The sequence below is a fragment of the Papilio machaon genome, chromosome 9 (genome assembly GCF_912999745.1).
Source record: "Papilio machaon chromosome 9, ilPapMach1.1, whole genome shotgun sequence".
NCBI classification, from domain to species: Eukaryota; Metazoa; Arthropoda; class Insecta; order Lepidoptera; family Papilionidae; genus Papilio; species Papilio machaon.
Window position 1 is genome coordinate 6,218,587 of NC_059994.1, and position 138,717 is coordinate 6,357,303.

Below are 138,717 nucleotides of genomic sequence, written 5' to 3' on the forward strand. Positions count from 1 at the left end.
TCACTCATAGGTTATTATTATCTTAAATGCCAAACAAAGACCAGAAAGAACATCGGGACGACAGAAAATTAAATCAATAACATATTTACATTTCCTGTTCATAAATAATTAATTATTAATGTTGATATTTGTACGTCTGTAACTGAGGTTGGCCTAATTAGGCGTCGTTTCCTGTAGATTCGTTCGGGCACCTGCGATACCTGCGACCGACACCTCTATCCGAGCCTACTCCACAATTAATTATGCGAACTGATTGATATTCACCACGACTCAGCAAAAACTTCATGAAATTAATATTATTTTGGTTACATTCTATTTGTAATTTTGTAATTTTTGTACACGAACGTTTCCTTAAAGAAAAATTAAAGTCTTGTTGTAAGTGGTTGAACAAGTTTTTTCTTATGAACTTGCCTTTTATGACTTCAAGATTTTTCTTCCTTCGTAGAGGCGATCTCGTGGTTATGAGAATTTCCTTAACTTTTTTTAATAACATAACTTCAGGTGATCCGCTTTCTAGTTATTTCAACCCTAAAGGTATTAATATAATAATCAATATTCTTTAATAATCCCTTAAGGCTGTGTATTTTTTTAACTAAATAAATAACAAATATTATTGCACATGTAGAAAATGCCAACGCATATCCACCCTTGGAGCAACAGGGCATTAAGTCGCACCTTATACTTGGAATACCTTTTTAATTTTAACCTGTGCTTTGAATTGCCATGCGCAGTAAATTCGTTCGTATTTAAAGTGTGTGCTGGCGGGCGTGCGAGCTCGGTGCATCTCGGTTGATGCACTCGGCCACTTTTTGCGCCAACAGCGCGGCAACACTCACCCGCTTATTTGCGATCATTAATCATTATTTGGGCCCAGCGCTGGGCCGGCGCGAGCGTTTCGCGTTTTGAGAAAATAACCCTTTTTTGTGAGCTGGTGTAATACGCTCGGTTTGCAACCGCCACGGATCCTTGGTGCGTGGCGATTCACGCTTATTATGAATTAACTGTTTGTACTTTAACACTTTTGTTTTATTATTTTGTTAGTAATAAATTTAAAATACAAGGAAAAACGCAAGACATAGATTTAATCAAAGCTTACAGGCGCTCTAGTATTTTTTATTCTACTAGTTTTAACTAGGTTTTGACATTTACACTTAATATAATTAATTTCACATTTTCATGTTTATATTAAAATTTACTATACTATAAAATTTCTTTCATTACATTATAAACCATGGTTACTGTGGAATTTTTTAAATTATAACTTACCTATCCATTTACTTCAAAAGTAAAATCCATTAACAAGAAAAATAGATCGACGTTTCGATAGTAAAAAAAAGCTAATTACATAGATAAAGTCAAATGAACTTAATTTATTTGTTATCTGTGTATTTAAAAACAAAATGTCGGTTCGTGTCCGTATGAGATCGGTATCGTCTGTGGGCATGTATATGTTTAATTTTTATTCTACAATTAGGGAAGATAAAATTTACAGTGGAGAGGTAATGTTGGCAATTTTACTGCAACTTACAATCATCAACTACTCTGCCCAGTTCGATTGTAATTATACAGTGAGGCTGAGGGTAGGGTTATCTAAAATCGCTTAGTTCAGTGGGAAACACTAAGTTGCATCGGAATTGATGTGATTTTAGTAATTTTGAAAAAAAGAACATTTTAAACAATGGCCATCTTATGATTTATGTGATTATAATTTGTTTAATGAATTCCAAGTTTGAATAAATCCAATTTGAATCTTTGCATATTGAAGTATGCGCATAGCAATAACGAATTCAATTTAAACCGAAGTTTTAAATGTTGTGTTTTTTTTTTAATATTCTCTTTTAGTTTTCTATATCTTTTTCGGCATTGGAATACTAGAATCATGATATTGTCGGTACCCAAATTAGATATTGCAGAATAAAGAAAGTATATGGTTATCTCATTGACTTTTTTTTAAAAAGCAGATGTTCCTAAGGATATGACACACTTGTATTTCTGACAAGTATTGAGACAAAACCTCTCTTGCTGATTTATATTGCGTTATTATTATAAACTAGCTTTTACCCGCGACTTCGTACGCGCGGAATAAAAAAAAAAAAGAAAACTGGGTAAAAATTGTCCTATGTCCGTTTCCTGGTTCTAAGCTACCTGCCCACCAATTTTCAGTCAAATCGATTCAGCCGTTCTTGAGTTATAAATGGTGTAACTAACACGACTTTCTTTTATATATATAGATAGATTATAGTTCATAGCGAGTTCAGTACCTATAGTTAAAGCATTGCATTTAACCAGCGGTATATTTCAATGTAAAGAATAGAATTTTATTTTCAAAATCAGCAAGCAACATAAAAACAAATGAACAAAGCTTTTAAAATTCAAAAGTATTCCTCATGTAAATACATTATGCATTCGTGCAGTGGGCCTATTACGAATACTTGTGACAATCGTCTTCGTATTGTCTAATTTTTTTGGTGTTCTTTACGCCCAATACACTGCACCAATTTTAATACAAATGTTGTCGATGACGATGCGATAGCGATTGTCACAAATGTTCGTGCTAGGCACACAGATAACGTGACTTCTTTCAATTATACTTACATCACATTAGAAACATATACGCAATAATTATCTATCAACATCACGATGCACATTAATTACACACGAGGGTTATTTGTATTCAGTCTGTTACCTGCAATTACTTTTACTATTGCTAATTGTAACAATTTTTATTCAAGATATTCTTGTTACTATGATATAAATCTTCTCTGTAATCCTACAACTTCTGAAATGTACTTTTTAATAGGATAAAGAGGTAAAGAAGTTATCCTGTGATAAGTAACAGCATTATAAATGCAAAAGATATTGGGATTTCTCTCTTCATAATAGTCTCGTTGTGTTTATATCTAAAAAAGATTCCTGTTTATATTTTTAGCATGAAATTATGCTCAGATAAACCAGAAAATTGAGAACTGATGCTAATTCGTACAAAATTCTATTCTACAAAATATAGGCTACAATTATAATATATAACAATTTTATAAAGAATGTTGTGTTATGTGTACGTACCCTTTTTTATTTTTAAATAGCTAATGGCAGAAACGGACTTTGAATAGTTTATATCTAAGTACCGTCGCACTGTTGAATACTTAAATAAGTTTTTTAATATCATTTAATTATTCCTTTTAAATGAATATTCAACAACATCGTAAGTTATGGTTTAAAAATGCATTCCAGCAGAAACTGTATTTCAAAGCTTTCTTATGTTGTCTAAGAAGTTCACGATAGTCACAATCTGTATCACAAAGTCGATATCAAATGGATAAATTAATAGTCAACGTATATTATTTTAATATAGATATTTTGTCTATAGTCCCGGGTCTTATAAAATTTTAGTTTTACCATTTTTTGTGCCTTCATTGTGAAATTATCATGTTTTTATTATTCCATTTACTTACAAGATAATTAATTGTATCACAAAGAGGCTCTTATGTATTATTTTTTTTCTGTTATTAGAATAATAGCTTTAATATAATACTAGCTATCGCCCGCGTCTACGTCCGCGCGGAATTTAAAAAAACTTACTAAGTAGCTTACGTCTTCTTCTAGTCTATATTCTCTTCTACATCTGTGCCAAATTTCATCAAGATCCGTTGGGCTGTTACATAGATACCTTATAACAAACGTCCATCTATTCATCCATTCACATTTATAAACTTAGAAACTTTCGCATTTATAACATTCGTAAGATGTAAAGGTAGATAATCACTTTATCGTTCACATTACAACCAACAATTGACTAAAGATCATCATCATCAGCCCACTATTCGTCCCCACTGAAGAGTTCAGAGCCTACCCTAAGTCCGGAGTGACTAGGCCATAGACAACCACGCTGGCCCAGTTCAGATTTGTTGACTTCACACATCTTTGAATTTTTTCGCAGATATGTGCAGATTGTAAGAACGTCGGATAAAAGTTTACAAGACGTAAATTTGAGCATGGTACTTAGTAATGTAACCTATAATGTAATAAATTCTAGTACAAACTAGATCTCGACCTTACGTAGTTATCCTTTGTGATCGTATACGTAAGGGAATTAGTGAATGTCGCGCACATTCCTCGGACAAGGAGACACCTTGACCCAGATTTATTATTAAGACCTCGCCGGACAAGACACGGGCTGATTGTGAGGTGACAAATTGCCTATCTCAACGTCACACCTCACATTATCTAATACAATGGAAAATTGGCTAAAATAAGAATTTATCATGCCTTTCTGCACGTCTATAAGTAGCTTTTTTTATAAAACAATTTATAACCCATGTTTTCTTTACTGAACTCAAATATATTCTCCCAATCCTATTTTATAGCGTATCATATAGCGTACTATATATTTTAAAGTGGTGTTAGTACACCACATTTGTGTCTATCAGATACATCTATCTTAGATAGAAGTTCAAATATTGAAAAATACTACATACTGTGATTATCTCATCATAGAGCAAACCTAGGAATGATAAAATTACCTAAGAGTAATATCTACATTCTGTATGAAATTAAAGGTACAAAGAGGTTCGTCTGTTGAATCTTAAATCTTTGACGATTTAATACAGAGAAAATAAGCGGCGTCGTCATCGTAGGCTGTAATTAAATCGACCACCCACCACAGCGACCTCGGGGCCTTGACCGACAGCGTTAATGAGTTCACATCGACGCTCTGGCGACGCCTGATAGCTCGCCATACAACCAAAACCTACTGCGACACCAAAGAAGCATTTGTTAAAAAAAATATTTCAAAAAGGCAACGGCTCCGTGGCTGTCACTTCGACAGCATTTATGCTTTGTTAACCTTTTTTATTAATGTATAAGTTATCTTTCAACTAACTATATAATTATACATTAGTTGAAAATGTGTAAATTTCCGTTATACTATTTTTAGAACGACAAGTAAATTGAAATACCTAAAGACAAATACGCGACGCCATATTGTTGCATTTCTCATGCAATGTCCCGTTCACGAAACAAAAATCAAACAAAAGGAAAATACCGACAAGCCGGTTACTAAACTTTTTTCTTTATTTCGAAGAACTAACGCGAACGCGACGATCGAAAAAGGTGCTATGTCGCTTCGGAGGCTAAACTTAAATCCACTATACATAAAAGGCTTAACTTTCTTAAAACTGGTTTTCTTAAAAGACATTTTGTTTTTCAATATAGAAGCATCGAGAGCTCCGCCTACACTCGGTTTTAAAATTAGAACTCTTGCATGACAAACGCCGGTAACTTAGCGTTAAACGCCAAAGAGTTAAACTTTATTCACAGGTGATAGAGCATATTATTCTACTGTATTTTATCTTCTGCAAGGTGGGTCGAGCCGTAAACGCCATTGGCCCAATCACATTACGTGCAACAAACAAGAAACATCGGAGTAAACGGGACGGCGCTATTCAACTTGCGTCTAGTGTTGTACTCAAACTGGTTTTCATCGCTCGCATACAACAAGCATTTAAAATTTAATGTTCTAAAAATATCTAAATTCCTATTAATTGTATCTTAGTACGGAAATGGAAAAACAATCGAAAAGTAAAATTTAAATTTCCTAGTATATTTCAAACATCAAAGAAGAAGACAACAAATTATTCGTTACAACAAGATAGAAAGGGAGAGAAGACTTTTGTCTAGATGGAACTCTTTAATTTTTAACAATATGTTTAACTCTAACATCAAAACAATTTGCACTTTATCTCCTTAGCATAAGACTTGCTTTAATTTTTTTTTTAATTGTTCATATGACCTTTCGTTATAAGTGATTGTGTGGAAATGGGCATGGCGGCAAGCGAGCAGTGACGACTCGTTTAGTCGACAGTTGACAGTCGCCACGCTATACTGACATTCCGATAGAAGCACTGATAACAAATATTGATATATATTTTTTGCTGTCCGTACCTTAGTGGTTTGTTATATGATTGGACGAAATCGAAGTGGGAACAGATAGTTTTTATTAATTTACTTTCAACATTTATGTTAAGTGAAACAAGTGTAGTGTTGTGTTTATTAATAATGACTAAAATAAAGTTGTTTTAAACTTTTTAGTGACCGAAGTGGACTTTTATGTAAGTTAATATTTTATTTATTAAGTGAATATAAAAGATTTCAACGCTTTCTAAGTAACATGTAAGTAAAAAGATTTTAATAAGTAGTCTTTTCGTATTTATGTATTTAACTTAATTTTTAATGATGTAGGTTTTTTTATATATTTATTTTAACTGTGTTAGCTTCATTACTTAGTTAAAGAATTTGCTTTGCTCTAAAAATGCAAATATGCAGAATTTGTAATCCTAATTGGATTATAATAATAATGACAACCATTAATTAAACATATTTAAGTAAGTAATTAGGTAAAGGCCAATATACTCAAGAATACCTCACATATCATAGTTGTATATATGTCCAGTTTTCCATTATGTTTAATGTATTAAAAAAAATTCATATCTTTGTACCATACGTTAGGAAAATTGGAATAATATTTAATAGGATCTTCGGTAATTTAATTCTAAAACTAGATTATATTCAAATTGTTAAAATAAGGATAGATCAGACTTCATAAACGAGACATCTTTATTATCCATTACGTTATATTATAATATCTAAAAAAATCGTTAACTGACCTTACCGTAGTTATAAAACGATAGTTAATATCACTAGAAAATCACCAAATATTAAACGCATAATATTGTTTTGTATGCTGAGCGAAAAAAGTTCACGGTCATGATTATTTTTTATGTAAATTCATATTAAATACAATTTATGCACAGGTACCTATGGTTTATCTTGAACCATTTCAGCTTGTCAATCTTAAGAGACAAAGGATCTGAACAAGAAACACATTGAATACAAGTTTAATTCTCTATTCGAACCTTATTTTTAAAGTTTTATTGGAACCCGACTACAAAGCAATTTATAGGTTACTAAACAATAAAACAACTTGGCATAGTTTACCTGATGCATGTTGTCATGTTTCGTAATACGTAATTGTTAGTTACCTTACCTATTTAAGGCTTATAATAAAAGTTCTGTAGGTATTAAAAAGAACAATTGCTTAATATTATTTAAAGTATCCACAAACAATTTTACTTATTTTGTAAATAATTCCTATATATTAACCAGCCAGTATCAAAAATAATATTAAATACCTCCTTAGTGAATTTGGTTTTAATTTAAATAATAAGTACAAAAATACCTAAGTTTATAGGAACTAGGTAGTTGTAGCCGACCCGCCTCTACGGCTGGGCGGTTTACTTTGGACACGCCCATCGTCGTCTCCTCGCACTATATACAAAATATAACGTGAATAATTTACATATAACTTATATAGCATGTAAGAGCCCGCAATATGCTAGATAAGAATATATATAAAATTATGAAATACCTCGTAGCACTTATTCGTAGCATCATTCTAACTCTTTATATGTTTTCACGAAAGATATTGTAACTTAAATTATATTTTATTAAATGTCTGCTTATTGTATAGTATAGTATTGTATAGTATTAGTTATTAGTAGTATTGTATAGTAAATTCAAATAGCTATTGTTTTTGCATCGAAAGATTACTTTTTAATCCTTATTAACTGAACAATTACTTGTAAAGAATTTTGTACCAGCTTTATCGCAATTTGACATATATCCTAGACCCGACCAAATCGTAAATTCTAAAAATTTCACTGTAAAACTTCAAGTTATTGTATTTATATAAATGTCAATGTCAATTAGGAGCTATTCGAATTCATAAAGCTAACTAAATGAAGACTGACTTCCCAAACACTTCGAACCTCTATTTCAATCCATACTCATGACAAGCCCTGTCAAAATACCTCAATAAAGTTATAACTTACTTAAAATATTCAATACCTATCATAAAATTATTTGGTTATTTATTTAAATCATCTGGAATAGTTAGGGGTACATTTATAAAAGTAAACAAATAAAATACATAGTACATATTCCCTCATAACTTTAACATAATATAATGCTCCAAAAGTTATAAAGAATCCGGAGACAACACGTAATAAATAAAGTATACAAGCCGCGACCCCCGCCCGGCGCACATGCTCTGAATTTATAGCAACATTAACGTCGCAACCGGCATGTAAGTGTTTTCACTGTACGGGCAAGAAAATGTTACAAAACCTTAGATACATTGAGTTGGTAAATATGCAATTTTGATGTAAGTTATAGCAAAGATAAGTTAAATGTATCAAAGTAACACGATGCATACGTTAACGTTTTGAACTGTGAGAAGCCTCCTGTAATTCTAAATTCAATTTTAAAATAATAGTAGCGATAGTTGACTTGTTAGCTTTTTCGATTATATTTAGAGGCTATCAATCATTAGGCTCAAAATTACTGGGCACACCTAGCTTAAAACTGGCTGTATGGAATAATCTTTATTTTTGTACAGCCACCTTATGCTACCTTATTGTAAAACTATTACTTTGTTAACCTCAAAGTATTAACAATAAAAATTATTGTTAAATTATACTTTATACTTATACATAGGAAGTTTAAATTTTTGTTTTATCTTAAGTAAATCATTTTGCTATACTTATCCAAGTATTGCAATTCACTTTAGGCAGTAAGTAAGAGAGTTCCCTCCGCGATCCATCACGAATCACGGCGGGCCGCTTGTACCGCAGACGTTTACGAGCCGAATTATGACGTATGCCTTCCGCTACACACCACCCCGACACTATGTCACTACTTAATGTAATATTTGTCTTGTTACATTTATATTACCGTATCAGTTTATTCCAAAAAAAACACAGAATGTATCGTAGAGGAACACTTTAATTGACTGACTGGCAATGTAATGTTTTATATCACAAGCACAAAAAAATAGGTAATAAAAGATGTTTAAATATTATTATTGCTATACATTTTAACAAATCAAAAGATTCTGGAACATAAAATAAACCATTTCAAAATATCACTTAGATATTCTGCCCAAATCCAAAGAATAGAAATGCATTTGAATGTATAATGCATCTTATTTCTGTAATAATTTATTTAAAAAACCACTACAATATCTATATATATATAAAAGAAAGTCGTTTTAGTTACACTATTTATATCTCAAGAACGGCTGAATCGATTTGACTGAAAATTGGTGGGAAAAGGACATAGAATAATTTTTACCCCGTTTTCTGTTTTTTATTCCGTACGGACGGAGTCGCGGGTAAAAGCTAGTTAATAATAGTTTCCTTCTTCTCTATCCTACTAAATAATTTTTATTAACACAAATAAGTAGAGTTTATTCATGCTTTATCTTACACTTCTGTTTTTATAACATGTAATTGGAAAAAGCAATAAAACCTTTTTTCAGCTGCGTTCATTAGAAGTCAGTTCTCAATCTTGCGCGTATGCCATGTCACTCGGCTCGGTGTAGAAAGTTAATTGTGAAACATAAATACGAGTTCTCCGTAGGTACGATGCAATTTCTAATGGTGTTAGCGCACCTTCGCAGATTTTCTCTTCAATCCTTTTTTGTCCCATGTCTTGTCACCTCGTGAGCTTATTAGGCACACGATATGGAGGTGGCAAACCTACTTTACTGACAACTATCCTCGATGGAATGTGACCGTTGTGACACAAAAATATCCGGTTAAAACTTAGTTTTATCTCTCTTTTGTCAAAGACAATGACAGAAATGACAATATGTATTACACGGGGATTTTGGTTTCAGAAACCCATGGTTAAACTCTGCTTCCACTAGCGAATTACATACAAAAAGCATTCTTCTTCTTCGTCGCTGCAGTCTTTTCAGACTGGTCGTGGTCATCAGGAATCGGTGACCCGCTGACAAAAAGCATTAAGTTATGTAATATAAATATGAACCAACTTTTCCGTATAGTTAACATTAATCTACTAGAATTTGTATTTTTTGAGAGTGCTCTCAGTTCTAAACATGTTAATTAGCAGTTAAATTGTTTAAACTTTCGTGAGACATACTCGTAATAATTAATTAATTAAGAAACGGCTTAACTCACGTGCCGTCACCGGACGATCACACATGAGTTAAGCCTTTTCTTAATGAATTAATGTTAATTAGTAGGTTTACAAAAAAGACAGATATCGTCATTGTAACGTTGGACACTTTTTATGCAAGTATGATAGTGTGATATACATGGTCTTGATTTACTACATTTTTCTTCTATTGAACTTACATATGACTTTTGACTGTTTCAATAATGTTATACAATTTTTTCTATCAAATCATATTAACGTTGGTTCATAAAATTTGATGGAAAAACGTTAAACAAGAGACTTCATATTAAAGAGATGTTAAAACACGCATGACTCATTGGATTTAAGCTAAAGTTGCTTTTTTTTTTTTTATAATACCTTATAAGGATGTAAGACATTGTGCCTGGTCCATAATAATCATTGACATCAGTATTTGTGTGCGGGCGTTTTAATAACATACAATGAGCTGGCTAGTCTCCCGCACTCATCGTATGAAACATCCTTTTAGATGATTGTTCTCTTAACAGATATAAAATAACGTTACAAAAGTAAATGTTAGGCTTGCAGCCACAAAAATCGGATAAAACATTAGTCTCGATGGAGCCTTGCAAGAAAATTCTTACTAGACCATGAACCAAACTTAGATTTTTCATATTATCAGCTCGTTGAACTCGAATTATTGTTAGGTAATACTTCGAAAATATGTCAGTTTTACGAAATAATTATGTCAGTCAATTCAAACAGATAGTGTGAATTATTAGTTAGTTCCAGAGTTCATTGCTCGGAGAAACACATATGCACAATGTTCTTGTCACGAACACTCCCATTATACAATATAAAGGCCTGTACACATGTTATACAATACATATAGCATGTCGGTCCGTCCGTGAGCACGCAGTGCTGTGGGCGGCATCCGCACGCCATTCTATTCCCCGAAGAGGAAATCGTTATGGCCGGCAAATTGGACCCTAACCACTAGTTTCAGCCGCGGCCCACTCCCGGCACGCAGATGTTATTTTATATACTTCAATGCTGAGTTATATACAACATTATAGTTTAAAATAAAGTTAGACATGACGTGTTCACATTTATCAAGTTATACAATTCTTAAAAAGAAAAAAATGTTAAGGAAATTAAACCAAAAATATTTTTTAGTTTTGTAGTCATAAAAGTTATAAATGGAGTATTTTGAAAAATAAATACGTTAAATACTCTTTGGTAGCTTGCATCCAATATGCTTTATTCTGTTAAAGAATTTTTAATTTTTGTTCATAACAAAATCTTTATAATACCAATCCAAAAAACAAAACATAAAATTCGCTATTTCAATAAAATTTAGGAACATTAAATTAGGAATATTGTGATTCGCAAGCTCTGAGGGCTTTGACTGGGAGTCGTTACTTCAAAATAGCGCCATAAACAAATTCATAAGTAGTCCTTGCTGCCGGCTTTATGCGTTTTTAAAACGGCACTCCCCGTGGGATAAACGGGAAATGTGGAGCGTAGCGTAAAACCTGCGACTCCCCGGGAACAAGGGTAGGAAACGTGCATTCACGAAAATTCAAATTATCTGGCGCCTTATGTACGATATGAGCTCTTTAAATGGTAATATTGAAAAAAAAAGCTTTCCTAAAAATTAAAACTGTCAGCTTTCTTTTACTTTTTACGAAATGTGCGTGTTGGAATCAATTTAATTTCCCATCCCCCTCTACATCGGATTTAAGAAGATTAGTAGTAATTGTTTTATTTACGTAGATACCTCGGATGGATACGCCGACTAATAATATTTTCAAAAAGCTGTAAAAATTTAATATACTCTCATCACTATACTAGTTATGTAGAATCGCTACAATTCATGTCGCTAAACTCCTTTGTTTTTTCGTCACTTCTTCGTTTGATAGACATTGTTCCCTACATCCAAACATTTGTGAACCCACGAATTTGACAAATCTGAAATTATCGTGAACACACGTACGTATTTTTAAAAAAAAGATCATCATCATCATCTTCCTCGCATTTACCCACTCACGTTTTGAATGTTAAAATTAAGAAATGTTCACCTTGATAAGATGATTGTGTTAAAGAAGGTTTGATGAAATGGTATAGGAACTCTCCTTAACTCATAGTTTATATATAAATTCATCAATATACTATGTGTTTATTTAAAATACACTACAAATAGAGTCTCATGTCAATAAAAACATAAAAAAATATATGCTTGGTGACAGCATTAATTTATCAAAAGGAAATTACATTTCATTGTCCGATGTCGCGCGAGTGACGTGTACAGTAAATTTTAATTCAAAGCACACACGTCGGCCGGCACGCATTAAAATAGGTTTAACCCGCAGCCGGTCCGTTTTGAAAAAAAAAAAGTATAAAACAAAAAGGCGCGATCCCGCCATACCTCGGGGCGCGCCGCAAATACCACTGGAAAAAATCGTATTTCGCACGCGGTTTGAATTTTAATTGACATTCAAGTTGAGTGGGAAGCCTACTGTCGGCATATACGAAAATGTTTGACTATAAAAGAATCCTGGTGAGGCTTGCAAATATGTGTCCAACAAGTTGTGAACGAAAATTTTTCATGATTTCAAAGAACTTGAAGTTTCAATATTTGTTAGGTACAATCTATCAATTTTATCGGTCTTTAAATACAATCAACTGCTGGATTTAAAGCACCGAAATAGAAACTCTAATTTATATTTATTGCTTCTGAAAACAAGAAAAAAATTATCCATGTAAAGAATCAAATGGTAGTCTTCAACCAAGATTTTATCTCATAATTAAAACTATTTACAAGCAGAAATTTTATGTCTTTTGTTATAATTTTCACACAGCACTATCTTTCTATTTATCCTGTTTAATACATTTTTTTTAATTTTCCCGCAGTCATTTACATCGTCCGTCTCTGTGACATTCAGTAGAGTTCATGACAATTATAATAACTTTATTGTCGAGCGAGTATTACGTGGGACTGAGTTCATGATGGCCGCTAAATTATAATAAACAATTCTGTGCGCTCATCACCGCTCCGGCTACCAAATTATTCGACACAAAACCGCGGTAATGTCGAACGTCCGCGGATAATTGCGAAATAACCACGAGACGGCCTCCTGTTACATTTCATTTGGCGTCCCTCTTGATTTGAGGTTATGTTCGGCACGAATTCGTGCACAAATTAAGATTGCTCAAATTCATGTCAGAATATTTTTTGTTTTATTCCTCATTTAGCATTCGGATACAAAAATTACTTGTAGTAATAAATGTGATGCAATATTGGACAGTTATAAGATAGTATATAGGAATAATGTATAGAAAATAAAACACTTCACGACTCTTACACATTCACGTCAGATACCAAAAAGTAACAGAAAAATTAAATAACATTTTAAAGAACAAGTAATATTTTATAACATATAAGTAAATATTAGGTGCGATTGCAAAGCGAGCTGTAGCTACTTTAAAATAGAACTCAAGGACACAAAGTATTTTTTTTCTTTCTTGATCCCGTGTTCCGTCCCAATTGACGTGTGTAATCAGAGTCTTTGATTTCTTTGTTTAATTTTTTACGGGTTTTTTAGTAGAACTTTTGTTTATTTCAAATTTGTGCTAACTAATTGTGGCAGTAGTGTGTCATAGCAAAGGTCGATTTCTTTCTATTTATGTTTTCATACACACAAGAAAGTCGCACAAAGGCATAGCCTATTCTAAATTATTTGTCTCCCTACGGTGTGTATATTGCGAACCATTACTCTTATTTCTAATAAGCGTTTTCTTTACAATATTTTTACAATAGTCTATGACTTCTTGTTTATTTAATTTGTTTCTCAAAATTTCACATACATTATATACTGTTCGTAAGAAACGGGATTCTTACCACGATTAGGCTGTTTGAGCTCCCGTTTCTTACGAACAGTATATTAGTAAAAACCACGAAAGTTTTAAGTTCACATACATTTTCTTCTCTTATATTTATTACATATTTACATTAATTCTATTTTCGATTTCGTACCTTTCTTTTATAAATACTGGACAATCTACTAGGATGTGTTGGATGTTATCGTTTATTGCCATAGAGCAGGCGCACGACGGATTCTCCTTACTCTTAAACCGACATAGGTATTCAGAGAACCTGCCGTGTCTTATGAATACATAGTATATTAAAAATACTTCTTTGTTTACAGATATCATGATCGATATTGGATTACCCACAAACATACCTTAAAAAGTTCCACGAATGCAGGCAAAATGTTAGCGCATGCTGCGAAACGGAAATCGCAGACAACACGTGAATGATCGGGCTGTGGGTGGTGGGCGACCGTGGCAGAGATGCAAGAGATATGCAACACCGCCGCGCTGCCGCTCGACACCAACCCCCTGGTGCGCAAGATAAAATGTGAAGAGTTTCCCGTCAGGAAGCAGGCGAGGGTCGGGATGGGCGTGCGTGATGAGATGGAGGACGAGTTTGCGGTGAAGACGCGGAACACTCCGCCGATGGGGCCGGCGGCGGGGGTCGACGCGCGCATGGAGCATGGCGGGAACGGGTTCTGGCTGGCCGCCGTGACCGCCGCTGGCGCACCACATCCCATGCTCGACACCTGCACGGAGACAGGCTTCATTAACAGCCAGCCGTCAATGGCGGAGTTCATGACGGCGCTACCGCAGCTGGGGGCTGGTGAACTGAGTCCTCAGCACACGCCGCCAGGCTACGGGCCTGACTTACCATCGCCAGGCGGTGGGCTTAATGTACCTGAGTATCCCTGGATGAAGGAGAAGAAAACGACAAGGAAAAGCAGTCAACAAGGTCAGTACTTACCATATCATGTACTTCTATTATAAGATAGACGAATACCGATAACTTACATAGTTATAAGTAGTATATTGATGTAGCTGACGTGATAAACAGTATGACACTTTCATGATAATATGAGCAATCCTTGCAGTCCTTCCTTCCACATATTTCCACACGATTTTTAGAATATTATGAGGAAATATTTTTCACTTAATAGGTATGGAAGCAAAAACAGTTAGCTCACACCAGCATCGCTTAATGGTGACGTGCAACAGTACGCGGTAGCTCACGAAACGACCACATTTCGTAAGTGCGCCTAACTGCCGCGTGAATAGCGGCCGAGGAATTATTATTGTGGCTTTCAACGGCAACAACAAATGGCCATTCAACCATTGTGTTCTGGTTCACGGTCCCAGAGTTTCTTTAATGAACATCAAATTATGAACTCCGAAATATATTGAATTGTGCGGCGCGACGACGTCTCTTGTCTGTAACTGTTGGCAGTGGGAGTGGGTTAGGGAGAGGGGGAGTAGTGGCCGCCTCTAGTGGTATTACTCGAGGCACCGACCTGCCGCCAACAGGCCGTGTAACGGAACGGATATTTGTCATGCACTATAACCACAAATTATAAGTGAGAATATTTTATAACATGATTCTTATATGTTTCTTACTTATGTGTATAACACAAACTTGTCCGCAGTATATTAGTACGATAACATTATTTATCCTCAATGTTATTCATTAAAAAATATCATTATACCTAAACTTTTCTCTAAAAATGTATTTTACCAAATTCAAAAACGTCAAAAAAAATATAGACGCAAAAAGCTAATTAAATAAGTGCAAAGTTTCATAAAGTAGTCTGCGATTACGCCCTCGCGGAATTTAAAAAAAACTTACGAAATGAAAGAAATATAACCTATAGCACCTGGGGATAGTGTACTTTCCTAAAAGTGAAATAAATGTTCCCAAAAGTGAATATCGGTTGAGTAGCTTCAGAGCTTATTCAATACAAAGAAACAATCAAATCTTTCCTCTCTACCTATATAACAATAGTATTGATGTAAGGTTTAATTTGAAAAAGTTAATTTCACTGGGTTGACACAAGGTGAAGCAAACGGAAAGTCCGACATGATATGAAGAGACTAATTTTTATGGGTCCTTTTTTAACAACGAATATTAGATAAATAAAAACGCATGACAGATAATTTTTTCACACAGTCAAACGTCATGATATCGAGTAAAAGACGGAGTGACCCCAAATTTGTCGTCGGTGAGACTTGTAGAACAAAGCGGGCGCGTGATCCGTCATCATCCGTCGGCCGAGTCTCACCTGGCCATACATCATGCGCTATATTCATCTCCCTTGATATAATTATTGTCAATCTCTTGTACCTTTTACCGAAAACATTTTTATAAATGGAGCACAATAAACTAAATAACAAAGAAATATAAACGTTTGGAGTAAGCTTTTTAACAGATGCTTAGAATGTAGTCACTCTTTCTTCATGGTCCTATTTTTCAAAGAATATATAGGTATTAATATCACGAAAAGCCTAAAAAAATAATTATCACAATGTAAGTAGACATTGTAACATTTAAATGTTAAAAATTAGTAAATTTTAATAATTGCAGCAAAAAACATAAAGAATATTTCTTAATTTTTTAATTGCCCTAAATATTTGTAGCACAACATAGCAAACTTTGATGGCAGCCTCAAATAGACAAAACTGGATCTCTTTAAGGATGAAATCCTTAAAAAAACGAAATCTAACCACTCTAATAATCGCTAGCACTTAACACGTTATAACCTTAAAGTCTGAATATAATTTAAAAGCGTGTGATATAAAATATTTGATTGTATAACATTTACGATGCGGCGTACGGCAGCGGCCCCCCGGAGCGCACGGTGGGGGTCCGGCCAAGCCCGCCTCGACTGAGCGGTGTTAACGCCACGGACCGGCCACTGTGGGTTTATCTCTTACAAATTGACACTAACCTCAGTCATTACAACGTGCTCGAAAGCTTTCAAAACTTACTACTAAAAAGCTTCTTAACAATTTATTTTGAAAAATTAATAAAATCAATTTAGTAATACAACCAAGTAACTAAAATACACGGAAATCTATTCCGTACGAATTCGACACGTTTAATTCTTTTATTTCTTCAGCACTTACACAACTAGGCATTAATACACGTTCCAAATCCATATCTGCCGAACGTCCCCCAACAAAGATCCCTATTATCAAAATCAAAAGTTTCTCATTACATTCAAACCTCAATCGCATTCCTGTCTGTATTTCGCGAACTTAATAACCGGCTCGCGGACGGCCGTGAACCGTACCAGAGTACCGGGATACCGGAGTACCAGAGTATGGTGGTACGGGGGGTAATCTGTCACTGTCAGCGCTATCGAGCTCGCCTCTATGCAGCCGCTACAACACACCGTCACAACGCTTTTATACCCGCTCCCAACTTAGATATTGGATTTACAAAGTTTTGACTGATTTCCTAAAGTGACAACGTATCTTACGCTCTCACTGAGTGCTACAAACTCGGTAGATGTATGTTCTTTCTTTGCTCGTTCTGTTGATTTGCTGTGTCACATTTTGTGACATTAAAAACAATGTAACAGTTCATCTTACTTCTTATACTATTTGTAACAAAATAAAAATAGATTTCTTTTAGTCTTATTCCTATTTCTTGGCTAGCATCCATCATGTGCTAGCAAGCGGTGTCCAAAGATCTCTTATTTTCCTAAAAGTATAGTGTGTCAATAAATCTGATTGACATCACATGTACCAAGCGAATTGTGCTGACACTGCCAATTATTTTAAAATAATTTTGTTCATTATTTCTACAGACAAAACATAAAACGTTTCATATTATCACACTGTAGTTCTTCGGGAGTTATAAATGATCATTAGCATCTTGTTATTACATAACATGATGCCCTTATTTTGGCTTTGTGAAACCAGTTCATTGCTAATATAACAACACTGATCCTTATTAAGCATCAAAAGCCAAGCGCATAGACAGTTAGATTAGTTTTAAGAAAAACTTAACACACTACTTTGTGTTTGTTTTCAACGTTATGACCAAAAGTCTGTCACCAAGATAAGTTCACATAAAAACTATTCTCGTGCTCGGTAAAGGTATAGGTATCTAGGGACGTGAAATAAATTGTTCGCCGGACCACGCCTCCGGGCCCTATCTCGAGAAATCGAAATTAAAATGAACGCCCTACCTCGATCGATCATTTCGATTCATCTTTAATACAATGCCGTATTATTTTTACACTGTCTCAATTTGTTCGGGCGCGCCTGACTGACGTATGATACAGACTCTCCTTTTATAAACTTCGTTATTGCTATTAAATTCACGAGGACCGTTGCGAAACGATGAAAGTGTATTAACTTTTTCTTCAATGCATTTCGGCAAACAACAGTAATTAAATTCCTTAAGCTCAAAGATAATCCTATTCTAAAAATAATTTTTGAAAAAAAGAAAATTAATATAACTGTTTTCGTTTCGAGCAGGCAATGGATATAATTTAATGTAGCAAAAATAAATAATCCGATGTAACAAGAGCATGCACTTCAATTAATTTTATTTTAACAGTACTCCTGATGTACAATAACTGACTGATATTCCTGGTTTCTACACATTCCTTAATTTTCATTTAATAGTCAACTTAGTTAGCATCACATAAGTGAATAAACTTCCTTCTTACTTCTTCGCCTTGCGTTATTATAAAAAGATGTTTATCTAACCATTTATATTTCTACCCTTCCATTACTTTGGAGAATTAACCCTACCAAAAATAAAGTATTTACCTTGTAAAATAATAGGAGAGGAAATCGCGTGAGCCATCATTTATATCGCGGTCTGTAACTAAACAACTGAAATATTTACTATAATACGAAGCTATTACACATAATGATGATGGCTTGGGAATTTTGTCATTCCATGCCTTTGTTTATGAACGATCCTTATTAAATATCGCCGATCAATTTAAACGCACATCAAACCCGATGTGTCGACATTATGTAAATTCCCACAATTACATACAATGTCAGACTTAACACGAATATCAAGTTATATGAATTTGAATATGAACGGCATTAAAAAATCAAAATAGTGCTATTTATCAACATTTTGCTTTTGTTTCAAAAAGGCTTAAATCGAAATTTATAATTCTGATACAAACATAAGGTTGGCAATCATGGCATCATATTTTTATAATTCTAAATGAAAGCTTATGATTACTTTAAAAGTGAAAGTTATATTTGGCAAATTTTAAAGGACGCAAGAGCAGGGCTGATAAAAAAATGTTTACACTTTCATTTTCGTTTAAACTACCCAAAATTGAATTAAGCGTGGCATAGACAAAAAAATCGCAAAGCGTAATAACTCAGGTAGTTTGATCTTTGTCTATTCCAACACTAAATTGACCATAGACAGCAATAAATCGTTCGGCGAGTTCTCTTTGATTTATGTGAAAAATGACCGTAAATTTGAGGTTGAGTCGATAGACCCGGGGCGGATTCCCCACTTGTCTCCAATCATGGAATGTCTCTCACAAATTATCTGTTGTTAGGCAGGTTCAGCAATTTTCTAAAATGTATCTTACTAGAATTAATTTTGAAATGAACCAAATTATACAGCTGACGATTACATAGAAGTAACAAGTAGAACAGGATAAAACTTGTTTTTTAATATGTGTGTTCATTTAAAAATAATAAATTGTTAAAATTCATCATAGTAGCCATTAAATCTTACTACATTGTAAGTAGAAAGAAGACATGTATTAGAATTCACAAAAATTATGCATTTTATACTTTTTGGTGGCGCGAGATGTTACAGTTAAATTTTATTGAATGTGTTTTACATCATGACTTACTGACCGTTTTTATGAATCTGTCTTATAATTAAATATCTTAATAACTATGTTATATCAGTAAAAGACTTCAACGACTATATCGTTAGAAATTAACTCTATTTTGTTGTAGAGTCTAATAAAAATCATTCAATATACCCATAATAAATTAGTATACACCTGCCAATACAAGAAGTTAACCCGGTAGCGAGTACTAAATTCCAATATATCCTCGTATAATGACGGTATTCATTGGCTGTCAATACATCGTCGGTTATGATTTACGCCGGTAGATGGCAACACTTTCGCTTTCGCGCCGCCGCCGCATCATCCCCGGGGCATAAATCAATGCGGACAAGCGGCCCGTGCCCCTTTATCGGTCATCGAACGCCCAACTTCTGAAGGTTAATTTCGAACGTGTCGACTGTCGAATTCTGTGTGACTTTAGGTGCCAAAATTTGTTTAAAATACTGATGAAATAAATAAAAATAGAATTATACAAATGGAGGATCGAAATAAATTAATATAACAGGTTATTTTTTATATAATGAATAAAGTAACGCTTGAGCATTTCACTTTGGCCTTATTGTAATTCACAAAAAGAAATACTATTAAGTATATAGATAATCTCTCATTTGGTATATGTACACAAATTACGGGTTAAACTTTACACCGCTTTTTGATGGTCTGCTTCTAATAAAGCTTAAAATATCATATTAAATCTTAAATTCATAAATACTATTATTATATTTATGACTTTTTAAAATAAAATAATCTGTTTACTTCATACAAACTGACAATCAAAATAGAACCCTCATGGAGTCGATCTATGTATATCTTCGAAAACCGGTTAAATAAAAATAAACTACGGACTACGATGCTCCACATCAAACCTATTCATCGTAAGCAAACGGAAGCCGCTGCAAACAAACAAATAAAACATAATCCGAGTAAACCGGCATAAAGAACTGGCCACCAATCAATAAATCACTTTCGGCGAGGGCGGCCGGCGCCGGCCTTTGTCCTTTACATTGTCGGCGTTAGTTTAACAGCAATTAGACAGTACCTGCTCTATGTGAAGCAATGCGATGCCTAATCCTATTACAAGATCGAAGACTCGTGGGAGGCCGTGCCTATTGTGACTATTTTTTGAAATCTCTAATACTTTAATGAATTCTAATTGTCAGTATCGAAAATGAAATGCCCGTATTTTATGTTTGTGTTTATTTTATTTACATTTTGTCAAATTTGTGTATTGTGTCTTAAATTTTGAACTGTAATAAAATATTAATATAATATTAAGCTAAAAACATAAAACGTGACGTAAAAGAAACCAATAAAAATTTATTTAGCGAGGTAAAAGCAAACATATTTGTTAACATATTTCGCATAATAACGTTGGAATTTTACAACCCTCCCACGACTCTCAAGTGAGCCTTTGAGTAGTTGTAAACTGATTTATCATATCAGCCACTGTTCTCCAAACAAGCATCATCTTACACACATAAAACCCCCATATCGCAAACACGAAGAGCATTGTCCGACCGCGCACAACATTCTCGACAATATGTACTTAAACTTGGGGTCCATATTTGGTTTACCGCGATAGCATATCTTAGAAACATTACCCTGCATTCGAACGACTTAACTCAGTTTTCAACACAAAGTAATATAAATCTTAATGATTTGACTTAATGGTGATATTTGCTTGAACAAGATTGTTTGTTAATGTTTTGTAAGGGACAACAAGGTCGACGTACAGTGGCTTGCGAGACGAGGGTGCGACTGGCGACGTATCGTGCTGTCCGGTTTCCGGACACGACACCACTCACTCGTAATTAACTAAGTTTCTAAAGTCCCTATAAACGTTTATTGATAAACTAGACTATCTCAGATATGGTCTAACTCTGAATTGTTGATCTTAGTTTTCATCCCGCATTCTTCCTAAAAATATTCGTATTATAATTTTCTTGAAAAAATGGCATTGGCAAATGAACTCCTTGTCCTATCATGTCATGCTACGTAAATGAACAAATTAAATTGTACTTAATACACTAAATATGAAATATAGAAGTAAAACATAATTAAATTTTCACATCTCATATCCACATACGACTAAGCCGCAAGAGCATGTTAACCGCAAGATTATAAATCAAAGACGAACATCTTAAAGCCAGTCCGCGAAATCCGTTTAATCATTTCACACGTTATTAATAACTCCTTTGAAATTAAACAATAAATTTGGCGGGGCTAATCGCCCAGCGCGGTCGCAGTCGCTCGCTGACTAAACATTTATAGAGACAAATTGTAGCGCCACTAACACGGCCTCTACGATGTATTAATCTTAGCGAAGCGGTGCTACGCCGTAGCGCGGTGGGGCGCCTCCCGCCACGTCTATCTTGGGACAGATAATGATAGGAGGAATACACCTACGAAAAAAATATGGGATGAGACATCTTAATTAAGAAGAAAGAAAATGTGAAAAAGTTTAATGCATTGAAATCCTTTAAAAACGTATTTGCTTTTTACTCTAAAAACTCAAAATATTATTATGGTCTATAATTCACGTAAACACATAGACGTATTCATTAACACCTTACTTTAAACTTCATAATCTAAATTAAATAATCCAAATTGGGTAATATGCTATTAATTCCATACGCGTATGGTCCATACGTCCATCTATGGTAGATAGATTTGATATCAAATATCACCTTTACAGATTAGACAATAACTCGATAACTGCTAGCTGTTACAAATCTTATCGGTACGGGAGAGTGATGGTAAGGTTTCCTCCCCATTTCCCTCGCATGATATATGGCGTGACGGCGGGGCGGGGGCGGTGGAGCGGCAGGACGCCGGTGGCGAATGCGACACAACTATTAGTGCATCCGTCATTAGTCACCGTCAACGCAGCGTTTAGCCACGACTGTCGACCGACGACCGAACGTTGGGTAAGCGTCGAGGTCGCCTGTATAAACTACATCTCCCAAGGGGCATACCATCTTATGCTTTTATCTATCGTACTGGTCTTTAGGAATATTTGTTTTGAGGTAATCCTAAGTTAACTCTACACTTTAAACTTGCATACCGGCATGTCCAGGAAATTATCAAGAGCTAAAAGAACATCACCAGTTAAAAACAATTCCTTAATGGTAAATCATAAATCTTAGGATGATAAGTTTTACGAAATTACAATATCTAGAAACAGTTAAATATTTCGTTAGTTAATATTAGCATCGTTTTCTGTAACACAGTTTGATGTTAAACGATTTTCTACTATAAAACTATAACGCGAAGTCGTCGAGACGTCCAAAGTTCGAGTGCGTCGTTAACAAATATACACGTCTTGGAGGGCTTGTCGGGCATCACGAGGGTGTTAATTTGCTAAGACTGCGCGCTAATGAAAGCCACGGCTCACCGACATCCCCGATCCCCGGACCGATAAACGCTCGCAAGAATTTTACCAGGAAATTTGCCCTTTCAGACCAGCAACTCTTGCCTTAGTGAGTGTGATAGTATAATATATAGGAAATTTTACCACTGGCTACTTAATAATATAAATAAGCTCATTAAATGCGAAAAGTTTACTGTGTCAAGTTTACAATGATTACAACTTATGTCAGTCCGTTGGATAACATTCAACGGTCTTCTTAAATTTCTCCAGTTTAAGCATCAGCTAACCATATTTAATCATTTCCCTTCGTCTTCCCAAGAGCAATCTTTACTTTCCATGGTGGTTAGAAATTAATCTTATACTACCAATAGTCAACAACATTATTGTCTCCGGTCCAATTATTATATTAATTTGAATGCGACTTTGGATTTGTTTATGGATATTATAAATGCAAAGCTAAAACAAATTTCATTCAGCATAAGCTATAATTAACGAGGAACACTTTAAAACACACGCGGTCACATTCCAACAAGACGAGACGTGGGGCGTGACGAACGCGGTAATATCGAGAGTGGCCAATCGATTGCCGTGAGGGAATCACTCCGCTTTGAAACTAATTTGATTTTAGCATATTAAGGGTGGGTAGGTGGTAGGGGGTGCGTCTAGATATAAGGAGCGCGTCTTAAACCCACCCCGCTCGTAATAACCGAAATGATGTAAGGTGCGCCCTTAATATCCATCACACGCGTCCGTATTTGCTTATCTACGACAACACGGAAGTTTAAAAATCGTCTAAGGCCACGGAGGGCTACGCACACTGTTTACTTTGACACACTTAAGCATATTAATTTTTATACGCTATTATATGATAAGCTAGATTAAGTTACCCATACCCTTAAACGTGGATGACTTAAAGGATTATTATTTGAAAGATATTGAAAGGTTTTTCAGATAGTTTCAATTTTATAAGCACAAAATATAGATGCATATTAAATAATTCGCAAGAAAAAATTAATTATTTATCAACAAAATCGTTCATTTGTGCAATTATCCTCACAAAATTCTTCTTTTAATTGTTTCCAATCGATTTCGTTTTCATTCTCTTTTCAGTCTTACGATTGCATTTGTTTTGTTTATCACAGCTTAAGTAACTTTATATGTAAAGTACTATCGTATAATTCTGGGAACTTGCAAGTTTAAGCCTATTCAGAGCAATGCGGGGTACACAATCAAACGACAGAAATGTCGCACGGAAATAAATGTTGGGAAGGAGGGTAGATACGGCTAAGTGAGTGCACGCAAATGTTACCGGCTCTTTGGAGACCTCTCAATCGGATGTAGGGCTACATAAATAAAGTCGGATGAAGGTGTTTCTTATCAAACGTTTCACCTTACTGTCAGTGATATTTTTATGTAGTAAATTTAATGCGAAATTCATATAGGTAATATCCTTAAAATTTTAAAACTAACATTTTGTATTCAAAACAGATAATCACATACAATATCTATTCTAATATAATAATAAGGAAATATTTGATTGTTTGTTTTGAATAGGCTCCGAAACTACTGAATCGATTTGAATAATTTTTTCACTGTTGAGAAGCTACACTGTCACCGGTAGACATAGGCTATATTTATTACTAGTTATTTTATCAATTCCGAGCCAACGAAGTCGCGGGCAAGTGCTAGTAAGTCTATGGATTGACTATGGAAGCAAAGATTTTGTAACAATTGTTTCTACGAGAACAACATCAATGACAAACCTAAAAATGTGATTCATCATTATATTGTGTACTGACACTATTTTATTTAAATTGTTTTTAATTTAATTTATTTAAACGATATATCTAAAAAAAAACAAAGGAAATCGTATTTTCATTTGAAAATGCAGAAAGTATCTAATTCATCTAAAACGCGAGCTTTGAGCGCGGGCTGTTTATTGAACCGCGAAGCATTTGTAATCGTTTAATACCCCAGTTCTTTATCAGCGGTGGGGGAGGGTATTGCACCCCGAACCCCGGCCCCCGGACCTCAGCCGACTCTAATCTATAGCTTGATGAAATCTATCTGATCATCCTCCTGCTTACATTTAGATTAAATAAATACAATTTTATTTCTAGTAGTTTAATTTTAAACCACATCATATATGCTTTAAATGCATACTACGTTTTACATTTTTTTTTAAATACCGAATTTGATGAATATCATACTAACAATGACGTCTTTACTACTTTACTTTACTATATTTAGTCATTATTATCATTAACAAACTTAAATGAAAATACAAGTTTTGATATTTTCATAAAGTGCGAATATTTTCTCATAAAATTGGGCAGCCTAATGCTCGTAGCGTTATTTTCAATCAAATGGAAAAGGAACGAAACAAACTTAAATCAATTCTATAATTACATCATTTGCCTATCAGTTGACCATTACCGAAAATCGAATTCTACATTACAGCGTCCGAGACCGTCCTAACGGTTCGATTCAACGAAATAAAAACATCTTATCGATGCCCTGAAGTCCAAACTGCCAGCAACGCACTTAAAAGAACTCATAAATTCTTGCCTTTGCAAAAAAAAAAAACATTCGAAATCTTATCGTCTTCGATTTTTAAATAACGGTGCGCGATCGGTAGCTCAGTCGAGTACACGGTTTTTGTCACCAGTTCCGCTTTTTACGGGGGAAGGGAAAGGAGGTTTCTTTTCGACAATTTAGAGGCAAGCAGATAATAAAAGGGCCCTCTAACTGCTCCAATCGCACCCTAATGAAAACTTCAAATACTTCATTTCAGTATCAACAACTTCTATTTAGCTAGACACGTGATACTAATAGATAAAATTTTATCAATAGGAATTGTTAACGCTTACGCTAGAAGTCTGTTGTTGTTTTAAATTGTACAATTATTTTTATCATAAAGTTTGTTATGTTTTTCAAAAAGAACATCTGACAATAAGTAAAAATATAGCAACAGGCTAAGTTTAGTTTAACAACAAATAGCTCGGGAGACACAAAAGGTATCTCCGTACAGGTATCACGATGTGAAACCAAGGTAATTAAAAAAATGTAACAATAAAAATCTATATAGTACTCATACATCATGGATATTTTTAATTTCGACATACCTTTGTATGGTGATCTTGTTGGCCAGCACTTGACCCAGTTATACAAGAGCGTGAGCAAATCGAAAATCGATATGGCAACGACCTCCTGCCGCCACCACCGCTGACGCCTCAACTCCCGCGCTTACCATCCTTGCTTACCTTGCACCTCTTTGTCTACATACGTCTGCTAAGCTATTGGTACTAGTCCAGGGTTATTAGACTTAAACAAAGAAACCATATGTTGAAACAAATAACAAAATAATAAAACCTTGAAGTTTTTATCCATCTATGGAACAGTATTTGTGTAAAAACGGGTTGATAATTCTTATAATTCTCACTCTCTATCTTTATTAACATTACGTACCTAGTTTTCATAAACGGTTTTGTTGTTTTTTTATCATAATTATTTAGATAGAAGATTAATTTATTTTTCCATTCCGCTACTTCAATTAGATTAATGGAAAATGTAACTGACATTTTGTGTAAATTGTAATATTACAATTGTCATTCCTTCTTTTTAAATATAGTTAATTTTGAAATAAGAATTTTTGAACAAATAAAGAAAACATAGTCATATTTATTGATGATAATTTTGTGTGCGTCACGGACGTAGTTTTTGTGACGACGGTTATTCCCCTCGTCCACGTGGCGGACCTTAATTGCTCAGCTGGGACGATACGTCGACGTATTGTTTTTAACTAAACTAAGTACTCATTATAATACATAATGCTATTTGTATGATACATGATAGTTTTAGATATGCATTATTTCATTCAGTAAATAAAACTAACAATTATTGTAACAATGGCATGTGTGTTCGTTGTCTAATCTTAAATTCCTTCACAATATTTGGACGTAAGATAACGCCATTTAAGTCCTTAAAACTTACTTTGGCGTCATGAACGTGTTGACTGTAAAAGCTTTTTATGAGAACAAAATTTGTCATCGATCAAGAAATGTTATAGACCAAAATGTTAAAATGCAAAGTAAGATCTTTACTATCACATTTTCCACACCGCCACCAACATTCTGAGTCTCAAACTTTACCAACCGCCGAGAAAATTAACGCACAACCGCCATATTGAGATTGTTTCAACTCGGAAATTATGTACAGGCGAGCACATGTCCTTTCTCGGAACCCGCCAACTTCCATGCGTATTCGAATTCCTGTATGGAGTAGAAATACGGCTTTATAGGAGTAAAATCATACTTTCTCCGTAAGGGGCGCGCGGGGTCCGCGGCACTAATGACCGCGGGAGGCGAGGAGCTGTCTATACTATAGCTGTGTACAGTCGGCACCACAAGCACGCTTTATATTGCGTTTAGCTCACCCACACTCCACCAACACTCACACACGCCTCTCCCTTCGAGAGCGCTTCGTTGTTTTTTTTTAGTTATTATTTCGACGTGCACTATTTTTTTGATGTGCAGTCTGGTCTACCTTGCGGCTAATTTTTATACAAAACGGAGGCTTCTTGTGTGATGTAAAACTTAATATCTCTTATATAAAACATAGCTTTTTGTTTTGATTTAGACTTCGAAATAACAAAACTAAATGAAGTTTGCTTTGAAAAAGCTAAGCTAAAACTATACAAGTTTTTACTTGGGATTATACTTTTATCATCCTGGTTCTGTCTTTGTCATCTTTGAGTTTGAGGCTTGAACCCTTTTTTTGAAGACAGAGATCATTTTACAAATGAGATTAAAAACCAGCCGGGTTTCCATTGATGTTGTAATAAATTGGTTGTGAGAACGTTGGCTTGTATTGAATTGTCTTCGTGACCAATTAGAAGGGCCTGTCGCGGTTTCGCAAGTCACGTTCGGGCGTGCATATGTTAGAAGTCGGCTTCCGTGCGGAACGCTGACTCACTGGACCTGTGTCAAATCTCAATGGACACGAGCCGGCCTTCTGTTTGCCATGTGTATACTGAACAATTATTATTTTATAAGTCTTTATCACAAATCATATATGGCTTAATTTCAAGCTCAACATATTAAATGAGGAATGACTGATAAGACAAAAATATCAGCTTCGAATAGATGTACGTACTGGTCATACTAAGGAAGTATGTTTAGAAATTTCTAGGACGTAGATTGCAATTGTTTGTCGAGCAAAGTAATTGCAAATGTAACAGTAAGCCTCCATTTGCATGTGCGCTTTTTAATCGCGCGCTAAAACAGCGTTCAAATAGAACAAATACATTTCCATGTATCTGTAGAAACTGATGGAACATAGAAATGCATTTGCCTGCATCGCGTTATAAAAGCGCTGTAGGAACGGTAGCGCTTTTAAAACTCGGCGCTTTTTTATGGCGTAGTGTTGCATTTTAAACGCTGAGAGAAGGAAACAAGAGTGATGCTGAAGCGTTCATCGCTCGAGGGCCGATAACGTCGAGTTTTAACGCGGCGTCAAAAAAGCGCTCGTGCGAATACGCTCTTAATCTGCTACCATTCTAAAGGAATCACACTTCAGCGCTACCTAAATTTCCCTCTATGGCTTTTGAATCCTCAATCCTAAGTCTAAGATTTATGCATTTGTGGTTCTACTTGGTACTACACCCTTCTTTTTAATAATAATTTACAAACATTAGATTGTAATTAGTGTTTGAATACATGAACATCGTCTGATGCTTGAATGTTTATTGGAATTCAATCGAGTGGAGAAGCAATTTAAAATTTTAGAATCTTTTTTTTAAATATCAAATTGTTTCCAATGCAAACGAATGACAAGGGAAGTGATATCTCGAACGTGTGACTGGCACCGCGCCAGACTTTGATGTCAATACTCGATGATTGAATTACACAACAAACAACTACTTTAAAATAGCACAAAAAAACTTCCCGCTCTATATGATATAATACTTTTTCGACTTTGTGACGATAAAAAGCACATTTTACATAAAATATGATGTTTATCTATTAAACGAATCTATACATGAAACATATCTATAGATTCATATTTCTTACGTTTTTTGATAACCAAACCTCAAAATTTCCACATTCGCAACGCCAAATATATATACAAAAAGAGGGCGAGTTTATATTAGTTAACTTCCTTGAACTACATTAAATTGTTCTGGTCTTTGATTTTAATAACATCTGGATCTTACTAAAATCAGACAAGATTGAAATTGATTAACACCATTTTAATTTAATTTCCTCTCTAGTGCAGACACCTACAAAAGAATAATTAATCCAATTGAATTATCATAAAATAATTAATTCTACAATAGTCATCTTTGATGCACTTGTAAAAATAACGCGACAAGTATGACATTTTCATTCACATTTAGTACGTACAGTTATTATGAAGAAGTACCAGTGTGGTTACAACTGCACATTACATTACTGTATAATAACACGACACTAGCTTATTATCAACGTGATGGAATAAATAAATACACAGACGTATGTAGTAAATCATCAGTTTTATTCATTTTTTTACGTACTTGTAAAAACAATTCTCGAGTATAAATATGATTTACTAAATCTATACTTGATTTTATCGTTAAATGTTATAAAAAAAAAAATCTTCCCGAGCTTATTATGAAGAAGTACGGATATTCATTCTGATTTATTAAATGTAATTAAAATATCTTTTAAAGAAAGTAGTTAGTTAAAAAAGTAAAAGATTGTAAAGTGAAAAAACTAACGTAGATTACTGAATTTTGCCAAAACTAACGAAGTCATATAGTATCTAAAACCAGCCAAAACAGAATTTGCATGACATAAAATCGAATAGAGTGTAAAATGCTTAACATATGATGCGTTATTCAAAAACGTTATTGGTATAACGCATCATCCATCAGTCGCGCGACCATCGGTGGGGTGGAAATATTGCATCGAGCAGGACGCTAGTATATATCAATGCAAGAGAGAAAAGGAAGGGAATAGAAGTATAGAATTTACATAATCTGCTCGGGCACTTTATCATAGAACCACGTGGCGGTGACTACTGCAGGGATTATATCGCCACTTCTTCTGCCGACTCGATTGCATCACGCTTTCAAGTTTTACCGAGCGTGTGTAATGTTTCAAATTACTTATATCCAAGGAAGAAAAAAGACTGTACATAAAAAGGAGGCCTAAGACGGATTAAAAGAAATAATAAAGCTAACAATTAGATTAAACGTTCAAAGGCCAAAATCGAAGGAGCGTAATGATTCAAGTTTTATACGAAATGATAAATATCACACCGACAGCCAGACTCGTCCAAAAAACGCTTAACTTGTCCCGGCTACAAAAGGAAAAAGCCAGCGTCTTCCGTTCGGCCGAGCCAAAGAAAAAATCTTCGCGAGGGATGCCGGGCCTTCCATTTATCATATTCCATATTCATTTATTCGTCAAGTTCTGGATTCATTTATTCGTCATGTCTTGATTTCGTCTCATTTATTATTAAAAATGAACTGTCCGGAGCACGCCACGGCTACGACATCAGGCCCGGACACTGTTTCAATCTTAGAATAATTTCATGCTGAATTAGGTCGTTGCACAGTCGTCGTTTTTACTACAGAACAGACACAAAAGATAAATTTAACTATAATCAAAATCAGAATAAATACAAGATAGACCTAAAACTTATCTATTAGGTATCTGCCACATACATATTGATAAAATCAAGAAAAAATCGCGAATTATTTGACACATTTAAGTCGATATAGAGGTCAGTGTTAGGGTCTAACAGCGCGTCACCGCTGACCCAGGGGTCCGGGATGATGGATAGCGACGCCTATCTGTAACGCAGTATATCAACCAAGCCACGATGAATACCATTTCACCTGGGTGTGTCTTAATTCACTATTATAGAATTTATTGGGCGAAAATATTTAAGGAATTTTCGCGTGAATTTTTTATTAATTAAATGTCAGTCCATTTAAGAGAGGTGAATAGGAATCTACTAAGCATACATCACTACTTAACATCAGATGAGATCATGTCAAGGTCTGACTTAATTATTGTAAAAATTACATTTAAAAATTCGGATTTTAATTATTATATAAAGAAAAATATCTGAGGATATGAGTAGGGGTCGAACTAAGAATATATTATATATGATCCATTTGTAGGCAATCTCGACAATAAAACGTCGGTCTTTGTGTTCGCTGTCGACGCGACGTAACGCGGCCATTCCGCCGACATAACAAATGAGGGCGCATTACGAGTGGCCCGCACAACATACGTCATAACATTTAAGTCCATGCAATGCTGGGACAGGTGATGTATGATTTTGCATGTAACGACATTATTCTGCTAATAGTTTAATGATTTCCATATTTGTTTACTTTTGCATATAAAAGACTCAAAGAAGTTTCGATTCTTCATTAGACAGTTATGAACATATTCTCATAGTGTAACTCTTTATTTTCTTACTCGTTTTTTACTCTCGCACCGAGTTTTGAAATCAAATCTTAGTGCGATACCGGTACATAAAAAATGGAACACGCGACAAGAAATTGTCATCGTGTAAATACTTTTAATCACTAATTCTCAATATCAAACTTACCTAGATATATATTAGAAAACATTTGTATTAGTTCAAGTCGGTCCAAGGTCAACGTTCAACACTTACATCACACTCCGTCTCGAAAACTTCAAACAAACGTAAAAAAAAACGCTAGTATCGAGAGCAGGGCTTTGATGGGCATCGCGGGGACCCGCCCCGGGCGCCGGCGCGACAGGAACAAATGACCCCTACGCATCATAATAAATAAAACAATTTGTTGTTAATTAGATTTCGTGAATTTAATTTTCATGCCGGTAATTGGTCGGTGGCCACAAAGAGCCGGCGCTCTATCGGTGATGGATGATCGAAAGGCGCCTTCGTACTATTTGCCTTCGACCGATCCAATGTAATTAGACGCTTCAGAAGTTTGCCCGCGCTGTCGACCATAGACATGTTACTGTTACCTGTTACTACACCTGTCATAGAAGAATACGCTAGTTTTGACAACTGAAAAAGACGAAGATGTCCACATGAAAATCTTACTAAGTTGTACTATAAATGCTAAAGTTTTTAAGAACAGATGAATGTATATTTGTTGTCAGATAACTCCAAGACGGTTGAACGGATCTAAATGAAATTTGGAATACAGATCGATTACTATGTGAAATTAACATACACCAAATCGTTGGCATTATTATTTCCTTTGTGGTGCCTGGAATTTGGTTATTGTATTTTAAATATTATATTATATTTTATTGTTATTCATTCACAATTCTTCAGTAAATGTAGAACTAAGCGAAAAACGAGGAGAACGAAATGACAAATTGGTATACGCTTGCATTTATATACTCGCTACAAAACGGCGTGGAGCGTAAACTTTAAAAAAAATAAACGCCGAAAAGAAAAAGTCTTGAAAAGTCACGGACGCTTAACTTTCTTCCCCCGTTTTATTTTCGTTCCCTCTTTGCAATCTGTTGTCTCTACTTCCCTCGCCCAGTTTAAAATAGCACCGTCCTGTTCTATTTAACTGATAAGTTACTTTCTTTTTTAAACTGCAGGAAAATCGAAGTCGTTCACTGGGCGAAATTAAATGCTGCGAGTCGCAGACACGAGTCATAAAAACAAAATATGCTGAACATTAATCATGTTATTTATATTTATTTTTGTTCTACTGTTGGTATTGTTTTATAATTGTTTGTTATGACTTTAATAATGATTACTTCTATTACCTACTGAATCTGATGAAAAGTCAAGACTTATTTAACAAATAGCCGTTGAGCAAATACGACAGTTAGTAAAATGACCATAAATACGATAACTTATATTTTTTCTAGCAATGAAATCAAGTGAAGCAGTGTTATAAGTTTTTATTTGCAAAGAGAGAAACGTTGCAGCAGAGGGGTGATAGTTGCAACCTCACCATGCCTCGAGTATAGTTAGCAAATAAAGAACACTCCTAGATATATTAAGATTTTGTGCCCATCGCATACTCTATGAAACATTTACTTAATGCACCACAGGACAGTTCCTACAAACCATAATATAGTTCCAACAAAGAATAATACTAGGTAATCTTTTAAGAGCTATAAAAAATGTACACTCTTGTTCTAATCTTACTTGGCAATTTTGCAATTTCACAAATTCACTAAAACTAAACTAAACTTGAACTAAAAAGTTAAATCGCATGAAAGATTTCTTCTACTCATCTGTCATACTGATGTAAATAAATGTTAGTATACATTTTTGATAATGTATTTTATAAACCATGTCGTCTTTTGCATGTGACTGTACCGCGATGCAAATGTAACGGGCTGCCTCGTCACCGCGAGGGCAGAGCCGTTTCTTTGAATAAATTGCTAGCCAAAGCCAGATCCCGAATGCCGCAATTCGCTTTTACCGGGAAGCATTCTTCCTACGACTACCATCATTTTCATCGCACACCTGGATTTCCCGCTACTAACTATCACACAGCAAAAAACCAATAATATCCAACACTCACCTTAGGCTTTCTTACAACAGATCATTACTCCACAAATATCGAGATCGAGGTGAAAGTCCATATCTCTTTGCATCTTTTGCGATCGTACAACGGTATACTTCGTATTTATTATGCGTTAGCGTTACATATATGTATGACATCCTAGATATCAGTACCAGGACTTATCATTGCGAATCAATAAAGACTATCACCGGATCGTTTAATACTCTCTCTTTAGATTCCACAGAATTCGTCAAAAGTTATAAATTTCAATGAAATTATATAAAAGTAATTATGTATTGCATTCAGATATTGTAGCTTTAGGTTATTCTTAAAGTCGGGTTTTTAATTTCTGAATTTACTCATCTAACAATTTTTTTATATTTATTACCTATGTAATGAACCTCTGAACCTATCTATCTGATGTTGTGAATGTTTCCATAGCTTACGCAAAAACTTGTAGAACAAAACCGTCGGAGCAACGATGAGTCGCGTCGGATATCGATATGAGTGACTTGCAGTTAGTGCCCTTTTGTCAAAACAGGGACGATGTTATGCACAACTAACCCAAGTTGTGCTCCCCCAACCGAGGACAAGGATTTACTTAGCAAATATTGTCATCGCTTATGTTACATCTACGTTATCATTTCATTAAGTGACAGGTTTTCGATGAAACTGATTATCTATATACCTAACTTTTACGCAGATTAAGTTTAAGCAAATTGTGCAAAGATTTTTTAAATCTCCATTATAGATTTTTAAGTCTACTTTGTGGCTTTATATTATGACGACGAATCTATCTAAGAATAACCTAGCACAAGCCTTAGAGCTTAGTTGGAATGGTACAAGCAATATTATTAAATTAACAAAAATCTGCTAATATTAAAAAAAATGCGAATTTGCGACCACAGTATCCGCTTCTCCTTGTATTTTTATTTTTAAAATGTTATTAGGCGTGCTAAAACATTATTTAAATATATTCGTGTAACTTTGATACTAACATAAAGTTAGTATCAAACTAGTGTTATAAAGTTGACACCATAAACTTGGCCAGTAAAATGTCCCTCTTCGCATTGAGGCGGTAAATCTTATCAGGCGACAGTAAACGGGCCAAGCGGACAAAAGTTGGAGCGGCCACAAAACCCGGCAAATTGCCGCGGGAATGTCCATAAACAAGTGAACGAAGCGCGTACGGAATATTCAGGAGCAAAGTTGTCCACTCTGAGTCCAGTGTATAGGCAACACTTGCATGTAACTGCCGGACTTCGGACGTATACGTCACCGTGCATTGTCCCCTTAATGAAGCCCCTTGCTAGTTTGCGATGGCCTAACTTATTGTTATCTGAGCGCGTTATGATTGCCACTTTAACTGTTCTCGGCCTCCTCACACTTTGATAAGTTTGTCCATTATAAAGTTAGATGGAGATAGATAATGCTGTACGCTATGTATAACTACTGTATAAATTAAAACTATTAGAGCAACTTGCGGACCTCTTGCGTAACGATATTTTCATGATATGATAAGTTTATAAGCAATAATGATCAAAAGACTGTGCTTCTGCAACCTTGATAAGATTTTTTGTTTAATCTCTATATTTTGACTGCATCAGTCTTACATTCTTTAGATATGAAAGCTTATAGAGATGTATGGAAGAGTAGTACATACTGTGCCGACCCTCCGTAGGGGGAAAGGGCAGGATAATGATGATCAGTCTAACATTCTTTGAGCGATATTCGGTAAAGTAAATGATTACCTTAAAGGTATTTTATATCTCTAAAATTCTTTTGGTGCTCTTATAACAAATCCTTATGACAATTACAGCTTTATTTATTTTTCATTATCTCTATTTTGGTAATATATGATGGAATGTTTAAATTTTTTGTCTAGCAACATGTTTTGTTAATAATACAAGGTTCATTCTTGTTCACATGGTGTTCAGTGAGTGACAGACCGGTCGTGTTTGTCGCCCGCGTCTCTCAACACGACGTCCGACGACACTACTTTGGCGGATACGTCTCTACATTTAGACATCTATCTTCAGCACTGTCTCTATATAAATATAAATTAATACTGTCGATTGCCATCGCAATACTAGGTATTTTTATCTCTCATTTCCTATGCCAATGTTTTTCTTGATTTCATATATATTTTAATGATTATTCATACCTAAACATATTGATACCTAAACATAGCATGATATGCCTGATGTAAATTATTACAAGTAATTATGATTGTATACTGTAAAAAAAAGTTCCATAAAATTCCACTTCAATTGACTAAATCTGTTTGGTATTTTCTTCCAAAGTTGTAGAAAATAAAACGTTGCATACCGACGATTGTAAAGACTTCCGTTTGCCGGAGCTCGCCGCCGACCGATCGGCTGGTTTCTTTTCATCTGTAACCTGTGAATGAGGCTAATGACGACCGACTATGGTCACCAGGTCAATCTACTTATTCAGGATAGTTTCAATTTTATAATATTGAAATTCACCTTAACCCCACTAGTCGTATATTTCAAATTAAAAAAAGCATTTATTATACTATTATAATAGTAGTTCACCTGCAGCAATAATATTCCCTCGTTACGAACGAAGATAACAAAAAACAGGTGCATAAAAGGAATAACCTAACTTAGTCATCGCTTTTAACTATTTACCAATGTAATTTATTTTCCTATCTATAATAAAAAAAGTCAGATTGAAAAAATTATGGTGCACACACATTTACCCGGTACCTACAAACGGTCATTCATCAAGACTGTCAACGACATCTATTGACAGCCATCTTCAACTGTAAGTCGAAACGGAATTTATTAAGCGTTTTTCTTTTGTATTATGCAAAGTTTAATAGTTTGCAATAAGTTTGTAGATAAATTTAGAATTTTAACAATTTATCTGAACATCGATGTTAGATTCTAGAATACATTTCCTAAGTACCATTTAGTTTCTAAAAACATAATATCAAAATACTTTTCATATCAACCAGTATAGGAATAAACAATATTGACATCATTTGGTCACTTACCAGTCAAACTCTAGTGAATGCTTAAGAAAAAATAACTATTATAATTATATTAGTCATTGTGGCAGCTCCGCGGTGGGCAGCAGAGTTGCCGAAAAAAAACTAACAATCCTGAGCCGAATTCAAATGAAGAATGAGTCTCATATGAAAACGAAATGACAGGATGAAAGGATAAGAAAGAAGCACAATAGAGGTAGCGGCTACCGAGCTGCAATCCCAAACACGAAGTAACCTTGCAATATATTAAAGCTGCTTTGTTTATTAATGAACATTAACTGCCACACAGAAACATATTTAGATTGGATTTTATATGAGAAGTCGCCACTAAGGGACTGCTTGTTAGATTTTAAAACCAACCCATAATGCTATATCAAAGATGGTATTGTTAAAACATTGTCGAATTTTGGTTATAAAATTCAAAATACAATATAAAACGTTTTTATAGACCTAGCGGCCAAACACCATGACATAAAATATGTTCGACATTCAAAACTGTGACCTTATCTCGTAAAAAACGGCAATTACAAGCTACCCTCGCTATCAGTACGAGTGAACTCCGCTAAGAAGCAACGGGGCAATGAAATTAAAAATATGTCTTAAGGGCAATTAGCTTTAACTTTTACAGTAAGTGCCCTATCTGGCCACGAGGGGGCCTTCGCCTTTCAATTGCGGGAACGCCAGCTTTCCTTTCGCTGAGTTTTATGAACTCACCGCACCACGCCGTTTTAAAGAGTTCACTTACTCTTGTTTTATCTTAATACTTTGAATTGCAATTAATTTGTTTAATGTACTACTGTTTATTAATTTCTAATGCCATCTTAAAGACTCGTCATAGCCCTAACTTTATATTAGAGTGTAGAACAATAGTAACAGCGGTAGACGCCAGCAACAACAATTCTGCGTTGCCATTGATGGGTGTGCGTGCCGGAGGCCTAATTTTAGTCCTCATCCACTTCCCATCCTTTTCTTATAAGGAGAGGATGGAAAGGGGAAGTGGATTTTACGTAGAAGGGGATGCATAGGAAGGGTTGATATTCTTTTTCTATGAGTCCGTCCTGCGTCGATTAAACTTAGGCAACGCTTCTGCAATTCCGCTTCGCTATTTCGGAGAATTCAGGAGGCCGCTCGCTCGTTTACCACCTTATGAAAAAAAAAGAACACTTTAGGATTCTTCGGACAACATGAGAGAACGTTGAATCAAAACAATTCAATTTGTTTCTTGCTGTATAATTTGTCAGTAAATAAAATTCCTTTCATAGTATCAGTAAAAGTTTGCTGAACAAAACAAAAGAAGTAAGTGGACAATCATGCCGCGTCGTGCTCTAGGTAAAAATTTAAACACGCTTCTTGGGAGCGAATTGACGGAGTGTTTTACAATAAATTTCCATTTAAAAAGCCACAAGCTGGCGAGGGGAGGGAAGGAGAGGTCGCGGGCGGAGGGCGCAGCTTCCGCCGCTTTTTTCCTTCATTTCCTTAAGGCCGCGTGGCTAGGGCGCGCCGCCCGCCCCGCGATCGAATTAAACGCTCGCCTCTTCTCTATTTACAAATGTACAGTTAAAAAAATTATATAAACATGAACAGTTAAAATATGTGAACAATTTTAAGTATGATTCAAATGTTTAAACTTACACGTCTTTTGCACTGTGGTCAAATTATTCAACATCTAGCTTTTTTAATAACAAGTTAAGACTTCAATCTTATTTAATTCTGAACATAGATAGACCTCTTTTCTTACTCGTATCTCTAACATAATTGTTACTAAAAAAATGTTTAAGTATGTAATTTCGATAGAATAAAACATATATTTAAATGTTCTAAATTGACAAGCAAAGCCAGTAGGGAGTTCATAGCCGCGGAGGTGATAGTAAACGTCGTATAAAATATCGGCGGGATAATAATTAAAAGAAGCGATAATGTCCCCAGCGCGGTGAAAAACGAGCGCGCCATCCTTTTTATTTGATAAATAAAATTTATTTCCCAGCGCCCATGCCTTCCCCGCTTCTTTGTGGCTTTTAGCTTCCTATAACCGCTATTCTTTGTTTTAAAACCGCTTAACAAATATTATAATATGACTTTAAAGGAAATTTTCTCATAAGTTCCTCTTCATTTTGAACTCAAAATATATTTTATTATTGTATAAATTCTGGTGATAAAATAACTTTCCCAATATTAGTCACCATTCTCATTTCTTTACAACAAGCTTCAGTAAGAACAAATTAACTGTAAACTGACCAAGGAAGAGATATAGATGTTGAAGTGAAATTATAAATGAAACTTGGCATATAAACATTAAGAAAGAACGTACATGATATCTTTCCCCTGCATCACCTGTCGTCTAGTAACTAATGAATAGAAGAGATCTCGTAAACAGCGCGTTTTCAAGCAGACGTCTTCATGCGATACTGCGCCCCTCAACTATTAACCTTCCCTCCGCCGCCGCTCTCTCCGGGGATCGCGTTAGGGCTAACATTTTTTAATGAGAAAGATTTGCGAACGACCCCACCATACTTAAAGAAATTTGTCTTATTATAAAATCGGTTATGAATATTATTTCTAGCGTCGATATATCGCAACTAATTTGTAAAACGTTTGAATGTTTTTTTTTTCGATTTAATTCTACCTACAGAAGTTAAGAGCAATGGTGAAATAAGATATTAAGTTTAAAAAGACGTAAAACATAATAAATCTAAAGTATTTAACATGGGTACTTAAAAGTTATCTATTAATATTTTCTAGACATTATTCAAAAAAATTATAATCTGTTGATAAAATATACGAACTAAAGAAGCATGGTAACCCTAAAACGCACCGCTTTAACTGCGCACTAAATATTCTCCCGGCGACAATTGCGATTATGAAAAGTGCACCGTTATTTATATCCTACGCCGTTTATTTTTTGTCGCCCCTTTCAAGGGCAATTAAATACCGCCAGTCTTAAAGCACTTTGCATATTCCAAGGAGTCAAAGCTTTATTATCAACTCCCTAATAAAGATAGAAAAGGTCGACGTTATAATTTTTAAGGCATTTCGTACTGTCTTTAACGAACTACGGCGAAGTTTTTATTTAAAATCAGAATATCCATTTTTAGAATAGCCAGTTATTAAATTCTATAATGCCTTTTTGAATTGCTCAATTTCATAGCCACAAACAAACAAAACCGATTTTTTTTGTAGTACTGATAATGCTATCTTGTGTCAGATTCTGATAGCGTCTCCCCTCTGAGATCTAAGCAACAAGCACCCGTTCCCAAATTGAACCGCCTCAGATCTGTCTTCAGTAATCCATGCTTATAATTGATGTGACAATGTCAAATAGGCCCCCAATTCGGCTAATCGGAAAAATACAAATCTGTCTGCTTATGATCGATTGAAGTGTCTTCGAGGTTATAGTCTAATGGTACATTTAACTTATTTGCTACATTTCTTTTTTATACTATGAGAACAAAACAAACTAAGGACATAAAGGTCTCAGGTTCGTGGGATATTTTACTAGGGTACAAAAATAGTTATATTAGTAAAACATAAAAATCAAGTTATAATGATTAATGAGGTCTATCGATACTAAATTATTTTATCAAATTATTTTCTTACCCATTATTTAGGCATATTTTGGGAGGAAAGCTTGAAAAAATAAAAATGGTTTTATTCCGATGTTTACTTGTTTGAGAGGACGTTATTGTGAGTTACAATAGCCGATATAACTATAACCTAATATTACTATTTCACATCATTACGTTTCGTACAAAGCTCTAAACGAGAATGGAACGAGATATGGCGGAAAAATTTACTTTTTTCGCTCTTGAAATATTGGATTTTTACATTTATGCCTTTCACACCTCATAACGTAATATTTCTTGCCGTTTCCCCCTTTGATAACTTTTCTGTTGCAGTGGCAACATTCAAAATAAATGTTTGGCAGTTTATCATAAGAAGTCGGCACATAGAGTTAGGTACTGAGAGGTACACGCTTTTTGCTGTAGTAAGGTATCTCCTTTATAGGGTTAACATTGAAGTGCTTAGGTAACTTTTGTAATCTGTAGTAATTGAATATTACCACTCATCAGCGCGATTAGATGTTTGAATATAGAAGAAAGGAAAATAATCTTGGTTAGATTTTACAAAATTTTAATCCACGACCTTATTTTTCTTTCATTAGCATCTTTTCTCATTTGTTTTAACTATCAATTGCTACTTTAACTTTTTTTATCCTAAAACATTGTATCAAAATCAAAGAGTAAACAAGCAAATTAATTAAAGACCTAAAGCGAACGTTACCTCGAGAGGTCGACAGGAATAATGTGACCGCAGCATTTAGCGAGGGGCATCGAACGTACTCTAATGGCATCCAACCGCCAACTGGCCACCGCATTAATCCTTTACCGGCTCAAGATTAATTATTCAAACTTGGTCCGGGCCTCGTTTCGCACACGTCCTTCGCAAATTGTTTACAACTACGACGTATCGCGTCGACTAAATAATCATCGCCTCTTTAACTTTAACGTCTTAACTCTAACTCTACGAATTATGTATAAAGTAAAATCAAGTCCAATAACATATTGGTGTAGAATAATTATAATTGACTCATTTGTTTTCCAACTTGATAATATGAGTTCAACAAAATAGTACAATTATTAGAATCCAAACACCTTATATACGAGTATCTCAGTAGTGTAAAAATATTGACTAACCTTAACGACCTGTTTATAAGGTTGCCTACAAATAAGAAGTGAGTTTGATAAAAAAGTAATAGTCACAACCTTTCTTAAAATAAAAAATACTATTTATTACGGTTAACAATATAGTGTTCTATTATTTAATTGAATAAAACAAGGGTAACCGTGCGATATGATCAAATGAAGTGCGGACAAGGCGACTCCTGACTTGACCGATGTAAGTGACCCTAATCCGCAGTAAATCTTCGCCGCTGCTTACCCCGGCTGCTAGAGGGTTAAACGAGCACACATCGTTCTACAACCATTTATTACCCCACTTGTTTTATATCTGTACAAGGGTTTGTATTAATATTTTAAAACGTCGCGAGACCCTTTTGTGTAACTTAGCTAAAGCGGATGTTAAAATCTGTTTGTTACTCAATTGTTTATTCAACTTTTTATAGACAATGTATTCCATTCCATTATACCCAGTGAAAATAATGTAAAGAATTACAACACAAAAAAGCTTGGACCACGCCTATGCGTTTCCAATATTTGTTGTTATTGTAACACACATCTGATGTGTCCTGACCATCAATTTTTTCAGGTGAAACTCTTCTTTATATATTATCCATAAATAATTTCTACATTCTTGAACTACTAATTTATTTTCTTACAACTCTTTTAACCAAAATTTCAAAATTCAATTGCACCATAATTCATTTTTCTAGCGTAGCAACCCTAGCAAAAGATAGTGTTGTTCAGTGATGCGTAAGGATAGCATATCGAGATAATGCGAACATTATACGCGGCACCTCTCAAGCTCGCATAATCGCCTCTCTTACTACGCTTACGCAAAAACACAAAGCCAACTTGCATCCCACATATTCATCATAGAAAGTACAGTTCGGTACAAAATATTATGGTGATATTGACCGAATATTTCAGTCACACCGTTAATATTTGACACAACATATAGAAATATATTTTGTACTATAGTTTAAGTACTTTTAAAATCTTTTTAGGAACGGGGATAAAAAAAATATTAATTTTCTTGAAAATTTCTTGACAACAGAAAAGATTGGAGGATGACGAACTTATTTACCTGTTTTTTAAAGATATAATTTAAATATAGACATAATGTCATCTTTAATTACCTTAAAAGTCTTTTCTCGACAACAGTACCCCCGAACTTATATTTAAAGGAGCTAACCAAGGGCTATCGCAATTTAGACTTCAGTTAACTGATGATGATTTAATGCAATGTTAACGTGTGTACGGTCGACAGTTATCATAATAGTTAGTAATTTTAGGTTACTAAGAAATCTATATTTTAATAACATAACACCGCTATTGGGTTAGATCTGTTCTTAAGAAATTTGAAAGTATATGGAGTGATCCCAATTTAAATGACATCCACTAAAGAATTCTTCACATATTATTAAAACAAACATTTAAGACAACTATGTATTCAGCACCATTACATCGTATGTTAGTTAATCGGGGCGGTAGAATGCAGCCGAGTGGAACCGAGACTCGTGTTTAGTTTGATTGACAGCAGCCCCCGGCCAATAGCGAATACGAAACTGACGAATTACGTCAATCAACCGCCGCCACCACCGAACTGACCGAGTTACCACAACATTCGTAGCAAAGCATTCTATCCCTTATCACGTCCAAATACGATACACCACAACTACTATAATTATACGAATGCACGATATACCGAGTACCCGCCACGCGAACGCTAACCCCCCATTATTCGCCGCCCTATTGTAATTTGAATTTCGAATTCCAATTCTTATTTGTGGTATAAAAAAAATAAAAAGTATACTGTTTCGACACAATGGCATCAAGGGCGGTTCTCTGACATGCGATCAAGTTATTACATTAAAGGAAAGCTTGCCCGCGACCGCCGCTGGCCTGTTATTTAAACTTTCCACGAATCATATAGTACAGAAAATTAAAATGAAGCATGACATTCAATATAGACTGCGATAAAGGAGACGATTATTGAAAACATTATTACATAATAGAAGATATTTTCAAAATCAACTATCTTTGTCCGGGCTTTACTAGTGTAGGTACTCTACGTGTAATAAAACTGGTCGTCACAAAATCTACTACACCTGTATGCTTACAAATTTTTATAATACGGTCTCGACTCATTATTATTATTTTTTTTCAGAAAATGGTTTGCCGCGGAGACTGCGTACAGCCTACACGAACACACAGCTGCTAGAGTTGGAAAAAGAATTCCATTTTAATAAATACCTATGTCGACCCCGACGTATTGAGATAGCAGCATCGCTGGACCTAACTGAGCGACAGGTATTTTATAACTAAAGTATCTAAGAATTTACTTCTTGAATTCCTGTTACCAATTCCAACTTAAATGTACAAGAGCTACCATAATTTATATAGCATGTAAATAAGACCGACCCCAACATTTAGTTTTAACTTTTTGTTTCAGGTGAAAGTATGGTTTCAAAATCGACGAATGAAACACAAACGTCAAACCCTTAGTAAAAGTGAAGACGGAGACGATAAGGATTCAACAACGTCCGAAGGTGGGAAAAGCTCAAAGGCACGGGACAAATTTCTCGACGACGACGGTCCGCTGTCGGGTAAAAAGAGTTGCCAGGGCTGTGAGCTACCGCCGGGCGCTTTGTGCTCGCCTACTGAAGATTTGCCGGAGCTCACGTCGCGAACGAGGAATAATAACACCCCTAGTGCGACAAATAATAACAGCTTTGCGAGTGACGGCGCTTCGAGCGTGGCTTCGTCGTCGTCTCTAGATAAACTTGCTGAAGATGACTCAAGAGATGCGCATCCAACTGCAACGCTCGCTCCAGTACCACGAAACTTGGCGAAACGAATAAAACAAGAAGCCAGAAAACGTTCACCTTCGTTGGATGCGACGGGTTGCAAAGTATCACCGTCTTCTTCGAAGGATGGTCTGGTAGCGCTCGGCGGAATGCCGGATGGCGGCAAATTCTCATCGGTAAGCTTAACGCCATCCTCAACACCTGGGACTCCTTCAGGCATACACCAAAGTCCTCTCGGTCATTACGCAAGACCATCGCCACCGAACGTCCCACCGGGAGCACCGCATCCTCAAGCTGTGCCTAATGCGATGCCCCCGTATGTAATACGTGGTAACGTACCACCCGGACAATTCGGACCACATGCAGACTTTCGAATGGATTCGAAGCAGTTTGGAAAGTTAGCTCAATACCCTCAGAGCAACAGATCCTTTGACGCCTACGGACCGGCACACCAGGGTGTCGATCAACACACTTATACGCGTAGTCAGCAGCACACTAGACCTCAAGAAGCTTCTCCGTCGACTAGAGTAAGCAACGGAGTCGGAAGACAGGCTTACCCACATGAAATGTATCAAAACTATGGTTACACTGCATATGGCAAGGAGCAAGCGACTTACGGTCATCCTGGCTATGAGCAGCCGCAGGGGTATCCCGGCGAGCACATGGCATACTCAAACAGTCACTACGGCTATCATTACCATGAGGGCGGGCAACACGAACACGCGCACGCTTACTACGGTGCAGAGGGACAGAAGAGTGCATCTAATGAATACGGTAGATGGAACGAAGCGGGTAACTACAGCCAGCAGGCGGCTGTCACTCCGGCGGCGTACGGCCCGGCGGGATCACAGCCACCCGCACCGACCGAGGCTTACCCCAGCGGGGGAGAATGCGCGGATGGCTACGGCTCCTTCCAGCAGTTCTACGAAGCGACGCACGGCTCGCAGGCGGCCGGGGAAAACTCCAATTCGTCGTCAGACTTTCATTTTTTGAGCAATCTTGCTAACGATTTTGCACCCGAATACTACACCATTTGAGATAAGGACTTCGCCGAGCAGGCGAGCGATCTATTTGTTTGAAGCTTCGAAATACGTTTAATGCAATTTTTCATCACAATGGGAAATTATTTCGAAAGAACTGTGGCGCCATAGGCGATATGGACATCTTCGTTTACTGTATCTTTGAACCGATCGACTTAAATATATTGTTACTATTTAATATATTCTAAGGGAATTTGTAACAAAATGTACATACTTATGAAATCTTAGCATATATACTTTCTAATAGATTACATAAAATATAAATATTTTTACTGATACGTACTCGATTATTACTAAGGTGCTGTTATCAAATAGACACCCGCCTTTAACAACAGGCTCTGGTTTTAATAAATAATGTAAATATGTAGGTATATACTGTTTCTTATTGTTTAATATGGCGAACAATCAGGTTACAATTACGCAATATCTTCTTAAAAGCTTGGTATAACAGTTTCCGCCGTCTGTTGACGTCTTACGTATCAACAACTTTAATACTCATGTAAATTTTATATTTAAAAAATAAACTTTACGTATCTTCCTCGACCTATCAAGTGTTCAAGTTAATAAAAATTGTATAAAATTGAATTTTAATTTTAAAAACTTATCTACTTATTAAAAAATGTTTAAAAAATTAAGGGATAGTCGTTGCCTTATTTAATTAATATTGTTTTGTGACTATAAGACATAATATTGTAGATAAATTCTATATAGTAAGATAGAATAATAAGCGACTACTTATAATGTAGATACCAGTGCATCATTTTGGCCTATTGAAAATAAATAATTTGGTGTCGCATACGCTTTTGTTTTTCCCCAAAAAAAATCTTTAACCAAAAAATTATATGAATGACAAATGAACAAAAAAACATCTTTTCAGTCAAAAAAACTAATTTCATGAATGTTTTCAATTGCTAGCTGAGCTCAAGCATAAAAATACGCTCAATACTCAGTCTTAATAGGGCTAAAAGTGATGAGATAGATTTTTCTAAGACTTTCATTTGCAACCTATATCTTTGTTAAGATTGCCTATTGTTGTAGCAACTATTCCTCAATATGCTTAAACATATGTCAAAGGTATTGGTGTCACATATCATCAGGAAGGCAATTTCTTTCTTGCACAAAAAAAAGGAGTGTTTATTTATTACAATAAAATTCATTATTACTTTTTAATAGTTTTTAATTTTTAACATAATTTTGTTATTGTGATACTACAACTTGACAAAGTGTTGAAAGATCATTTTTTTAAAATAATATTAAATAAATATGAAACATCATCATAAAATTAGGTTTCAACTACACTATAGTACTAAGACTTAAGTTGCAACTGAACAACATTTAACAGCGTGTTTGTTAGACTAACAAGGTTAAATATAAGCAATTTAAAGATTTCTCAGTAAATATTGTTATAATTAAGAGACTTTCTGAGGCTCAGACTGTGCTTGAATCTTCATTTCCATCATCATGCAAATAGCATCCTTTACTTTTGTCTTCTCAATACCTAAAACTTGGATTTTTTCCATTTGTTCAGTTACAAACTGAACTTTACGTTTGAAGTAATCTTTCGCTCCTTCGATATCCTGTAACATTAAGATTATATTCATACAAATAATCAGACTCATTATGAGATGTATACAGTTTAACACTGGTAGATGCCAACAACAGTATATTGCACAAATAGGTTGGCTGAGACGGTGAAATACTTCAACCACACAAAAGACAGGACTTAAGTCATTTTGCGTTTCATCTGATTCTGACACAAAGAAATGGAAATCTTCTCTTTCTGTGCATCCCCTCTGACATCAATTAAAGTAATGCAATGCAGTTGCCATAGCAAATGTCTATGAGCAATGGTTGCTTTGCTATTTCCACAAATTTAGGTACCCACTTCATCATTTACAAGCTTATAATATAAAAACATACTTTTTTCAAACCAAAGCCTTAATATAATCAATTTAATATGAAAATTCATAAATATCAAAATAATTTTAGCCATTTACAAAATACAAAATATAGCAATTGTCACCTTGTACTAAGCTACCAGAATTAATAACTTACTTTTTGTGCATAGTATCCAGTTCCAATATCAATAATAACATTATCGGTATCTGCTATAGTTCCAGACACATACATAGAGCTAGTCAGAGGAACAAGGATGGTTTTCCCCTTTGTAGCCGGTGTTAGCTTCTCGACAGTTTCCCCGGAGTCCACAAATTTGCCTTGTGCTATCTTTAGAGCTTGTAAAGACTCTTGGAAGACTTGAAGATCCTAAAAGAAATAAGATATGTAATAGAACTTATCGTTTATTTTAATACTAAAAATATAAATATATTTTGAAATTTAATTACATGATCCACTTGCTGTTTGAGTTGGGCCAACTGTGGAAGATTCAGCTTTGACAGGTCAATCTGCTGCATCCCCGGTGCCGGAGCCATTGAAACCGAAGACATATTAGTATGATTATAGTTTCTTTAGCTCAAATATACCAGATAAGATTAATTTGACAAGACAATTTTCACTGCATAATTATAGACTCGAGTCTTAATATTCCAACAACCACAATGCTTACGAAAAATCGTTACAAAGGAAAAGCAAAGAATAGGTGTAGGCACCGAACTCTGAGTTCTACAGATAATACTGAGATACGGACAGGACGCTGCTAGGATATGACAGCTTTTGCCTCATTGTTAAAATAATATTGCTGACGCGAAATTCTGCCTATATTTTTAGTACGAATTTTCATCACCGCAAACAACTTTTACCATCACTGTTGAAATGAAGAAAATCAAATAGGCGCAAAATAGCAAGGCCAAACCATGGCTTATGGCCTGTCCAGGTATAAGTCAGGTCAGTGCCAAAGAAAACCGCAGACAATTTGTTTGCACTTAGAACCACTGACACATAGCCTGGCTATGAACCCTGGTATTTCGTGCCTATTTGATTCGAGGATTTCATCCAAAATTTGACATCTTAGCAGCTCGAAGAGAATATCTTGGTATATTACTTATGGGTCATAGGTAATATACCAAGATATTCGAAAGCGTTAGTAAAGAAATAAAATTAGCAATCAGGAACTTCAACAGACTCGTTTCAGTCGGAAAAAAGATAAAGCAAAACTTGTCATCTCCAAGCAACCTATCCGTTTTTAAAGATCTGTTGTCAAGAACTTTGCCTTATTTTATCTGTCTTTGCCTTTCCTTAGTTTATTTGTCATTTACTCTTTTACCTACTCTTTGTTCGGTGCAAATGCAATTGCAACTGCATTTCGGTGATTAAAAAAAATTGGACTGTTTCCAAATAAGATTTATACAAAATAAAAAATATAGGTAGAGGAAAAAACCAGATAAACTAAATGTAACTAAGAATAAAATTTTCAACGTTATATACCTTTTCAGATTTAGTTGTATAAATTAAAGAACATATAAGTCTAACCTCGTTACACAATGTCTGTTACTAAATTGGAAACTGTCGACAATTTCGTTAATTTTATTGGGTGAGAATCTTATTTTTTCAATATTAATATTATCATGTTACATAACCTCTGTGGGTGTAAAGAAAATATGTATGTAATATATATTGGTAAAATATTTTAGCTACAAGTAGAAAGAGATGCTGTTTATTTAAAAAAATTTAAGTCCAATACTAAATTAACTTTTACGCTATAAAGGCAGCAAGATTTAAACTATACTGACAACTTGATTAATATTTACAAAAGATTTCACAAGAATTCAAAAGAAGATTAAGCATTAAAACAATTCCTCGCAGAACCAAAGAAAAATGAATTTGTATATGCCTATTAAAGAAAATATACATTACAATTACAAGTTAATTTCATAATTTGATTTGAACTAACTAAACTAACGAACTAAATCATCATGATGATGATGATGATTTAGCGGTAAAAATGTAATTTTGTTAAATTATTTTTCACCTTTAATATGTCATAAATTTTTCAGCTCCCCTCAACTAGCAGTAGTACATTTTTCAACTGATTGGGCAGAACAATGCCCTCAAATAACAGCAGTGCTGGAAGAACTTTCTGCACTTCCTGAAATTAAGTCAAGTGGTAGTAAATTTGGAGCCTGCGATGCAGAAGGTCTCTCAGAAATCTCACTTAAATATAAGGTTAGTAACTCGTAAGTTAACATATTGATAAAATTCTTATTGCATAAGAAACCTGCATAAAAAGGCAAACATAAAAAAATATTTGAATTAAATTAAAACTAACATTAATCTTGCTTTTAGATATTCCCTCTCAAATCAAATTATTAAAAGATTGTTCACCACAATTATTTCAGAATAACAATATTCCATAAATATTAGGATCAAAATATAGATAAGAAACATTGTTCATACAATAATAATAGACAACCCACAAAGCAAAAATGTTTAAGAGAGTTCAAGCATAAAGCAGAGTAGAATTTTTCTCATGACCGCTGGAAAATCTGAAATCCATTAAAGAAAAGCACATAGACTTTCTCATATTTATGTGGACATTTGATGTTTTAGATTTGTAACATAAATTTAAACCCTTCTAAACATTTACAGGTTGATTCAGTTCCAACAGTGATTTTATTTAAAAATGGAGCACAAGTAGATAGAGTGGATGGGGCTGATGTATCACAAATTACTGCTAAAGTAAAAGCTCAAAGCCTTGGTAAATCTACTCCTGCTACAATAGCTAAAGTGCCACTAAAAGAAAGACTTGAAGCACTTATCAATAGGCATAAGGTGATGATTTTTATGAAAGGTGACAGGCTAAAACCAAGATGTGGATTTAGCAGGACTCTCATTGAAATTATGAATGAAACAGGGTATGTTAAAACATTGCAAGTTTGCACACTTAAACATAATAAATTTTAATCTATTTGAAGTAATTTATAAAGGTACATAACAAAGGAATATTTTCAATGATGTCTTATTAATCATATAATGTATGATGTTTTTTTTTTACAGAGTATCATATGATACCTTTGATATCCTAACTGATGAAGAAGTCCGTCAAGGGCTTAAAGAATACTCTGATTGGCCAACCTATCCTCAATTATATGTAAAAGGCGAACTAGTTGGAGGATTAGATATAATTAAGGAAATGAAAGCTAATGGTGAATTAGAATCTACTTTAAAGGAATAATGTGTTCATCTGGTGTAATTTTTTTTTATTTATTAAATAAATAATTTGGGTACTGAGTTTTGCACTTGGTTTCAATTTTTTCTTAAATCCTACAATTTTGGAAAGATTTATGTTTATTTAAAATTGGTTTTGAGCTGCAGGTTTTTCCATTCAAGTAAAATTCACCTGTTAATAGATACCACTATATCTGATGACCTTGTCAACTTTGTATGACCAATAATTTTAATCTAAAATTACAAAGTTTATTCAATTTTTCTACAACTAAGAAACTATAATTTCACTCTTTTTGATTGTATTAAAAACTAGTTCCACTAATAAAAGTAAAACTAATCATGATTTTTTGCATATAAAAATAATTTTGTTTTACAAATCCAAAAAATGAGAAATCAAAACATAATCTACTCTGTTGCGGCCTTTTATATATCTGTCACACTGTCAGCTGTCTGTCAGTCGTTTCGATTCGATTTTGAAGTTTTGTTTAGATTTTTAATTTACGTGATTGTAAATATTTTGTTGACGTATGCAACAATTTGCTATTGTGGTGTTATTCCCAAAATAGAAAATGGACAAACCAAATTCTTTTCGCGCAGGTATAGTCAATACAATTACCTTTTTATCTTAGCATAGCGAACTATAACTATTTCTTTTTCTACTAATCTTTCCACATATTAAAAACTATTAAAATAAATTGTTCTAGAAATGTTAAGCAAAGCAAGAACCGCAGGCGATGGCATGGAATCAGCTGATATTGTTGTTGAAAGTAAGTCCAAACCTGAACATAGGCGTAACGCGTCTACTAACAGTACCGATTCCCTTTTACCTACACGTCTGATTCAACTATATCCATCTAAAATAGTGACATCAGAGAAGAAAACTTCACATGTGTACTCTAAAAGTCCAAAATTTGTCCCATATGAACCTTATCCTGGTGCAGTTAAACCAATAACCTCACAAACAACATCAAAAAATACAAAGAAATCAAGAAATAACATGGATATCAACACATTGATATCTCAGATGTCACAAATGGATACAAACTTAAATGAATACAAACCTAGACCTAAGTTAGCATCTGTTAGTGATAAATCCGCAACGGATATTGAAAAAGACAACACTGATAATGACTTAAAGAAAAAACTGGAAGAAGCACAAAAAGAAAATGAAACTTTAAAAGAGCAATTAAAGCAACAAGTTCAGGTATTATCACAAATTTTATATTTTATTAATATAAATCAACTTATAATGTATAAACAATGTGATAAATGCATTTTCAGGTAAATAAGGAACTAAAAACAATGTTAGTTGCTTCCATGGGAGAAGACCTTGAAATACAAGTACAATCATTAAATGAGGATAAAAAACATCTAGCAAATGCTTTGATTAATTCCGCACAACACCTTTCAACACATCAGGTATTTGAAAATTAACATTTACCATGTAAATTGAATTCTGAACAAATATTGTGGGAGACTTTAAATTAAAGAGAATTTTTATTATTTCTGTCTACTAGTATATGAAAAATTGTCATAGGTTTTTAATATTTTTAGGAACAAACAGAGTGGCTCGCTGGACAATGTGAGGTATGGAGGAGTAAATTTCTTGCTAGCAGGTAGAAAATAGTAGTAGTGTTTTGATACTTAATTAAAATTTAATCTTTAGATACTAAAGTATTTTTTTTTTTCATAGTTTAATGGTAGAAGAGCTGGCTAATTGCAAGAAGTTACTTAATGAAAAAACAGTGAATTTGCAACAAGCCATTAAGAAATTATTAGATGAGAGATGTAGAACAAGGGACATGATGTTAAGCACATATAGAAATTTATACAGCCTTCATGAGAAATGGCTAGAAAATATAGCCATATCTGACTATATCAGTAATACTAAGATATATAGCAGGCCAATAGGGAACTTGAACTTCACAGCAACGTTGCCACATTCAACAAACATTTTAGATATGGCATCGGTAAATTTGAAATTATCAGAAAACATCAGTAGCTCAGTTGAGAAGCAAGATATTAGCCATTTCAATATGTTGCCATCGGCTACTGAAGCTGAAATGTATGCTGAAAATGTGAGTATCTATATATATAAAAGAAAGTCGTGTTAGTTACACTATTTATAACTCAAGATCGGTCGAACTGATTTAGCTAAAAATTGATGGGGAGGTAGCTTAGAACTAGGAGACGGACATAGGAACTTTTTTATTTTGTGTGCATTTTTTTATTTCGCGCGGACGGAGTCGCGGGTAAAAGCTAGTTTAATATATTATTTTAGATATGTCTGCCTTGTATTTTATGTTTTACATAATAGACAAGTTGAATGTTTCAAAGTGTGTCCTATTCGATAAATAAATGCCTATTCATCACTACCACAAAATTAAGTAAAAATGCTCATTAGTATATATTTTTTTAAGGTTATGGCATTGCCCCTAGAAGTTAAGAAGGCAAACGAGGATCCAGTAAATGCTTTGGTGAACCACGCATACAACAATAGCACTAATGTTGCACCACCTGTTGCTTCTTGTGTACACTGCAATGGAAGAGTACAATTATTATAATGGATTTATTGGGAACATTAAGTATTGGGATAATAACTTACTCATTATGTCTAGTATCTAAATAATCGGGATATTATATTATTGGATTTACAGGTGTTTATAAACCTGAGTGTTTGGTGAGAAATCAACCTACAGATCAATTGTTCCAATGGGAATAAAAACTGCTGATTATTCAGTAGGTTGATTGGTCAAATGGGATATATCAATAAACCTATTATTTCTACTCATATCCTTTTGTTAAGGTGTAAAAAAACTTCGTAGTATTAATTTCTTAATGAAATATTTCAAAGTGTTAGTGTGAATATATTTATTTTAATTTTTTTTTTTGCCTAATATTTAGAATAACAGATGAATATTAACATATGTAGAAATCGTTTTTGAATATTGATTTTGAAGTTAGATAATAAAAAAAAAATGATTAGTAATTATATTTTTTTTATTATCTTGAATTATAATAATTATTTATTCTATATTTTACACAGTATATATTTATTGCTTTTGTCATCAAAATTTGAAGGTCACTTCAAAGAAAACTAATCCTAATTACTATTAATTTTAAATGTTTTACTATAGAAGAATACACCAATTTTTTTGCTCATAACGAATATGTTTTTAGTTTTCCTTTTTTTTATCTCTAACTGAACATTACGTAAAAAATAATGTCATTAGAGCTATAAAGTTAGTATCTTAGTACATATCATTCTTTAGGTCATGTATATGAGACCTATTGATATCAAATTAGACGATGTTTTTTTTTAAACTGTACCAAAAATGATAAATTCTTATACATTGAACTTAGTTATGTAAAGATAATTAATTGTGTGGGTCGACGTAACTTGGTTTCTACTGTCATGACACATGTATTGAGACATACAGTTGTCTCTATAATTAGGAACTCAACTAAAATGTAAGAGCTGCAAATCAACTCACATGTGTGAAGCAGATCAGTCAACTTGCAACCCAGCCAAATTTGTACCTGCATAGAGTTGTGATTAGCGTTTCGAGCTGCTAACTGCTAGTCAGGCAGCTTGCGGCTCATTGGCTCATATTGTAATAGTACATCTCGATGAGCCATCTAGGTTTTGAATGACAACCGAATGGTTCAAATATCTGTGAGCTGAACTTATGAACCGATTCAGAGTCCTTGGCTTATCAAAGAGAATGTCAGAGATGACAAAGTCAAAGTGACATTGTATTGATACAATGTCGCTTTGACTTATTAATCTCCAAATAAAAATGTTTAATAATCAACTTTTAAATTAAAACATTAATACTTTTTACTTATAGATAGGTGCAGAGGATAATATACTAACTTTTTTATTTATCTATATAAATAAAAGAAAGTCGTGTTAGTTACACTATTTATAACTCAAGATCGGTCGAACGGATTTAGCTGAAAATTGATGGGGAGGTAGCTTAGAACTAGGAGACGGACATAGGAACTTTTTTATCTTGTGTGCATTTTTTTTATTCCGCGCGGACAAAGTCGCGGGTAAAAGCTAGTTTACTATAAAGGTATCATTTGTTTAACACCATTGTAGATTTTGTAAACGTTTGATAATAATTCAAATGCAACCTTTTCATTGTACTAATTGATGTTAATAGTTTTTATAATTTCTTATATGGGATTTAAAAAGGAGCAATTTGATATTTGTTTATTTTACATTTAATTGTTTTTCAGTTATTTTGCTTATAAAAAGACCCACTCTCTTGTAAATCAATACTACAATAATTTACAATTTCTTCGAAGTATTTTTTTATATAATTCATTAAATGTGTCACTTTAAACTTTTTCTGAGTTGTATGTTGTGTTCACGGTTGTGATAATAATTAAACAAGATATTTATTTTAAACATAACTATGTTATTTAGAATGCGGCTATGCATTTTAAAATTATGTTTTTATGTTCCAAATTTAAAATCACAACAAAATATTGGTTTTTTTTTAACAAATGTCATAACAAAGATATTTTAATAATTAAACTCAGGTAGTAGTTTATAGGTCAAGAAATGATATAATAATTTAATAATGTAGAAAATCTTTATTTTTAAAACACTGTAACAATTACTTTGTAAATATGTATTTATTATTTGTAAAATAATAAAAAAAACTTATCACAAATTACATTTTATATTTTCATGGGACAAAGATCATACCTTTACCCATGTAAGAGAAATGGTTTGACTATTACTCTATACTCGTCTTTTTTCGCTTATTTAAATGGAATCAACATTATTCGATTTTAAATTATTGCTTAAGGTAAAAACATTATTGCGTTATTTTTTTATTTGTGATAGAATAAAATATCACAATAGATTTTTTCTTCTGACGAAGTAAGTGTTTGGCGGACATTTCTTTATTCTATCCTCTTTTTTTCTTTCTATCCACTTTTTTCCCCGTGAACTGTCGTATTTTTGTTTAATTGTACCCATGACTCCTGGTTTATTTCTAATGGGTTCGCACCTTACTTTAATCATTCATTTGGTCGTAGGTTTCAGAGACCACAATGCCCGTTTATAAAATATTGTTATCTCTGTTTTATCAAAAATAATGACAGGAATGATATTGTCATGTTTGATATAGATTTTGGTCTCAGAAAACAACCAACGGTCTGTGTACAAAACAAAATAGCAAAACTAACTTTTACCACATTGTCCTTAGATTTAATTTGTTTTTTGTAATTTAGTACGTACTACATTACAGTACTAAAAAGGAACACTACAATAGTACCTATGATATCACCGTTATAAAAGATACAATACAGGTTCAATTGTTACTATGGTACAGTTGAAGAATTAAATATGCTTCCCACTTAGGACAAATATCGTACAGCCATCTGTCACCATAGGAGCTATAATTTAGCAGGTATGTATGTTGCTGTGTACAAGTTTTTGAACTAATTGTGGGCGTCAAATGAAATTTCACCATGGGTAGGAAATAAACGTTCTCGACTATACAAATAATAATGAAGATGGTATTACAAGTGCAAACGATTGTAGTAGTGCAATACTTCCTCGCCGGTGTAGTTGTACGCGAGATAGTCTTTTACGGAGACATATTTAGCACCTCCGAACCAGTCCACCATTGCGATTTGAGCTATCTTCATCTTAGCTACGAACCAATTGTGATCTATAAAATATAAAAGACGATGTTAACTTAATATGAACATTTAAAAAACTTGGTTTAGTGAACAAATAGTAAAAACACAAACCAGGGGGAAAATGTGCCATAGCTGGGTGCCTTTCAAACAACGCAGCTTTAGCGAAAGTGTATTCCGGGGTGCCTTCTTTAACCTAAAACAAATTTGAATCTTATTATTGTTGCGATTTAAAACAATAGACACGCAAGAAATACACCGAATATGTACTTTGTAATAATTTTATTAAGTTTTCTGTTATGAAAAATTATGGTTTCTCTTAAAATACTCCACTACTGATATGTTAACTGTCAAATTACGGGTCAATGTCTTACAAAATTTATTAGATTACTTAAATCTCTTCCTTCCAATAATATACAATCAAATGAATGTACGATAATCGGATTAAAGAAATAACTCAGGATAATTAAGATAAAAATTATCAGAATAGAGAGCTTATTGTTAAAAATAAACAATATTGTTTGAGGTTGTGATCTCAAACGATCCATTATATTATCATTTGCGAGATAGCGAAGGTGATAAGGAGGACGTGTGTTAATTCATGTAGAGTGCCAATGTAAACAGCATAGACGATAACTACGGCTTATCTGAACAAACGTTGCAAGGTTTTTTTTTATATCATTTAATATTAATAAAAAATTAGCGTCCATGCGATTTAATAAATTTGAACACATGTGCGAAAATTAATTGACGATCATGTTAAAAATGCCGTTCGAAAATTATAACCATTCCGATTTGGTAGTAGCTGCAAACATTTTATTTTGTTATCTATATTAACATATAGATCTCAATGAATGTTGGCTTATTTCCAATCTTAAAAAAGCTTTCCGGGTATAATTAGATTTTTTTTTATTTGATTCTGAAAGATGATGATTGATTCAATTCTGAGGATACAATTAGTAGGATTATTATTTAATCTCATAAATATACGTCAGCTTATTCAACTATATTAATTACCTTCTTCATTTTGCCCGACAGCATGAGTCTGGTGCAGCGCGGGTCCTCAGGGTCCCACTTTTGGCTTTCGCAGTATCGCGTCTCTTCGAGGGACACGAGGACTGTTGCACGTGTGTTTTTCTGTTAACAGTCTTACAGTTACCCAGAGTCGCATAAAGGTTAATCAAGCAGCCACTTAGTGTAGGTTTTTCATATTACACGTTAAAGGATTTTTAAAGGTCGTCTCTCATTTGTTGATGTTTCTACATATTCCGAGTGTGAAGCAAGACACACCTTCAGTTAACTGTTAATTAAAGTTAACTGTACGGAAGTTAAAATTGAAAGTGTGTAGCGGACTTCAGAATTTTATGTAATTTATGCTACTAATTGTTTGATAAATTCAAAGTACCTCTTACCGTTAAATCGCGTGCAGTAAAGTCCAAAGGTGACATGTAAAAGTACGGCATGCCGGTAGAATTAGCCATTGAGCCATCCACTATGGATTTAACATTTGTGAAAGGAAAACCCGAGATAGCCGGTTGTGTTGATATGGTAGCTATAGACACCCAATCTGTCAACAAAATGTATCCTTACAAGACTGTAATACGAAAGTAATGCGAACTGAAACGATTTGGATTAAAACAAATGATTCGTTACCTTTACAATAAATTTATTACTATTATAAACAGAAAACGTCGCAAAATGAGTATCATTTTTCGTATTCAATTTAATATAATAATTTTATTGTGTATTTTTACAAACTTGGCATATTATCGTAGGTATTCCAAAAAGCCAGTGTTATTGTACAATACGAAGGTTGGCTTTTACAGTGTAATTAATTGCATGAGAATAATCGTTATAAATTCTGCATTTTACCTCATTTATTTTTGAAAGTAAGCAGTATCCGATATTTATATGCTTGACCTCAAAATGTAATTAAGTAAATGTATATGCGAGAGACAGATACTTAAAAAATAATCTCTTATACGAAACCTTTTGATAGGGGAAAGACTATTTAAAATTTCTTCAGTAGTTTTTTAGATCATTGAGATCGAACGACTACTTTAACTTTATAATAATATGTAGGTTCCAAAAATACATTACCACAGTTGTGCATCACATATCGTGCCATCTCAACCAATTTGTTGTGATCTGGTGGACCGGCCTTCTTGTGGTGGAATTTTCGAGAAGGAATTTCGTTCTCATGGTCTTCTTCCAGATGTCGTTGGGTAGCCCAAGCTTCGGATCCATGCAAGCTCAGAAGGCATACTGCTACAGTTAATGACCACTTCATCCTTATTTTTTAAATTACCTGCAACAAAGACATAACGAAGTGTATTTCATCATCATTATCACCAACCTACTCTACGTCCCTCCTGATGGACGTACCCTATCTAAGTCAGGAATGACTAGGCCATAGTCAACCACGCAAGTTGGTTAACTTCACACGTATCTTTGAATTTCTTTGCAGATTTGTGCAGGTCACGATTGTGCGTGCACGGTATTTTCTTTTAAAGCAAGAACGTTGGATAAATGTACGTAAGTAAATCAAAAAACAAATTGATACATGACGGGATTCGAACCCAGGACCAGTAGATTACAAGTCAAGTGCTTAACTCCTGAGCTGCCGACGCTCTTATTAAGTGTATCCGATGAATATAATTTTAACTTTATTTTTAGTTATTACTTGAAAAATATCGTTATTTTTAAATACGTAAACATTGTGTTACGTTAATTAGTTACCGTTACCTGTTTTTTATTTTCCTTATTGATGGGATTTTCCTGTTTATTGAATGTTCAAAGCTTTCATTCAGCTATAAATTCGTTTTAATTAAAATAACGAAACAATTATCGTAGTGTTTTACCAACATCTTAATTATATGAATTTTTGAAAAGACTAGCGAAAAAAACGGCATTTTAAGTACTATATCCATTGTGCGAAGATTCCTCTTTCTGTTCAAACTTTTACGTGCAACAAACACTGACAAAATTAGTTGCGACATGGTCATAAAAATTGACATTGAATTAGCAGTTTCCATGCAAAGTTTATTGGAATGATCATAAATTAACACGTTGCTGTATTGTACGTATGTTTTAAAAATAATTAAAATGCAAAACACGTCGTAGTGTTTTGATGAAATCAAGTTGAATATCACGTATATACATAATACATATCGATTCCTTATAACCAATGCAGATGGAAAGTATTGACTATTCTTTTTTTATAAAACCGGTATCGAAGACATGAACAAAATCTTATATATAAAATTTCCATGTCACAATGTTAGTTACCGTACTCCTCCGAAGCGGCTTTAACGATTTTTACCAAATATAAAATTTCCATGTCACAATGTTAGTTACATTTTATATTTGATATCTAGATTATAAGTGCTTATTATTTCTATTTTTAAAACAAGACTTGCAGTGTTACTTTCGAAAACATAATTTAAAGCAAAAAAAAAAACTATTTATATTATAAGCCGAACAAAAAGTTATAAAAATATGCCTTAGTTTACCTTATAACTACGTAGTTGCAGTATTCGTTTAGGGGCAAACACTGATCACTGCCAATAACACTAATTATGTTTCACCGAACGACCTATAACGTTCGGTGCTGAACGGTGACAAGTCAAAATTGAACTGAACGCGCTTTTCTAGACGGAAGTGATAAATTAGCCAGTAAGCAAGTTGAGTAGGGCATGTAAATGAGTGATGTTGTCACTGTCAAAAATGACAAGCACTTTTGACATTATTTTTTTTTTATTATTTTTCAGGCGTAGCATCGATTATTTTGGGGTATTAAGAATTGTTAAAATTAAAGATGATTTGACATGGAGTTGATAGAAATTGTTTCGGTCGTTTCTAAATATTGTGCGTCAACAAAATTTGTTAAAAGTGATCGATTTAGCTTTGCGATTAGATCATTTTCATGTTTATCTATAGGCCGCGAATTTCATATCAGGCTGAGAAAAGATATTTCAGGTATAACAACAGTATTTCAGCACGTTTATATTAAATTGAAATAGTCTTATCTACCGTAACAACTAAAAGAACAACGTAAATAAAAAACCCATTTTATTCAATAGCATTTACTGAAAAAAATATTATAATCTAGTGTATTAGCGTTGCTGCGTGCTCTTGGCGATCTGTTCCTTGAGCATGAGTATGCTGGCGCGTTGTTCGGGCGGCAGCAGTGCGATCTGTTCGTCCGACAACTGCAGTACTTGCATTATCAGCGCCGCCTGTTTACAATAAAGTAATTAATTTCTTACTTCTTTTATTCTATTGATGAAGACAGGAGTAACAGGTAGTATGCATTATGCACCCCAAATAAATGTGTCGAATTCGATTACGAACGAAAATTAGGTTACTGTATTATAAAGAAGGTTAAGCGAAATAAATAATAAAGTATACAAATATTAGAGGCTGAAGTTAAATGTGAAAACATACCTTTTCTTGATCCGAAGCACCGGAAGGTATGCCTTGTATTGTTCTGGCTTGAGCCATGCTCGGCATGCCTGGGGGCATTTGTTCTGCAATACAAATGTACAGTTTGACTTATTCATGATTTATAACCATACAAGGTAATAGTCAAAAGGACTTACGAGGCATTTTATTTTGAGTTCGTGGGTCATTTGGCCGTACGCGAGGATCCGCATTGAAGCCTTGAGCGTTCGCGAGGCGTGGGTCACGCGGGAACATACTGAAAATGTTATCATTTAATTAAAATCATTTAATAGGTACTCCATTCCTTTAACATGTTCAGTGGCCACCGGCTCGCTCGGCTATTGTTACTGACAACAATAAAATGGTGGCATGGAATGGAAGAGTGTTCTATTGTTCGTATTGGTAGTATTAATCCACAAATATTGTTTTATACTTTTTCTTGTTGCAGCAAATATATTTTCGCCTTCGCTGTAAACATCTCATTTAAAATGGAACACAACATCAATATGATAATCAATAACGTTGACTTACATTACTCGGGTCTCCTTAGGAGTGGGATGACTAAAGAGAAATTTGAATTTGTAACAAAACTATTCAATTAATGTCAAAATAGTGTCATTTTTAATTGTACTTTTAATCAAACCTAATAGGAAAAGGTAAAAAAAATGGACGATATTTAGCATTTTTTTACGAATTTGGAATATATTTTACGCTCAGCGATGTACTAATAATTAATGTAAATTAAATTCATAATACTTGTCTTGATTGAGCGGGGGCGGCACGGGGTGTGGCGCGGGGTGCGCGGGGTGCGCGGGGTGCGCGGGCGGCAGACTGCGCATGTCCTGGTCCAGCAGCGGCGGCACCGGCGCACGCGCACTGCGCAGATCCACGTCCATGCCCGCCATGTTCGACATCCCACTGCGGGCTGTTGGGTAACATTTCATTTACCACCTCATTACAACCACCAGGTAACTATTGAGTGGTTGTAGTGGTCATTTATAAATTACTTTTGCACGCGACTCCGTCCGCGTGGAAGAAAGGAAACAGAATAAAAAGTATTCTATGCAAGTATCTTAGTTCTAAGCAACATCCCCACCAATTTTCAGCCAAAACAAGGCTTTCTTTTCTATATCTATAGATAAATTAGAGATGGAAAATGTAAATTGCTCTGTATAGTATATATATTTATTTATTTACTAACTGACGGTGTCAATACCGAAACATTCATTTATAAGATGTATTCAAAAAAAAATCATATCACACTAATCATACTAATATTGTAAATGCGAATGTTTAGATGGATGGATGTTTGTTTGAAGGTATCTCCTGAACGGGTCAATGGATCTTGATGAAATTTGTCACAGATGTAGAACATAGTCGGGAAGAACACATAGGCTACTTATTACTATTTTTTTTTAATTCCGCGCGGACAGAGTCGCGGGCGACATCTAGTTATTACATAAAAGTACTTACGGTTGTATTGATTGGGTGTAGGGGCGGGATTATTCATCATCTGTGATGGCACTGAAAATATAATTGAAATTAATTATGATTTTCCTACTTTTAATAATGTTACAGAGAATTCATTAAAATTAAAGTTTGATCAATATTCACACAAAACACTTAATTTGTTTTTATTTACAATTAAATCAATAATAATGTTTGTTTTGCCTATTTATTTTATTTTACCTTGTTGTTGATTTGATGGCATATAGTTATTAGGCATTGGAGGCTTGTCAGGCTGTAAGACTGGTGGTACGGGGTTGCTGGGATGTAGCATGCTCTGAAATATAGTTATTAAATAGGTCTTTCATAAAAAGTTACGAAATGATAGTTACTGTAAAAACTTTGTAATTCGATATTTGTGTACTCCTAGTACTATATCACATAAATAAATGAGAATATAAAATTTTTTGTGTAAATGTTTTGGCAATGTGAATGTATAAAAAACTTACAACAGCTGTAACTGGGTCAACAATTCTCATTATGACTTGCGCCTGGAGTAAAGCATATGCTAGCTGAGGATTTTGAAGCAACATGTTTCGAGCTTCAGATGGATTATTCTGAAATATCAAATTACATTCAAAATTGATTTATATAGTGATTTACATCAATGAATGAAGTAAAAATATAATTATATCAACATACTTGAACACAAAGCTTCATTTGTTTCATAAGTTCAAACATTTGCTCTGGGGGCAGAGTAGCCACTGCTTTACTAATTGCCTCTGGGGCTTTTTCTGGTTCAACAGCTTCTCCATATGGATTTTCTACCTATAAAATATAAAAGAAGCACTAAGATTTAAAGTTATACAGCATATAAAAAGTGAATCATAATGAAGTAAAATCCATACCTGTGGACCCTGCATCAAGGCTTGCATTTCCATTCTTGATTTTTCGGTACAAGCATTATCGACTCTAAGTGATCGTCCACCAATTTCATAACCATTTAAATTTCTCATGGCACTAAGCGCTGTTTCCTGATCCTTGTATTCGCAAAAGCCATAACCTTTAGGTTTTCCAGTCTCTCTATCAAACACTAGTTTAAAAGACAAGACCGGCCCCACTTCGCTGAATATATCTTTAAGCTTCTCCTCCGTAGCTTCGTAAGGTATATTACCCACTAGAAAATGATAAAAAATAGTGTAAATGCAGGATTTTGCAAAATGTTTATCATGTTAATAATTATAAAATTTACCAAAGACGGATCTCATGGATTTATCCATGATGCTTTGTTCTTCTTTTTCTTTACTTTTATCCATGTTTACAGGATAATATTTATCTAATATTTGGAAAACTTTAATTCAGTTAAAAGTACACTGATTAAAAATATGACCCGCCACAACAAACTTTAGATCTGTCACTAGTCACTGTCATTTGTCATCTGTCACATAGGATAGGATATTAGTATTCTAATTGGTCAAGGAGCATTCAATTTCAACTTACTACCTTACTAACACAATAAATGCGAATGTTGGGTGGATGGAACTTTTTACTAGGTATCTCCTGAACGACGAAACTGATCTCGATTGAATGAAAAATTTGGTATAAAGGTAGAACATTGTCTGGAAGAACACGTAGGCAACCTATGATCCAGGAAATGCATACAGTTCCCATGGGATACGTTTCATTAACATATTGACTCGATAACTCTAAAACGGTGCGACGTATCTATCTGATTAAGATTTTACAAAAGTATAGAATATACAATAACTTATGGTATCTATATGGTATGTTTATTCATCCTTTTTTACTCCGCACGCTCGAAGTTGCGGGCAAAAGATATCTAAAATATCTAGCTGTCGTAAAAACTTATGGTAAATTCACTTCAAAAAATGTATTTTTTGTCTAAAAACAACACAAAAACGCTAGTTTTTTTTTTGTAAATATTAAACAAAAATTACTTTATAGGACTTAATTTTTTGAAACCTCTGTAAAAATATCCCAAAGATACCAAATGTATGTTAATAATGGTATCGATGGTATTATCTGCATTTTATATTTATGTACTCTTTGGGTATCTGTGTTACTGTAATAAATTTGTAAATTGTAATTTTTCAAAGCAGAAATGCAATGCATTTTCATTATTTTTAGAACAGGGCTTTTTCTTGTTTAAGTTTTCCTCCTCGGGAGTGTCAGTAAAACGAACTTATAGTCGTTACATATCTTCAAAGTAAATCAGTAAACAAGTTTTATGCGTTAACTGACAATTTCCATATTGAAGTGAACCAGTATTGATTGTGTTTATTGAAATAAAATTAAAAGAATGTTACGGGAGTTGTAAAAAGGTAATCGCCCAATAATATACTCATAATAGACTGGATCAAAAGTAATTGAGAAACTTATCGGAATGAATCTCGATAACTCGTCGAGAGAAAATTCCGAAGCCTTGGATTCCATCGGTACCGTAAGTCCGAGAGAAAAATATCACAGTATGAGAGAAAAGAAATTATCGACTGCTTCACTAACAAACTCCGAAGGAGCTCGTCCAAAAGTGGTAACCGTGAAACATCCTGAGTCAAACAAGCCTAAGCCTACAGCCAAGAAGAACAAACCCATTCAAGCCGATTTAGATGTCATCAAAGAGTTTGTGCGATGCCGCGAGGAAGGCGTCAAGCGACTAGATTTAAGCAAATCTAGCATCACATCTCTACCCCCTAATGTCAGAGACCTGACACATTTGGTTGAATTTTATTTATATGGAAATAAATTAGTAGCTCTTCCTGCTGAATTTGGTTGTCTGACTAATTTGCAGACACTAGCATTAAATGAAAATTCTTTAACAAGCTTACCTGATTCTCTTGCAAATTTAAAATGCCTGAAGGTATTGGATTTGCGACATAATAAATTAAGCGATATTCCTGATGTTGTATATAAGTTGACATCATTAACAACACTGTTTCTACGATTTAATAGAATTCGAGTTGTTTGTGATGGCATTGCCAATCTTACAAACTTAACTATGCTCAGTTTAAGAGAAAATAAGATCAAAGAATTGTCCTCTGGGATTGGTAAACTGGTTAATTTGGTAACATTTGATGTCTCACATAACCACTTGGAACATTTACCCCAAGAAATTGGTTTTTGCGTTAATCTGTCTACTCTTGATTTGCAACATAATGAATTGCTGGATATCCCTGAGACAATAGGTAACCTCCAATCACTGACTCGTCTCGGTCTTCGTTACAACCGACTGACTGCCATTCCTGCAAGCTTAAGCAACTGCAAACATATGGATGAGTTCAATGTAGAAGGCAATTCTATTTCGCAACTCCCCGAAGGTTTGCTTGCCAGTCTTAATGAATTGACAAGCATTACTCTCTCTAGAAATTCCTTTATGAGTTATCCCTCTGGAGGACCTGCTCAATTTACTAATGCATTTTCCATAAATCTAGAGCATAACCAAATTGATAAAATACCATATGGTATATTCTCAAGAGCTAAAAGTTTGACCAAACTGAACATGAAAGAGAACTTGCTGACATCTCTACCCCTTGACATTGGCACATGGATCAACATGGTGGAGCTTAATTTAGGCACAAACCAATTGCTGAAATTGCCTGATGATATTCAATGCCTTCAGAACTTGGAGGTATTAATACTATCCAACAATTTGTTAAAACGAATCCCACCTAGCATTGGTAGCTTAAGAAAGCTTAGAGTTTTAGATTTGGAAGAGAACAAGCTGGAAGTTCTACCAAATGAAATAGGATTTTTGCATGACTTGCAAAAATTGATTGTGCAATCCAATCAGCTAACTACATTGCCTCGATCCATTGGTCATTTGATTAATCTTACATTTCTTAGTGTTGGTGAAAACAATCTGCAGTATTTGCCTGAAGAAATTGGCACACTTGAGAACTTGGAATCATTGTATTTGAATGATAATCCAAATTTATTTAACTTACCGTTTGAGTTAGCTCTTTGTGTGAGCTTACAGATAATGAGTATTGAGAATTGTCCTTTGACTGCTATTCCACCTGAGGTGGTATCTTCAGGTCCGTCATTGGTTATTCAATATTTGAAATCGCAAGGCCCATACAGGGCCATGTGATATAAGGAAGTTGACAGCCTAGTGAATGAGGGCATTTAAACTTGAAAGAGCATAATTTCTTCAAAATATCTACAGCTTACCTTGAATTTTGTCAACAATGATTAAAAATCATACATGTTACATGAATGTGTAGTTACATTAGTTGTATCTTGATTTATCTCTGAATGTTTCTAACGTTTTATAGAAATTTTGAAGAATTGCTTAAATTTATATGCTCATGTCAATAAATATTTATACCAGTATTCAGTTTATAGTTGGTAATATTTATATCTTTCTATGCTATAATCAATGTTTTTTATTGTTTAGACATCTCTTATTTATAATTAAATAATGTGTAAGAAAAATAAAAAAATTAAAAACAAAAATAAACATCAATGTTAGTATTTATGTTGATAACATATTTATGGTGTACATATTATGTAATATGTAATTAAATGTGAATTGTATTTGTAACCGTAGGTTATTTGATCAGTTTAGACAGTTCTCGTGAGGAGATTTCGTCTTTACATTTTTAATTATTACTCTAAGTAATACATGGTGGCCAAATTATGACATGCTTATCTAACTACAACTTGTTTAAAATACAATCAATATGCATGTGGTGTGGTAGTATTTTTTGGATAAAAAAGTGATTTATTATGTTATTGTAAGATGTGTTTTGTGGTCAATCCTTAAAATGACATATTTGAATATATGTTGTCTGAATTCATACAAAAATATGTTGTTGAAAAAACTGATGGCAATGTATTTTGTATGATGTGTTTGTGGAATGTTGTGTAATGTAATTTTGAAGATAATACTTTCAAAACATCATTCATCAAGGTATTAAAATATATCAATTGTTTAGAGATCATACAATGAAATTTTTGTCATAAAACTTTATTTTAGCTTTTTAACATAAACTGATCTAAGATCAGTTATAGTATAAGTTTATATTTTTCTAGTTTGTTGCATTTATTAATTGTACGTCGATAACTTTCGGACTTGTGATTAAGTATAAAGTAATTTTTTTAATACTTTGTAATAAAACTTTGTAAACTGTCCTCAAATTTTACTTGTTGTTTGAAGGGCTCTAAAACAAAAAATTGTGTTAAATATAAAGTAGAACGATATCCTATAAGGAAGTTTAAAGTTTTCTTCATGCTTATAATGATTGGATGACTATGGCCTTACTTTTATTGTGAAATGGTTAACCATTTTTAATGTATCCTCGTAAAATTCGACATTTAATGTTTGTTGATGTGGTTTTCAAATGTTACAAAATATCAAACGTTTTAGTATAAGATTTTTCTACTGTAGTAGAATATAATGTTCTTATGTAATAACATATTTGATGCGCTTTGCCCAACCCTTACAATTTTGTTGTTGTAAATATTATTTGCTTGGACATTGACGTGTTTCGTGTGCGAGTCAAAAGTGAGCACTTTGCACATAATGCCAATTGTCCTGTTAACTTTAGGAGCTGTAACTATTTGGTATGTGGATAACGTTCATTAGTACGACCGGTGTATGAGTCAACTGAATTTGTGTCAGTGCTCACTTCATTTATCATACCTATTTCTTGCTATACGAACTATAGTATAAAATATTTTTCGAAATATTTCGGCTGTCAATTTTAAATATGTTCTTTCGATTGATTTAATCGATTTTTAATTGTAATGAGATTTTGTTCATTGTTTTTCAATTTTATGTTGATTTATCAAAAAATTACACATTAATATTTTAATCAACAGTTATCTAGATAACTGATTATACACGTATCTTGTTCGTTTCTTTTGTAATATTAATAGAAATTAAACTTAACTTTGTGTATGTCACGGAAAATATTTTGATCATTATTTTACCTAAAAAAAAATTGGGAATTTTGAAAACGCTGCGTAATCTTTTCCGGTCTTATTTAAATCAGGTTTTATTACCTGATATAACGAACGTATAAAAATCATAATAAAATAGCGAAAATTATAAGACAAAAGTATTCTTAATTGAATTTTTATGTATGCTTTTTACAGCTTTATTTAGATTTTAGAAATTCTATATAGGTTTTCCTCTATTAGCTATCATTTTAATGACTTGTATTATGTGTTATAAGAAATAAATAAATTATACAGATGTCTTTATTAATTTTGAAAAAAGGTCGAACATTTTTTAAATGGAAATATTGATATAAGTGACTGACCATTATAACAGCCAACAAAAAAAATTATAACAGCATCTTGACAATAATTATTACGAGGGAATAAAAATAATACAAATATTTTAAATTTAATAATTTATGAAGTGCAAGTAGAATTATTACACAAGTTTTATTTTTAAATTGCGCATTTTTATATAAATAATTGAATAGTTATATACAAGTTAAATTGTAAATCAAAGCAGTCTATAAAATATTTACGAAAGATCGATGCCATTGTATTCGGATCACACTAAATGCTTCGTTACCCTTAAGCTATGTTCTTCACATACAAAAATATTTTGACCTAATAAATCACTATAAAACACACGATTTCATCACATGCCTATCTAAAGACAATACACGAACTAAAAAATACAATTTAAATGAAATCTTTTATATAATACACGAATACCTTTATATAGATCAAGAAAATATAAAATTAACTTATAAATAGACTTGTCTGAACTTAACCAAACGACACATAGACTTACAAGAAACACTCAAATATCCCAAAAAAATATAAATCGCTGGTTGCATATAATTCCACAATTCCTCAGAATATTGCAATAGACTTAATGTCTAATTTTAAAGTATAAGCATAGTAAAGACATTGTAAAAAAATCTTAAACAAGCACTCACAACTATATTCATACTAAGTCTAATTCGGACTAACATAATAAGAGAAAAAAGCCAACGGTAAATACTATATGAAGATATCCAGAAAGCAGTAGAAATTCAGTTTTAGTAAAAGAATAAAAAAAACTTCGATCATTACTAAATCTATGGTGAATGAAAATATAATATTTGAAAAATTTAATTAAGTAAATACAACCAGAAATAATATTTTCTTATAAAAATTACAAAATCATCTCTTAAAGATTTAAGTAAATCTTGAACTTTTATCATGTACCAAATATTTGTATCAAATTATAAATCACACATTCTGATCTGTAGTAATAGAAAGAAATCATAACTCTACAGTTAGAAATTGTATTTACCATAAATTGTCCCGCATAAGAATTAGCAGCAAAAAAAAAATGGATATAATATAAACATTACCCATTTTTGTCAGCATATAATACATATATAGAAATTAACAATTGTTTTATGATAATATTCCTACCTGTATAAAGTAATGTGAGTATGTAATACACAACTAGCGTCTACAATCAGTCCTTATCAACAAGTTGCATAATAATAATACATATCAAAACTTCCAGTTTGAGGTTTCGTTTGCATATTATAAAAAAATAATATCATTAATCAGTTCTATTGAACAGTAACAATTTGTTTCCAACCGCAAGTCATTTTACGATGTAAACTAAAAATTGATAACTTATATCTACTCATAAATCTTTGGCATTTTCCATATCGCTTACAATATATTGAAATATAAATAATATATTTATGTGATGTCATAGATGATGTGCTAGTTAGATAGATTTATTATATTTTAATAGATTTGTTTTACTAATCCTTAATACAATAGTAAGGCCATCATGATATATATGTATATAGTTTGCATAAAAAAAACGACAAAATTGTTTCATGTCAAATTATCGAAAATATTCCTCGCCCACTAAATATTCTCATTGAATTTATATATTTTAAATTTTTCATATTTTTCTACTACTATATAATAAATCTATGGTTTAATGATACAAAGAAATGTGTAAAGAAATTTATGGCACACATTTGTCATATATAAGCTTTTGTAATGTAATGAAAAAATAAATATGTTGAATTTTTGTGCAAAAATTGTAGCATCGTAGTAACTGTTTAACTACATGTTGGTATAGAAACATATTATTACTGTCATGTCGAGATTCCCGAGCGCATGTCATTGAATATTTTGGTCGCTGTTACAATATTTACATGATTAGACACTTCCGCTGATGTCTCTTCTGTGGTTCCGGTCTTAAAACTGCACGTACTGCTTCATCAAATACCTGAAAAATAATCAAATTGGTACTTAAAAAGAAATTGGTTAAAAAAATAAATTACTTGAAAAATATTTACATTGCAATAGTTACGACTAAAAATATTGTATGAAATAATGATATAAGTATATAGAAAAAAAAAACGAGTTGATTAATTCACTAATTTCAATGATTACACAATAGTAACAGGATGCCAAATTAAGATGAACAAAAACGTATAGAATGTCTATATAACTTGAAGGAATATGCAACATTATAAATTCAAATACTTACCTACATAAATAGTGCATAAATTATAAAATTTATAAATATGCTCACCTGCTTTAATCCGCGTTGTGTTAATGCTGAGCATTCCATATATTTAACAGCTCTAATTTTATTGGCCAACTTCTGACCTTGTTCCCGCTTTAATGGAGACATTCCCTGTTCCGAGAGCAAACTCAATGTTTCTCTGTCATCTCTTAAATCAATTTTTGTTCCTAGCAAAGAAAAAATTTACCTTTTAAATAGCTGTCATTCTTTCACTAATTAGTAAAGCTTAACGTTAAAATTTTGAAGGTAAATTACACTGGACAGTTGGTAACAGTTTTTAAGAAGAAATTTTTTTTTTAATGATGTCTAATATGGCATTTATTAAATGTAATAAATAGTTTCAGTTAATTTATTCAGCGTATATATTTCAATTGACCTAATTGGTTCATTAAACATTTGAATGGTATATTAAAACATATTCGCTTATCACAATTTTATTGAAAATGTCAACTGCCCAGACCACTTTCACTTATAACATTTAACTTTCAATTAAGTAATTTATGAGTTTATATTATTTCAACATATTGATCTTAGCCTTATTAATATATAAAGTGAAAGTTTTAACATGTTTCGAAACATTTACACAAAAGAATTAATAGATTACAAAATTTGTATAGTAAAAAAATTTACTTACCAACCAAAATAATTGGTGCGTCAGGACAGTGATGTTTGATTTCAGGATACCACTTAGATGTTACATTTTCATATGATGAAGGACTGAAAACAGCTGGTTTTTAGTAACTAGAGAATTGATTCTCAATAAATAATATTTTTTATCATTATAATTACCTTGTTACACTAAAACATATGAGGAAGACATCAGTTTGTGGGTAGCTCAATGGCCTCAGTCTATCGTAGTCCTCTTGTCCTGCTGTATCCCAAAGGCCTAATGATACAGCAACACCATCCACAACCATAGGGGCTGAATAGTTATCGAACCTAAAAACGACATTAATTTTAAGAAAACTCATAAACAATACGTATCATGTCCACTAAAGTGTTAATAACTAACAGTATAATTTTCGTTCTTTACTTATTATAATTAGGATCCAATATGAATAAATATTTGCTTACACTGTAGGCACATATTCGCCCGGAAAACTGTCCGTTGTATATGAAATTAACATACAAGTTTTTCCAACAGTCCCATCACCAACAACCACACATTTGATAGGCCTTCCTGAAGACATCTAAAATAAACAAATAATTGAAAAAGAAATGCCAACCTATGAGTCACGGAAAATCCAATGAAATATAAATATTTTTTTCTATTACCTCGAAAAGAAGTTTTATAAATTGCGTTCACTAAGTTTAAATTATTGTACGTATTGACAAAGTTTTGTACGTGCTTTTCAGTTGTTGATCAAGAATTATGAATCAAATTCCGATCACAATATAGAAAAAACGCATTGAATGATGGATGGTGTATTTTAATATCCATAGATAGAACACATTTTATAGTTATCGTACGCATTGAACACAGAGTGTAATTTTTCGTTAGATGTCGATGTTGAAATTTTTGATGAACTTCTTCTCAAGTTATTATTAAATTTTTTACTAATGAAAATAAAGATCAAAAACAACCAAATAAGCGGCAGTTACATTAAAACGTTTAATTAATTGACATAAAAACGATTGATTAAACTCTGTGGGCAGTAAGTCTCATTTATGTATGCTCTATGATATCATTCATTTCAAGTTTTCAATCAATCAATCATTTATTTTCATTCTTAATCTTAATTTTAACGCAGACAGTGTTCATTTCTTTGTATTTCTGTTTAATTTCAATTTAAGTTATACAAAATGTCTTTAAATTAGTTTTCTTTGTATATAATTTATTTTTTTTATCAGTTTAAGACACCATTGAATACTGAGTTATTTCCTGTGCCGATAACAAAAGGGTAAGGTTTAACTAAGGAGTAATCAAAATTGATAACGCTTCACAAGCGAAATTATGAATCAGCACTAGATCGTAACAATGTTTCACGGACCTTAATACCTATTTATTTATAGATGGGTGACTCATGTGTGGAGACTCCAGAAGCTCCAGCTTGGTTATCTAAGCTGGAAAGTCAGCGCGAAAAGTTGAGTAAGGCTCGGCTTGGTCACGATAGCGGTGCAGGCGCTCCTTGCAATTCCTGTGGTAAGTTAAGATAATAAGTAATAATGTACTTTAGATGTGAATTAGAACTTTAAAAACATGAATCCAAACAGTATTATATGGTCATGGTAGTTACAATATTTATTTTATAAGCAGGATCAAAATAAATAGATTTACAGTCATTAATTACTTCTCTATTTTACCATCTTTTTAATTGTGTTACCAATTTTTTACAGGTCCAACATGCCCAGGCCTAGACCTACACTTTTGGCGTAAAGTTTGCCGAGCATGCCACTGCAGCAAGGATGTACATGATGTGCAAGATGATGACTTGTCTGGTTGGGCTCAGTTCGAACTTCTTGGTACTGCTAGACCTAAGAAGGCATCATGTAAGTAATCACTAACAATTATATAGCATCCTGATTACCTAAATTTTTGTTTTGATTCGATCTTCACTTTTGTTTTATTTTTTGCATGCAATTTCATGAAAGAGAGGGCTAATTTATAATATAATGAATAAATGTTGCCCTCATATTTCTTTGTTGTCATTGCTTAACAACTCTTGCACTATTAAAAGCACAGTTTCAGGACTTAAATAGGCAAAATTGTTATTGATTGTAAACTATTAATTTCCAAATACTAAAATTTTTCACAACATTTAATTACAGTACCCCTGATTAAGATTCGTGGTGTGACGGACAAACCTGTAAAACTAGATTGGGTACCTCCAAATGCCTCTACAGAACTGGTAATTAAATCAAGATAAATAAATATATAATTTATGTATAAATTTCCTTTACAATAAAACAATTACAGATAAAAAATTTCACTATCAAGACAACTTATTGAATTGTTTATATCAAGTAGTAACTCAACATATCTAACTAAAAGATAATACTCAGTTACTACTGCTGTAAAGAATTTAAATATGATGAAAGTTTATTGTTTAGGATAAACACTAATAAAACATGTTCTCAGGTATCTGAGTACATGTCATGCCTGGGACCACTAGCACCCGTATCAGGCTCCGAGGCAGCCCGCAAGCGTCGCGCGAACCTCCGCACGCAATTGCCGCCGCACGATGTCGCGCCCGCCGCAAGACACCACGCTACTGACCAGGAGAAGTCCGAGCATACGGTTAGGATATATATTTAGTTTCCTAGTATCTTCCAGAAACTATAAACTGATATGTTTGATTAAAAATAATCTGATTCAATCTAATAATGTTAAATTATTTACAGGAATACATCACGCGTATCAAAGACCATGTCGTGGGAATGGGGAATGTTGTTAGAGTGGGTCCTTTACAAAATGGTGAAGTATATTCAGTTGAAAACAGTAAAACACATGGCGCTACCAAATCATATGCTCTGCCATTCAAAATATCAAATGTCTCCCGAGGAGTAAAATACAACATAGTGCCAAAGAATGCATCTGACAAGAAGCTTGTTTTGGATTCTCAAGGCAATGTTGTAAGCAGTGCAGCTAATTTGCCCGATTACAAATCAAGTCCGATACTCAGTAGAATTGTGAAAGACAAACTCAATGTAATGCGTATTGAATCTGACAGGATCAAGAGTGCAGTTGAACACGGCCCAGTCTATGACAAATTACTCAAGAACTTGAATGACTTAAATATGCCAGTGAATAGTGATGTTTACTTACAACCTATCAAACTATTCCGCGATGAGTATAATAAAAATCCACAGTTCAGGGATGAGACAAACGAGTTTGTTTGCAAGGCTCTAGGGGCTCAAATAATGACTGATCTGTGGCCCACAAGCAATAATAACTTAAAAGGTACTGCAAAGATACTCGATAGTCGGATACAGAAAGGAACTATTTTCGCTCCAAATGGCGAGATATGGAGTTGGAAACACGAACCAACTACTCCAGAACTCAGCGGAACAATTTGCTCTACTAAAATAAATCCGCAATACTCGACCACCTCCAAACCTATGAACCAAGTAGAGCCTCAGCAGACCGCGCCATTGCGGGAATATCTTAGAACACATTCTGAAGAAGATCTTCCCCCACCGCCTTTACCTAACTACAGTACATACCCTGGAGCCTTACCATCTCCGACTGCTGGTGACTTGAACATAGAAAATCAGAACAATTTACCTGAAAATACATTCCACAGCATCTCACATCCAGTGTCCCAGTATGCAGAACAAATTGATCCAATTCTCACTCAGTTTGCCGACATGTCCTTGAGCCCCGCAGAGATGGAATTTAATAGGAAGTTATACAATGAAGGTGTGCCATGTCAACGTTGTGACAAGGCTATGTTCGCGGGAGAGGTGGCCGTGAAAGCCGAGAGAGCTGGCCAAGAAGCTATTTGGCATCCGCAGTGCTTCACTTGCTGCAAATGCGGGGAACTGTTGGCAGACCTTGTATACTTCTTCTATAAAGGCGAAATTTACTGCGCCAGAGACTTGGCTAACGTTTTAGAGATACCTCGTTGTGCGGGTTGCGACGAGTTGATATTTACAAGGCCTTATACGGCAGCGGAGGGTCGAGCTTTCCACGTTCAGCATTTCTGTTGCTATCATTGCGATGCGCCGTTGGGTGGTAAAAAGTATGTGCCGGATGATAAGACTGGTCTGCCGATTTGTCTTTCGTGTTATGACCAGTATTACGCTAAACGTTGCCGAGCTTGCGGTGGTGTCATCGGTCCTGAGCAACAAGGAGTGTCGTGGAGCACGATGCATTGGCACGCTGACTGCTTCATCTGCTCGGGTAGAATGTGCGGCAAGAGTCTTCTTAGCGGCAGGTTTGTTGTTAAACAAGAAATGCCTTTTTGCAGTGTGCCTTGTGTTCAGAGTAGAATTAAGTAAAGTTTTATGTGACAAGTATAGGTGTTCAGGAGTTTATATCGTATCTATTCGATACATTATTGATATTCTATATTTTTAGATATATTTATACAAGTTTCATAAATAAAAAAAGATATATTGACTGATGGTATTTATAATTGATTGTGCCATTTTCCATGGCTAAAATTTTTATATTTTGTTTCATAAGATGTAGTTATTAATGTTGTTAGTCTATGGTAAAAATTGCAACAACAGATTATTACTATATAATTATAACAACATTTGCAGTTTAAGGGACCAAGATTAGTATTGAACTATGTGACTGATTTACATATAAAAATTATTAATATTGTTATCAGAATAATTGAAACATAAAGTCAATATAGCATATTTTTAAGAGCTTTAAAATAATTAACAGAAAAAGGTTTTATATACTATATGCTATATTTTTAGAGCTAAAGATGCTCTTGTTATCACTTATTACGAAAAATCTTGTGTTAAAAAAAAACTATTTATCTATATAACAGAACTATAGTTTTATAATAAAAGTACATTTAATATTAGCATTTATATTTTAGTTTGTAAGATTATATATGACAATGTTTAATTTTTGATGAGCAGTTTGTAATACATCAATCTTTTTCAGTGATATTCAGTGGTGATATAAATATTTTGGTACAAATTACTGTGCCATTATTATAATTGAATTTTTATCTATAAAATTAAATAAACAATAAAGATTACATCCCCAATTTTGGTGTTTACTTTTTTTACTACCTTTGTTCTCATATACATTTCAAATAAGATTAAATTAAAAGTTAAAAGAAAATTGGCAAATATGAATTTTTAAATTCATCATCATCATCTCCCTGGCCTTTTCGTACTTACGTGGGGTTGGCACACAAGATTTTATAATCCTTGAAGTTTTGGCTTAAGTTTTGATGGCCGGCCGCCAACCCTACTTGGGAGCAATTTCTTCAAATAAAATATAATATAAACTAAATAATTCAATATTACTTCTAAAAATACACCAAAAATAAAAATGAGAAAGAAAACATTATAAACAGAAAAGCTTTAAGCTCTTGTTACTAGTTATTATAGTAGTAGCTACTAGTTACAGGTATAACTATATACTTCAGTGGTACTGTTATTCTTGACCACCTCTATATTTTTGATAATCGTCTTGCATTGGCCTTTTAAAACTTTATTCACTGAGATATATTAAACTTCTGACACAACAAACAAGAAGAGGAATCCACCCATAATGTCCATCTTTTCCACTACAACACATATCAATTTCTCACACTTATCCTGTTGTCCGCCAAATATAAGTCTAAGTCTCTACAATGGTAAATGACCAATTGTTGGTTGGGTTGCGGAAGGCAGTAGCATTTGTAGCAAAGCAATACAAAGAGAAAATAATCCATATTAGTTGTACCAAATGATAGATGATTTTTTCAATTGTTTTGAATTAATGTGACACTTCAATATATATAACAAACTAGCTTTCCCTGCGACTCCACCCGCACAGAGTAAAAATACTTAGTAGCCTATGTGTTCTTCCAGCCTAGGTTCTACATTTGTGCCAAATTTCATCAAGTTCCATTGAACCATTGTGGAGATACCTTCTAACAAACATCCATCCATCCATTTATAACATTAGTTAGCAGTAGCATCAGTTAGTTAGCATTTATAACATTAGTAAGATAGAATAAATAACAGTTTCTTTTCAGAAGTGACAGGCAAAGGACGCAATAGATTAATCATTCATTAAAATAATAGGTCTGCAATGGAAACAAAATATCAGAGACAGATTACAGTTTTATTTATGTTGTCATACATTGATTTGTTAGTATTCTTAGTACAGTTTTAATTTCAGCGATAATTTACATAATATGAGATAAAACACTACATCAATTGGGACACACATTTTAGTAATTTTACATTAAAATACAGGTGATTTTGTCAAAGGAGTATAACGAGTATAAAGAGGGTACATTTTGTGCCACAAAAATTAAATGAAATAGACAGTACTTATTTAAAAGATAAATAACATCAAAGACAACTAGGTATAAAGCCAGTGCTGTAACTTAGCATATTCAAATAAATTAACAATTATTTCAATTTTAAACAGATATTTTTAAATTTCCCAGGTTATTCTTCAGCTTATTAAGATTAGTCTGAATTGCGTCTTGCTTGTTTTCTAAAGCTGATATATGCCCTTCCGTCCTTCTTATTTCTTTGGTGATATATTCCATTCGTTTATTGACGTTTTGTTTAGCTTCTTCTAAGTCTTGCTTAACCAATACAGGACCGATAAGTTTGTAAACTTCTGCATCTTTCTTAAGCAACAGGAGTTCCTCTTTAACAGCTTTATTTTCATTTAATTGACTGTCTAACTGTTGTTTTTGTGATACGGCTATTTTGTATTCTTTTTGTACTCCACTAAACATCTCCAACTCCTTTTGCATCTTTTTCTGTATTTCTTCAGCCATTTCAATTCAAAAAATACTACTGTAGGAGTTGTAAGTGTATTTAATCAAGTTTTATTAGATTTTTTGCAAACAGATTATCGATTTCCTATATCAGATTTTTAGGTTATGTGTCAATTACATTGGTTTGGGGCGGCTTAGTGAAATTGTTGCCAGCTTGCATACAACCGAATAATTTTTGTCTTAGATAAAACCTAATAAAATAGTTTTTTTTTTAAATTATAGAATGCTTACCTTTGTTTTAATAACAATATTATGATTTCTCTTCATTTTATTAAATAAATTATTAAAATGTATCTTGAAAAATTCTAAGACAAAAAGGCAAATCAAAATTTGTATATAGAATGCATTATTAAAGAACTGGGAGTAAAGAGACTTACTTCTTATTAATATCATAATTATAAACATATAATAATATAGAATGTACTAATTGGGTAAAATGTGGTGGGGGCACGGGGGTAAATACAAGGAAATGGTAAATTATCGATTTAAACTAATACTTAACATAACGGGAATACGAATTTTTAAAGTAAAAAAAAGTAAAATCTATAAATTAATAATTTAATTAAACTACATCTGTAAGATTACATAAAACCATTTTCATTAAAGGTTTTCACCATACTCGAGTGTCCACATATAATTAGCATTAGGATCTCCACTTTTTTCAGCTTCTTTTTTTACATTTTCAGTCTTTTTTAGAATATTTTTTAATGTTTTGCGAAGTTTTAGTTGAGATGGAATACTTTCATCTTGTATTTTTTGGGATCTCTGCTTTATAGATTTTTTTCCAAATCTTTCTCGAACGAATTTTTCATAAAGATCTTCGCTGTCGTCGTCTTCATTCTTTATTTTACTGTTCTGTTTTACATTATCATATTCTTTATCTTCTTTGTAATAATCGTTAAAATCGTCTTCCTCATATATATTTTTTTCTTTGGTATTTTCATCTAAATCGTCGTCTTCGTAATTATAGTAGAATTTTGGTTTTTGACCTTCTTTATCTTTACCTTTTTTCGTTTCATAATATGGCCCATCGTACGCGTAAGACAAAATGTCTTCGGGCAGTTTTATTTCTGGGAGTTTTATAGATACGTCATGGAATTTTATATTTAACTCATCGTCATATGTAGGATTAATTGGCGACAATGTGTCTAAAGTACCTTCTTTGTCTTTTTCTTCACTTGAAATTTCGGTCGGTTTGATATGCGAGGCTGTAGTATTGCTGGTATTATTTTTATTTACTTCATTTGCATGAATGTAATCTAAGGGAATTCTTTCGAATTGTTGTTTAATGTTTATTTTGTCCAAATTATCATTTAGCGCGGATATTTCCTCGTTCTTTGTATCGAAGATCTTTACTGGAGTAAGTGACACTAATTTGCTGTTATTTTTTAAACGTGAATTACCATCTTCTTCTGAAACTTCTTCGCTAGACTCGATGCTTCCGTTATTTAGTTCTACTACAGGTTTTATTTCTTCATCATTAATTAGGGTTTGCTTTTCACTCTTAATATCCTTTGACTCTTCTACGGAACTAGAATCTGTATATATTTCTTTACTTTCATCACTTTTACTCTCATTACTCACTTCTTCGCTTATTTTTGGTGTTTCCAAAGAGTCTACGGTATCGTCTTTAGTATATTTTTCACGAGATACCTTCGGAAATTTTTCTACATCACTTTTATTAATTTCAAGATTTATGTAATCTTCTGCTTCTTGCTTTGGTACTATCAGTGGTTTGTTTTTATTTCCTTGATCACTATGAAGTTCGATAGGTTTTCCTATGTACCCTTGGCTAGCTTCGCTACTATTTTCTATAGACGACTCGTAAGATTTATCACTCTCATGATTTTCATCGCTTTGTTTTCTTTTGCGTGGTATTGGGTTAACGCTATCTCTGTATTTTTCTGTTTCTTTACTATCTTTATTATATTCAGAGGAAGTCGAAATATTTGGAGTTTCTACACTTTCACTTTCAAAACTACTTGAAGTTTCTTCACTTCCGCTTCGATTTTCACTAAAGTCCTTAATTTTTACATCATTTTTCAAACGATGGTTGTTTTGATTGTTTTCAACACTTTCTTGTGATTCTTCTTTAGTTTCATCATTTTGTAGTCTAGGATAAAATTTAGCATTAATAGCTGCATTAGGATAGTTATTTCCCTTAATGTTTACGCCATTTGCTGGTTTTGCTTCATCGTTGTGAATTGTCTCTATATTAAAATCTGCCAAGTTGGAACTTTGAACAATTCCCCTCGTTTGTGTTACAGGTAAAAATTGCTCTTCCTTAATATTACCTTGATTGCTATCTAGATAATGTACTGGAACTGATAGAATTTTTGCTTTGGGAACAATTTCAGAATCGGATGAATTGATGAACCTTTTTCTCCTTTTCAAGCTATTTTGGACATGTCCTTTTGTCTTTAGTGGTAAATTTTCTTTTTCATTTTTCTTGTAAATATATTTCAATAGAGTATCATTGTTATCATTTAGTATATATTCAGATTCTATAGTAGATTGTTCATTTAAAGCTGTTTGGGTATCACCTGCGGATTTCTCTGTAACGTTGTGATTGTCTTTTTGGGGTACTTCAATGATTTGATCTTTGGTAGTTGAATTAGATACTTTGTCATTTATATCATCGGTAGTCGTATTTTTGATGCTCTTTACTTCTGTGGCATTATGATGTGGTTTATTCAACGTAATATTTTGATTTTCATTTGACGATGCAACTGCGACAGTTATCTGTAAATTTCGTTAAACGCATGAGATTCGCAGTCTTTAAATTTATTTACCTATTTTTTTGGTAGTTGAATAAAACACAGGTAATATTGCTATTATTTATTACAGAACTGTGTATTTACAAAAAGTACATTTAGTGTTAGGATTAATATTACAATATGAAACTTTTACTATAAAATAAATAAAAACAACAAACTTATTAACATTCCTTACATTTGTGTGCATATGGTTTTTTCCGTTACTTCGCAAACTATGATATATTAGTGTTAAACTATTATTATATTGAAATATACAGCTACGGCTACAATATACAGGCAAGATTAACATTCATTCAACATAATTGTTAATATTATAATTTAATCTGTATCAGTAAAAACTATAATATAATATGTGGCTAAATTACCTAAAAATATACATATGACGTCGCTTAGTGTGAAAAACTCGTATGACCTATCCATTTTATCAAACACTTTTTAAATTTGAAACCAGCTCTTGAGATATGTTCAAGTATCGCTAGTTTATTAAAGTTAGAAGTTCCATAAAAAAAAACTGAAGTAATCATAATTATTTTCCATAAAAAAATTAGCAGAAGTATTTTGTCACTTATAATTGATTTACGAAGTTTTAATGCTTTAATGACGATGAGTATTCAATGAAATTATTTTATTCTACGGTAAGCGCTAAGTGTACGATAACAAACAAATATAACTACAAAGTTGCTTATCTACATAAATATGACAATTAAGCGGTTCTATGCTATTTTCTAAATACATTTTGTACACATTTATTAAAATCTAAATTATAAATTAATAATCCAATAATGACTACGCAATAATGCCGATACTTTACTTAACATTATTGAGCAGTTATTAACTTCATACCACAAACATCGGAAATAATTAAAAAAATACATTCATTGCTCTAAAATAATATGAGGGAATAAATAATTTAGTAAGACATGGTTTCATACTTTATTAGATTTGTTAACCATTTGTTGTAACAAGAGTTAAGGATTTTTAAATTATTTCAAGGTCTGTGGTATTAGTTCAAATTAAAGAGAATGACTTATTTGAAAGGCTTAAAAGTGAAGGCAAATAAAATAGTTATATTTGCACTCCCCGCTTCTTTCATTACAACTTGAGTAAAGTGACATTATTTAATTTTTACAAAATTTATAAAATGTGTAGAACAATCTTATTATTTATTCGTAAATTAAATTTAAATTATTGAATTAAACTATTGAGTCATTTTATTGACTCAGCTTCAACTTACTCAGAAAAAGTTACTCGCCTCGTTAAAAAAATTGTCTTTACCTTTATTTTTAATACGGTGAACTACGTGTATGACTATTGACTATTAATTTTTTACCAAATACTTAGGTGCAGGTGTCACTACTTTTTACCCAAAAACGGGTTATACGTGAAACTACTCACAAACTGTTTTGCCGAGCCGTGGAACGGAATTGGGTCCGCCCATTTACTAAAGTCCATTTGTGGTAAAATACCACTTCTGCACGGAACACGAGGGTTTCTGTGGAAACAAGATAGTAAAGTTTATCCTTTTCTTAATGAAACATCTAAAGGTTAGTTACTACCTTTAATCATATTATCTATGGATGTAAATCTTAGGTTATACTTACAGTTCGTGATCGGGTAAGACCATTGGGTAGAGCTGAACAGTGTCAATGATGTCAGTATTGTCACAGATAACACGAGCGAGCCGAGATTTCCTTATTTCCGACAGTTGTTCGGGAGTAAACGATGAAGGCTGGTTTGGTAATTCAAACCTGAAAACAGTTGTCAGTGTAAAAAAATTATGAAATCTCACTACAAAATTAAAATAATTCTTACATAAATCAAGATCTTACCAGAATCTGTCACCACGTCTAGAGTAAGAAAATTGAGTAGCGATAATACACGCAAATGTTGGACCTAACATAGATCCTGGGAGAGGTCGTTCGGAAACTCCGCCTGACCACAGATCTACGTCGATCGGATGCTCGAATATAGTTTCATATTTGCGTACGGTCTCGTTAGGCATAGATCCAAACAATTCGTCGAATGTGTCAGCACCAGAAAGACCACAGAATTTTCTGAACTCCATATAACCGGGCAGACCGAACTCACGACCTCTCTGCATGTTAAATGACACCAAGTCCATTCCGAAGCGAGCGCCCACTTTCTTGAAGAGATGGTTTGTTACTTCTTGTGTGATCGAGTCATCCATAGCTTGTGCCACTTGGTTCATCAATCCCATAACATATTCATCGAGAACTCCAGCTCTGTATAGATCGTAGGGTCTTCTGATAAGATCGGATAATCGTTTTGAAGCTGAAATATAAAGATTTTTGTTTTACTTTGTATTTATTTAGGATCGTTTTTTTTTTTAAAAATGATAAATTCTTTGAATTAATGCATGAGTATTAAAATAAATAAAACATACCAATAAATTTATGAGCCTTCGACCATCTTTCAACGGCTGTTGGTAAAAGAGAATGTCCAAAACGGTAAGCGGCAGCAGCAAAAGACGCGATCACATCCGGGTTTACGTCCGGATCATACCCATTCCAGTAACCCTGAAGAAAATCTTTTTGTAACCACTTTTTATCAAAAAAATAGAAATAAAAAGACAATTGTCTACATCACCGTTTACGAATGCTAGATACCAAATTGTCGTGGTAATTTTTTATTCAAAGTTTTACCTGTTTTTCTAACACCAAACCGAATTTTTCCATAACATCTTTTCCTAAGAGGATGGGTAGAAATTCGTTGTATGTGATGTGCTGTATTTCGGCGATGTTGATCCTCCTGGCCTCCTGGAAGAGGGTCTCGTCGTCCCAGTGCGGGTTGACGGCGGCGAGGCCCTCAGCCACGCGGTTGTGTTCGCGCGCCATCAAAGTGTGCATTACCGTCAACACCAGTTGTTCATTTACACGAATTTCACCTATAACGTTAAATATTTATTCTATTATTTAAAATATAAGCTAATTTTTTCTGGAATCTTGCCAACTAAGCTCTACATTTGAACGAGGACATGGTTCAAATGACAGGATTCGAACCCACTATATGTCTGTGCTCTTAACCACAAGGCTATTGGCGCGTTGAGCTGTTGGCTATATTAGTTCAGTTCTAATATTATCCTGATCATATCAATGGTACCAGCATATGAAGTAGAATATCATCTTTCTATATCTCAAGGCGAGATGTTTTGCGTTGGCGGTAGTGTTGCGAAGTTTAATTTCAAAATTATCATCGACTAGTAGGCGTATAGTAACACCTACTCTACTCCTATAGAGGTTATTACAGACAAAATATAATGGAACGTGTCCTTTAGACATATTTATAACACCAAGCAAAATTTTATTTCGATACGTACCAGCTTCAAAGCAGTACATATTCTTGTTAGGTCGTGTACATCCCTCATCAGGAATGTCTAGCTTCAACGGCAATAAGTCCTTGAGACCGTATTCCTTGAACACTGGGTTCATGCGAAGAAGCCCTCCGTAGCCGGTTCGCAGTTTCCTGTAATAAGAGCAATAAAGATCGGTCTAATTAAATAATTTAATGTTTAATGTTATTACTTGAATTTCATCTGTATACCAGACAATTGTTGATCTTTTCTTTGCTTCCGATACTTTACACTAGAAACAGTTTACTTAGCACATTACGTATCTGAGAATTTTTATTCCATACTACATTAACTTGTTTTACTTCCCAAAAAAAACTTTCATTAGTGTGTAGCAAGTCGGATACTTTTCGGATGTTTAACAGATTGTACCGGAATTAATAAAAAGAAAGGTACAGTTACTTGATTTACTGAATAACATTCACCGATTAAGAAAGTAGTAAACACGCTCGTTAAATTTATATGTGAAACGGAATACCTACTTAAATGTTGAACGCCTCAAGCGAACACGAAATAAAAAAAATACATGGAAGCCTGATGGTACTCTTATGTCATTCATGGAAAGAAAAGGTCACAAATGTCAGACCCATAGTAGAATTCAATGGAAAAGAGAAAAATGAACAAACCTATCTAAACAAGTTTATTTACAAGACTGTAATAGCATATTTATTAAAAACAGATATGTTTGTATCATCAAATGAAACACTAAAACTTTTCAAAATAATAGATACACGCCCGCGATAAACTTTAACCTTCTGACTGACAGTTAATTTATCTGCGTATCAGTGGATGTAGATAGACCTTAATTTAGCCATTGCTGTAGTTACCTGGCAAATTTATCAGTGACACCGTACACGGTGTTTCCGTCGATCACGCCGGTCAAAGTGTTGTAAGGAATTCTCGAACCTAAACATAAATATACGTTGAAATCAATTACAGGCATTTACTTAAGAAAATAGGAAATAGAAGAAATAGAAAATTTAATTTAAGAAATCTACAATTTTTAAATTAAGACAAACAGTAAACATAGACAATATTATAGTGTTACGAACACCACAAACAATATCATAGTATTATGAACGTGTTACAGTATTATTATAGCAGTTTATAGTATACTAGCGACCCGCCCCGGCTTCGCACGGGTGCAATGCAAAATATACCTACTACAGAATGTCCTTATACACAACGTTCACAGCGTTCACATTAGAAACCTTTAAATTTATCAGTGTTTCTCTACTATATTATGCATTTATTATACATACAAACCTTCCTTAAGAATCACTCTATCTATTAAAATAACCGCGTCAAAATCCGTTGCGTAGTTTTAAAGATCTAAGCATACATACGGACATACAGCGAAAGCGACTTTGTTTTATACTATGTATTGATTAGTCGATTCGGCAATATTTCTAACCTTACCTAAAGCTAGAACAATCTCGTGATTTAAAATATTCGATTTAAATTAAATGTCAAATAGGTAGTCTTAAGTGACGCTATTAGTTTTAAACTTTATTAATCTGACATAAGCAAATAGTCTAGCTTAAGACATTCGATTTAATTTAATCTGACTATTAATTTATACACAATTTATGAGAACAAATACTGCAAAATGTACATAAATTGGAGTTTATGTACACTTTACATTTATGATACAAAAATACGATTACATAACCGTCTAGGGATAAATAGAGATATCAAAAGCTATCTTGTTACTGAGATTTAGGATGGCATAAAACCTTCGTTAACACAGAGGACGTGTAGAAACTATCATTTGAATACTATTTAAATATTGGACAAGTGTGAAAACTACATTTTATGCTTGAGTTATTGAACCTAGGAATCTAAGCATTGCACATGTGATTTATTTATTTAAAGGCGTTGCTAACAATAATGCAACACTTTGCAACGATTCATGTTTGGTTAATGATCTTCTCGGAAAATTTCTTAACATCGTTTACACAAGTATTATTTATTGACATTTACATATGATAGATGTTTTAGAACGTGTTAATGACATATTGCACTGAATTAACGCATACGATGATTTATCATCAGTAATTCTGTAGCAATACGATAAGAGAATTGATTCGTGATACTTTAAAATAATTTTACCAATATTAAGATGTTTGAAAATTTTGTAGATATTAAGGTTTCCAAGGTGATAGTTATAATTTCAGAGTAGATTTAAATAATAATAATTCTAAGAAGTTTTCTTAATTGCTTTCATTATATTAATGTTTATTTATTTAAATTAGAAAGAATGTAGCGTTTGACATTTGTTTCCTACGATTTTGCAATCTAATCAAATAAAATTAAAAAATAAAACCATAGAGTTCAGATTGATAACCGAATCTATAACTGTAGATAACAAAGAGAGAGGCTCAAAGTCATGCTGTTTATAATTTTTGGCGCCTTCGCGGTCAACAGTCCACAGCAACATTATTCCGGTAAGCCAAGAAGAGAAGAAAAAAACAATATTCCGCGGCTTACGCAACCGGGAGCGCCGGCTACACGCTCCACGTAACGGATTCACTTTCGCCTCTCACCGAACCTCACGATGACCCAGTTAGGGTTGTCAACAACATCATTATATTAATAAGTGAAGCGAAAACTTTGTACCCCTTTTTAGGGAAATCGCGACAAGGATGACATGTTATTTATTAGACGAAAAGACATTGAAGTGTATACTATATTGCTGAACGGAGACGAAGGGTATGAGTATTTACTTTCATGAATCTATTTAATTAGCGAATTTTTTATGTTAAAAATGTATTTAAATGTTTCGAAACCTGATCACATCATTATTACATGAATATTGAATAAAAATAAATCAAAAATAAAAATTAACAATTGTCAGCCCTAGTTAGAAGTGAGACCGGTCACACGCTCTAATGTCTCACCACGGTCGATTGGATAAGTTAACATAAAAAATATAATCAAACCTCTCACTACACTGTCTTAAGTAATTTATGTCACTTTATAAACGTGCAAAGTGACATATGATGCGGTAATTGGTGCGTCGATTTAGTCATCTATTAAATTAATTACTAGTTTTATAGTTATGTTATTTTTATCTTATACTTTTCTTATAAGTTTTGGAATTGAACTGAGGAATACTAAAGCTTCCATCAACGATAAAGGTGACCATCAGTATTAAAGTAGATTTAAGTTGTCTCATCTGCCTCTTAAGAAGCAAGCTCTGTAAAAGAATTTTAAATGTTGTGGTTTTGTAATCGGAAACAAACGCCCAAGCTGCTTTGTTGGTTAAAGTGTATAAGTTCTCACGGTAATATAATGTAGGAAAGTAAAAGTGATATTAGCACTTTACAGTGTCGGTTATTTCACAAATCGACCGCAAGCGACCGCAGCCGATTGTGGTCGGACGAGAACTTGATATCAGCGAGTCTGACGAGCTGCCAGTCAACGGTGCCGTACGAAATGGCATGTTAATCACCCGCACAGAACAATTGGACTGCACATTACTGTCTCTTAGACCTTGTACGATATCTTTAATGTATTGTTTCGAATGTCTATGCTTTCTATATTTATCGTTCAATATAAATTGACAAGTATGTATCATAGAATAACTGCTGTACAATAAAGTCTTTTAGTTGATGTTTAAAGATAGTCGACGATCAAGACAAAAATAGTTAGATTTTATGTAGTTTTCTTATTAAATTAATTGCAACATCTTAATTATATAATTTACTTACCAAGCCGACAGCCGGGTCTGGGGGACGGGAAGCCGCGTACAAAGTCAATGCACTTAACACCAAAGAGACGGTAGAAGTAATCGTCATCTGGTATAATGATTTCATTACAGTAGGGGTGCTTCAGATGCAGGGGCCGTTTGCAGCATTCCTCGGGGTCGTTACGGTGAACAGGGTCTGTGGGAAAGTAATTCATATTACAATACATGTAAAACTAAATAAGCAGAGGTGTAGATTCATAAGGTACAAATTGCTGCTCATTTTTTCGCAAAGGTGCCTTATTAAACAGCCGAACAAAAACGGCTATTACTGAGCATCGGAAATCGTCTTAAAGATCAGTCCTTTAGCATTTTTAAATAGTTTGGCTGTGATAGTTTCATCCTGCACAACGTCATCCCGACCTTTATCTTTTAATGTATTATGATTAGATGAAGAGTAATGAACAGGCGGTATGTACTTACCGAGCGGTGTACCGGTGAGAGTGTAATCGTGGTCCATAAACTGTCCCCAGGCGATGACCATGACTGTGCCGGCGTGGTCGTGGAAGCCATCGTCGGGGTGCATCGTGCGTGATACCACACGTGACAGCGGCAGGTCGCGTCCCGAGTGAGAGATACGCGGCGCGTTTATACCGTCAGAGAACAATGGACCGATCAACCTGATAAAAATATTAGAACAATATTTATAATGTAACATAAAAGCAGGTTGATAATGTATTTGAATGATATATTGCAGGATAATTTCCTTGATAAAAAGTTATTTAAGAGGATTTTTAATGATGCAAGTATTACGTACTGGTCATTTCTTCGTAGTGCTAAGTTTTTATTTCCATTACTTAAGACGTTAGTGTAAGTCTCGTTACAGAAGTTGTGCAATAAGACGTACCGCCCTTTTCGTCCCTTATTTCTTAGAATGAAACACACAATTCTTGTGGTTTTTTAATTTTTAGGGAGGTAATGTCGTTAGGTGAACTGTTAATTTACAATACCTTTGGAAGGGAGCCATAGTTGCCCCCCAAGTGGGATGCTGCAGGTTATTGCACAGGCCGTCAAGACGTCGGTACTTGCCGGCGCGACACTCCACATGAGAGAAGACTGGCGGGCACACCTCACGGATGAGCGTGCGCGATGTGTCGATCAGCGGTAGACCTTTCTCGATCTCTTCGTAAGTCAGACCATATCTGCAAACAAAAATCTTTAAATCCCCATAATGAACTCCATTGCATGCATTTACCTATTTTAATACATAGTTAGTGGATTTAATAAAGTGAAACGTATATTATGTCACAATGGTTACATTATAAATAAGGTCCCTTTTATGTTTATTTATCAGAGCTAAGCAGTAATAATTTACTGATCGGATTTGCGTCTATTAGAAACAACCTTTATGTTTCATAATTAAAATAAAAATCGGATTTGTTGAGTTATTTAATTAAGAATTATTTAACACATGGTTTATATTAAATTATTTTAATAATTTTATTATTAAAATTGAAGTATGTTAATTGGCCGCGTGTTATATCTAGGTTAACATACAACAAAAGTAATTAAATGTCACGGTTACGTGTTGTAATAAGTCAAAATTTTACAATGTGCTAGTTACCTCTGCAATGACATTGAATTTTATATTACATTCTCATATATAAATAAAGAACCTTAAAATTCTAATTACAATATTGCCCTTAGATGAACTTCAGTATAAGTGAAAACTTGAGTAAAAGTTTTCTGACACTTTTCAAATATTTAAATGATACTAAGTATCCAAAATTTCAAATAAAAAAGATTCCTTTGATTATGTTTCAAAGTAGCTAATCCACTCGATTGACTATTATTAGAAAACGCACCGTTCCTTTCAGTTATTCAATTCTTTATCGTACATAAATCTTCAGCGGTAACATTTTGGTATATGTACATATAATCGAGGCCAACAACAAATATGGAATATATATCAAGGTTCATGTAACATAGCATTAAATTTATATGTCGTGTGTACTTCATTATAGATTACTTTATGACTTATTGAGTTGCGTCAATCAATCCGTTAATGTCAATCAATTAATGTTTTAAGCCAACAAAATTTTTTAATATCATGTTTCAAATACTTCAGAATTTATTTCCATTTCTTATCGGAAGATCAAAAACTATCGGACGGAAACGTTTGGAAAATACAACAATGCTTGAAATTATAAAGTTACTTTTCAATGTGAAGTTTTTAATTTTTTTGTTTTAGAAAATGGTAAATTTTGAAATTTGAGAAATAGTCATACTTTGTTCTTATAAGCACTTCATCAATAAAGTTGAAACAAACCTGAAATGATATGCTACACATTAATTTATGAAACTACCATAAAATTATACTGTATGAAATAAAGTTGCTGTATTTATAATGTAACTCGGTTGTGAACAAAATAAGAGCACACGTGTTAAGTGATTAACATAACGCGCGTAACATTGACCGAAAAGAAATGTATTTGGTCATAATGTTTTACGTTCCATGAAAAAGAAATTAAAAACCAGAAAGGTCATGATGTCAAAAGAATAAAAATTAAACTAGTTGATCTTTACATGTGTTGTGTACTTTTAATTTCATTATGTAGCTTATTTCACGGTAGTGTTACGAAATGACAAAGTTATTTCAGGGTCATAGCAAACGAAAATTTATAATTCCTTAACCAATAAAGTAACAAAAGTATATAAAAGAAAAAAAAAAGGAAAAGTAGTAACGGTAACTTGTATTTAAATGTATAAAATGTAAAAGGACATTACGTAAGTAAGTCTTATTAACTGTAAATATTGTATAATAACAGTTTTAGTTACTAGAATACACTCTAAATCTTGATAATTGCAACCTTCAAATGTTAAAAACAACAATAGGCCGAATCAATCATATTGGAAGACAAGGATCTATACTTGGATCTATGCAGACTTTGAAATCATTAACAAGAATTTAATAGACCTAGATACGTCTATCACGTGAGATTTCGTACACTTATATGGCCTTCTAGATTGATAAGATATAGGTTAAAAATCTAGTCTATAATGTATAACATTTATTTTAAAGAATCCGATAAGAAATTAAAATATTTAATCAAATAGAACTTTAAGGAATCATGATTTAACTGCCAATGGCTTCGCTACAGGGGCCGCCTAATTTATAGCCTAAAACCCCAGCATACAGTCAGAATAAATTAGTAAATACATATCCAATTCCGGTCTCCTATTTAATTTCTTACAAATGTCAAAGCCTAGGATTATAGATATTATGCATTCGTACTTATATATGTTTCCGTTTCTTAACTTCAATTAAATTTGATTAAGCTCCTTGGATTAAGCATTAGTCATGCATCCGGGAAACTATTTCTCCTGTTTAACTATTAACTAAGCTGACTATGACATTTAAAAATGACGCCTCTTACTATTTAAATGTCAGTTTACAGCTGTTCAGTTGAACAACTATCGGAAGTTAAAAGCTTTATTAGTTCAAATAACATTTGAAATAAAACATATGAAAGAGCAAAATAAACTAAATGGAAACAGTAAACTAAATAAGCTAACTATGAAATCGATTGACTGTGATCTTGATTTGGAGAGATTTATTGCCATTTTCATAGCCGCTTGGTATAGATTTGATATGTGAATTTCAAACTAAAGGACATATTAAAAACACACACAATTCTACTGGGTGCAGTTTATTTAGAAGATATTTAATCATAACAAATGATGTAATCACTTTTAAAAGAAACGCATTGAACGCACAAATTTCATTCATACAAAGCGTGGTATCGTGATCAATTGTTCCAAATTTTCAAAAGCTTTACATTTTTGATTTTATTCCAGATCGTGACTGATATATGATGACCTTGGCTTAATCAATCAGTTCAAGTCAAAGAAGACAAAAGTACGGATCTCATGGCGTAGTGATAATGGCCAACCTTGTAGCCATGTATTGTCATTAATTTAAATCAGGATAGAGCATAGCACGGTAAGGCCAACTAAGTAATGATTAGACAAAATACTGACTGGTCATTATGTGTGCACGAATAAGGAATTCAAAGCTTTATTATTTGTTCAGATGTTGCTTTATCATAACCACCAGAGAATGACAATCTTGAATCGTGGGCATCTATTTCGTGACTGTAATGTATGATGTCTTTGCTTCAAGAGTTAGTGGTATCAATTCAAAATTAAGTTGGTTTCCAAAATTTTGTTAATATTCTAAGAATGTAATTTAATTATTACTTACGTTCTAGCCAATTGTATTGATATGTCAAGCACTAGTTCGCCGACACTTGCGAAGTCCTCCGGTTTCCAGTCTCCCTTCGGCTGAGCCACCACTAAATAACATGAGACAATAATTTAATAAGTTACAGTTTATAGAATTAAAGTTATAATTTTCGAACTTTATTGTGGTAAATAAATACATGAACGTGAAAAATGTCTTTAAATTTTCACTGTGACATTATTAATGGTAGTGTTTTGTTTACATAATATACTGTTTTTCTAATATTCGTGTAAAATATGTGTATATAATACAAACTGTCAAATATAAAATAGCCTCTCCACCTTCTTGCCTTCAACGCATTCTTGCATATTTCGGCCACGCAATACGCAGAGGAGATAAAAGCCTAAAGGAGCTTATAGTGGTGGTTATGGTGAAGGCAAGAGGAACACTGAAGCGACCAAGTGGACCAGTCGTCACCCAATTTCTGTGCAAGTGAGAGATGCGCTGAACTGAAGTCGGTTGAAGCAAATCATCCGATCCAGAACCAATCCTTACGCTGACTAGATCCTCAGATATGAGGGACCGACGAGAGAGGGAGAGATAGTCCGAAGAAAGGGACATGCACATTTATTCGCTTACTTTATGTTATACAAAGTTATCAAAGTAGCGGAAAATCATTAATAAACTCAAAGTGTCACGTTCAGTATGCGGTAAATTTGTTTGACACTTATCTATTCAAACAGAGTGTATTGAGTCGTCTACCTTTTCACACAAACGCGTTATTTGCAGTTTGTTTCTCTCCACTATTATCGTGTCACAGTTATATTTCACAAGTTAGTATTTTTACCGGACGCTAACATTGTTTTAAGAAAACAGGTTTAAATTTTTGGTTTGTAAGTAAAGGTCTCTTATAAATTGTTAAAAATTACCGATGAAAATTTTAAGCTATGATTTCTCATTGTCTTTTTATAATTAGAAATCTAATTTTATTCAATACCCCTTTTAATATTTCTTAAGTATGTGTGAGTTTGTAGATATAGAAAAAGCAGGAGAAATGTGCTTGTATCACGCCAAATCAATATCTATAATCTCTGCCTACCTCTTTGTGTCGCAGGCGCGAGTGTTTTGTTAATATTGGATAACAATGTGAGTTTTACTTACGGATCCTGTTCCTGGCATCGAGGTAGGCCTGGTTGATGGCATCGTAAGTAATGCATCTGTGCTGAGCATCGTAACCGCTGGAATAAATAAAAGATATTAGTGCCATTTCTTATACTGTGTTCCGATATCTATGAATATTTTGTATTAAACACTCAAAACTATTTGAGCGCATAAAATATATCTTATAATCATACACTTGTATTTTCCAAAACAAATGCATGGCTATCTTTCATGTGTTTATGTACCGCAAATAGGTTAGTATGCAGAAGATTCTTGTTATATATAAATGCCCCTGTATAAATAGAAGTTAAACTATTTTACATTTACAAATAAGTTGAATAGAAATGTCGAAGAACTTTGGCATGTGTAAATCTGTCAAATATCAGCGATAAGTGTTAAATCTATTCAAACTTTACGCCTACTCTCTCTGGCTGACGATTTACATAAATTGAGCCTTTTAACATAGATTTATAAACAGAATTACGTCATTAAGTTTTATGGAGCGACTTCGTTAGGTTTTAAAATCTTCTTTTTTAAATTACCTAAGGAGGGGCTGAAAAGTTAATACAGTGATATGATTATAATATTTAAATATACTATTATATTCGTTATAATGATTTATTTTTCTCTTGAAATATTGTTGTAAACAAAATAGATTTCTTGGTAGCGAATTTTGACATGCCATGAATAGAAAATAGGCCTATTACATACGGATCTTTGATTACAAAAATTTACAAGACTGAAAGAAAATAAGGAAGTTGTCTAATAGGACTGTGAAGACAAGTAACTTCAAATCAATTCTAATTTATGCTCTACAGCGTACCTTAAACATTTCTACTCTTTAAGGACCGTCTGCATATTTGTACACTTCGTAACGACATTTGACTTCAATTTATTACTTTAAGCTTGTTCATTTCGCTCGTACTAAGCTTGTTACATAAACGTAATTACATGTTCCGTTCAAAAATGATGTTCACTAAATTATGATGAGTATTAAATAACGCAACTCATTTTTTATAATACCTTTAGAAAGTAGTTATCTGATGATACGTAACGTATTTGAACGGAATAATAACCGCAAAAGTGACCATGGCTAACTTGACTAGCTACAAAATTCTTCTCTCATAAAACACATCCCTAAATTTTACGGTTGTTAGAGTTTTAAACTAATGTACTTAAATTCATTGTGCCTAGAATCAAATTTATAATTAATAAGGCCGATTAAATCTTAAAATCAAAAATACAAACAACCCTAAAGACATGAAGGAATGTAGCCAAAACAATTACTGAGCGCGCGTTGAAGTCTTTTATGAGTACAGTCACAATAATGTGTAAAATATTAATAATGTAAAAAAATTACATAAATACTAAAGCTCAAGCGTGATGCACCGCATGTAACTCACCGAAATAAGCGGAAACTACTTGATGACAATGACTGGATAAAGTCCGACATAGCGGATTTAAAAAAGCAAATTGCTGATGTCATGGAAGTTTTAGTAACATCAAGAAACGAACAGATCGCAAATATAAACAAAATATGCACAGATATGTCTGACATTAAGACCAAACTCAATGAAATGAAGAGCACATTGGACGTAGTTGTCTTGGAACAAAATAACCTCAAATGTAGATTAAATGAAGTGGAATCTACTACTTTGTGCATGGATAAAAGAGTGATAAAATTAGAGGAAGATATTTCAAGTTTAAAAAACAAAACTTTTGAAAATAATCAGTCAGAAAAAATAATTACAGAAATTCGGGAAAGAGCTATAAGAAGTAAAAATATAATAATAGAGGGAATACCAGAACTAAACTCGAAAAATTACTCGGATAGATTGAAGCATGATAAAGATAAATGCTTAAATGTTCTCAAAAACTTATTGATTGACTGTCCTGAGCCTGAAAAATTAGTTCGCATTGGAAAATACAATTTCAATCAAAATCGCGCCCTCAAAGTTAGTTTTTCTTCAGAAGAAGTAGCAAAATCAATATTAAGTAAACGAAACAATAATAGCATTGAAAAGATTAAAATATATTCAGATCAAACCAAACAACAAAGGAATGTTATAAAAACACTTAAAGATGAAATAAAAAATAGAACCAAGGAAGGTGAAAAAGACTTGCGTATAAAGTATATTAGAGGTGTACCTAAAATTATATCACTTGAAAAAAACACCACTACCACGCCTCCAAGTGCGCCACCATTGCAAACAAAGGGATCTTAACCTCATCACCAGAAAAGATTGTTTATCAAATTTCGAATACCTATACAGATATTATAACTACCAAAAAATCAATTAGATGTTTCTATGCAAATGCCCGTAGTATTGTAAAACCAGGCAAACTAGATGAACTACAATGTATAATTCAGTCCCTTAAATATACTACACAAATTATTATCCTAACTGAAACCTGGATTAAAAATGAGGAAGAGGCTAAGAGGCTAACTTTAACAAACTACAGTCACTATTATAATTTCAGACAAAATAGCAGGGGTGGTGGTGTCTCTATATTTATCCATAACAATCTAGATCACAATTTAATCGAGGAATTCTGTATTGACGATAACCACTACCTTTTGACTCACGTGAAGAAATTTTCAGTAGATATTGGCGTTATTTACAAGCCTGGCAAATCTAATGTAAATAACTTTCTTGAGATTTACTCACAACAATTAAACAAAATAAAGAGAGGAGTAGTATTCGGAGACTTCAACATTGACTTGCTTGGATCAGATAGTACAGTTCGTACTTACAAAGATACAGTTAAAGTCAACGGCTTTAAAATACTAAATAAAATCGATCCTAAATACTGCACACGTGAAACACATTCATCAAAGAGTATACTCGATCACGTAAGCTCTAATCTTAAAGATAATAATTTTCACTTTGCTCTAATTGACTCAACAATGTCTGACCATAAGCAAATCTATCTTGAGATAAAAAAGTACGACCCGGAACCACTTAAAAAGAAAGATTACCTAGTGGTGGATTACAACAAATTATCTAATATAGTGCAAAAGACTAAAAGTCACGACTTACCTGAGACTTATGAACTTTTTGAAAAATTTCTTATTGAATCAATTGCAGCCTGTAAAACCACAAAAACTAAGATACTTAACCAACCGAGGAAAGATTGGATCAATCGCGATATTATCAAAGATATTAATGAAAGAAACGAACTTTGGCATAAACATAAAATCAATCCAATGGACCAAGACGTTGCGCAACAATTTCGGCGTAAAAAAACATCAGTTACAAAAATAATAAACGAAACAAAGAAAAACTATTACTACAAAAATTTTAAAAATTGTCAAAAGGAACCTCGGAAGATGTGGAATTTAATAAGAGAGCTGTCAAATAATAGAAAAAAAGAAGAACTAAACATTGATAAATTAATCACACCATCTGGGTGTGTTACAGAGCTAGCTGCAATATGTGAATGCTTTAACGAATATTTTTCGACAATTGGTTCAACACTTGCAAACGAAATACCAACTAAATATCACAAAAGCCGAGACTACGGCAAGCAGAATCCAGACAATTTATTGACCAATCTTAGTCTCACATCAGGAGATGAAATAACTAAAATTATTAATAGTCTCGATTCGAATACTAGCTGTGGCATGGACGGTATAAATACTAAAATTCTAAAATGTATAAATAATTTCATTGCTGTCAGGTTGGCTAATTGCATTAATAATTGTCTGGAAAAAGGCACATTTCCCGATAGCCTTAAAATTGCGAAAGTAACTCCAATTCATAAATCTGGATCTAAATCTGACCCTTGCAATTATCGTCCCATTTCTGTGCTACCAACAATCGCTAAAATTTTTGAAAGAGTTCTATACAGGAGACTAGAAGCATACCTAAATTCAAACAATTACTTTTATCCAGGACAATATGGTTTTAGACCAAAATCCAGCACTCTATCTGCAGCACTCGATATTATCACTAAAATAAAAACTAAATTAGACGAAAAACAAATAACATTAGGAATATTCATTGATTTAAAAAAGGCGTTTGATACAGTTAGCCACGATATATTGTTAAAAAAATTACAGGACGTTGGTGTAGTAGGAGATGCCTTAAAAATCTTTAAATCATATCTAAGTGACCGCAAACAAATAGTTAAAATAGGGAATTGTAAAAGTAATGTAACTAACGTGACTTTTGGTGTTCCTCAAGGTTCTATACTCGGTCCATTGATGTTTTTAATCTATATTAACGATCTACATAAAATAGGACTAAAAGGTGATCTTAGTTTATATGCTGACGATACTAGCCTTTTCTACTACGGCAGATCCATTGAAAATATTATAGCTGATGTCCAACTTGACATGAAAAACATAAACGAATGGTTTAAGCAAAACTTATTAACGGTAAACACGAAAAAAACCAGTTACGTAATATTTGCGGCAAAGAATAAAAAAGTAAACAATAACATCGCTCTCTTACTGGACGGACAACTAATACAAAGAAAGAGTCAGGAAATGTACCTTGGCCTAACATTGGATAATCGTTTGAGTTGGAAACACCATATTAACAAAATAAATTCAAAACTAATCTCACTTTCAGGAGTTCTACGTAATATATCGAAGTGCCTACCCAAAACCGTAAAGTACATAGTCTATAACTCATTGGTAAAGTCACACATTGATTATTTAATTGAGATTTGGGGAACAGCATGCAAAACAAACTTAGATAAATTACAAAGATCACAAAATAAATTAATAAAAACTTTATTTAACTACAATTATCGCACTCCCTCCAATAAACTGTATAAAGATACAAAAATCATGACTGTAAGACAGACATACGAATATTATACATGTATACTCATACGAAAGATTCTCAACAAAACTATTCATACTAAAATAGCATTTACTAAAAAAGATAAGGTGCAGAAAATTAAATTACGAAATGCTAACAAGCTCATATCCCGACCGCCAAGAACAAACTATGGCAGTAAAACAATTGAATACGAAGGAGTCCAAATCTACAATAAATTACCCGATTACATTAAAAACGCTAAGTCCTTACATAGTTTCAAAAATAGACTAAGATACTATCAGCTAAATAAAAATTATCACTAAACAGTAAATAACAATTAAAAAAAAAAACAAAGTATATAAAAATAACAAAAATAAATAATTTAGTAAACATAAATATATAAAAATCTATATAAAAAATTAAGTAAATAAATCATTAAAAAAAATACTCCCTAAAAAAAATAATAATAATAAAAAAATAAAAAACTATGCTACCTAAACCTAAGAAAATAAAAAATGTAAAGAAAAATATACATACATATATATATTACATTTGCATAATAAATTAATGTATTCCATGCCACATCTAGTTTTCGTATCTGTGTAAACTCGTTAATGCTTCAACTTGTTTGAGTTTAAACTTACCTACATTGTATAAAAATAAAAATCACTACGCTTGCAAAACAAATGTAAAATAATTCTTGTAGCCTTAAGTAAGTGAATTGTAATTTCGATTCTTATTAAGGAAAATAAAGATTTCTTAAACCATACAAACTATAAAAAATTCCACCGTTTTTAGAATTATATACAACTGTGGGTATCATATAACCAGGAAGAAGAAATCTAAACCGGAATTCATATTGCCGGTGTTTCTATATCTATACATACATATAATACGAGCGGGGTGTGTCCGATGCCGTAGAAAGTGGACGAAGCACGTATCGACTACTCGATTTGTTGTGTGAATTTCTACAATATGTCAACAAAAGTGATCGTGCCCGTTAGTCTGACGGTAACGGTACCAATGTCTGTATTGTCCATTACAAACAAAATCAATTGATCAATGATAACTAATTTCTAAAATTGCTTTTAGTATGAACAATTTGAAAAATATATCCAATATCAAATTTACTGCATCACATTTTTTTTGTAACGGTTGAAAGTTGTTTTCTAATAATTTGGTACAATATACAATATTTGTTTCAATAAAAATATAACATTGAAGTTATATTTTCGACAAAATAGGCTTTATTTTTTGTATGTGTGATACAATCACATCGAAATTAATTTTCAATGGTAAACCATTAGTAAGCTAAAGCATCATCTCTGTTCGTTTTTTTGTACTACAGCGTATCAATGTTCACACGATTCCATCTTGGATTTTTTTCGAATTACAGTACTGTAACTAATGGTGTATAGAGAGTTAATGTGCAGAACAAACGACGTCCGAGAGAATCCGTTAGCTAAGCACCTGACCGTACCAGATAGCTCCAACATATGCCTCCTCGGACAGTTATGATGACATACTTGATAACCTTAAAGGGTTACTACACCGATAATGGCAATAAATAAACCATAATAAATATTTATAATATATTACATAATTCAAAGTCGTTTTTATCTCTTTTAGTTTCTTGCAATAATGATTGAAAATTGGCGGAAGATGTTTAATTTATTGAATTATATCATAAGCTGTTTTAAGATCCCCTAAACTGAAGTATTCTGTTTATACAATATACATTATACATAGAATAATAGTTTCGTTTGAAAATATAAGATGTCGCTACATAATATAATATACTTAACATCATCAGTATTCAATAATAGCTTTTACCCGCGACTCCGTCCGCGCGGAATAAAAAATAGAAAACGAGGTAAAAATTATCCTATGTCCGATTCCTGGTTCTAAGCTACCTGCCCACCAATTTTCAGTCAAATCGATTCAGCCGTTCTTGAGTTATAAATAGTGTAACTAACACGACTTTCTTTTATATATATATAGATAACATCAATCATTAAATAAAAAATACAACATAGCAACAGTATCACACAATCATTAACGATGTTGAATTTTTTATATCGCTCGAACCAGTCCGTTAAGCGAAAGGATTTGAAAGTGAACGTGAATTGCCTAATGTACTGCGTGCGAGATGGCGGCATTGTTGATGGGATGTTACTATAATTACGTCAGAGCGGGTCAGCTCGTGACACACGTACCGTGCTCATAAAATCAAATTAATCTTTGTTAAACTTTCAGATAATGAATGACAATTTGCATAGTAAGTATTAGATAATATTCCCATTACAATGGTCAAAATTACCTTTACCATTCATCTTCAAAAGGAGCGACCAGTTAAATCAAAATTGACCATATCAGCTTTTACTTGAATTTGATAACATGGTTATTATTAGAACAACTGAATACGTAAAGAAGATAAACCTCGAAAACAAAGTCAATATCGAACGTAACCTACTCTAAAAGTGAAGGGCTTTTGAATTTCTAAAGACGCTACTAATAACAGTAAGCATGAAAGACGTAGTTTAAATTCGCATTCATCACAGCTACCGAAGACTTTACGTAAAGAACATTTAAAAGTAACGTGAGTTGTGTAATCTAAGATGGTATTACGCTACATGAAAACCATTTAAATATTCTTACGAGCGCAGTAACAAGTGAGCTATTAAACCATTGACCGACAATGAATAGAGATGGAGAAATGCGTTAGAAGTGTGTCGGGAGACTGTGTCAAGTTTATTGACGAGACAAACAGAGAGCTGCTTTGTATGCCAGTGATTTATTGTTACCGGCAAATCGTGAATTCCGTCCGATGGTAATTTGACGGGGCAAATTGTAAAGACTCGACAAAGTGCATATCGATTGTGTCATTCACGATATGAGGTGTTACATTTGGATTACATTTCGACACTTTGTAAAGGAGACCTTTTATTAGTTGTCATTTCTGAGCAGCCAATAAAGAGTTCATTAAGTTAGAGGAAAACTAATCGCAAATACTAATGTTGGTTTCCCTGACTTTTTTTTATTGGTGAGTAGTAGATAAAAGGTAGTACAGATTTTACTAAATTATCCGAAAGTATATTGTTAACGTAATATCAAATGAAAAGTCTTTTTAAATCGAAATCGTGTGATCTTTTAAAAAGCCCTCAGTAGGACTAATTTGAGTATAAATATACATAAATATGTATTCGTGATAAATTAACAGTTAATTTATATTTAGATTAATCTGTATTCGTGCATGGGTGGGCAGCTGTTTGTAAACTCTGTTTACACCTGTCATAATTTACATTTTGATAGTTATGTTAATTTGGTAAATTTTATACAATACAGTTATCTTTTTAATTTTGTCTATGTAAATAGTTATAGGAATGAAAAGTTTTCACACGCATTGCTTACGTCTGAATTTTTTTTCGAAACGAAATTAGAAAAATCCAACTCACAAAGAAAACATAAAGCAGAGATCACATTGATACTACGTTCTATAAGTGATGTGATTCATATACTGATCTAAGGTATGTTCATGGTTCAGTGACTTATAGGATCAGATGATAGTGAATTGTTTATATTTTATTACTTACAAGTTTCCTTTGAGCAGATTAAGGCTGTAGTCGTAGGCGGAGGAGCGACCGGGGCCGGTGAGGTAGAGGGCGCAGTCGTCGTCTGCGGGAATGCTCAGTGACGCCAAAGCGGTAGCGTATGTGCCCCACAGCGCTAATAGTAACGCCCTGCAACAGACAAAATGTTAGATGAAAATGTATTGCGATATTATGGAATCATATTAGAGTTGTCACAGATGGAGCCGGCAGAGTGTCAGTATCAGACTTTGGCGAGTAAAAGAACATAGAGAAAATAATGGTTCAACTGTAAGAGGCATTACGGTAGTTGTTTGTAGTTAAATTAATGTTTATTCTGAACATGTTAACGCTTTCACCATCAATAAAAATAATAAAAAAGCATCAGCTGCTCGTACTGTATTTTTAAATGTTAAATATTAATTAATTTAGTTAAAAACAATTTATGCAGAAATAAAATACAATAAATCAATGTTTTATTGCAGTATTGCTTCACCAATTACTTTAGGTTTAGTCCATAATGTGTTTCGGCACACTTCGGCCAGGATAAGTTAAATTATGAAATCGATATAATCGGTTGTTAATAAACAAATGAAAGTCTTACGTATATAGCTTTGGTACGTATCAAAAGCGTAAAGATTATTTTATATTATACTAGCTGTCGCCCGCGACTCCGTCCGGGCGCAGTTAAAAAAAAAAATGAAAAATAGATGTTGGCCGATTCTCAGACCTACTGAATATGCTCACAAAATTTCATGAGAATCGGTCAAGCCGTTTCGGAGGAGTACGGTGACGAAAACTGTGACACGAGAATTTTATATATTAGAAGGTGGCAAACAACCAAGCGACCACATGTATTCGCCGAAGTAGCGAAGCGACCGCTGACTATAGACATAAGCAATTGCGGATACGTCGTCTACCTTTAAACGACGAAGGAGATGTACAGAAAAGGAGATGTACAGAAAGAGAATATGTCACGAAGTATTTTTCACAACAAGTATAGCTAGCTTTAACTGACCTCAAAAGAATCTAGAACTTTTTAAATTGAGCATTAAAAAATACTTTTAAAGCATTTATCTTTTAAAGAGGTCGTTGATAAATATTCAATATTATTCAACGACCGACCGAACCTGTACGGTACATATCCGTTCGCTATATTCTACAACAACTTACGTACAATATTGTCACGAATAAATATTAGTATGAAACCACGTAATTAGATACAGCACTCTGTACAATCACCAAATGTAGGACGAATGCAACGAAAATTTTGTGAATACAGAGTACTTAGTGCGATTCTTAATTTATGATTCGTAACATATTAGAAAGGTGAAATAGCTTATTTGTGCAACTCTTTCTTTTTTGTTTCGGTAGCCCCTTTAACTGACGTTTAACTCTCTTTCGCCTCATTTTTGACAACTCAAATAGCCAAGCTCCACCTATCAAGATTCAGGGGGGGCAGCCAAAAAGAGGGAGAGGAAGAGAGAGAGAGGGAGAGTGTAAAGGCTAGTATTGCCATCCTCTACCATCTTTTTACTTCTTTATCTCTAAAGACTATTCCATCTTCAATAAGCCTGATTATTAAGGAAGGTCACTAAACATCATGAGAAACTGGCTCTTTTGACTATAGCATAAATTATTAGTAGTACGAAACGAGTACTTTTATTATAACACTAGCTATCACCCACGACTTCGTCCGCGCGGAATTATAAAAAAACTTTATAAGTAGCCTGTATGCTCTTCCAGTCTACGTCATACATCTGTACCAAATTTCATTAAGATCCGTTAAGCCGTTCCGGAGATACATTCAAACAAATATCTATCCATCCATTTATCCATCTTAACATTCGCATTCATAACATGAATGAGATTACGAATATAGAAATATGTATGTCAATAAGCGGTGATGGATTTCATTAATGGCTTTTTTTCTGGTTTCAATTTGTGTTTAACAAATAACAGTAATTATATTCTCAGAATCAATTACTTCGCATTTACATAATACTACTTACGAACTAACGGTGTAAAAATATCACGACCGTAACAAAATAGGTTAATCATATTTGTCAAATTTATTATAGCCACATCAAAAAAAGTTTGCGATCACGAGCTAAAGTTGATTATTTATTTTTATTTAGTAAAACTTTATATGTTTTATATTTCTGAGACTAAACTCACTTTATTAATTTCAACGCTTTAATTTTTAAAAAAATATACATTTTAAAAACACAATAGACTTTTGCTAGTGATCTCTAACTTTTTTGATGCGTGTAGTCTAAAATGATTTAATTTATTTACAAAATTCCGTATTTCAAGGAAGAAAAAACATCTTAAAACTGTTAATTTTCATTTGTTCATAAATAAACTCAAGTGTTAATTGAAATTAATGGCAGATATTGTTCTGTTACTTTCAATTACAAGACTAATATGTTATTTTTATACATTTTTCGCAAGGAATTTCAAACAGACTTACTTTATAAGTAAACTTACGCAGTATTTGTTGAGAGTACGTCGACTTACATTACTTTTAAGGTGTTAATTTTTTGTGCTCGAGTATACATTTGTACCATATACGAAGTTTAATGCGGATTCGTTACTGTATACTCAATTAAGCTATTACATTTTAGTTCAAACCTAAACCTTAATTTTAAACATATTTTGACCTCGTAATGATGAAGGTAGAATTTATAAAATCTAGGTATTTCCCTATCATCATATATTTTCATCATATATTTATATTTCCCGATCATTGTGTATTTCTAATAAAAGCTATAATGATTTTGTGTAGTTTATAAATCTCTTAAAATTTTAAATTATTATTAAAGCATTTGTGACAATTTGAAAAAGTAAAAGAAAAAACAAGTAAATGGAAAAATAAAACTTCTTTTTAAGTTTTTGTTGTGAATGATCCGATCAGATTAATATTTTTATATTACTTTGCAAATACGCCTACTATATATTGAAGAACAGCCTTAGGCGCTAATTGCCTAATATAATTTTAACAAGTAACATTACAACTATATCCTCGGTTGTCATTTTGAATTGAGACTGAACAAGTGAACGTATTTGGAAGAACTATGAAGACCTTGATAACTATATTGCTCGTTTAAGATAATCTTAAGGTACGATTTTGCCATATCTTTATGGTATCATTTAGTTCTTGTTATTTGAACGGTAATCTTTTACTCGACTTTACTAATAATATGGCTGGTACGAGTTTAAGTTGGCACGTCGAGCAAAAAGGTAAACCGATGTGCGAAAACGAATTCCGGATATTAAGGGAAAATATCTAAAACGGGTAACCCATCAGTTGGAATGCTAATTAAAAACCATTATTTCATACTAATAATCCGTTTAGTTGAATTTTATTACCTACTTGAATGTTTCTTTAGTTGTAAAACGGTTGATTACGTAATCGAGACAGGTCTAACTAAAAAGTGAGTTTAGTTCAGTGAAAGGAAAGATTCCGTCTGGTAAGATCGTGGACTATCACTGTCGGACGGTCGAGCCACGAGTTTTAATGGGAACCTTCTAAATTGCAAGTAGATTTAGCACGACTGGTCTAAGAGTCGACAGTGATATACGAATAACTAACTATACTTATAGACATCGTACTTGTTAGTTAATACGAGCTTATGTTAAAGTTTATCAAAACCTTATGTATAGAATATACTTACTTCCGCTTCCAGACTGTGATCTACACCAATGCCAAATTTCATCGAAATCCGTTGAGCCGTGGAGATAAATATTTTTATCGATAGGTGAGTACATTTTCAAGTTATTTTATTAAAAAATATTATGCCGACAGTTTAAGCGAAATAAAAAAAAAATATACACACATAGGTCAAGTTTATTAAAATAATCGTTTTTTACAAGAACATAAAAAAGCTGTGCTATCTAAATGAACTACATTTCCTTGAGAAGTGAACTGATGTATAAATTACGGGTGTATTGATATGAACGAAATCAGAGTAAGGTAATCAACATAGGTACACAATCACTAAAATAATTAACGCATGTAGTACACTACAACGAAAGCGAACAGTAATCGAAGTGAAACGTCATCCGAAAGACATGAAAACGATGTGAAAAATGTAGAAAATGCATTTACGAATACGTACATATCTGACCTTGCCGGGGCAAGAGCGAGCTATGTTGGAGTTGTATCGACTAAAAACTATAGTGTCCCACACGCATTGCTAGCGATGCTACGGGAACGACTTCGCACACTTCCTCGGCCGTACCTGCATCGAAGGGAAACATAGCTGCTAAATGGTTCGCTCCAACAAATGTTCGTACCATATCCGTAAAAATTAAGTTCGCTTCGGTTCTGGTTCGCTTTCGCAGCAGTGTACTTGAGGCCTTCAATATTTCGTGTACTTATAAATTACTTAAACAGTAAACATAACAGGATGTACGTAATAAATGCTTAGAGTGCCTTCGTTTAATATATTGATTTCCGTTATACGTGAGCGTTAAGTACATTGTGACCTCGCTGAAGTAAATGCCATCGTTAATATGTTTTTTGTCCTTTCACTCTTCACTTAAATCAACGCCGACCCTAATTGCTTGTTAAGTTCTTCAGACATTCAATATTTAATGAAAAATATTAATAATATTATACATGCATGCACTATTATTCAATATATTTGGAATAATAATATACATGTCACTAAATTATAATTAGGACTCTAATTCTATGTTTTTTTTTGTTTCTTTTTTTGCGCTTTTCGGTCTTTAATGGTTGTTTATGTAATATTACTATTATTTTGCAGTAATTAGAAACGTTTACTTACTTATTTTTTTTCAAAACCTCGGTTACCCGTTTCGTTTGAAATTTAAAACAAGTCGACACCACAAATGTTACTATTAAAAAAAAACATGTTAGTTGAGTGTGTGATGAATTTATAGCGTCTCTGTTAGAACTAGTTGTCGATTTCACCATATGGAGTACTTTATCGCCCTACAGAGCTAACTATTGACCGGTGCACGTAATTAAAATACCTTAAAAGACTTTTTTTCGTCGATCACCTGAGCTCACGCTGACCAGGTTTTTACTTAAACACTTCTACTTTGTATTTGAATTTTATGTCGCATTAATGACACGAATACCGAGAAGACAATTTGGAATATCACGATTAAGTTTTTTGCATATATTGTAAGATCAAATTACCCAATTAACAAGGGATATGTAGATCGTAAATTGTAGGAGGGGCGAAGCGGGGATTTTGGGATTAACTCGAGCGTGGTAGTTATACATTAGAGAAACTTCGCATCCAATCAAGGGCTCCCACAAGGGACAATGGTTTCGTAAATACATCTCTAAAATTGCGTTCAGCTACCGCAAATTATGGAAGTCAAATTAACTGAGTGGATTAAAATTGTAATTCACGATTACATTTTGCATACCTATATTGAATCAATCTTATACTAAAGACAATGTAAGTTAGGACGGTCGAAAAGAATCTAGTGGAACATTAAGTTAGATGACTTTTAATGTCTCAATTTATGCATCAAGTTATCTACAATACAATAGGTATTCATTTATAGCAAGTTCTAAAGTATGTTAAAGCAGTAATCGTGAGAGATATAGTTGTGTTAAATATAAGTGTTTTATTTTAATGTTGCAAAAATGAAAGCAACAATTTCAATGATGTGTTACGCAATGTTAAATTTTGTTGATGCGCCAACTTATGTCATCAACAACTTCCTTAGTGCAATACAATTTACAATTATGTATTATATGTTCTTATTTTGTTTTGTATTACATTAATTTCTTCGGAATGTTTCACCTCTTTTGAGTGTTAGGAGTGTATATAAAATGACCCACATAAAAGTTTAATGACCTCGGGAAGATTATCGGAAATTTGCTGACACGGTTCATGATAGGTACCATATGTTTTAAAAGTAACATGAGATAAATAATACTTACTTTAAAAAGACACATTCAAACATTTTGAAACTACGATAAACATGGTCTTTTATCATAATATACTCGTAAATCAATATTACACTTATTGCCCCTAAAATGGAATATTCCGAATAAAATTGCATTAAGTAATACCCCTGTAGAGAACAGTAAACACAGTTATAAATTTGTGTTTAATTGGACAGCATTATAAATATTGCACTACAGAATTTAATTATTGCGATAAAGCAATTAATATATAATATATAATTCTCGTTATGTAATAGTGACCTATGTATGGAAACGATTGGCTTATCTAAATGCAGACTCGCATAATGTACTGCAATAAATGTGGCAGCAACTTTTTTAAGATACTGACCAAATGCTTAAGTAACTCCGATTGCATTTAAGTTTAAACTTATGACTGTAATAAGTTATTTTCAATTGGTTTGTTATTTTCATATTTAAGGTAATTTTGTTTAACAAAGCAAGAAACATTTTGTACAAAGAAAATTTGCGACGAACTCAATGTTCCACAAAGTCACCTTTTCTTTTTTGTTAATTATTAAAATTCCTATTTAAAATATAAACCATTACGACGCACAACAAAAATATTTGAAAGTGAAAAATTATGGCGTCTATAAATAAATTACCTATAAATGGAAGTGAAATTTGTGATCGTCTATAATGAGATGCATCACAACTCAATGAAAGATTGTCGTGTCGACATTCTCTACCTCTTACAATGTTGTGGAATTCTTCATTTCCATAAAATTTAAATGTACCATTTCACTAATAATCCAGTTCTAGTCTTTAATTACAGTATCTTAGTAGTAACTGAGCAAAAAGCTTACACTTTTATTGAATGTGCATGCTTACATAATTTGCTGTATTTTTTTTATAAAAAAATATATCTTTATATTTATGCAAAGTGTATTTCGTGCAATTCGAAAGGAATGCTGCTCTTAAAGATAACAGTTTCCGTAAAAGTGAAAGCAGTTTTGATATAAAGCTTTGTTTACAATGAACGTGAGATCTGATAAGTTGATACAAAAAACAAGTACCAATTAAGTTGTCTTATTAAAATAATACTTTATACGCGTGTACAAATCGTAAAAGTATATATGTGTATGAACTGTTAAGTAATGAGTATACAAGACTCATATGAACTAAAGCAATATTAACACACAATTGCACAGTAAACATTTAAAATTACAATTAATATATCCTTCTAAATATCCCGCACTTATCCTCATGTTTGTATTTTCTATTAGCAGAAAGTACTTAGTTTAAATTTATTATTTTATTAAGTTTTCAGTTATTAATATTTTCTTGTAAATGTAAATTAAAATGTCGCTACGCAAAGCGATGTAGACGTTCGTAGCGCTGCAGTTTCAGTGTCGCTACAAAAGACATCAACGCGTGAATTATTTGTCAACTAAAACCATTTTAATATCATTTATTTTGTTAATAATATTTGAATTAAAAACTAGTTAATTTAATATTTATTCTTATAAAATAATAACAATTTAGAAAATACCTTGCAATCATCTTAACACAAGTTCCAGCTTACAGTGCACTTGCTATCCACTGATACACTGAAATCGAAACACTTCACAAAATTATTTAGTTCGTTGATATATTTTTTGATATCATCATTTAGCGGAATAATATTATGTACGCGTGCGACCCGTACTGCGTCCGCGCTTGTACTGACGCTTCTTGTATCGGCGAACGCGTCGAAGCCTGCGCCATGAAAGTAAAGCACGTGACGCACCCCAACCACTAAGTATTAGCAACAGCCTTCACTGCGCATTCCATTTTCCTCCCCTACTATTTCTATGATGATTTCATGGCTATTTACTTTGTAATGATATGCTATAAGATGATGAAACTATCATAAAAGTAATTGCTGCGTACCAAAGTATCGTCGTATATACCGTGGCAACGTGTATTTTATAAAAATGGAGTATTATATTTTTGTTTTATATTATTTTTATCTAATTATAATTTTAAATAATGCTGTTCTCTAAAAAACAAATTAAAATAATTCAGTAGTTTAAGAAATTATCCCACAAACCAGAAATATTTCACCATATGAATATAATATACCATTGTTAACATAACATTTATTTCCAGATTCCTTTAAACATTAAAACTTTTATTATTAAAGTTCTTAAGTACTTGTGTTTGCGATGTTGCAATCAGCGGCGTGCGCCAAAAACTCCAATTTATTTTATTCAAATAAAAATGCGGTATGCAACACTCGTCTTTGTTCATTCGTTTTTTCGTAACTGCAGATGCAATTCTGAAGGTTTTTATGCAAGTTACATCCAAAGCGACTGTCAGCATGTTCTAAATGAAGTTGATTTTTTAAAACTATTGCCAAATTTTATACGGGTCGTCAGAATTGGTAATCGATCAATTATTTTGGTCACTTCCTTGTTTATCATTTTCATGAGCCAATTATTGCATAACTGTATTGAAGCTAAAAACATGTACACGTGGAGGGACATGTGATGTATGTTACGTGAAGAGTAGCGACGGAGAATAGTAAATGTTTCTTAATTTTTTTAATTAACGTGTAAAATTAACATTTATAAACAAATAAGAAAAATACAGTTAATATTAGCGTGTGATAAAAAGGTTAACATAAAATTAAGCTTAAATGTAATTAAAATACTGTCTAAGTTTTTACGGTTAGGTCCTTAGAATCTTCACTCATACTAAGTTAGCATACATTCATGTCAATACAATATTATCAATTTAAATCTGTAATATGAATTATATTTTACAAGTTAACTATACAATATATTGCCACTCACATTAATATAATAAATGGTATAAAAAGGATCATCATATGTGCATCGTACCATCAAGCATTATCCAATTTATAGATGTTCTTATAAACATCATCTGACTTTGTTTATATGCGTTAAAAGATTAAAGATAATCCACTTAGTTAACTGGCATGTGAGAGGCAATAAACATTGATTTGTTATGCAAAAGCTTTTATCTATAATGACCATATGTTAGTAAATAGTCTGTGTCAAAAGATTTCTCTGTTATGTATATGAATATACCTTTCACAAGCTCATCACGTGCTCTGCCCTCTCATCCGTAGCGTTGGTCGCGGTGGGGTCAAATCGGTGCGACCGTGCTTTGTTATCATTTCTAGAATATCATCCGAGCATTTGTGTCAAGAATTTACAACCGATAAATCACATCGAAAATTCTTTGGTTAATATGAATGAAATTTTACACACTGGTGTTTTTTTTTTTTGGAGAAAACGTTGTAGGCGTGGTGGGTAATAGTTTTATTGCCTTAGTATATCTTAAAAGTGGCCATATACATTCTATGTGGGTGGTAAACTATGTTAGCGCTTTTAAATTTTTATAAAAAATTATATCGTAAAAGTAGTTTAAATAAACATGCATATGAAAATGATTTTAACTTGTGTTTAATAATAAAGTACGTTTCGAGCATTTGTGTAATTTTTTGACAATGTTGACAATAAATAAAATTGCTTATCTAAGATGTTTGGACATCACAGAAAATAAAACACAGATTATCTTATTAGCAAATTGTTTTCGTATTTATTGGAGCGCAACAGATTGCGGTTATGAATGTTACAAATATTTCGTGGTATTGAATTTATTACCGAAACTCTATTTGAATCATTGTTAGTTATTCACTGTACCGAGGTTCAGATTTTGAACTGAAGAGTCGTACTTGAACCTTTTTTTACTTACTAACAGTTATTAATTGAAGAAATCAACATTAAGGGTAACCTTAGGTAATCATTAAAGATCTCCGAGTGCGGCTATCAATGTGTAAAAGATTTAATGTAACGCTAACAGCATTCGAAATCTAATATATAACATAGTTGTATATCCGATAATTCGTAACATAGCTGTCAATATATGGTATTGAAACGATAAAGATTGGCAGGATGTTGAGAAATACCGGCGTTTCAACGTGTTAGTAAAACGATTTTTACAGATTACGGGATAAAAATATGTCGCTCAGATGACTTTTTATGTAGTTTAAATGTAAAAAATTCTGCATTTTATAGAAATTTCTGAAAATGAAATCATTAATCCTGCAAAAAAACTTCTTAATTTCAAAAGGAACGTAATACGTTATAGTATTGACATATGTACAAATGAAAAAGTATTCAAAAACTTTATTAAAACAAAGCGCAACAATTATACCGCGTAATAGTGGTATAAAAAATAAAAGATATATTGGTTACTTTAATGTTCAAATTACAATTATCATAGTTATGTCAATTAGTCACAGATATGTAACGCATCTCGTCCTCAGCACTTGAATGAATTGCCGACATTCTTGCCGGAGCCGCATAAGGCATTGCGACGCTACGTGGGAACCATCATTGTCAAGTGAATAGAAGTCGTTCTGCACTCGCACGCGTCGAACAATGTCGGAAAAAGTCGGCGAATAGACGGAGGCGAGACACTTCTTTATTGTTACATTCTTAAGGATTGTACTGTAAATTATTCCTTTAAAAAATGTTGAAATGTTAATGTACTATTTGTATTTGTTGTAAATGGTTATGTTATAAAACGAACATTTTAAATTCAGAGAAAATGTCAATTTCGCTAATTCTAGTAAGAACTAAGTAAAAAAATAATCTTTAATATGAGTACGGAAAGTAGTTAAAAGCCTTCAAAGTAACGAATTCGAATTGAAAAATACTTAAAAATTATTTATTAAAGTAAAATAACAATAAAGAAATAAACAAAGTGGATTATTTCCTTTACTCTTAATTGAATAACTTAAGATTAATTAGCAACTATGTTACTTTCAAATACTAACCTTCATCTTTGAAAATGTGTTTCAAGATCAGAAAGTTTTTGGGTTAAGATTTACTGCAATATTTTATTCCATTTTCTAAATAGAAAATATAGAACAATATAAAGCAACACATAAAACGTGACCAGTTTTAATCTGCTTATAAGAAAGCGCGATTTATAACATAAAACGTTTTTGTTTCTCTTTTAATTAAACATGTCTGATATCAAAGCTCTACGTACAAGTACGTTCAACATTCAAAATCATCTGTAATTAAACGCAAACGATCACGATCTAAGGAATGAATTTATGTCTCCGTGATATGAATTATTGACGTTCATCTGAGCAGCAAGCAACCTTCATTGATAGCATGTGCAATCTCATTTTCAAACAACTCGCACGACCACGCCACCTATGTAGTTCGAGGTCAAATCATTAGGCTGGTTAAACTTCGATCTGTATTACCCATGTCGTAACAAGCCTCGGGGACTTAACTCGTAAAACCTTCGTTAATCAGCACTTCAATGATATCGAGTTGTTAATTGTGAAACAGCAAATAAAATATCAATTACATGGATAAAATCAAAGCAGTCATTTGTTCGAAATAATCTACAAAGAATAAATTAAAAAAAAAACAACGTTGATAGATTATCAAATCTAGATTCATCAGATTAAGATATTAAATTAACAAAGTAAATACTGAAGAAGGATTAATATTAAAATTTTAAAGCTTATTTTTTAACTTCCAATTCTTATCAGTAAAAGCAGTTGTATGTATAATGCCAAAACTACGAGTAAATTAAAATTCATTACGTGATTTGAAATGTTATCTTCCACCGACAGAAAAAGCCGCCCGCTAATTTATTGCTAGCAATTTTACTTAACAATTACAGTACTATTAATGACATCTAATCAGTCAAAAGATAATTAATTACTTGTTAAATGTTTCTCGAAATATCTAAGTAAATGGGTTTCAGGTTTGGGGCGCGGCTGACCTAGTTTTTTAATTTAAAATCCGATCATGAGCGCGCGATCGTCAGCTGCGACATTGGCATTCTCAGGCGAACGAAAGTAAAATTGTTTTGTCGCAAAAAAACATCCGAATCGACCTTAAAAAATGCAAAATTTCTCTTTTGTTTTACTTATACATTACGAGTAAACATTTTATCGTAGTATAACGTTATCTTTTTACTGCCATACTGAATCGTAGGGGTTGTTCTTTTCTTAACGTGGCCACAACTTTGAAGAAAGGGCGACATAGTTATGATCAAATTCCTTATGCGATCTCATAAGCTATGTAACTATATTTGTTGGAAGTATCAATTTACTATGCCCGAATGTTCAATACCAAACTCTGTAGACAACAATTGTGATGCGGACATCTTGCATAACGGCAGAGGTCTCTCTCAGTTTATAAATTGCAACGTTTCACAACAAAACTATTCTCTTACCCAAACGGATTGCGGAAAATCGTTCAATAATATAACGGATCATTGATCTGACCTATTTGACTGTCGATTTGAACATTCAATCTACAATTGCAATAATAAATTGGAATTTTCTTGCTAATTCATTATTTCTTTAGTGTTCTACTACACCTTTTTTCTTTAGTTCGGAGACGCATTTGAAATTTCTTAGCAGATTTTCATGGTTTTAATGATTATAACTTATATTACTATTAAGTATCTTCCATGTTTCTCACTATTGACAACCAATATTAGTAGTAAATTTACAATGCTCTTGACATATTTATGTTGAACATTGTTTACAAAAACGAATTATCAAATTCTTCTTAAATTATTATTTCTTTAATTACCACAACATTATTGCATTAATAGACATCATACTAATATTATAAATCCGAAAGTTTAGATGGATGGATGAATGGATGTTTGTATGAAGGTATCTCCGGAACGATTGAACGGATCTTGATGAAATTCGGTACAAATGTAGAACATAGTCTGGAAGAACACATAAGCTACTTATTAAGTTTTTTTTTCTTACAGGTAGTAAGAAAATAATTAGAGATTACAGCTGTTTCGTATTATTTTTATAATAAAGCTTTGGCGACTTTATCTTTATAGAGTTTAGTGAATTTAAAATCAGATTCAAAAGATCTAGGTTTTTAATACATACGCAATTTTAATATATATTTAAACATATGAGATGCATTCAAATATTACACAAGGAATATCGCCATATTCAGTTCGCAAATAACCTTCTACTTTTCGGTTTTCAAAACTTTTTTATATAAAATTTAAATTATTTTAGTATTCAACTCGGCTCACTTTAACTTACAAAAGTGCTTCTATGAATTTTACATACCATTATTATTTGTGTACACCGAATGAGCATACAATCAACGATGCTATTTTAAAAAAATGTCTGTTAGAGGTTTACCGTTTTCTACTGCCAACAACATGTAAAAAATATAACGGCATTCCTTTTCATTCTATTTCAAAGAACAGAGATAGCAATATTTTTCATATTATAAGCCAAATGTCTGTCTTTCTCGGCGTGACGTTGAATTATTCATAAGGGAATTCAAATTCCTAAGGTACTAGAAAATCGATAGCCATTTAAAAAGTATGATAGCCAAATAATAAAAATGAAACAAAGCATAAATCACTTATCTTCACTGTAATGAAAATTCTATTTATCAGATATCTACGTATAAAGGTAGGGCTATTCGATACAGGGTTTCGTAAGACTGTGGATAGTTACCGGCGGTCAATATTATACTTCTGATTGCGTCGATACCTGGCATTCCGTACGTATGTTGTTGGAATTTACTATTACTAGGTCGTATTTATTTATGTATGTATTTATCTTAGAACTTAAAAAAAGACTAAACTCAGAGTTAAAAATCGAGAATAGTAGCCTTTTTTTATAAACTGTTTCTTTAAATAACTACTTTTACTAAAGAAATGCTAAGTAATAAGGAAAAGGATACAAGAAGAAAGAACGTAAATAATGTATCTTTAATTTATTATCGGTCAATATTGTTAAATACCTATGCACTTTAATTAAATATATAATATTATAATTTGAATATTGAACATTTATTTATTTATTTAATGTTATACATTTGTATTCATACAATTATACATTTAAAGATGTGTGCTAATATTATCTTATCTATGTATATTGATGTAATATGTTAACGTCTTTTAAATGATAATAACTATCAAATTACGACTGAAAGTTATATCATTATATTTAATTATTTTTTCGTTTTATAAAGTGGATACAATGTAATAAAGGGTATGTGTACTAAAGCATTTTTAATTGATATTTTTTTTCTTACTAGCCCATGTAACACGAGTGATTAAATCAGTTGCAGTCATTTTAAGTCAAATTATTAGGTACCACCATATTAGCGGTGTAAAACGTATTGGTGTAAAATGACACAAATGTAGGCTGACCTTAAATGTGCCATTTTAACGAACACCTTTATTTAACACTAAATTGTGTAGCCTTAAAGTATCAAGCTTCTATTTGTTTGTTGTGTATAATCACTAGAATCCTAAAGTACTTTAAAATAGCTTGGCTAAAAGTTTTGTGTGCAGACTCTGGATGAATTTTAATTTTTCATTATTTTTTAAATTTTATTTTATTTTAATTGTGGCTCTAGAATGCTGGCAACAGTTTATAAATCGTTATTTTTTTCATTACACAATATTACCACGTCTATTTAATCGAAATTATATCAGTCGTTTGTGTCCAGATAAACTCATATATAACTTATAAGTAAATGAGTATATTAACTAGTAGAATTTGAGATATAGTATATATTTCACAACAAAGCGGGTTTAGTACTTTAGTGTAATTTTGCAATACCTAGGTGCACTGCGCCCTGGTTCTAATGTAATCCATTGTGGTCAACTGGTGTGGTGTGAAATTGTGTAAACCTTTGATCTTACTTTATGCAACAAGGAAGTAATATTATAGCGGCTATATCTTAAATTACAACATGACGTTTACACCTAATTTTGTTCGAGGAATATGCAAGTAAAACTGTACTTCAAACCAATATTTCTGCGGAACGACTACACAAGTAACCAAACGTTGTTATAATTAAGGATATCTTAAACATGGCAATGGTTTAAGGCATGGTAAGTAAATACCATAAAATATTTCAAATATACTGTTTTAATGCTGAAGAATATCACATCACATGCAAGAATATAGTTTTTTTTTCAGTGCCATGTTTACGAGGATCGCAACAGTCAAATGTTTTTAGCCGACTTCAAAAAGAAGGAGGTTATAATAACGTAAGATGTTGTCGACTGTTGTTTGAAGATTCTCATGACTTGATTAACATACCAAGATTAACAAACATGTTGTAGGTTTGTCGCAACAATGTCTATTATAATTACCAGACTAAAAAGAAGCCTGATTCGGGCGTACCACGTATATGTCTATGGTGTTGCAAGATTTTTTATTTGACTGAATTTAAGTTGTAGCAATGTAAAGAACAATCGGTAACCTGTGTACTTTGAATAAAAAGATTGCAAATAAGATGTAAACTTTAGTGTTAAATCTAAATGATTACAATCTTTTGTTATACAATCTCGCAGTCATCTTACATTTTATGTGAACTCAATTCGGTAACATGACTACTGTTGAAACACAATCAGTCCACTACTATGAAATAAACATATCCATAAAATGAACATGTTAACAGTTATCTTCAGATGTTTAAATGTAACCGAACTCTTTACATAATTTTTTATTACGATAGAAAGCGACGAACGGCGATACATTTTTACATGTGTTAAATAAGAGTTTTTTGAAGAGACTTTTGGATGTGTTATTTACCAATTTAAAAAAAAAGTTTTGTTTCACGAGGACATTTCGATTGTATAATAAAAGTATTTTAAAGTCAATTGTATAATACTACTGACGAAATTAATTTAATATTTAATATGCATTTTAAAAATCTTAGTAACATCATATTTAAATTACGACAGAAAACGTAATCGCTCCATTAACGTATCCACTAATATACATATTTAAATCATCTATAAAACAGTCAATCTCTAGAATAATTAAACAAAGCGTGAAGAAGCCATTAATAGTATTGCAATGGTAATAGAAAAGTGGATCAAAGCGAAACTTCAGTCATGTGACTACGGAGGTCGGAACGGGAGACGGGACGGCCAACCTTTCCATTGCGAATCATAAACTGTGCTGTAGTATACATTATGAATTAATTTATTAGAAAACTGCCTACTACTGAGCCTCTTAGATTCTTTGGTCAAGATGTAAAAGACTAACGACTGATAGAAAATAAACTATATTTGTATCTTTATGGGTGCGAAAGTTTGTTAACTATTTTTACCGCAAATAATTAATTTATAGGAAACTAGCTTTTACCCGCGACTCCGTCTGCGCGGAATAAAAAAAATAGATAACGGGGTAAAAATTATCCTATGTCCGTTTCCTGGTTCTAAGCTACCTGCCCACCAATTTTCAGTCAAATCGATTCAGCCGTTCTTGAGTTATAAATAGCGTAACTAACACGACTTTCTTTTATATATATAGATTTAAATTGTCTCGAAAAATAAACTTTAAATCCTGACATGAAATCGACACCATAAGGCGATTTTGTGAACTCTTTGTCTTAGTGCCATCTTGTCTTTATCTTACGCCAACACTATTTACTTACCAATCCAGTTGGTAATATAAGTCAGGTATGGTATCTTCATTTTGGTAATATATCGTGATACCATCTTCCCTCTACTTAGAGGATACTTCGCAATCATTAGTTGCCGATAGCAGTTTCGCACGTATTTATTCCTACGTTCACGCGCTTGCGCAACCTAGTTATAGCAACATATAATTAAACGATAGAAATGTATGAGCATTAACGAACTGAGATATCATCAGTACCTAGCCTTGTACCAGTTACGAGATTCAGTTGTTAGTCCCCGATCGAAAGTATTCTTACGTACGCTACTCGGAAACACGTTTGGTTTACATGGAATGAACTGTTGTATCCTCTCATTGATATGTTTTAGTAACTAAGAAAAATGCAGTTTTAAAGCTACTAACTATAGGACAGATTTTTAATTTTAAAAATGCGTATAACTCACTTGATTAGCGAAGATAGACAGCTTAGCTGACTCGAATGAGTAATACATTTAATAAATAAGAAAATAGCTAATTATAAGTTATTAAAAGAAAGTGATAGTTAACTTTGTATCGCTCATTAGCTGTTTCCCCGGTCGAGTTGAAGGCGCTTCGCGGACCGCGAGACGAGTGTGCTGTAAAACTTTAAGCTTAAGCTTAGTTGATTCTGTCATTCTTATGCGTCTCTACTATTTGTAGAACATTTGTAATTGACTCTTAATCGCCTGACAGGACCGTAGTTAGTTGTGTGGGCTCGATTTTCCGCACCTCCACGACTAGTGCGTATTTTGCGTGTGAGCAGGAAATAGCCTCACTCCAGCCAACCTAACTTTCCGAAGAATCCCAACAACCCCTTGATGTTGTCAGTGATGTCTCGGAGTGATGTCGGTGATTCAAGATATTTTACTCTTTATTCATACAGTGCCAGACAGTGCAGTATCACGTGGGACGCAGTTTTTTCGTCACCCATGCACGTTCTGCATAGGGGACTGTCCGTAATACCTATATTAAACATTATGTATCAAATAAAATAAAATATATTTATACATGTTTGTTCCATTGTGGCCTAAACAGCTTGACCGAATGGCACTGACGTGTAATTCGATTCGTTTTACTCGCCGATACGTCCTAAAGATACAAGCAACTGGATTGGTTTTTATAACTTTTAAGTAAATCTCGTAATTTAAACACTACAATATATAGGTATAGGTGATCGAAATAAAATGTATGGACGTCTTATCGAGTCCAAGGTGAAAACAATTGCAGACACTAGTCGTCCTTTCCAAAGTGCGACGCTATTTAACTACGCTGCAGCTTTACAAACAAAGCACAGGCTGTCGTTTGTGAAATACAAGCCATAATTGGTCTAATACCACAGATTATCGTATAACTACTTTAGGCTCGTGCGCACTTATTTTGACTTGAGAGATGTGACTAAAAAGGAGTTGGAGAAATACAGTTGTGATGCAGTAAAATGATAACAAACATTGTCCCCAAAAACAAGCAGTACATATTACTTCCTTATGTAAATCATATTCTAATATCATGGTTTTTTTTTAATTGATAAAAATAATTCTTACGAAATTTTAAACTCTATACAATTCCTTCCATGGACAGAAAACTTAACATATTTGAGAACTTAAAATATTTGAGAGCTTTAAAGTTAAATATAAAAGAGCCGGATAACGCCGGACGAATAGCTAGTACGCAATTAAAAATTAACGAAACATTACATTACAGTTTCTTAATCTACAGCCGCAGTAACACAATGCATAGAAACATGTTTCGAGCATGTAGCAGTAATGCGTGTTGTGGGCGCGCCCCTTACGAGTGCACCTTTCATAACGCCATTTTCTCACGAGGGCGGAACAGTGAGGCAGAGCAATAGACAGTACAGTACTGTCAAATTTGTAAGCCTTGGTAGAGGAGGATGGATTGCATGATAGATGACATGATTAACAGGGAGTGACGATCGATATGGAGGACGAAATCTGGTGCGCAATTGGGATACAGACAGGAAGATTATGATGATATGATACTTTAAAAGTTGTCGTCAATCGAATGCTATTCCGGAGTCTGTGTTCAAACTGTATTACTTGTCTACTGGTCTGCCTCACTGTTCTTCCCTAGTGTGAAAGTGGTCGTGTCACGACCGAGCGTCATGTAGCAAGGCTGCCTAGTTCTGACTAATTGGTCAGAATCATTAATTTTCCGATAGATGACCTATTATGGAATAATTGTTGAACACTTTTCGGAGTTGTATTATTAGTTCACTTTTACAATTAAAAGTTACGACAAAGTAAGGGATTTTAAAGTTCTTAAGGATATTGTTGAGTTTAATTACGTTATTTTGGATTAAAAAAATTATTTTCTTTTTAATCTGTGCTAACATCTATTTGAAATTTAAAAATCGAAGTTTATTTGAATTAATAATTAGTATTTGAATTAATTATAGTTATTTTATTAAAGTTGGAATATTTATAAGCAACTAAAATAACTAAAAAAACATTAAAATAAATTAACATGTTACATGACAAAAGTATAATTTTATAGTGGCACTAATCAATGCAGTGTTTGACCTCGGAATATCGATAATTATGAAAGCATCGATCGACTTTTGTTTTCGGATGCATCGGCAGTGGCCAAATCTTAATAATTCAAAGTAAAACTTTTTAAAACAATACGTCAAATATTGCGGCGCATTAAAAATTTAGATCACATCTACATTGTAGGTTTTTATAGTAAAATTTGAATTAAATCTCAATAAAATGATAAAAATATCTCCGGGTCATTGGGAGCGAGTTTTAGGAAACATTTCCGATACCGCCTACGTAAGATGTTTTACATATTTGTAATGTTAAACAGCTACAATAGAAAGTAAACTGGTTACGTAAGTAATCATCATAATATTGGTATTTATCAGCTAGAGCGTTGATTACCAATCTCTCCGTGAAAATTCAACATATGGTAATTAAAGGAATTCTTTTAAATGTTTAAATAAGATAAACAAGTCGTAAGATAATTTTGAGTTGTAAAAATGTCATGGAAAGTTCTATAAAATACCAATTATTTTTGTGACTTACGTAAGTTTCATTTTATGTTTTCTTTAAATAAATTTCAATATTAGATAACTTATATAAAATTTGAAAATTCGTACGCCTTTTTCTATATCAACTCTTGTTAATTCACTGTTTTTTTTTTTGAAAATTTACGAGAACAATAAATGATGTTAACTTTATATAGTGAGTTGTGACATTTATTTAATATACTTTGGGTTTTCTATTGGAATGAAATAAAAACAAATATTCATTGAACAACTCACTACGATTTATTTGAATCACTTTTTCTGTATCAATAATACGTAATATGGTATGTTTTCGTATCGTAATTCGTAAAGACTGTTTTCTACCGATATAAATCGAATTTAACTGATAGTAAATCACTTTTTCTCGATTTCTTAATTGCCAGATTGATTGCTCTTGGATTAATTAATGAAACATAACAAACTTGTTACTACAGGAAAGCAACTCACCGTTCAATTTCATCTCATTAATAATTTTAAAGATAACTCTCGATAAGTTAATGTGTAGACATTTGTCAGAATTAATTCCCTAATCAGATTCGTTAAGAGACGCTTAGTGTAGACCAGGGATCCCCAAACTATTTCGGACAAGTGACCCCTTTTTAGATCAATTATTATTCATTCCGACTTAGGTCAATAGAAGAAGACAGAGTGAGAATTAGGAATGCTTTAAGTTCAATATCGATCCCAGAGGGTCGATATCGACCCCTTTGGGAATCTGCTGAAGAGGTTTTTAAACATCCATTATTCAAGTCTTTGTACGTCAGTTAATATAATTTAAAGTTTTTAATTTTGTTACATAATTACATAATTATTTATTTACATAATAACATAATACATTGTTAATACATACATAAGCATTTAGATAACATCATGTCAAGTAACTCTACTTATAGTAAAGTTCGCAATTTTACATCTCCATGATCGTAATCGAAGTTCTTAAATAACTGTCGAACTATCTAAGGAAACATTGCTTCAACTAACCTTGTTTCATTCATGTTTTAAGACAAAGACAAATTTAAAATATCAAGATAATGATCACAAAGCCCTAATCTTTCGTAATACTTTGTCAGGAGTAAGCCGCAAGTTCGTGGGTCGGCTGACAGATGGGCGATTGTTAGTCGCGATAAACCGTAATGGTGAATGGATACGTGATCAAGTTAACACGAACAATAAGTGCTTTAGTATGCTTACATAACCTACCGCAACATGCGAAGATCAGATCATGGAAATAAGCAATTTTATCTTTTAAAAAAACAACATTTGTTGTAGGTATATTAGTTTTAGCGACTAGTTTACATATCAAGTTATTCTTCATTCAACAACGAAAGTTTAATAAAGAATATCAAGGTCAAAAATTAACTTAGGTTAGGAAAGTGTTTAATGCCCTTACCTATATTAATAAATGTCCGTTGGTAACTTGTAAAAATGTCATCTTGTTTTCGTCAAAGTTTTCATTTCATGACGGCAAATTTAAAATAATTAGTATCACTAAACAAGTGTACTTTCACTACTCAACTCACACTATAATTTATGCTGTTTGTGATTTAATTACTGAATTAAATGAATATTAAAATTGCACATTAAATTTGTTTCCGGAAACTGCGCATTTTACTACCACTGTGATAAAAAAGAAAATAGTCAAATGACTATCTTTATATTGACATTAAGTTATTACAGTAAATAATCTGAAATCTGTTAGCTTTCAGTTTTAACACATTTTGTAAGATCAAATAAACAGATAAGAGTGTGAACTCGTGAATATTATAGTTTTCTCAACTTCAGTATCTGCATTGGTTGAACAATTGTGAGAATTTAATATCAAAGAAAGTTAATTTTGCACGTTCGTAATTTTGTCATACAAAGAATATATATATAGCGTGAGAATTTATATAATAAAATATACATCTACAATAAATAAAACAAATTCAATCAGGTCACTAAAACTCCTAAGCTATCTATCATTATTCCCTTGGTCGACATTAAACTATTATTTGCTACGGTCTTTCGTTTATTTGCCTCGGTCCTTGTATGTACGATTATGATACAAATAATTGTTAGGTAACATCAAGTTGAGGTATAGTTAAGATTACTGCAGAGTATATTGACCCATCGCTGCAACATCCGTAACATCTTAAGCTGTAATGAACAGATCGATCGAGCGTGAAATCATTATATTACCAATTCCGTTGCGAAACAGTGACCCTCGCTAACCTATTGGTTTCACTTAACTACCGACAATTTTCGACTAATAATTGTTGGCATGACTTAAATTGGGCTGCAATCACATAACATCAGATGACTCATTTACTGGTTTGTCTTCTTATTCCATAAAAAAAAAAAAAAAAATGAAACAGGCACTGATAATGCTTTTACATACATACAATCAGTCAAATCGACTATAGACTCACATAACGAATCAAAAATATAAGTTCGTTGTGCAAATGCGAAATAAGTAATTTTTTTTATAATGAAAATAAGTCTAAAAAATCGTTTGGAAATTAAATCAACTACAATAAAATACAGTTTTGTAATAATAATTTTATTATTTAATAGAAATAGGAACAAAGAACTTATTATAATGCTGAAAAATATAAAAATACAAGATTAATGTAACAATTTCTTGATTAATAAAAAAATAATGTCTATTTTAAAACCTATAGCATATTGTATAGAAACTTTTCATATAAAATCTATGTATTATTCAATTAATTTTCATTCACTTTTAAAAACACTATTTTTCATATTAAAATCTACCTTATACATGAATAATACTTTTACAATTTGTACTCATATAAGTAAAATAATTATAATAAGGCCTCTCTGATATATAAATTTGAAAAATAACTCAAAAATAGTCGAAACTGAATTTCATAGAATATGACAAATGAATATTGCAGTATTGTCAATGATACAATATTTATTGTCTTATTGTGACATAAAATATTTAACACGTTCGGCTTCCGGCTCTCCTAGTGAGATTAATAGTCTCAGAAGGACTAAAGGATTAAAGTCAAACGAGGACATCTGAGCCATAGAGGCACTTCTACCATAGTTAATTCTGTCAGAAAATATGTAAAACCTACATGGGCAAACTAAATAACATAAAAGAAATATAAAGCATAACAAGACACCTACATTACGGCAAAGATTTTGTACAATTTTTTATGATTTTGACAAATTTTTTGACATTAACAGAACGCTAGCAAGCTCATAATTCAGTTTCACTTATCCACTGGGTTAAGATAACTTTGTTGGTCTATACATGTGTTATTGCATTTGAATTTTATGATATAATTTAAACATTGCAGATAGCTTGGTAAGCCTCCAGATGTTCCGTAGCTGGTGTGATGGTCAATTGTCTGCTCGCTTTTAAGAACAACACTGTACCCGATCTAACTCTAACAGGTTCTGTGTCACACGCCTCCCCCTCACCTGATATGAAGATTATTATGCTGGGACTAGGACGAATTATTGTATTGTAGGAATCACCATTCAGCACCTGAATTAAATTCAACAATCTTAGATATTGAACTGTCTTTCTAGTGTCTAAGGAAAGGTTTCCCGGGCAGTGGACCGGGCAGGGAAGAATGCTTTTCCATTTGCAACCTTCTGGTGTAAAAATAAGTATAATATTAAAATAAATAAGCCAATTTTAATTATCAATAAATAATACTCACTTTAATTTTAACAACAGCAAAATCAGGTACAGGCGGTCGCCAGATGCAGCTATTCTCGTCTTCCATCATAGGATTGAACAGCATCTGCTCAGGAGTGTAGCTGGTGTAGTCCAGCATGTTGATGAGGGTTGGCAGGTCAATGTGTTTTGGAGTCAGACCGGCTCGCACCACATTGTCCGAACAGGCCATACATTCAACACAATCTGTAAAATATAATGTATGCTAATAGAGATACAATCAAACTTTTTGTTATGATTACTAAGAAAGTGCATGTTTAAGTAATTAAAAAAAACAATAAACTATTATATCACAACACAATACATACCTCCACTTAAATATGCATGTGGGAGGTTTGGTTTCAGAAATATAGCCTGGCTGGGACGAAGATGCATGAGGTTCATGAAGTATGGAGCATAACAACCAACATCTCCAGGAAACTCAGAATACAGCTTTTGTAATGTATTAAATAGCAGAGCAGACTTGACTGACTCATCTGAAAATAAATTTGTTTTATAAATAAACAATGTATCCAACTTCAGTCAATTTTGATTAAAAAAATGGTCTTTTTTCATTATTAAGTTTTTCTTTGACTTTTAAGAGACTGGACCTGTTAAATAAAAATAAATAATAAGTTGTGTTTTAAGTCAAACAAGGATATCTTAAATTGTGAAAGAAATGCTGCAAATGCGGTTGGTTCTGTCAGAAAATATGTAATATATAGTAAATAACATAATAGATATAGTACAAACACGATCTTGTGACAATTTTTGTGTTGCATAACATAATTTAGTTTCACTAATGCCCATCAGTCCAGATATCCTGGTTCGCCTATACACACAATGAATACATATTCCGTTATTTTTTTTTTTATAAGAGAATGGAGAAAACGAGCAGCGAGAACACAAAGGTGTTCATCGACGCCCATGGACATCTGCAATACCAGAGGAATGGCAGATGCGTTGCCGGCCTTCGAGATGGTGATATGCTCGCTTCTTGAAGGACCCCAAGTCGTAGTCTTAATTTCTAGTTTTAGTCAATAAAAAAAATAGGATAAAAAACAGTTTACAACCTGCACTACTTATTCTTTTTATGTATTTCTCCAAGCTTTTAGCAACAATAGTTTTATCATTAGACATCAAGGAGTCAAAAACTTTCTTCAATACTAAAGCAGAATCTCCCTCTTCATATTTCAATATACCATCTAAAGAATCTTTAGATAGAATTTCAGTCAGTTCAGGCAATTCTGAAAATAGAAAGTTAGCAGATTTTTTAACTTTTTTTATAATTGAATACAGTTCATGACAATAGTTGAAGAGCAGAAATAAATCCTCTGGGTTACGGGCTGTGTTATGTTGTAGTACAAAAAATAGTTTTAATATGTTATATTTAGAGTTATTAATAAAATCATTTACTAAGCATATTTGCACTAAACAGATAGAGCACTAATATAACTTACTAGATAGAAATCCTTTAATTTCTGAAATGGGTCGAAAACCACAAAGAGCTTCAAAAGGTGTCAGTGCTATAGCAAGCTCTGGTTTATGATTTGGATCCTTATACATCTCAGGAAATAAAGTGTGTAATTGTTCCGCATGTTCCTGTAACAAATTTGCTATAAGTAATTAAATTAAAACAGAGTCATTAATTGATCACTAAGGCTGACCCTAAGTGCAGATTAAATCTGCACATGGCACATGGCAGTAAAACATATAACATTGATAAAGAATGTTGCATAGGTTACCTTATTAGGATGTGCCTGTATCGAGAGAGCCTTCTTAATAGACAAGACTTTTAGGAGAAAGGGCACAGATACACCAAACCTTTTCTGCACCAATGGACCAATAGCATCCACATTGTCTTTTATGTACTCCGAAAGAAGTATATTTCTCTCTATGATAAGAGATGGCCCATTTGGATGTGTTCCCATCCATAACTCAGCATAGGGTTTAGAAGAATCTATTTGAGTATTTGTATCACCACTAGACAGTAATTTAGCAACTTTGCTCTCATGACCCAATTTGCCCCAATCGTAATTCTGGACTTTGCACTGTAATTCCATATTAGATAACCTGGAAATTGTACAATAAATTTTAGTTATATTACGAGTTATCTGTAGATTTCTTATTCAATTATATAATAACGTTGCAACATAATTTTAATTTACAACATAGTCTAGAATACAATTAGAAATATATTCAATTGCAATACCAGTTTAACAAATTAATAGTGTTGCTTACCTTCAATAAAATTGTTTATAAATGGTATAATATTTATTTTGAACAGTAAATTAAACTGTTTTATGTACTTTGATAAATCTTTTTGCTAGTAAAGTGATTTTAAAATATTGCAGTAAGATATTTATATTTTCATTTTCACAGATTATTATAACAGATTGAAATGTACATAAGCTATCAGATACATTTAGCTTATTTATTACATTAAATCAGTATAAAATAAAAACTATTAACAATTTACGACTGGAAATTATTATGAAAAATTCGTTTATTAGATTGACATTGACATACATTCAAAACTTCAGTTTGACGTTTTCAATTACTTTTTTTTTAATTTTATGACTTGGTAACATAGACCTTTAGGTCATATCTTATTTGGAAAAATTCACTGACTACAGACTACATTTACAGAAGCTACATGTCAGGTAGGCAGCTCATACACGTAAAAAATTATAGAGACTGACCAACAAAGCGCTGTTATGAGTGCACCATAGTCTCCACAAATCTTTGTTTTTCTAAGCACCCTAACTGCCGAACTCAGGGTTTCTTAAATAGTTCCTTACTGTATATTTACTTACTCTTATTGAAATAACATTAAGGTACTTTGTAACCCCGGTAATTTTCAGTGTAGCAGTAAATCTACACTGAGGGACTCCTGATCTTATAATGAGTGCTGCTTTGGTGTGGCTCACACCCCAGGCTACAATAGTTACCAAAATGACAAGTAAATCCAAAAATCATTAGGCATTTTTAATGGCACTTTGTTATAGAATTATAGCCTGCGGAAGTCTGTAATTTTGAGATCTGTAATTACGAACTAACTTTAATGAATAAATAAAAAATAATTTAATTCTTCTTCTTTTTATCTAAAAACTGATTAACATCATCTTTTAGCTTTTTTAAAATATTTTTCTCTGTAGATTTTTTTGAAAATTTGTGTGTATTTTCAGATTTCAATCTAGGCGTTTCTGGTGTTGAGAGTAAGTTTTTCTCCGTCGTGCTTATATGCTTGACAAGTTGAGTCGGTATCGCGAACCCGGACAGACCTCTATTAGAAATTTCGACGTTGATTAAATCCTCACCAGGTTCGCAAATGCTCGGTTCAGGTACCATATTCATTCTAGAATGGAAATTTTCATTGTCTCTCCTGTCTTTATTTGATGGACTTAATTTCATTTCCAATTCTTTGATATCCAAGAAGGGATACTTTTTCATGATAACTAATTGCTCATAATGACGTAGATCGTCCTCATTCAGGAAATTTTTGCTGGCAAGCCTGCGAAATCCCAAACGACTTTTTTCTTTGAGGTTCGTATTTTTTTTAAATTTTGATATAAATTCTTCCAAATCGTCTGCCAATTTTTTGTCTTTATCAGGAAGGTAGACATTATCCAGTACGTTGCGACATTTTATTGATTCTAAAAAAAGAAAATATAATTTTTTAGAATACATTTTAGCACCAGCACTTCAACTGTCCGTGGTGGGATTCGCAATCTAACTTGTGGTAGATTCCGCAATTTGTATGAAACTTACTTAGTTAATAAATGTAATAAGATGTATAGAATTTCTCTTATTTTTTTATACAACAAAAGGTGGCAATCGAGCAAACGGCCAATTGAAGTCGCCGAAATAGCGAAGCGACCGCTGCCCATTCATTCACAATTGCAGACGCTTTGCCTATATTTAATCAACGCAGAAGGGAACGCACACATTTACCCTTCCTATGCGTCCCCTTTTCAGACAAATCAGGAAAGATTTAGAATAAGAATAGTGTGGGTAGGGGAAGAGCAATTTTACTCCTCTTCCTCGTCAGACGAAACGCGGAATTACTTCCACTCACGCCTGTCTTCTCTGTGGTCGTTGTATTTCACCGGTCGACCCGACCCATTCGTGCACCGAACAAATATTATTGTTGCTAATATTATTGTTTTTAATAGGTTTAACACTGTTCTTTTATTGATTAAATAATTGAATTATAATAAGTTAATTACTTACGATTAGTATATAAATGTTTCTTAGGCGTCGATGTCACCCTTTGAAGCGGGAATGTACAATTAAAAGCAAAAAGTAACAACAAACATGCGACGGTTAATAAAGTACCATTTTTTTGCATTATTTGGTAATTATCTAAATATTGTTTTCAAATTAACATTTGTTTATTGTTGTTAATAAATTTCGTTTGTCACAAGTTGACATATTAATATTACGTTTATGGCACAGGTTTATGGTTATGGCATGTTTACATCATAAATGTTTTATTTATTTAAATTGTAATTTATTCTACATAAATTCCTGAAAAAAATCTAAATATTCCGATACCAGACATGCAGCCCTAATCAAATTTTCGTAACTAAAATAAAAATTTAAATCATTTTCAAGCGTTATTCAAAGGACCTCACTGAACCCCAATTCACCAAGACGAATTTTATAAAAGTATTGCTATAATAAAGTTTTAATAACTTTTAAGAAAGGTGACGACAAGTATAAAAAATGAACACTCACGAAAGAAGCTTATCCCGCCTCTGGGGTTGGATGGGATCGCGTACGGCATACCCATTGGTTGTTATCGCCTCTTTCCACTGTATTCTGTTTCTATTAGGGGTTGCGAGTGTCCTGGGCGGGGCTTACGCTCCCGAGGGACGTAGTCACCTGACGCCGCCGCAATCCACGTGCTTATGAGGTCGAGATTACACGCGTTCATCCCTCATTAAATTCGCCAATAAACCCGTAAATTTTTATTTTTGAAATCAATGTGTCGGATCGAATTATTTGCGCCTTCGTTATAAGTTTAAGAGAATAATTTATTAGTAATACTTGCTTAAATTTATTACCTTAATATTCGTAGCGAAATTTTGATTAAGTACTAATGAAAATCTAAAAATTAAAAAAGAACATCAAAACACCTGAACATGAGCGAATCATTAAAGAAACACGATATGGAAAAAGACACTTCAATTCAAGCACCTCGACCTTCATCCCCTAGGAAATTTTTCGCTCGTATCTATGGCCACTTGGAAAAACCTCAGCAACCGCAAGTGGACGAAAGAACTGAACAGAAGAAGCAAGAGTGCGACAGCGATTCGTGTTCTGACGTGGAAGTTGATGAGAGCGATGGTGCGAGGAATAGGACCCCGCAAGTTTGGGCACCACCTCCTCCTATGCCCTTGTGTCCAAGACCCATGTTACTTCCACACCAGCAACTAGCCTTTGGGGCAGGTTTAGCTGCGTTTTGTAAGTAGAAACTTATTTAGTTTAGACTTAGCTTTAGACATATTTGTTTACATTTCAACTAAACCTAATTTTTACAAAAAAAAACATAGCAAGTAAAGCAACAGCCAAGACAATGCTTGCTAGAACTACTTAATTCGATTTTGTGCTTAAGAACTCCAGCAACGTAGAGGTTGCTTATTGCTTCTCTAATTTTTCTCGCTCCATAAAAGAACAATATTTTAAATATATAAAATGATACAATATTTTATATCACCTAGTCAATAAGCAGTTTAGAATAATTTTATCGAATTACTAGCTGTCGCCCGCGACGACATCCGCGCAAAACTTAGGAAGAAACTATTTTTTTTAATATTAACTTCTATTAAATTATATTATCCTATGTGTTCTTCCAAACTATGTTCTCTTCATGTGTGTCAAATTTCATCGAGATCCGTTGAGCCATTCTAGAGCTACTTTTTAACAAACATTCATCCGATCATCCTAACATTTGCATTTATAATATTACCAGCACTTGCCCGCGACTTCGTCCGCACGGTATAAAAAAAATATAGCCTATGTCCGCCGAGGACAGTGTAGTGTAGCTTCTGAACAATGAAAGAATTGTTTATATCGGTGTAGTAGTTTCAGAGTCTATTAAATGAAAACAAACAAACAAATCTTTCGTCTTTATAATATTAGTATAGATAAGTAAGGTAGTAAGATTCTTAAATGTAACTGAGGACAAAACTTTAAAACAATCAACGACCGGTAACTTCATAACTATACGCGATACGCGCTACTTTTAGGTAAGCCGTGAGCCTCAGACGACTAAACAGTCGTGCCCAAACTTACTGTAATATTTTTTTATTTTTCGACGGTAGAACCCACGATTACTTCACACATTTGTCTTCATCTTATTTAACTTTTTTCTTCAGTATAAAAGACAATGAGAAATGGCTAAAATATGATGTTTTCGTTAGTAGACTACTAGGATCGTTGGACATTCATTAACATCATCACTCTGCTTGATTTCACTGTAACTGTAATGGACAGTTAATGGGTGGTATTTCATTATGAGAAAACAGTTCCGTGAACACATATTTGGCTACTCGTGATAAGCCAAAATATGTCACATGAAACTATATTAAGGTTAATTTCCAATGCGAAACGCTTGTACAAAATAGTGTCATCCTATCTAGTTTCGCTTGAAAAAAACTGGAATAATATAATTTTGTATATTTGATTCAGCAAAAGGGACTTACGGTCAAGTTAATAGTATACGTAAGCATATAATAGTTATTTACAGTACAGCAAATTGTACAATAATATATGTAGGAGGACTGTACAGATATGAAGAGTTTTGGGAGTCAATGACGTGAACACTGAAACTGTCAAAGACTTATCAAGCGAGGCGGAATTTAACATAAGTGGTTAATATTTAAATTTCGCGATCTTTTCTCTTTTTTATTCCATATTTTTTTAACGTTCAACAGGATAAGGTGCTGGCCAATAGTACTAAATGTACATAAACATAATACAAATCGTAATAAAACACGGACATCAAAGGCGTCTGTGGGTCCACGCTATAAAAATATCTGAATAAAAATATTTGAATACAAGCACGATGGGCGATAAGCTCTGAGAAGGACGGCCGCCTAATCTCTCAACTCTTTGCCGGACGGTCCTTTATGAAAATTTTATACAAACGGCATTACTTTTATCTGTATTTTTATAAGAAACTTGTCTTTCACTTTGAACGGATGGTACAAACAAAAACGGTTTTTCTTTCATTTGAAAGTTTTAAAATAAATAAATTCACAAACACTGGGAGACAGTAATCAAAATAGGTTGGGAGCCACCAACTCGCCTGGTTATTTCACATTAATACGAAAAGATCATATTGTCATGCAACGAGTTAAATTGAAATCTTCCATTTGAAACGCAAAATGCTTTCGTATAATGTAGAATGTAAGTTAATATGGAACAAGTAGACAACTAAATACACTGGGTATAAATAGATTGGTAGGGGTCGCAAAATTTATACTTCAAAATACAAATCAAAATCTGGATTGAGACTTCAATGATCCATATCCGCAGACATACTTTTTTATTACTCCGTTACTTTACAATAACAACTATATCTTTTAGTTTAAATATATGGGTAGGGTAAGGTCTCAAGTTATCTCGTAACTCTATAACAAAACTATCATAATTACGATAACCATGACAAATCGTTACACGTGCTATTTGTCTACATAAAATTATAATCATAACGGTTTGTCGCGTGGTTTAAAAATGTTTCGTGTTTTAATACTCGGAAGGTGGAGAGATGGGGATGGTGGGGAGAGTTTGATGCGATTATAACACCACGTCTGAGTGGGCCGCCATCGCGCGAAGCTTCCCTTTCATAGGCGCTCGCTCGAGAAAATTGTGCCCACTGTTCTCGCAAACTCCGCAATAAAATCCCGCCATTGTTCCACTCTTATAACTATTACGAAACAACAGCCCGTGAAACTGAAACATAAATAAGTAATCAACGAAAAGTTATTGAAATAAACATTTACCGTTGGTTTCCGAGACAAATAACATTAATATTAAACATATCGTCATCACTGTCATTATCAGTGACAAAACAGAGATAACAATATGTTTGAAACGGGGATTTTGGTCTCGGAAACCTACGATTAATCAATGACAAACGTATAATTACTTTCTTTGCCCAAGAAGGGCACTTTATGAATGGTTTAAGAATTGTAAACATATCTCTAAAATTTTAGACACCAGGTACTTATTTACAGTTAACACGTTCAGTGCCGTCGACTCGCATGGCGTGTACACATTCATGTAAATATCTTAGTGCCATGGAATTATTGAACGTGTTAAGACAAATACCGATTAAATTTAACGCTTGTGGGTATTTACTTCTTAATAATGAAATTCTAACTAAGATTTCAGTCAACTATGAGTAACTAATATTATCTACTATAAAAGTATCTCCGTAACGGCTCCACAAAGGCTACTTATTAAGTTTTTATAACCCGCGCGGACAGAGTCGCAGGCGACAGCTAGTTAAGTATATGTAATTGTTATCTAATATATAAAATTCTCGTGTCGCGGTGTTTGTGGTTAAACTCCTCCGAAACGGCTTGACCGATTCTCATGAAATTTCCCCCCCCCCCCATTTTTTTAACTGCGCGCGGACGGAGTCGCGGGCGACAGCTAGTATAGGTATATTATGGTACAAAGTTAAGCATTGCTTAACCTTTCCGTTATTTTCCTGCTAATAGTACACTTAATAAATCAAAAATGTTCCAGATTAAAATTGGAACATGGTTAATTGTATTGAAAATAATAAATTCGAGAGCGGATTGTGTCTGTGGGAACAGGCACGTGTGTGCGGACAATACGCGCCCGATTTTGAACATTACGATCTGTACAACAGCCGCAATTTATGTCAGCCTTATTTCACAAATCACAATGTATATTTAAACCATCATCGAACCAAATTATCTGTGTATTATGTCAATTTAATTTATTAATAGAACAGGAATGGGTTCAAAATGTTCAGCAGTAATAACCACGTCTGTCTGTAAGTAGTCTTATTTCATTAGGCTTTTGTGTAAATTATCTCAATTCCGGCGAAAATTGTTAAAAAATATTTTACACTCGTATGTATGACCGACGCATGGTAAATTCCTTAAAAATATAGATTTTTATGGAAGCAATTTACAATCTTTTATCCGTAATTTAAAACCAAATCGTTGCAAGATGAGAGCTATTTTAATTTCAATCGAAGGTAACATTGCGGTATTTTATATCGGTAAGATTGTTTACGATTGGAGTTCGTTGAAGCAAGATTCCAATACGATATCAATTTCTTTTCCCGAGCTATTGAAAAAAAAAACATAAACGCGAACAAGTCAGGTGTAGATCTCGTTGGTTTCAAACTGGACAGACGCTTCACTGGTCTTGTAATTAGGGGATCTTCGCTAATGAATATTAAGGGGTAGCAACCCCAATATATCTACACCCATTAAGGCATTGTTGGCATTGATGATTAAACACAATAGCCTTTTAATCTGCAATAACAAATAGCAAGAGGGTAGATTTAAAAGAAGTAATTTCGATTCAAATAAAGTACTTAAAAATTCGACGATAAATTACATTATGTACTTTCCGTCCAACAGTAGTATCTACAAAAACTTTTATTTATAAACATTAGATTTTTGATAGAAGCAAAAACCAATCAATTAATTAGGTTACAATCGAAATTTGACACATAAGGTCGTGGGTTCAACTTAAAATCTATATTCGAATCTTTTTCTATAAAGCTAGAAAGTTCGAGAGAATTTCAAAATGACAAGATGTATGTAAATTGTTAACATCTATATATATAAAAGAAATTCATGTTAGTTCCACTATTTATAACTCAAGTTCGGTCGAACGGATTTAGCTGAAAATTTATGGGGAGGTAGCTTAGAACTAGGAGACGGACATAGGAACTTTTTTTTATCTTGTTTCATATAAAATCCTACGTCTTATAATAAATGTTGTATTTCATAAGCCGTGAACGTAAAAATAAAAATCGTGGACAAATCCCATCCCAAGCACCACTAACGACGATCACTTTCAAATCTATCGAGCGAGTGACGATTTAATGTGACAACATTGATTCAGATAATACTCACATTGTTAACCAATTACATATGCCGGGACAGCCCCCAGCTGACGTCTCCCACAGTAACATACACCCTTTGTAGTAACAAGCCAATAGATTAATTTCTTTTGGTTAAATGTTTTGATTTTTATCATAGAAGGGTAAGCTTTCAAGCGTGTATACGTGGAGATGATTATTAAGTAAAGGAAACTCTTAGTTTAGATTTCTGATACTAAATGTAGACTGCGGGACCAGTTAATGACTCTGAGTACAGGTGATGATATGATTTTATGTAATAAATATCATATATTTAATCATATTTTAAAGAGAATAGAAAAGTTAATGATGTTGTTTTACGAAAAACATAGAAAAGAAGTTATCCTTTGAAAACTCCACTTCACTTTATTTTTTTTTGCTATGATATAAATATAATGAAAACAGTTACAAAACACACTTTTTTCCAACTATTGTTCTTTAATTCAGACAATAGTTAGGAACTAGTGCGTGTCCAAACAAACATCTTTATTTCAGTACAATACTTCTTTTCATCTATTCACTTCAATTAAGTAAACGCTATCATTAGGCGAATAGACGTTAGCACAATGAGAACAATCTTTCACGCATACCCACGTCATAACGGTATGGCTCATGCGAGGTATTCATAAAAATGTAATTTTGTATTTCGCCAATATTTCGTAGTAGCAATTACAGTAATTAGTAAGGCTAGTCTAATCACAGTAAAGCAGTTACAGTTCTAATTACCGACGATTGAGGAGTCACGACCAATCTACTCCTTACTAAGCTAACATTTGCTAGGGATATAGTAGGGACTATCTTGTTTCATTAGTAAATCCTAAAGCTTTTTATATAAAACCTATATAATAAACCAACAAAAAAGGTAACTTTGGTCCCGAATATAAGAAATTATCGACTACAGATTTTGATCGTTACTAAACCGCAAATGCTGCGTAATTTTTTGTTGGAAATTCTTATGGCTATTATGGTCATATCACGGAAGAGCTATTAGTCAATGAACCGTGTGGTGATTGCAAATTGACAGGACATGAGTGGTATCGGATGTGGTGCTTCAATGTTGTCGGAATTTTGCTGTACATAAAAAAGGTTTAAAAATCTAATTATCAACGTTAAACAATATAATTAAATACCAAAACCCTTTGGCATACAATTTTAACTACGAATATTGATGTGAAATACGCAATCGCTATAAATAAGATACCAAACTTATACGATTAATATAACTTATATTGTTTAGCGAAATAATCAATAGAAGAAAATATATAAACTATGCTACACTTGTTAACTCAGCGGCCGACAGGTTTTAAAACGGAACATTTGGTTCTAGTACACCTATACCTAAAACTAGACTGATTTAATATTCAAACTATTATCAACCATATTTTTAGATAATTTTCTTATCGTATAATAATTAAACGGACGCGATGCATTATAAGGATTCTCGAAGGTTTTGTAGGCGCCGGCGAGTGATTGAGGCATGAGAAAAGTGTGCTTGTAAGAGCTCCGATTGCGCACCATATTGCCACGGAAGTGAAGAAACCCTGCCCTGGTTGGGGTGAATCACGATCATATTAATAACCAACGCTCATAATTTCGCCATCCGATACCTGCGTATCACCGAACTACTATAACTTTGATACGCCATATGTCGCCATTTATGGCTAAAGGGAAGTTCTTCACTTCCGATTTTATATATTTTGATTTTTAGGTTATGGATATTTTAGATTTTGTTACTTTTGAAAAGATATCAAATACTTTTCCTTGCGTATAATATTTTCCCTTTACTTTTTCTAACCTTGATTTAAAAAAAATGTTTATTTGACTCAGATTACAAAGATCCATAAATGCTGTTAATTCTATATCAAAGAAAAATCAAATAGAAGACGTTTTTCTTTATCCATAGTTACAAAAAATATCGTAGTAAATACAACCTTAACTTAGGAATTTCAAGCTTCAGGATGTTATAAGGTTATCTCTTTAGTATTGGGTATCACAATTTACTTTTTTATTTATTCAGTGGCTCGAAGACGTCGCAAGGAGAGTCGACCTCGTCGTCAACGTACAACATTCTCGGCGCACCAGACATTACGTCTTGAGCTGGAATATGCAAGAGGCGAATATGTCGCTAGAGCAAGAAGGTACAACTTGCAGCTCGGCAGTTCATATATTATATAAAACGACTAGCAATGACTTCGTCCGCGCGGCATTAAAAAATAAATCTCGTATCAAAAATATGGAAATCATTTTTCAAATTGGTTCATTAGTTTCGGAAACTCGGAAACAAAGAATCAAATCATTCTCTCTATCTCCATGATATTAGCATAGATAAGTGTTTTTCTTGTCGCTATAATACATTTTCTTTACGGGAACTAAAAATAATCTGTTTCAGGTGTGAACTGGCGTCCGCACTGTCCCTGAGCGAAACACAAGTCAAAATTTGGTTCCAAAATCGAAGAGCTAAAGACAAAAGAATAGAGAAGGCGCATCTTGATCAACAATACAGGTAATATGCCTCCTATAGTAGCCCTAGCACGATAACATTTGTGACTAATATTTGTCAAAATTAGCATGAGATTTTTTGGTGTAATTTCCGCCCGATAAATAGGAGCGCTGCACAAACTTTAATATAAATTTTGTCCATGATATGATGACGTTTGTCACAAATTTTGGTACTAAGCCCATAGTAATTAGCAGTAACGTTGGTTGGTTTACATTATTTACAATTGAGAGCAATGAAATAAAATAACAATATGCTACGTATTTTAAGGTAAAAAATTTAACACTTTGAAAGCCACTTAGATTTTTAAGTACTAAAGTGAACTCGTACGAATCTGTGGCACTAAACGTGTTCTGAAATTACTTGTGCCTTGTTATTGCAGACAATTAGCAGCGGCGTCAGGTTTCTTCCCGACTATAATCAGCGCGCCCTACGTCCCAACGTGTCCTTGTTTACCGGTACATCCCCAACAAACAGTCAAGAAGTGAAGTATTCTTTATAGGTATTCGTTATAAGTATAGATGTACGATAATATATTAAGCTATTCAGATATTATTGTAGTGAACACACTGTAATACGATGTTGCGTAAGCTCGCGATCGTTAAAAAAATAGAAACAGTTTGTAGCTTTAATTAAAATAGTAGTAGCATTATTTTTATCACCATATTCAGTCGTTAATAGACTAAGTTTTTTTTTATCAAATTATAATATAATATACATTATTAAGATTTTAAATGTTACACTTATATAATAAACTTTAATAATGTAAATAGTAACTAAACCTTTTAAGGAAATATCTTGAACTATCAATATATTATGTATCATAATGTATATAATATCCTAGTCAGTATATATAGGTAGGATAAATATCGAAATAAAACATTGTGACAATTGATTTTATAATTTTTTATTCTTCAAAGTAAACTTACCATGGTCGTTTCCACAAACAGAGACTTGTCCACCACGTAGAAATGCCCATGGAAAACAGTGTTCATTTAATTTTATTATTGCACACAAACAACAGGAACTATTCAATTCTATACATTTATAAAATTCGTATATAACTAAAAATACTATTCCCATAACTTAGTTATATTTATATAGTCTAACCAAACATTTATAGCACTTCAAATAGGTAAAGAAAAGCAAAACTCAATGATATATAGATAGACCCAAGAAGACACAAGAATGGCGTCGCCAGACTATGTATCCGGGCTAGGTTTAGGGGAGGGGGGCGATTACCATTAATATGGTCTTTTATTTATTTATTTATGGTCTTATTCCTAGTTTATCTGTTTAAAAATTTTCAATTCTCTAGGAGAGGGGCGCCTCCTCCCCCCAGCGACGTCTATGACCTAATACGTAATGATAATTTTATCAATCATAAATAGTCTTATAAGAACGAACTAAGTCCGAATACAAAAGAGTAAACCTTTTTTTTAAATTTCGAAATTATGAAACATATATATGTTCAAATTCTAAATATTTATATTAATTTTACACTACGATAGTGTTTCTTTGGTGTCATTTCCTCTTCACTTGGATATCAAAGACCACAAATCGATAACAACACAACATTTCACCTTAGCACATA

At 33.1% G+C, this 138,717-nt stretch overlaps 15 protein-coding genes across 16 annotated transcripts; 6 read left to right on the forward strand and 9 right to left on the reverse strand.

Annotated features, from left to right (window-relative positions):
* The first annotated feature begins 5,975 nt into the window (after nucleotides 1–5,975).
* Nucleotides 5,976–45,298, forward strand: LOC106711452 (homeotic protein proboscipedia). 2 transcript variants are annotated; one of them, XM_014503766.2, is made up of 4 exons: nucleotides 5,976–6,107; nucleotides 14,202–14,821; nucleotides 43,473–43,615; nucleotides 43,758–45,298. In XM_014503766.2, exons 2-4 carry the CDS (start codon nucleotides 14,347–14,349, stop codon nucleotides 45,147–45,149), a joined length of 2,010 nt encoding a protein of 669 aa, XP_014359252.2. In that variant the 5' UTR covers nucleotides 5,976–6,107; nucleotides 14,202–14,346; the 3' UTR covers nucleotides 45,150–45,298. The 2 variants fall into 2 exon arrangements, with proteins under 2 accessions (XP_014359252.2, XP_045535211.1); XM_045679255.1 differs by having other exon boundaries at nucleotides 6,102–6,168.
* A 1,135-nt stretch (nucleotides 45,299–46,433) lies between these two features.
* Nucleotides 46,434–47,761, reverse strand: LOC106711465 (prefoldin subunit 5). The gene is made up of 3 exons (XM_014503781.2): nucleotides 47,498–47,761; nucleotides 47,208–47,417; nucleotides 46,434–46,729 (listed from the first exon to the last, which is right to left on the reverse strand). Exons 1-3 carry the CDS (start codon nucleotides 47,597–47,599, stop codon nucleotides 46,562–46,564), a joined length of 480 nt encoding a protein of 159 aa, XP_014359267.1. The 5' UTR covers nucleotides 47,600–47,761; the 3' UTR covers nucleotides 46,434–46,561.
* A 611-nt stretch (nucleotides 47,762–48,372) lies between these two features.
* LOC106711469 (glutaredoxin-3) lies at nucleotides 48,373–50,330 on the forward strand. The gene is made up of 5 exons (XM_014503786.2): nucleotides 48,373–48,475; nucleotides 48,545–48,642; nucleotides 49,106–49,274; nucleotides 49,698–49,963; nucleotides 50,106–50,330. Exons 2-5 carry the CDS (start codon nucleotides 48,593–48,595, stop codon nucleotides 50,281–50,283), a joined length of 663 nt encoding a protein of 220 aa, XP_014359272.2. The 5' UTR covers nucleotides 48,373–48,475; nucleotides 48,545–48,592; the 3' UTR covers nucleotides 50,284–50,330.
* Nucleotides 50,331–50,725: 395 nt separating this feature from the next.
* On the forward strand, nucleotides 50,726–53,184 carry LOC106711456 (golgin-45). The gene is made up of 6 exons (XM_045679350.1): nucleotides 50,726–50,873; nucleotides 50,981–51,480; nucleotides 51,558–51,695; nucleotides 51,831–51,892; nucleotides 51,970–52,354; nucleotides 52,697–53,184. Exons 1-6 carry the CDS (start codon nucleotides 50,846–50,848, stop codon nucleotides 52,838–52,840), a joined length of 1,257 nt encoding a protein of 418 aa, XP_045535306.1. The 5' UTR covers nucleotides 50,726–50,845; the 3' UTR covers nucleotides 52,841–53,184.
* A 1,800-nt stretch (nucleotides 53,185–54,984) lies between these two features.
* On the reverse strand, nucleotides 54,985–59,593 carry LOC106711440 (protein CREG1). Its single transcript, XM_045679264.1, has 6 exons — nucleotides 59,450–59,593; nucleotides 58,038–58,245; nucleotides 57,350–57,504; nucleotides 56,955–57,074; nucleotides 56,052–56,133; nucleotides 54,985–55,969 (listed from the first exon to the last, which is right to left on the reverse strand). The coding sequence occupies exons 2-6, from the start codon at nucleotides 58,225–58,227 to the stop codon at nucleotides 55,818–55,820; spliced, it is 699 nt and encodes a 232-aa protein (XP_045535220.1). The 5' UTR covers nucleotides 58,228–58,245; nucleotides 59,450–59,593; the 3' UTR covers nucleotides 54,985–55,817.
* A 442-nt stretch (nucleotides 59,594–60,035) lies between these two features.
* On the reverse strand, nucleotides 60,036–63,214 carry LOC106711464 (cleavage stimulation factor subunit 2). Its single transcript, XM_014503780.2, has 10 exons — nucleotides 63,079–63,214; nucleotides 62,735–63,003; nucleotides 62,529–62,654; nucleotides 62,336–62,443; nucleotides 62,070–62,163; nucleotides 61,854–61,904; nucleotides 61,137–61,305; nucleotides 60,539–60,636; nucleotides 60,384–60,466; nucleotides 60,036–60,175 (listed from the first exon to the last, which is right to left on the reverse strand). Exons 1-10 carry the CDS (start codon nucleotides 63,140–63,142, stop codon nucleotides 60,053–60,055), a joined length of 1,185 nt encoding a protein of 394 aa, XP_014359266.2. The 5' UTR covers nucleotides 63,143–63,214; the 3' UTR covers nucleotides 60,036–60,052.
* A 707-nt stretch (nucleotides 63,215–63,921) lies between these two features.
* Nucleotides 63,922–66,049, forward strand: LOC106711435 (leucine-rich repeat protein soc-2 homolog). Its single transcript, XM_014503747.2, has one exon. It carries the CDS (start codon nucleotides 64,231–64,233, stop codon nucleotides 65,932–65,934), a length of 1,704 nt encoding a protein of 567 aa, XP_014359233.1. The 5' UTR covers nucleotides 63,922–64,230; the 3' UTR covers nucleotides 65,935–66,049.
* Nucleotides 66,050–69,745: 3,696 nt separating this feature from the next.
* On the reverse strand, nucleotides 69,746–71,810 carry LOC106711447 (ras-related C3 botulinum toxin substrate 1). The gene is made up of 6 exons (XM_014503760.2): nucleotides 71,635–71,810; nucleotides 71,434–71,549; nucleotides 71,149–71,298; nucleotides 70,994–71,076; nucleotides 70,366–70,526; nucleotides 69,746–70,056 (listed from the first exon to the last, which is right to left on the reverse strand). Exons 2-6 carry the CDS (start codon nucleotides 71,547–71,549, stop codon nucleotides 69,979–69,981), a joined length of 588 nt encoding a protein of 195 aa, XP_014359246.1. The 5' UTR covers nucleotides 71,635–71,810; the 3' UTR covers nucleotides 69,746–69,978.
* Nucleotides 71,811–72,147: 337 nt separating this feature from the next.
* LOC106711418 lies at nucleotides 72,148–75,573 on the forward strand. Its single transcript, XM_014503724.2, has 6 exons — nucleotides 72,148–72,260; nucleotides 72,373–72,502; nucleotides 72,697–72,849; nucleotides 73,129–73,208; nucleotides 73,439–73,597; nucleotides 73,702–75,573. The coding sequence occupies exons 2-6, from the start codon at nucleotides 72,373–72,375 to the stop codon at nucleotides 75,298–75,300; spliced, it is 2,121 nt and encodes a 706-aa protein (XP_014359210.2). The 5' UTR covers nucleotides 72,148–72,260; the 3' UTR covers nucleotides 75,301–75,573.
* A 1,832-nt stretch (nucleotides 75,574–77,405) lies between these two features.
* LOC106711475 (prefoldin subunit 6) lies at nucleotides 77,406–77,774 on the reverse strand. The gene has a single exon (XM_014503792.2). It carries the CDS (start codon nucleotides 77,772–77,774, stop codon nucleotides 77,406–77,408), a length of 369 nt encoding a protein of 122 aa, XP_014359278.2.
* A 600-nt stretch (nucleotides 77,775–78,374) lies between these two features.
* Nucleotides 78,375–80,522, reverse strand: LOC106711399 (putative uncharacterized protein DDB_G0289963; the record flags this gene model as incomplete). The annotated part of the gene is made up of 1 exon (XM_014503703.2): nucleotides 78,375–80,522. A coding segment is annotated over one exon (2,148 nt), but the record flags the coding sequence as incomplete, so codon positions are not given.
* A 1,079-nt stretch (nucleotides 80,523–81,601) lies between these two features.
* LOC106711431 (peroxidase) lies at nucleotides 81,602–109,012 on the reverse strand. The gene is made up of 14 exons (XM_045679233.1): nucleotides 108,818–109,012; nucleotides 101,376–101,522; nucleotides 93,011–93,087; nucleotides 91,871–91,961; nucleotides 88,617–88,808; nucleotides 88,090–88,286; nucleotides 87,632–87,805; nucleotides 84,746–84,824; nucleotides 83,889–84,034; nucleotides 83,215–83,456; nucleotides 82,956–83,088; nucleotides 82,381–82,843; nucleotides 82,153–82,299; nucleotides 81,602–82,043 (listed from the first exon to the last, which is right to left on the reverse strand). The coding sequence occupies exons 1-14, from the start codon at nucleotides 108,826–108,828 to the stop codon at nucleotides 81,905–81,907; spliced, it is 2,238 nt and encodes a 745-aa protein (XP_045535189.1). The 5' UTR covers nucleotides 108,829–109,012; the 3' UTR covers nucleotides 81,602–81,904.
* Nucleotides 109,013–124,107: 15,095 nt separating this feature from the next.
* Nucleotides 124,108–126,888, reverse strand: LOC106711445 (mannose-6-phosphate isomerase). The gene is made up of 7 exons (XM_014503757.2): nucleotides 126,727–126,888; nucleotides 126,231–126,558; nucleotides 125,946–126,087; nucleotides 125,559–125,732; nucleotides 124,815–124,982; nucleotides 124,490–124,692; nucleotides 124,108–124,311 (listed from the first exon to the last, which is right to left on the reverse strand). The coding sequence occupies exons 2-7, from the start codon at nucleotides 126,546–126,548 to the stop codon at nucleotides 124,108–124,110; spliced, it is 1,209 nt and encodes a 402-aa protein (XP_014359243.2). The 5' UTR covers nucleotides 126,549–126,558; nucleotides 126,727–126,888.
* A 545-nt stretch (nucleotides 126,889–127,433) lies between these two features.
* LOC106711496 lies at nucleotides 127,434–128,037 on the reverse strand (the record flags this gene model as incomplete). Its single annotated transcript, XM_014503816.2, has 1 exon — nucleotides 127,434–128,037. A coding segment is annotated over one exon (468 nt), but the record flags the coding sequence as incomplete, so codon positions are not given.
* Nucleotides 128,038–129,632: 1,595 nt separating this feature from the next.
* Nucleotides 129,633–137,611, forward strand: LOC106711400 (homeobox protein rough). Its single transcript, XM_014503705.2, has 4 exons — nucleotides 129,633–129,954; nucleotides 136,644–136,764; nucleotides 137,016–137,129; nucleotides 137,506–137,611. The coding sequence occupies exons 1-4, from the start codon at nucleotides 129,633–129,635 to the stop codon at nucleotides 137,609–137,611; spliced, it is 663 nt and encodes a 220-aa protein (XP_014359191.2).
* The last annotated feature ends 1,106 nt before the right edge of the window (nucleotides 137,612–138,717 follow it).

Bases quoted from the DNA above. Each gene is read 5' to 3' on its own strand.
- LOC106711440 (XM_045679264.1), bottom strand. From the start codon at position 58,227: ATGAAGTGGTCATTAACTGTAGCAGTATGCCTTCTGAGCTTGCATGGA. The intron at 57,505-58,037 runs GTAATGTATTTT...TTTTGTTGACAG, and splicing joins ATATGTGATGCACAACTGTG to ATTGGGTGTCTATAGCTACC. The intron at 56,134-56,954 runs GTAATTAATATA...AATTTGTTTTAG, and splicing joins TGTCGGGCAAAATGAAGAAG to GTTAAAGAAGGCACCCCGGA.
- LOC106711456 (XM_045679350.1), top strand. From the start codon at position 50,846: ATGGACAAACCAAATTCTTTTCGCGCAG. The intron at 50,874-50,980 runs GTATAGTCAATA...AAATTGTTCTAG, and splicing joins ACCAAATTCTTTTCGCGCAG to AAATGTTAAGCAAAGCAAGA. The intron at 51,481-51,557 runs GTATTATCACAA...ATGCATTTTCAG, and splicing joins AATTAAAGCAACAAGTTCAG to GTAAATAAGGAACTAAAAAC.
- LOC106711447 (XM_014503760.2), bottom strand. From the start codon at position 71,549: ATGTCTTCAGGAAGGCCTATCAAATGTGTGGTTGTTGGTGATGGGACT. The intron at 70,527-70,993 runs GTAAGTAAATTT...TTTCTTTGCTAG, and splicing joins CGCACCAATTATTTTGGTTG to GAACAAAAATTGATTTAAGA. The intron at 70,057-70,365 runs GTGAGCATATTT...ATTATTTTTCAG, and splicing joins CACAACGCGGATTAAAGCAG to GTATTTGATGAAGCAGTACG.
- LOC106711400 (XM_014503705.2), top strand. From the start codon at position 129,633: ATGAGCGAATCATTAAAGAAACACGATATGGAAAAAGACACTTCAATT. The intron at 129,955-136,643 runs GTAAGTAGAAAC...TTATTTATTCAG, and splicing joins GGCAGGTTTAGCTGCGTTTT to TGGCTCGAAGACGTCGCAAG. The intron at 136,765-137,015 runs GTACAACTTGCA...AATCTGTTTCAG, and splicing joins TATGTCGCTAGAGCAAGAAG to GTGTGAACTGGCGTCCGCAC.
- LOC106711465 (XM_014503781.2), bottom strand. From the start codon at position 47,599: ATGTCTTCGGTTTCAATGGCTCCGGCACCGGGGATGCAGCAGATTGAC. The intron at 47,418-47,497 runs GTAATTAAATTT...TATTTCTTTTAG, and splicing joins TCAAACAGCAAGTGGATCAT to GATCTTCAAGTCTTCCAAGA. The intron at 46,730-47,207 runs GTAAGTTATTAA...TTAATGTTACAG, and splicing joins CTGGATACTATGCACAAAAA to GATATCGAAGGAGCGAAAGA.
- LOC106711431 (XM_045679233.1), bottom strand. The intron at 84,825-87,631 runs GTAAGTAAATTA...ATTTATGTTTAG, and splicing joins CAGACCCGGCTGTCGGCTTG to GTTCGAGAATTCCTTACAAC. The intron at 83,457-83,888 runs GTACGTATCGAA...TTAACGTTATAG, and splicing joins TATGTACTGCTTTGAAGCTG to GTGAAATTCGTGTAAATGAA.
- LOC106711445 (XM_014503757.2), bottom strand. From the start codon at position 126,548: ATGGAATTACAGTGCAAAGTCCAGAATTACGATTGGGGCAAATTGGGT. The intron at 125,733-125,945 runs GTAAGTTATATT...TTCTATTTTCAG, and splicing joins AATTAAAGGATTTCTATCTA to AATTGCCTGAACTGACTGAA. The intron at 124,312-124,489 runs GTGAGTATTATT...AATTTAATTCAG, and splicing joins TTGCTGTTGTTAAAATTAAA to GTGCTGAATGGTGATTCCTA.
- LOC106711452 (XM_014503766.2), top strand. From the start codon at position 14,347: ATGCAAGAGATATGCAACACCGCCGCGCTGCCGCTCGACACCAACCCC. The intron at 14,822-43,472 runs GTCAGTACTTAC...ATTTTTTTTCAG, and splicing joins AAGGAAAAGCAGTCAACAAG to AAAATGGTTTGCCGCGGAGA. The intron at 43,616-43,757 runs GTATTTTATAAC...TTTTTGTTTCAG, and splicing joins TGGACCTAACTGAGCGACAG to GTGAAAGTATGGTTTCAAAA.
- LOC106711475 (XM_014503792.2), bottom strand. From the start codon at position 77,774: ATGGCTGAAGAAATACAGAAAAAGATGCAAAAGGAGTTGGAGATGTTT.
- LOC106711469 (XM_014503786.2), top strand. From the start codon at position 48,593: ATGTCTGTTACTAAATTGGAAACTGTCGACAATTTCGTTAATTTTATT. The intron at 48,643-49,105 runs GTGAGAATCTTA...TAAATTTTTCAG, and splicing joins AATTTCGTTAATTTTATTGG to CTCCCCTCAACTAGCAGTAG. The intron at 49,964-50,105 runs GTATGTTAAAAC...TTTTTTTTACAG, and splicing joins GAAATTATGAATGAAACAGG to AGTATCATATGATACCTTTG.
- LOC106711418 (XM_014503724.2), top strand. From the start codon at position 72,373: ATGGGTGACTCATGTGTGGAGACTCCAGAAGCTCCAGCTTGGTTATCT. The intron at 72,503-72,696 runs GTAAGTTAAGAT...AATTTTTTACAG, and splicing joins CGCTCCTTGCAATTCCTGTG to GTCCAACATGCCCAGGCCTA. The intron at 72,850-73,128 runs GTAAGTAATCAC...ATTTAATTACAG, and splicing joins TAGACCTAAGAAGGCATCAT to TACCCCTGATTAAGATTCGT.
- LOC106711464 (XM_014503780.2), bottom strand. From the start codon at position 63,142: ATGGATAAAAGTAAAGAAAAAGAAGAACAAAGCATCATGGATAAATCC. The intron at 62,164-62,335 runs GTAAGTTTTTTA...ACTATATTTCAG, and splicing joins TTGACCCAGTTACAGCTGTT to AGCATGCTACATCCCAGCAA. The intron at 61,306-61,853 runs GTAAGTACTTTT...GTTACCCAACAG, and splicing joins TACACCCAATCAATACAACC to CCCGCAGTGGGATGTCGAAC.
- LOC106711435 (XM_014503747.2), top strand. From the start codon at position 64,231: ATGAATCTCGATAACTCGTCGAGAGAAAATTCCGAAGCCTTGGATTCC.